Source organism: Cyrtonyx montezumae, unplaced genomic scaffold (genome assembly GCF_038088225.1).
Source record: "Cyrtonyx montezumae isolate F1298 unplaced genomic scaffold, pur_monq_1.0 scaffold_8, whole genome shotgun sequence".
In the NCBI taxonomy this organism is placed as follows: domain Eukaryota; kingdom Metazoa; phylum Chordata; class Aves; order Galliformes; family Odontophoridae; genus Cyrtonyx; species Cyrtonyx montezumae.
Window position 1 is genome coordinate 81,213,513 of NW_027072089.1, and position 129,123 is coordinate 81,342,635.

Here is a 129,123-nt window from a genome sequence, read left to right on the forward strand (position 1 = left end):
GGAAACAAAAAGAAGTTGGAAAAAATTGTTTCTAAGCTGGCTATGCAGAAATGGAAAATAAAGTCATATAACTAAGCAAAGAGAAGCATGCTCTAGATTTTTTTTAGTTGGTCAGAAACTTTCTCCTATTTTCAGAACTTCTACTCCAAGTTTGTGCCCCAAGCAAATTTTTACAGTAGAGATATAAAGCCCTGAAAACAAAAGTTTATCACAGAAACACTGGCACAGCCCTAATGGTGTGGTGTATCTGTAATAACTAATGTTTCTGAGTCTGCACATCAGCCAAAATAGCTATCAACAACCCCCACATTCCCCCCCCCCGAAAAAAAAAAAAAAGGCAACAGAAGTAGATGAATTATCAGTAGCCCCACCTTCTCATATAAAACAAGTACACTGTCCTACATTGTAAAGGATTACAAACAAATGGTTTGTCAAAGCAACGAATAAATGCAAGATACAAACCATTCTTTGGGAAAATGATGTGTTATTAAGGTATGGAATTTAATATCATTGTCAATCTATAAAAGTTTTACAACCTAGTCTTATTTGCACAGAGATTACATCCCCAAAGCTCAGTGCCAAAGACACATGTTAATAAGCTCACAACTTTTAATTAAGCAATATGTATAAGTAGATTCCCATTAAGCTGTGATTTGTGGGCTAGTTCATTACAGTGGGTTCCAGCCACCAGACACATATTCAATACAAATCAAGCAGCCTGCATATTATCCAGCTTAATGTGAGCCTACTTGGGATATTTTATCACCAGTTCAGACTGGCGGTTCATAGAACTATAGTTTTTTCTAGAACTGGGGGCAGCAACCAGAACCTTATAATGACCCCATGTTGTTTTCTTAATGAAACTATCTATCTGAATTGTTCAGTTGCAGCTAGTAATTTTTCATATAGTTAATCATAGTTCTCTTATATACTATATATATGTATACATATATATATATGACATTCAGGCAGAACACATTTGATCTAATTTGAATTAAGAACATAAAAGAAGACATAAAAGAAGGAAATACAGATTTCAAAGACATGGAACAATAAAAATAATTCACACATTTTATTCCAAAGAGATTGATGACAGTGTTTTCCAGATCTTTGAATAACTCTCATTTGAGTCCCTGAATTATGCTAAAATTTCTGTGACACAGGGTGTCAAGTGGAATTTTTTCAGTCAGCTTTACTTATGACACAGTGTGGCATGCCATTTCACATCTCTCTTAGACAGATTTTCCATTGATTGCATCAGCAGTCAGGATTATACAGCAATCTGATGCCCCAGTCTTAAAAATAAGATGGATCTTCTGTAATATTTAACACATTTTTTTGCAGGAGTTAGAAGTTCGTAGATCATTGGATCACAGTCTAGGAGAAATTACTACAGTCAAATTGCTGGAAAATAATACTTCATCATAACATTTTCTTCTGCTACTCCTTCCATAATAATAAGTTAATGAATTAACTTTGCTGCATATTTGCAGTTATCAAGAGTGACAACTGTTGTTTTTAACAACCCTTTCAGTAAGGATCCTCCTGTATTTAACTGTAATGAAATATACATTTTATTTACTGGCTGAACATTTCCACATAACCTCTCTTTAGCCCCCATAAAACTACAAAACCCTTAGGCTCTACTTTTTTTTTTTTTTTTAATTTATATTTTCTATTTCACTGGTGAAATATTCTCTAAACATCCAGTCTTACGCTAACACAGTGATATTTTCTGAAGCATCCCTCTATTTATTTGGAAAGTAGAATTTGCCATCTGACCTCAGAGCAGGGGTCCATTTTATTCAATGCCTTGGTAACAGCAGCATCTTAAACATGAGGTATTACAAAGCCAGAGTGGAAACATGCTCTAGTAGAGGAGATTCTGGGCTGAAAGAGAAAGGAGGGAGCTCCTGAGAAGGCTACTTGAACTACAAATCAAGAAGACAAGTAGAGGAGAAAGATCATAATTAGCTGTAGCTCTAAATGTAACAAGAAGAATTTTTCAATCAATATGGTAAGCTGCTTGTAGCCAATTAAAAGACTGTAAAGTAAGGACAATGCCATATGTAGATTAGCCTTCCCTCATAAAAAGAGCCTTAAAGCAGTATTGCATAGTTCATGAATTGATTTTGCTTGAAGGCTGAAGGAAAAGGAGCTGCAGTAAGCTAAGTCTTACAGGAAAAAAGTTATACCTCAAACAACTCCATCAATGGCAAGCAAAATGGTCAGATGAGTTTTATATACAACTTTTTTCATAAAGTTTTTCCCCTCCTTAGCAACTTTCATAGGATCACATTGAAGCAGAATCACAGCAAAGACATTTTTTATGATTATACCATTTCTGAACTAACTAAAGCTATGTAGACATAGAAATACTAAACCTCTACTTTCAGCTTAAATTCAGCACTGAATCCCAGCACTTCACCTGTGACAATTCCATGCAATACTGCAGCATTTGGAGCAACGTGGAAACTAATTCCAGTGCCAGAAGCTGAAGAGTTAAAGAGAGGTAGTCTCCAGCAGCCTGCAGAGAAAGCTGGGAATCAAGAAAAATACTCAGACATATAGCTGTTGAGACAGGAGCAACATTATAGCCATTAAAATCAAATGTCAAAGAAGAAACAATGCCTATTAGCTTTTAGAAACCAAAAATGAACAGTTCAGCTTTATCAAACAAATGGATTGCACTATCCAATTACTAACTTCTGATAAGGACCATGTCAATTTTGAAATTGTACTGAGCCTGAGCTTGGTACAGCTGAGCCTGTGGAGAAGAAAGAACAAATAAGAGTTATCCCCATAACAAGGATAAAAGAAAGCCAAACTATTACAATCCTGACCTAATTACCCAGACAAATCACTCCCCTTTCAGGAACATTGTAAGCCAGTAAAATCACTGTAGTCCTCTCTGACTCTGACCTTGTATGATGCCATTCAGGTCCCATCTATTGAAAACCTTGAGTAGTTATCAGGTCAGGTCCTTCACTTGAACCAGTATCATTCCCAGCATGTTTTTGTTTCATCTCACCCAGGAACAGCATAGCTAGGACTGCATAAGCTACAGCTAAGTAGGCAGCAAAGGACTGCAGCCTGCAGATTAAATGGGACTCCTCATCTACAGCAGTTGAGCAGTCACAGATACAAAGAATGGCCACTAAGTGTACCAGAGAAAGCCAAAGGCACAGCCAATGGCATGTTTGCCTTTTTAGAGTAACACCCATTAAGTTCCTCCATGACAAAGCTGAAAGAAGACAAATACCACCAGAAATATTAGAGTGAAAGCTAATAATTATGTAGGACTATTTTTGAGTTTCAAAATCAAGCTACTTAGTGACTTTGCTTGTAACCATGGTAGGGGTGAGACTAAAAGTCACTACAGAGCCAAGAACATTTCCATAGTGGACAGCCATCAGCTTCAATTAATTAGATGGATGTTTTGTGCCTTGCCTACCCATGTGGCCTGGGCAGCTTTGGAGGTCCCTACATTAGTGACTTAGATCAGCTTTGGGGCATCTTTTTGTTGCTCCCACTAAATGAGCTTTGTTCACACTGTGGCAATCCTGGCTTATATTCACACTCTTCCTTAGATAAAATTAGGCTGGAAGATTATTCCAATTTATTTCTGAAAGTTTATTCTAGGAATACATTTTGTTTACACCATCACATAAGGATACTAAGTTCATAGGACCTGATGAAAACGATCTGAAATAAACCACCAAGCATGGATGCCAGACCTGCAGCACCAGCTATTTTTCTCTGTGGATCTGTTCCTACTCTACTATACTACTCCTAATGCAGATGTAGACTCCTGCTGCCGCTTTCCCTTGCATTCTTATGGCATAGAACACTTGAACATTTCTTCATCTCAGTCTGAAATGAGCATTAAAATCCACGTATTATCCGCAATCACTTAACCATCTGTGAGAATTCCCATCTCAAAGGTCTTCCTTACCACTCACAACATTTGCAGTCAAATAGGAAACACAAGACTTCCAAATAAACATGTTTAACACAGAGATGCACACAAAGCAGAAATCCATTTCAGCTGCAGCTGCGCTAGATGAAGGAATAACATCAGCCCCACCAGTCCTCACCACTCTTCTCTCAAAAATTAATTAGTGCACTCAGGTCTGCAGGTGGAGCTGTTCATGTGAATATTCTCACCAGGTGTCTCAGTTAAAATGGCCCAGCAAAGCCTGGATGTCAGTAACATCAGGCATTTGCTCATCCTGAAATGGGTGAGGGAGAACCCTCATGGGAGCAGCTCCCATAGGAGAAAGCACAGCTGTGCTCAAAGAGCTTGTCCACAGCAAGGGTAGAAGAGGAAGGCTGAAAATTAGAAACCTGAATGCAACAGTTCTTAAGCTGACCTTGTTATTTTCTTTCTGGACCATGTTTTGCTCTTCTAACACTCTCTGTCTAGCCCTCTGTTTTTAAGTATAGCTCCAGACTAAAGTTATACACTGATATACTATACTTTCTGATAAACTATGCTCACGTACACCAAGGGGTGGATTCATAGGTACAAGCCAGCATTTAAAAGTCCAATGTAATGTGGTAGCTTTTTCAGCATCAGCTATCCACAAAATGTTTGGACCCTAAATATCAGCAATTCAAAATGGTAATCTGGAAAGAAAGGAATAACAGGAGGCTGTAAGCCAATTTCTGACCATCATTTTTTAAATGTTACACTTTTCCATTTCTAATTGGAAAGATTCTATGAAAAATTATAGAACATTCTCAGAACATGTCATAAATTCACAGGTAATATGAATATTTAATTTAATATTTTCTGGAAAAACATAAAAGCCTTCAAACACTGACTTTTCAAGGAAAAAAAAAAAGAAATAAATACTTAGCATGGACAACAGACCATCTGCTGATAAATGTGTGGAATACAAAGCCTTGCCACTGAACTCTGTCCTGCTTTCATTCTGTACGTAAGAACACACATTACACACTGGCTTCAGATGCAAAGATAACTGTTTATTGCTCCAAATTCAATGTTAATATTTTTTTTAATTGCATGTCAGAATTCCAAAATTAATGCAAAACAATGCTGTCTAGAGGGTTTTGTTTGTTTGTATTTTATTACATAAGGAATTGGCACTCTTGGAGTACAAATTTATTATAAATGTATGTCTTAGTACAATTGAGCAACTTTACTGATTTCATTAACAAGTATATCCAGGCATATACCTCCCATAAAGAATGCCATAGAAATATGCCCTATTATGTTTAGTTAAGTCAACCTTGTGTCGTTATTTCATATTAGGGAATATGACAGGACTGGCATATCCAGAAAGGATGCATCAGTATTTGTACATGTCAGCCAAGAAAATTCAAAGAGGAATTACGTATTTTGAAAACTAGGTTAAAAATTATATACTTAAATATTTTTAAAAGGAAAGGTTATATTGGTACCAAGAAGAATTTGTGTTGTTCTAAGGTTTGAGCAATACAAGGTACTTTGAATAAATATCAAGGAAAACAAACTTCTGAGTGCGTATCTAAGGAAAAGAAAATAGATGAAAGAGTATGAAAATCTGCTGCACCAACTGAAAGAAGTATTCTTTAAGTGCCTTATTTTAGAACACAGGTTATAATATACTCATCTTTTTCCATACGGAAATATTTTGAAATATGCTAAGACTTCACAAGATATTTCTTCTAGGCTCAACATCTTTCTCCTATACTGTTAGTGGAAAAAAATCTGCTGTATAGATTCAATGATTTTAATAAAGTTATGCACAAAAGGAAAAGATACTTTTAGCTAGTCTTTAGAACTCCAGAAATGTAGGGCCTGAAGAGAACACACATCCAACAAACATTTATATTAAAAATAGATAAACTGTATCTAGCTTATCCCTTGGCTATGGTTCTCTCTCTAAAAAATAAGAATTAAAAAATTTAATAATTTAAGCTGATAGACCCATATCCTTCTTTATCCTTCTTCCCATGACCAAATTGTCCTAACAGTGACTCTGGAAGAGCTTTATGTCTGACTTTGGCCCAACTTCTGCTTGTGTTGTCCCCAGAACCTTTGCTGTGTGTCTCTCTTGTCAGGTGAGTCCATCAGATTGGAAGCAATCTGGGGCTTAGGGATGGTCTGAAACTTGGAAATGTTTGTGATTGTTCCCAGCTTCTACACATCCTGGTAGCAGATGCTTTGCAAGAACCAATTCCCCTCAGCTACCAAGTATCTCCTCATGCCTGCAGCTGTAGTGTGTGATATAATGGTCGCACCTTGTGCCAATACCTCTGACGGAGTAATTCTCAGATCTCTACTGTCTTTAACTGAGCAACAATAAAGTACCTATGCCAAAGATCAGGCTCCTCATCTCTAGATTCCTGGTTAATAACATCCTATCAAGGAGATATAAAAGGGGTTCAGAAAAGCTCATCGAAGTGTTTGGGGATGTGATGACAGATTTATGAGAAAAAAAGATGTCATTATAGAGAAAACAAAAAAGAAAGGCCATATTCATTAGTGAGAAAGAAAGACCTGAACAAGGTACATATCTACAAGCACTTTGAGCTTTTGTTGTTAAGAGAGAGGCAGGTTTCCATAGGGCATTTAATTAAAATGAGGTACTGTTTCTCTTTATTTTTACATTTCCAATCTTTTTATTATCATAGGAATACATCTTTGACTGCTTCCTTAAGCATTAACAGCTGATTTATTTAATAAAACTGAGGACTGAGCATCACTGGAAATACTGCTTCCAATGGAATGCTTTCACGCTGTGATTGGTGAAGTGCTAAGTAATTTGCTTTTAATGCTAGCACATACCACTTAGCACTATATTTAACTGAATGATGAAAATCACTCATTTTTCATCCCCTTGCTTAACTGGTGCTTAATGTAATCTATCTATTGCACTGTGAGCCTAGTGCCAGATATATTCTAATAGACCCTGCTCTCCAATCTACAACAAGCATTTTAATTTTTAATTCATACTTATGTCTTTATCCTTTAATAGAACAGAACTACAGATGGGGAGTATGTTTTAGATAATAAGAGCACAGTAGGTACCTAGGGAAACTACACCACTAAAAGGATTCTTTATTTACACTTTTCAGTAATGACTACATATATATATAGCTACACGGGAGAAAATTGTTGTAAGGGAACACTGCATAGGCAGGTAATTACTATCCAACTATAAATGAGCATTATGGATGGTGTTGCATGTAAGAGCATTTTAGAAAACAATTTCAAAGGCAAATATCACCAAATATATACTGACCAACAACCATGGGAACATACTGTAATCAAAATTAATAGGTAGGATGCTACATTTTCAGAGAAAACAATAATAATAATATTTAAGACTACTTTAAATTTATTTTTCAAGAATAGGTACTGTTGCAAAATCATACGTTCTAGATCAGACGAAAGTCAGTGGAAACATGGCAACATAGCTGAGGGAATAAAAATGGTGGACAAAGTCCTTCAGGCTGAACAGAGACTTGCGTCCAGATCCACATTTGTTAAAAAAAATAAACAATGCTATTGAAACTGAAGGCGTGGTGTCCTGTCTCCACAGATAGAGCCAGTTTTTCTACCAGACTAAATCACAGAGTCACAGAACCACAAAAGTGTAGGGTGTGGAATAAAGATCATCCAGTTCAACCCCCAGCTAAAGCAGCTTCTCAACAGAAGATTGTGCAGGAAAGCAGAGAACAGCCATGTACACAAAGAATCCTAGTTACCTCTGCCAGACTGTTTGTGTCACTCATCAGATGCTGGGGAAATTGATGAATAAAGGAATTCCACTCAGGTAGAAAGATTTCACAGAAAAATTCTGTAATTGGACAGCTTCTCTTCAGTTAGCTTCTTTTTCTATATTTTATAAGACTGTCTAAGATATCAAAAGGCAAAGTCAAAAGTTAAGACAATTTTATTCCTGCAATTCGAGAGAGTAGCTATCCAAGTGATATGTGATGCAAGAGAAATCACCAAAATTACATTGCAGCTTACAGATATTCAGAAGACTTTATCACCATTCCTGTCCTGACATTACACATACAAACACACATTTATGCACACAAATCAATTAGAAGAAGAAAAAAATGGAAACTATATCATTATATTTCAAAACCAAAGATAAACCACTTTCAGGATTGACATTTAAATTTCCAGGTTGCATGTAGTACAATTTAATGATAATTTGGGGGGGACATAAATCATAGGTTTACGTATCAAAATTAATCAAAAATGTTCAAGACATCAGGAAAGATTATATAGAGGCAAGTGCATCTGTAAAGAGTTTTAACTTGTCAGTATGAACAAAGGAACATCAGAAAAGCATACTTTTTAGAAAAATATCACTGCTGTTAATTGAATAAGTGTTCTACATGAATGATTCAAAATTTCAGGAAGATGACAGTCTTCCCTTTTCTGTCTGCATTTCCAGGACAAAAAGGATTCCAGCACAGAAAAGACCAAGCGCCAGGGCCTGCCTGCCCTCTGTTTCTGCATTTGCTGCTGACTTTTATGACCTGAGAAGAAAAAATTCACTTTTCTCACTTCTGTTTGCCTTCCCACCTTCTCCAGCTGCTGTCCTGTGCATCCTTGCCTTTTGGGCATGGGCTTAATTTCTTATGCATTTGTATGAAACCAAATAGACTAGGCAATAACAGGTTCAAACTAATGAGCAATACTTTAGCACACTAAAAAAAGCAGAAGGATGATCTTCAGGTTGTTTTCAGATACCGTAGCTCCCAGAGAAGGAGGTCTGACCAACATTAAGATCCTAGCAAGCTGATTTCCTCTAGGATCATGTAAAATTTGCAGCCTGCTGGGATTTGCCTTCAGAACTGGTGGTTTTTCATGGCATGAAGCCATCATTGTTCCTCTTCTGGGCATCTTTGCATCCTTGCAATTACTTGCTGTGCTTTGAACAGTTACTGAAAATGCTGGCCATCTGATTCATGAAATGAAAGACAAATCAGTAATATTTTTCCCAGTGTTAGAGGAGAAGGCAGGTACAAGAAAACCTGAGAAATCTGGGAATGTTTGGAAGGGAAAAACTCACACACAGTAATTATATCAGATCCTTGATCTGCTCTAGTGAGCTCCTCACACTGAAATGTTTGTTGAAGCCATAGAAGAGCAACAGACCATGAATTTGCAGGATAATGCTGTATGCAGAGATGTATGGACATCAGAACTGTAAATCCTGTCAGACAGTAATTGTACCATGGATGTGAATGAGGTTGTAAACAACTCAGTGGACTATACAGTCTTTCCGGAATTATTTCTTGTCAGAAGTAACTGGATTTCCTGAAGATTACAAAGAAAAAAAAATGAGAAAGGCATGATATAAATACATGGGTTACAATTACCCCAACAAGAGTGGTGCATGAACAAAGTTCATCTACTTTACTTTGAAAAACTTTGCCTTACATGAACTTCTCAAGGTTTCTCTGTCAGCAGGTAAGATTAGCATGGATTTAAAAGTAGCTATGTGCTTTCAGCCAAACTTTGCCCCCGAGAGCGTTAGAAAACTTGCACTGATAGAACTCAGTACTATGTATGGCTTCACTGAGACCATGCTAAAGAAAGAGAGAGGAAAGTTGTACCTTGCTTTAACAGTGACGTCTAGAGATGCTGAGTGTGTTACATAATTCTTTGTAAACTAACACTTTTATCAGCACCAACTTCACTGGACAATTCGACATATGTGGGCAATCTCCAGTTTACACAAACCTGTGTAAACACCAGAAAGCATCAGTGCTTCTCAGCCCAGGATGCAAAGTGCAGTGCATGTCTAAGAGACGGGGAGCACTGCAGCACATGCTTTAGAATCACAAAATCATTAAGGTTGGAAAAGACCTCTAAGACCATCTAATCCAACCATCAACCCATCGCTACTATGTCCACTAACTTATGTCCCTCAGTGCCATGTCTACATGGTCCTTATTTATGTTTGTGTGCAGCATACTTGCAATGCTGGTCCTTGCTCCAGACAGATTGCTCTAGACTGCTTGTACTGAGGGTCAGAGAGGAAAGTGCAGCCGGGTTTGGGTAAGGAATGGCAGCTCCTCAGCCCTCCAGAACTTTTGTGACAGACTGATGATACCACATAAGGAGGAAGGCCCAAAGAAAAATGTAGCTATGAAATTTCCTTCTAACCAAGTGCACCCTCCTGCTTCCAAAAGAAACTCTTTTCTAATGGCCTGCTTCCTATACATCCTATAGTTTTGCATTTAAGTATCAGCATCATTTTTCACTAGGTACAGAAATTGAGAATAATACCTTTAGCTGTACTCTTTTTCCTCTCCCTCAGCTCGATGTGTGAAGATGTATGCAGCACACTGTCCGTTTCGCTTATGTGCTCCTGGGCTGTGCTCACTTCATTACCCAAAAGACTTATTCCAGGAATATCACCAAATGCCTGAGAAACAGAACAGACAAAACCAACACATTAATATGGCAGCGTTCAGTGAAGTATCAGAACGAACAGAGATGACTTTGATCACACTTCCCCACCCCTTTCTTCTTGCTCTCAAAATATTGCAACTTAGAAGCTCTTGTGTGTGTGAAATTTTATTCTGTCATACTAATAACCCAGCTTTACAGCAGCTTACAATTTAGCTTTCATGGTTCAGTTCCACTCCTAGGCCTCATAACAATTTTTATAACAGTTCTGCCAAAATATTATAAAGTAAATGTTACTGCAAATGTATTCACTAATACAGATACAGCCGTGAGATTAGCAATTTAAACACATGTGAAATGTGAATTCACCTAATTTTTCTCAGACACTAAGCACTTTAGTAAAACAGTAGAATGAGGATCTTTACGCCTGTTGCTTTTAATAATTTCTTATGACGTTCTTGACACACAGAGAAGATTTTAATGAATAAAGAATAGTCCTTCAAAGAAAAAAAAAAACGTGGCCATGAGGAAGAAATGATGTGTTATAGAACTGGAAATTGGTTATAAAACCAAGACATTGCCTCAGCTCCAGCTCAGCTTGTTTGCAGTTACCACATCACATGTCAGATCCCCAGCTTGTGTCATGTGGGTGGCATTTTTCACAAGAGTGCCCTGGCTCTGCTCCTATTCTCTTCATGGAGTGCCCATGGATGAGAGGTTTTGTTCAGATGAATGTGAGACAAAATCAAATTCCCAAAACTGAGAAGTAGTAGGTCCTCAGCTCTGTCTATCTGTTGTTACTCACATTCTACCACAGAAAAAAAGCAGATTGCTCCAGTAATACAGTAATTTTAAAATGAATGTTACAGTTTTCAACCTGCTTTAACACAGTTGTAATAACAGAAGCACTGGTTTATATACAGGAGTAATCTCAAAATTTTATTGCATTTTTATGTACTTCTGTTATCCCACTGATAGAGAATCTTAATTTTTTGTTTGTTTGTTTGTTTTCTTTCTGTGTTTGACAGCCTGGAAAGCTGAGAAGTGCTGCTACCTCTGGAAACGTGTGATACAGGGAAAGTAGGGGACACCCTCCACTCGCACAAAAAATTGTGATTGAACATGGGAGCAGTCTTGTGCATCCTACATTGTAAAGCAAATTTAATTAATCGTAGAATGATAGAATAATTTGAGACCCTTAAAGCCCATCTAGTCCAACTCTCTTACAATGAACAGGGACACCTACAACTACATCAGGGTGCTCAGAGCCCCATCAAGCCTGACCTTGAATGCCTCCGGGGATGGGGCATACTCCACATATCTGAGCAAACTGTTCCAGTGCTTCATCAGCCCTACTGTAAAACACTTGTTCTTTACAACCAACCTAAATCTCCTCTCTTTTAGTATGAAATCATTTCCCCTTGTTCTGTCAATAGGACTAATAATAGGCTGCTCTGTCTTCTTAACTAGGTATCATTAACCAGCACACATCCCACTATATTTTTACTATTATTCTGTTCCATTAAGAGGTTGTCCAGGGTTAGACTGTTCTAGTGTGTTTCTCTCGTGGTATAATGAACTTTAGGACAGATCAGACAGAAATACAGCAGCTGGCAGGGCTTCACAGAGTGTTTCTGCAAAATACAATGTTAAGAACACAGAGGAAAAAAGGGGACACGTTTCATCAGTGATACAGCAGAAACAGCACTATTTTTCTAGTTGCAATATTTTCAGAAAGTACTACAAAAATATCAAATTATCCTGGAGATTTTGTTCTAGTTACCCAGATGTTGGAACCTTCCTACAAATTCCTATACCTTACATGCCTGTCCAAAGTGACAAGGAACCCTTTGCTGTACTTGAGGTTCTGCTGTTCACTTGTGTACTTTAAATTGAAGCTTGTATAGATGTCAGATTTTTAGAGTTTTGTTATTAAATTACAGTGCAAGCTGTTGTTTCTGAAAGTGGCTTAATAGCAGTAACCTTATGGTTAATCAACTGTGTAGGAAAGTTCACTGTGCTTTCACTGCAGTGTAATTATAAACTGAGCAAAAATATAATTGATGCATTTTGTCGATCTGTGTAGCTGCAAGGTACTTTTTCAAAGGTTATATTTTATTCAGGTAAAAGAAGTTAATGCTGTTTTGGCAATTATCCTTTGACTTTAGATATTTTACTGCTGATTCGGATAAAACTACATTTCAAAATCACGTGGAACATTACAAGCATTTAAGAATATAAAACACATTGTGCAGTAATCAGAGACTGTACTTTCACAGAATAAAGCCACTCAGAAAATCACTGAAAGTACAGCAAATATAGGTGTTAAAGTGTACTGGAACCGAAAGGGAACAGTTTAAATAGAAAACACAAGCTTGAATGTACCCTTTAATTATCAGCACTAATGTTTGCTATGTAACACAACTGCAGTGATACGACAACATTTTTCCCATGAGTGTTTGTTCAGACATAATGGATGTGTTTTGGCAGAAGTTGCTCTCACGTCTTTTGTGAATTTTTGACTAAAAGAGCTGTAACTCCCCAGGCCCCACAAATGTAAATATCCACACCCATAAAATATCTCTGTGTATGTTAGCTAGGTATTGAAACCCTTCCTCACCCTGCGCTCTCGGCCAGTGGTAAAGAAGCCAGAATGATTTAAAACTGCAGATACACACACAGAACAAAGGTGTGATACTGCAGTGTAGGTATTTTTTGTCATTTGCTGGTTATCTGAAAGCCTGTGCATCCTGCTGAGAGCGAGTGGTGGACCTGTCTCATCGCTCTCCTGCTTGATCTGTTGGACCACAATTGCAACCACAGGTACACAGGACTTGGTGGAAATACATCTTGTTCCCTGCGGCTATGTGGGTTTCTGCAGTGTGAAGTACATGAAACCTGGGATTTGAAGGCTATCAGAAAGGGGAGAAATGACCACGTGCTGCCTCCTGCATTTTCTTCCTGCTGCATGAAGCAGTATACTCTTGACAGTAGCTGATAAAGTATTAAACCACAGTTTGCATTTAAGATTATAACTCAATTCGCTAAAACAAACAAAAAACACCGAGAAAATGACTCAATTTTATCTTTGAAAGGGTAAATAACTCAAAACAGCACATCTTCAGATGTAATTTCTCAGGTGAGATGAAGTCTGTGCATCCTTTTCAACCATTGCAATAGGTTGTCTCAGCCAGCACGGAGGCTTGGTACAACAGACTGGTTCCATTTGGGGACAGAACTGATATGTCATGTGCAAGATGAATTTGATCAATTTAAGAGAAAAGAATATAAACTTTTCTCACCGTTCTTATCTTTTCATTGGAATGGAAAGGGACACCTGAACAAATATTTTATGTCAGAATTGATTATCTTTTGTTGAATTACATCATTAAAGGAGAAATATATACAGGTAAAGATAACATAAAACATCTTATTTGCAGAGGAACTAGGATTTCAGTAGTGATCCTCAACTGAAAGGTTGTAAATTTATAAGCTGTACAAATTTGCTTGTCTATGCCAATGGGAGTATCCCTTTCCTGACTTTTACCATGTATGATTACCAACTGAATTTCAGTGAGCATTACTATAGAACAGTAGTGATCATCGTCCTGTTGAACACAGGTGCAAAATATTAATTGGTTTCAAGAGAACAAGAGTAAATCTCTGTTGGCCAGGCAGCACATGGCAAAGCTCATCCAACCCAGCAGCACGAGCACAGGTGATGCACTTATATGGGTGGAATCACTCTTGCTCCACAGCCTGGGGTAAACCTTTGCTGCTAATTTCTACTTGTACAGGGATCTCCAGGAAACTAACTCAATGTGGACAGGCTGACTTTACAAATGACTTGGCATGATGCTGCCGAAGCCAACAAATGTGAAGCAATTTGCACCAAAGGATCTCCTTTGTCCAGTCTTCCCTACAATCAGATGCTTCACAGCCCACCTTGGTTTATCCAGTTTATGGTATGGAAAAGCCAGATCCTTCCTCCACCCTCCGCAGGGTCTGCTGACATGATGAAGCCATTTGACAATGTTGCCATTAGGTAATATATCAGGTTCAGTCACTGAGCTAGAGCAATCCTCGTTCTTTCTCTTCTCCATAAATCTCCAGTGACTGCTGCGTTGAAACTCCTTATGAAAACAGTGTGTGGGGATTTTGTGGTCAACTTGGCCAATTTATACCCTTAATGAAGTTAGAGCCAGAAAAATCTGCACTCAGATGCATACATAAACTCCATCAGAGTCGACAGTATGCCTTATGCACACACAGGAAAAAAATAGGCCTCAATATTCATAGTAACATTGAGTATATAAAAAGAATTTGTGGAATTAAGAATAAAACATGAGGCAATTTGTTGATTTGCCCAGGGAGTATGTGGGAGCGACAAATCTGTAGATTATTCTAAGGTTGTTTTTTAGTGTCATTATCAGATCCAAGAACTGTATATAAAAACACGCAGTCCTTCACATGCTAAAAGTATAGTTTGTTCAAACAATTGTAAAATATTCCATATTCTTAAGATTAAATATCAGAATATTGCTTCTAAAGGAACAGCTGTCAACTTAAATCTAAAGTCTAGTTTGTTTACTGGCTGTATTTTATATCTGTTAGAAAATGACACCAAATGGCAATAAAATTGTTGTAAGTATTCTACTGGGGAATATAAATGCCCTTTGGTTACAGTGTACATATCTTTATACATAATTCCAGTATATTTTCCCTAGAATTACGTTAAATATGTAAAAAGCCTTTTCTCATAAAGGTAAAAATGCTAGATGTTTCCAAGCTGTAATTTAGCATTAGTGTCAAGATTGCTTCAGAAAATAAGCTACAGTTACTGTTTCATTCTTTTTAAGTGTCACTCAGCATACCATATCTGATCTTGTATTCAAAATAAACTTATATGATTTTATTCACTTTTCCAGAAAAGCAAGAGAGTTTAGACATAATTTATAGCATGTGGATTGATGTAAATAGCTTAAACTAAGTAATTGGTTAGTCACCTATGCTGTCTTATCCTATTACTGCTAGGTACTTTTCAAGTAATTAGGGAAAGCAGACCTCTTTTATCCAGGAAGTTTAAATTGGATGAATCCCTGACATTTGTGCAGATTTATTTGATAGATAAAATCGTACCATACAGAAAGTTTCTCTACAATGCTGAGCTTTACTAGGCCTATAATAAGAAACTGATTTTTTTTTTGCTGAGTTAAAGTCACTTATCTTTGACCTTTTAATAAGAAATCAACTCCAGTCAGCAAAAGTCGAGATAAAAATCACTGAGTTTGTGTTATCACCATGTAGACAGCAAACACTTATCACTATTATTAACTTCTCTGTTCATGGGTTTCAAATACATTTTAAATGCTAAAATTCAACAATTTCCTGTATATTACAATATTATAGCATTAATGAATGAGGGAAAGCATGAAAAGTGATTTATTTGGGGAAGGTCATTTCTTGGTTGGCCAACATCTAAATTGAATACTATAAAGGAGAATATATTATAGGTAAAACAGAAAATGGGTTTTATTGCATGGGAATTCTTGGAGTTTTACAATGCTTCTGATAAAAGGACTGCACTTACATGTTTAACCTCTATAATTTTTATGCTGCACACTTAAAAAAAATCTTTTTATTTAATGTTTCTACAGCAATTTATACTTGTCACCTTGTACTTAATGTTCCTTTTAAAACAGCTATTTTTGCCTTGTGTGTATGAAACCTATAAAACCACTTTTCCTATCCAACAATATATTTATATATTTTATATACTAGTAAAGTTACATTTTTAATGGGAGTACTATCCCCAGAAGGACATACATATTTTAAAGATGTTATTGCATAGATAGCTATTTATTCCTGCATAGTGTACTCCTGTACATAGCACTTCATAGCTTGCTTACTGTAAAAAAGTGAGAGCAATGTTAAAGTGAGCAAATTCTGACTTCTTGGCTTAAGTGAAGTTCACATTTAAGTTATTTGCTGAATTAAAGCTAGAAGAAAATCTTGTTTTCACTGAAGTAGAAACAAGTTGTAAATTCTTAACAAGCAGCCTTGTACCAATTCCTTGCACTGAAGCAAAATTATTCAAAATTCCTTCTACATCTGTCAAAGAATATCTGCAGATATTGAAAGATCAGTTTGAGACATTGATATAGAAGTCGATAGGATTTGGACGCATGAATTTGAGGGAGAATTTGCCCTAGCGATCTAAATATGTTCTCATTTCAGAGTGCTTGAAGAGAGGTACTGCCACCCTCATAAGCCCAAGTTCACTGGCCTGCATGCACACCTCAGTCAGCTGAATGCTAAAAAATTATGGCTCATACTTTTAACAATGTCCACATTTGCACTTAGCTTTTAAAATTATTTGTGTTGTTTTCTGCCCAATTGCTCCTTTTCTCGTAGTATTAAAATAAATGCACTACTTCTGAAGAAGACTTACCAATACCAAATAACCACCATACGGCAATGACACAAAGCATAATACATCTGGTGGAAGGATGCTAGTCCCAAAATGTCTAAATTAATGAGGCCCCAGTAGTAATTAAGAAGAGGTGTTACAGGTCTTTCATGTATAATTCCATAATGTCATTGAAATTCAAAAGCCATTGCCTTTTCATTTTGCTGTCTTCAGAATGTCTTAAAAGAAGTTGACAAACAAACAGGAATTTACACTAAAATAGCTATATTTTCACCTTCAGTGGCTTGCTGTAATAAAAATCACGATCTTTTTACAGGAAGAAAGTTCATGCAACCCCAAGTTTCTATGTGCTGTGGAACTACTCTTTGTATCCTGCATTTATACTATAGTACAATAACTTACAAGAGAGAAAAAAAAGAATTGGAAATTGGTTGGGGTTTTTGTACTCAGTGGACTCTGTAGATCTACAGATGAGGTAGATGTATATGCAAAGGCAGGTCAAGTCACTGTTGTCACAAACCATCACTTGATACAGGCCATGTCCCTACAGTCCCAAGAGGGTACTTTGCACAGATATCTGATCTCTGTTAGGAAGAAATAGGCTTGTTGATCATAAAGAAAGAGGAAAGGCAGCTGTCACTCATCAGGCAGGGAGAGAATAAGTGACAATCTATGTCCTTTTCACTGTGGAAGAAGAAACTTCCCTCCTAAACTGCTGCTGGCAGGGTGAGGAGGGGAATAAAGAACAAAAGGGGAATGTGCTTCTTCTTGTGAGGTACTGTACCCTTTCTGGCAGAAAATGGATAATATTATGTTCTGTAAATGGATTAGAGAAGAAAATTCCTGGAAGGGAGTACTCTAAGGGATGATGCAAATAAATACAAAGAAATTGGTAATGAATAACTGACTACCTGCAAAGTTTCAGAATGAAGAAGTTTGTGCATGAAGTAGTTGGATGCAGAAAAAAAAATAGCAGATCAGACTCATTATTTCAAAAGGTCATTTTTAATCTTCATTCCTTATACGCTTATAAGATATACTTGGGGTTTCAATGCAACTTTTTAGCTGCCAACAGATTTTCTAACACTCCTTAAGCACTGGTGCTCATCTAGTCACAGCAGAGACAAACTAACACACAAACAGAAACCTTGTTCCTGAGGTGAAACAGTAGAAACTGGCAAGACTTGGGTACATTTGCTGCATAACAGACCCACAATGGGGTTTTCCTGTTTTGTCCTTGCTATGGCCCTTTCTCTCATACAAGAGAGAAAATGGAACTTTACCCATAGAGATTTTGAGGGAATACGGAAGATGTGAGACCTTTCAAATTTCCTCTGTGTACAAATGGAAGCTAATTCTCACTAGTGAGTGTATTGTCTTAAAATTCGTTAACTTATAGAATGTACCTAACCTTGGACCAAATAAGAAAATTGTGACCCACAAAACACACAAATGTAGAATTATACTGGAATTTGACACAGACCTACAGATTTTGGGGCAAAGACAGTTGTGGTATGCTGCAGGATAACTATGCAGGAGTGGCTTGAGCCATTCACACTATGCAGCACTCACTTTGTAGGTACAGACCAGCATCCGTTCAGAGGCTGGAGGTTTCTGGAAAGCTCACCCAGGAAGCCAAAATTAAATTATATGAAAATGCATTTCCCCTCTTTCAGAAATACAGAAAGGATTAATGAACAGAATCAACAGACCTCAGGTGTTTGAAACCCTTCCTACCACAGCCTCATGGAAAGTGAATGAAACCTGATGTCTAAAAAGCTGAGAAGAACTAAATTAGGAAAAAAACCCAAAACATTCTGCATAGAGCTACTGCTTCTAACAGGTGGGAAGTAGGCATGGGGCTGTATTGTTGACCTGAAAACAAAAATCTGAGCAACGCCTTGTAAGAGGAGCTTTGGTAACAGACTCAGGCATGGACCTGGATTTGCAAGTTTCTTTGTGTTAATTAATTTCTGCTTTATGTAGGCCACATGCCTTCTCTTGTTTTCTTTGGCCAGCTCTAAAACTTTGGTGTCTTCACTCTGGTGAATCACAACTTCCCCGGGCAGAGAATTATTACTTCAGGACAGTGTCCTTTAAATTAAATTTTCTTTAAAAAGGCAAGTAGGGCAAAGGCTTTAATAATAAAACATTTAAATGAAGAAAACAGCCTTTAAACATTAACCAAAGAGCAGAATCAGTGTTTTCCTCATTCTGGAAAGACATATTTGAACCTTCAGTTTTGAAGCAAGCAACTGAAAACTCTATTTCAACATTATTTGTGTTTGTTTTCTGTGGTAAGCAGACCCTTACTATGATGCTTTCCAGTCCTTAGGTAAAGAATTGGGTAGGTAAAGTATTTTTATTTCATTTTTCTTTCTCTTAGATGTCCGTGTCTTGTTTTAAAGTGCTCTCAACTCAAGACCAAAGGCAACTATGCAATATGCCTCTTATAAGAAATTGAACTAAAAGTCATTGCAATGAACAAAATGCGGCCTACAAAATAGGCAATGGAAAACAACTTTTTAAATGCTGTCCTTGAACACATTTTAGTACACAGGCTGCTTGCAGCATTCCCCAGAACATGAGAACATCCAGGATTCAGTCTAAAAATTGTAAGATGACACTACGTCATATGATATCTGGGTTTCAACTCTATGCATCTGAGGAAAAAACTAAGGGAATACCTATAGCTCTAGTTGTATAGTAAATGTGCACAGTAATTACACTGCATATTTATATACAATAATTTCTGTAGAGAAAGCCTATGGGGATTTTAGCAATAATATTTATTTTAAAAATCTGTGTGTGTAGTTTCAATGTGTATCTAACATGATTTCCCTCAAATTCCTTTGAAAAGTATACTAAATTTTTACTTTGCTCAGTACATGCATTAACTCACTGTTTCACTACCGTTTTTAGAAGGGAAGTCTTCCTATGCACGAAGGGTCAGGCAGATCTATTTTCCTGATTTGACATTGACCTACTTCTCAAATCCACGCCTTTGCCTTCAAAATCTGCACATAAGAAATCTGCATGGACCTACCTCAATGACAGCCCCATCAGGCAGCCGGAGGAATTGTCTGTAGAGCTGCTGGAAGCCGCTGAGGTGCACAGTGTACACTGACACATGAACGGTGGTACCTCTTGAGTTGCAGATCGCATCCTGGGGCTGGAGGTCACAGCTGGAGACACCAGAGTGGCTGCCATGGTCCTTCCAGATGTAATCATACACTGCCACCTAGTGAGACAGAAGGCCCCCCCATAAACACACACACACAGTCCCCCACCCCCCACCAAAGGAACATATTTAATTAACTTCTGGCAAGAGCTTAACCGATTTAAAATGATTTTACAATAAATCTGCAAAGCCTGTACCATATGCAGTGCTTGCACACGGTTCTCTACTACATATTTTTTATGACATAGATCTAAATAGAGGAGATAGACAAATCCCTGGTGTATATTCTATAAAGTTAATTCTGCACAGATGAAGCTGTAATTGACTCCCGTATTAACCAAAAGTAGGGAGATCAAGCAGGGTAGGTTAAACAATAAAATGGCAATGCTGATTAAAAAAAGAAAAAAAACTTACTAAGAATTTTGTGAACGAGTATTTGTATTTCTCTCTGTTTGAGAAGCCTTTGTGCCTCTACCCACAAGCACTTTTTAGTCTCTGATCTCTGGATAGTATTAAAATAACCTTGTGCTGCTCACTGAACTGTAGATGAGGCAGAGTAAATAAGGTGCATTTCAGTGTGTTGCAGAAAGCAATTTATTGACACAGTTACCAAGTTTCCTGTTTCACTATAAAAGCATTTGCTTGCTAGCTTTTGTACCTTCTTGTGTCAGTCAGAGCTTCCATTTAAGCATTGTCATGTTAATTCTTTACATAGACTGGGCAGAACTTGAGACTTCATCTGCAACAGAGCACACATACTCTTATCCTTAACTAGAGCTGATGATGACAAGCATTACTTTTTATACTCCCACTCAGCTGCAAGTGTTTTAACCCTTCACTTTTGCAAGACCTTTGCATAACTCATTTTTCCCATGAGATGCCATTCCTATTTAGGGTAGGAAGGGATTAGTAAGATGTAGTTATATCCTCATAGTACACCAGCATGCTTTTCCTAATCACTTCTACTTTATGCAGAGGAAATAAGTCTTTTGCTGGCTGAGGTAACTAGAACTCACCTGTGAAGCCAGTGATAGGAAATTTCTAGTTTAAAATAGCAATTATTAAAACCTCCTGCTTAGTTCTGTTTTGTTGTTATTTTCTGTCGTTGTTGAAAGAATGAGCTCGGATTCTTCCAGGAGATCTCAAAATCACAAGATGCAATTTCATTTCCCCCACTAGGGAAAACCACAGTTTAGCTCTTTTTTTTGTGTGTGTTCCAGTTCACATTTCCTCACCTGTTCTTACAGACACTGTTCATCCTGGAGATGAGAAAATTGAAGGGGGATCTTATCAATGCTTCTAAAGATATAAAGAGCAGGAGTCAAGTGAATGGGGCCAGGCAATTTTCAACAGTGCCCAGTGGCAGAACAAGGTGTAATGAACACAAACTGGAACTTTTCTTTGAACGTGATGTTCAGGAGTTAAGAGCATTGGAATAGGTGGCCTAGAGAAGTTGTGGATTCTCCTTCTTGAGAGATATTTAAAACCCACCTGGATGCTTTAATGTAAAACTCACTGTAGGGAACCTGCTTTTGCTGAGGGGTTGGACTAGATGAATACCAGAGGTCCCTTCCAACCCCTACAATTATGTGATTATGAGGAATCCCATAACTAACACTGAATGCCAGTACCACAACCCTGATATACAAGCAGCTACTCTGAGCAACTGCCTTAGAAGAGGACTGTTTTTAGGTGAGTTATGAAAGCAAGAGCACACATATGCTCTGTAAGAGTCAAAGCAGCCAATGCTCTAATGAAAGCAGCAAGGCAACTTCTGCTGGGGAGAGCTCACAGAAAGCTTTGGCTGGAGCAGAGACAAGTGGCTTCAGGAACAGTCACTCCACAGCTTGTGGGAAAAAAGACTTCATATGGAAGACAACTCCAAGTTTCTCAAACCTTAATTCCTGAGTAAATCTTTGCTTTGTCAGGGCAAGGATCTCCTTCAAGAGCTCCTTCAAAGGATGTTCACGTGATTAGAACTTAATACTACTGACTTGCACACTCCCTCCTCCCTAAAAGCGCAACCTGATCATCAGACACCTTAGGATGAAAAGCATCACCAAAACTGACAAGGTCTACAATACGAATCAGCATATAATGACCCAAAACCAACTTCAGGAAAGGAAAGAACAGACACCATGACACTGAGTGGATTTAGACATCCTGGATCTGAAGGACTGCTCAAATTCTCTCTCACTAGCACCATCCTAAAATATTTGGCAGCAGATGTCTGCTGCCTTGAAACTTTCACAATGTGTTTCTGTGAAGTGATAGGTCTCTAGGGAGCTGCGGTGGCCCACATAACCTGCAGTAAGCTCCAAAAGTAAACTCTGCTGTCATCTGAAATCTCTGTCATTAAGTTAATCAAAAATGTCCATTCATTTCTACAGGAATACAATATGAGTTAATAAATCCACAGAGACAGGCTAGTCAAGAGACTGTGCATATAGGACATGTCAGAGGAACTGAAGTTCGCTATGATCTAGATTCACAAGGGCTGACAAGAAACCACAAAATGCCAGAGCAGTGTACAGTAATCCTTAAATGAAATTCGTCTTTCAGCAGAAAAACACATTAAAGATGTTAATTCAATGATAAAAGAGGCAGGCCAGAACAGGTTGAAATGCTGAATATTTCCCAACATAACAATTAAAGCAGGAGTGTGAGGCTGTTAATCGCTTTATAATAGTTCAGCTTGAAATAAGGTCTGATGTGAATGCTCTTATAGATTATTTGCTTAATTTATCTCAAAAAGTTACATAGCTTTAATGCAAACATACAGTTTTTACCAATCTATTGTATTGGTTTCTTTCCATCCTCCCGTCTTTGTGCAAATATGCAAAAGAAAGAATTGGGAAGAAGGGTCATAAATTTAGGTCAGATCAGATGATTTAGTAAGTCTCATGTGGGTTAAAGTCTTATTAATAATTTTAAGACATTTTTCCTTGACAACAGTGATTTCAGTCACTACTTCTTTAACGTACAGTGTGACGTAAAAATACGAAGACTCTTAAAGGAATGGAACATGTACCTTACACAAAGGTTAATTATATCACCTTTTGGAAGTTACAGTACATAACCTAGAGCAAAAGACAAAAACGTATTTGTAGATATAAACATGAATGTATTTTTCTGAATATTTTGCCACACCAAGCGCATAGAAATAATGTTATTGAAATAGGAGACTCTAACATATTAAATAACAAACAATCCATCAATAGAAGTATGTTTACATCACATACGATGTCACGATAGTCAACTGATTCATATTAATACAACCAAGGTCACGGGGCAGAAAATATTGTGCTAGAGTGATAAAGTTACAAAGAGGTTTTCTATTGTCTGATAGACTCTGCAAAAAAAAAAAAAAAAAGAAAAAGAAAAAAAGAAAAAAAGGAAAAAAAGAAAAAAAGAAAAAAGAATTCCTCTGATTTACTGACCTACAGCAAGAATGTGAAGAATGCTGACATTCAGTGTCTTAGAAAATATTTTATCATTCAAAAAATTCTTAAAAATTTAAGAAATACATGCAACCATGTGTGTTGAAACACTACGATCGGGGCTGATTCTAAACTGCTTGCAGTGTTATTACTAACAATATAACGTGAATCAATTCCAGCTTCATGCATTGCAAAATGTGTGAAAAATGTTTGAAAGCATTCAAACGAAAGGCATAAAATGAACAATACGGACCAAACCAACCAGCCAAGAATGGGCAGAACTGCAAGCTCATTGTGACAAACAATTAGCAAAAAAGTTGCTAGCTTCAAGAAAAAGAGCAAAAGTGATGAAATTATAGGGGAAAAAAAGAAAACATCAAAAGTGGAGGATGCTGTATTCACTTTAAATAACTTTCATAAGCATGGTAAGAGCATTTTCTGCGGTAAAGGTTGTAAATATGGGAATTGTTGTCCTGAAGACAATCTCTGTTAGACCATCTGAGCTCTACAACTTAGAAAACAAAAGCTGGCTACCATCTGCCTTCGAGGGAAGCTCAGCACCCGTAAGCACTGCAAACTCCCTTGCTGACTTTTGCAAAAAACCTCTCAACTCTGGGGAAAGAACAACTATTTTATATACACATTTATATGCAAAAGCACCCTCAGTGACTCTGAACTTTACATTGAATTGGTTATAGCAGTGGAAAAAAAGAATTCCAAGTCATCCCAGTAGGGATGAGGGACTTAATAAAGTGAACATAAACTTGGTTCAAATAAATGTCCAAAATAAAGAAAGCACAAGTAGAAGGGCCCAATCAACTGACAAAAAAAAAGTATATCATCATGCAGAAGTCACAATCAGTTCCACCAGTCCCCTCTGTATTTAATCCTTATATGCATGTACAAATAAATGCATGTGTGAGTTTGTACACAGTGTATAGGTACATATACTGTATAGGTACACAGTGTATTTTAGTGTGACAACGGCGTGTGCTGTCACGCCTGGGACTACAGTGAAGTGTGCAAATGTCTTGAGTTAATGAAGGTCTTTAGTCTCCTGCTGGCAAAGGGCTGATGCCCGGCATGTGCACATTGCTAGCAGCCTGTCCTTCACCCTTCCGCCTACAGAGCCTTTGAAGCAGAGTGGTGTGATATCCCCACCTACGACTGTCTGTAGTAACTCTGCAGACAGATAACTTGTTTCTAAACCTTTCTATTTATGAATATAATGGACCAACATAATGGACCAATAGTATCTGGGAATTGTTTATTTCAGTCAAATTATGAATGCCTGAAGCATTGCCGTTAACAGTCTTCCCTGATTTATTTAATAAACGGACATGGGCAGACTGAATGATGAAAATAACCATATACAGAGAATAACCTCTTTGTAAATGACTGAGGAGAAATTGCAGAAGAGATTTATGGCAAGCTGCTTAGCATTATAACGCTAGAAAACAGCAGAGGAATTGTGTTGTTGTTTTTGAACTGTGATAGCGTCATGTTTCTGGACATGTCCAAATGAACAGTGATGCAGATCTTTTCCAGGGGACAGTTTTGATCTCCTGTGCTGAGACATCACAGTGAACATTCACACATTTTTTAGCCACAGTGCGCCCATTGCTCATGCAGTCTGCTGCTCACCATCCCATTGTTTCCAATCTAAATCTCACATCGTTTAAATTCTCAACGTTTGAACTATCTACAAATAATATACAAATGCATAAACAGACTTGTTCAAACAGCAATAAATTTGGGGAAAAAATGTAATCTCAGGTATTAAGTAAAGGAAAACTGATACTCAATTCAGCAAAAGCTTTGTCTGAGAAAAAGATGAGTGAAAATTAAAGGCCACAGCTTTCTTGCATTTCCTCGCATATAGCAGTGCCTTTGTCCATTGATTTGCCCTAAGGAAAGGGGATAAAATACATTCCCTTTCTATTCTATAGAATCCTGCTGTACTCCAAGCCCAGAATGGGTTTGGTTCAGATGGATAAGAGAAATCTCTCTCCACGCCTCATTTCCCAAATTTATATGGGATGCTGGAATCAGTTACTTAAGAAAGCATCTTCAGTAACTTCAGACAGACAGGATTTTATATATATGAGTCTTTAGGAAAAGCTATTTTCCCGATGGAAGTCAAGATTTTAATGCATACAAGGGCATATCTGTGTAAATAAGAGTGTCTGTTATTCATTATCTGCTCATCAACATTTGTTTTTCATTACTCATCTGTTTACAGATGTAATGCAGTCAGAAAGCAGAAAAAAATACTATATGACTTTGGTGACCAAATATACACCAGAAACAACAAATAGTAGATAGACTGACAATACAGTTCATCTTATGGGATAAAATTTCCTCAGAGAAGAAATTCTGCAAAAATTTGTGAAACAAAGACCTCACCCTGATAGATCTGTAGGAAAACAATGTGGCTTAAAAAGAATCTGTAAACAGAAAACAAAGGAGATGGGTTTGTCAATTAACGTATTTGCAATGGACATTTTATTTTCAACCTTTACTGTCTGAGACAGATTAAACTCAGAGTAAGGTAGTTAAAAGAATTAAGCCTCTGTTCACAGCTTTCACTCACCATGTCCAAGATCACATGCAAGACAAACACGTGTGTGGGTATGAGAATTCTTAAACAAACCTGTGACTTATTTCAGATGGACTGATCTGTTCCTGGCAGCTACAAAACACGAGCAGCAAATCAGCTGAGAATTTACAATTTAAATACATAGTACAGCTTGCTTCTAGCTGCATCTTCCCCAGCTTCATGAAATATCCTCCTGTGAAGGCAGCAGGACTTGATGTCCTTGTGTCAGTAAGACAGAGCACAGTGTGAAGTCTGCTCCTATGAAGGGCGAGTTTTGTTGGATACCTGACCAATTCCAATTTTAAAACTTTTTTTTTTAATAATTTCCTAACAGTAGCAAAATTATTAGGATTTTTTCTAATACACTTTAATCTTTTTCTAACAATAAAAATAATGTTCTTAATTTGCCTTCTCAGACACAGCTCTCTTTTTAAGATGAAAACAGACTAAGAAGTAGATGAAAGTGGGAACCAAACTTCAACATATTTAGTAAAAAATAAACGCTAATCTGTGAAAGGTGATTGCCTTCTGCTTAGAAATACAGTCATTTTTTTCTGATCTTTAAGTAATTCTAATGGGAACACTGACTACTGGAACACAGATATTTATTATTAGCAAACAGAGACAAATTCAGAGACATACAGAAACTCTTGCTCCTACTGTGACCCCATTGCTCTAGCTGCTGTACAAACAGGTAGAAATGGGCTGCCCAGGGATCAAGGAGATAACAACTATGGCAAGATCAAAGCAGTATGTACTAGTGCATTTGTATAGCCATTTTCTTTAACTGTCCCAAACTCATCTTATCTGTTTTTCAGCATAATCACCAGTAATTAACTGTTTTCATGCTGACATCACTACAGAGTTAGCTCATGGAGAAAAACTGGAGAAAAACAGTTTTGCAACCATCTTCCAGACAGCAAGAACAGTACAATGTAAGAACCTGGCCTATTTATGTAAAAGTTTGATGGGTCATAGCAGTAAAACAAATGCTGGTTTCATTGGAGAAAAGAAGGGGAAAAGATCATGAAAAAGAGAGAAAGTTCAGTTCAAGGAAGAAGCTTGGTCTTGCAGTCAAAACTGGTACTCCCCTCTCGCTACAACTCATCCTCCTCCCAAGTCTCTTTTCTTCTCCATCACAAGGCCAGAATACCAGCTTCAAGCTCAGCCAAACCTCCAAAACTGCCTCAGCTGCAAAGGCATTTTCTTGTTGAGAGCTTACTTCTTCATCTTTCTGCACCAGGGTTTTATATTTTAGATATCACAAACATTGTAATTGCTTTTCTGGAAATGCAGAATCCCACTGTAGCAAGCAGATAAAGGGTCAAAGGTTCAGGGCAGTTTGCATAAGCCTTCAACGGGGTATGCAAACCAGTTGGGTCTGCAAAACTTGTCAGAAAACTTGCAAGATCAGGTTGTCTCCTGGGGCTGTCTGAGCATACCAAGAGCCTCTAAGCAATGTCTTCTTCCCTGCTCAAGTTAAGAAACCAGATAGCAAAAATTCTTCTGACAATAATATTTCACACGTGTAGCACAGTCACAAGTATTTAAAAAGCAGCCTCCTTTGTGGTATTTCAGCAGTTCTGCCTTCATTTAAGCAGGATTCATGAAGCACACACGAAAAAGGTATTACCAGAAAAAACAAAACTTGCTTGGAACTCTACCAAATGATTTATAGTTCAAGTCTTGGTCAAACGTGTGGTGTGATTTTATGTTTGGAAGAAAGATTTAGTTCACATTTGATTTCACCTCAACTGTTTTGCCCTTCCTGAATCAAATGTAACCGTGTAACATACCCAGAAACAATTGTGTTATAGTATTAAATTTGATGTGCTTGGTTTGGAGAGAAATGGTTTAGTGCACTGTGACCAATTGTCTGTTATAATGAATCATTATTAAAGGAGTGCATTTTTATATCCTTATTTTTCTGTCCTTGGAAGATAGCGGAGTTCAGCATCCGATAAACATGTACGTTGCATTTTCCTTTTCATACAGGACAGATTTCAACTTCTGAACCAGCAGTCAACAAAGATTCCCCCAGCTGCTGGGGGAAAAAGTAAGTATTTATGAAGAAAGGCATAATAAGATCAGAGGGAAGCCTGTCATAAAAATGCACATTGCATAATACATGATGGATCAGTTCTATTATTTAACTTTTGCATAGATATAACAATACAGAGATATGCTAACCATCATAGTCAGCATTAATTTACAGTGGGAAAAATAATTAGAATCTCACTTTTTCTGAAGAATGGAGTGAAAATGTAAACAATGCTTCCCTCCAGGCAAGTGCTTTATCAAGTTGACAGGTGCATTTGAATTTCCATGGGTGGGGGACATAATAGGTTATTTATGTGTCATTTTAATAGAAAGGCCCAACCATCAAGATGGACAGGAGACTTTATCAGTACTGCTGTTTGCAACTAATCCACCAATTTAATACCCCATGAAAATACCTGCAACAAAACCTGAACATTTTTCTTTTCCACTCCATTATAGGCAAATCAGTGTGGGTGCTATTCATCTCAACTCTTTGGCTCAGCAAGTGCCCACCACACAGAGCTCCTCACAACACAGGTGCATTGGCATAGCTGCATAAACATACAGGTACTGATGTCTGACGCAATCAATGATTCCAAGGTGGGGATCACGTAGACCTCTAATTCACCCTCAAACTCCAGTAAGAATATGGAAAATAAACTTGTTGTTTTGTTTTGGAGAGGAATGAGATAGCAACCTAAAGAGCCATGTCATGGGCCCTCGCTGGATGTTCCTTTCAGTCAAGATGTCTGTACGGTCGGTCTGTTTTACTTTCCTCTTATAGCCTGAAGCTTCCTATAATGACAGTTTCTGCATGGCCAAAGCCATGGGCATCTTGCACTTAATGCTATGTTTTATGGCTGCCTTAGGGTAGTGCTTCCATGCCACAGCTGTGGGCTGAGACCTGGTTTGAGCTTGGCACCCTGACAGCTCAGTGCCCTCAGTGCAGAACAAAAGAGTGTGGTGCTACAATTCCAGTACAAACAAGGCCTGATCCTGCCAGGCACCTTAAGAGCCAGGTACATCAGTGACAGATTTGTCTGGGAAACCTTCATTTTTGTTCAGAGTTAGCAATTCACGGTCACATTAGGGTCTTTTTTTTCCAGTGTAGATGTAACATACATATCTACACTAACATATGCATACATATTGATATTTGAAAGAAACTCTTAGTTAACTATTATTCTGGCAATACTAACAGACAGCAGTAGACTTTAACATTGAAAAAAATCTAGCACAACTTTTTAAGGTTTTCAGTTACTCCAAATGTATTTCAATTAAACACTCTCTAATTTGCACAAAGACTGGCACAGCATATCCTTGATGGCGGATTAGCCACAAGGCAGGAAAATGACATGCTGCTTCTAAATGTAATGGCTCTATTTACACAGATTTGCTATGAACAAGGTGATGAAATGCATACTCAAGACACACCCTCTCATGCATTAACTGTGTTTAATGCAGTTATTTCTAGTCTTGTGTTGGATAAGAGGTCCATCGACTCATCTGGCCTAAAGTAAATTTGGTAACCACAATATATTTTTTCCTCCCTCCTTCATATTTTCCATGTGTACCAGAGCATGTAGTTGAACCTCAGACCCAACATAAAAAAGGACTTCTGATTCAAGGTAGCAGAGGGTTTGCTTGTTGCATACACCTGTCCTCTGTGCATGCGAACAAGTGATATCTGCAACGTGTAAGCATTGCACTCCCACAGATACTCAGCATCAGCTTGTAGGAAAACAACCCAGAACTGCAGTTTGAAAACACAGAAGCTGGTTAAGATTGTTACTGTGGGAGCAGTTCATCTATGGTAGCCCCATCTTGAGGGAGTCATTCAGGAGCGAGGCTGCAGGAGAGGTGAAATTCCCTGGGGCAGGAGAAGGGGGCCCTGGGAAGGACACCATCAACTGGCATCTCTTGAGCAATTCACAGACAGCCCACAGCCCACGGAGAGAAAGTCTCACTTCGTTATGTGAAAGCACCTTACAGATCCCCCATACATTGCTATGAGAAGTCTGTCAGGAGCTTTGAACATTAAAGCGTGAGAAAGAAACCCAAAGAAATTACTTTGCCTGGTCTTCAGTTACTCTATTAAACAGCAGAAGGTGACAATAGCAAAGACACCGCGGCAGGATGTTGGGTTGGCAACATGAACAAAACTGGAAGTCTAAATTCTAACAGAGTTTTATACCAATGTCTATTCTTCATTCCTGTGATTGTGACTCCTTCCGCAAGCCATGTAAGGAATGTGAGCAGCATGTCAGCACACCATCATCATTACAGCAGACAGCAGATACTGAAAATCAAGATGACTACTTACTCCCTAATGATTTTGCTTCAATTTTAATAGCGTAAAAGGTGAAGTGTTTCTTCTCTACTCAGAACTAGTAAGATGTTGCTAAGAGTGAAAATTATTTTGACCTGGGTGAATGTATGTTGATCCAGATTATGCTAGATGGAAGAATAATTTTTAAAGATACCACCTGTAATGGAGATGTTGCTATTCAAAGGAGGAAATTATCAACAACATAACTTCAAAGCATAGGCAGAATTCCTTTTCAGCTTTAGGTAAACATTATGCCTCTCACAGTGGGAATTGTATCATTATATAAATTCTACTAAAATGTACTCTATATTAATTCAGTGCATCAAATCAATTCCGTATTTCATTAAAAACTACTCCATTTTTTTGCTTTGCAGGTCTGTGTGATGTTTTGATGCTGGTGTAGCTTCACTGATGGAGCTGCGCTGATGTAAAATTAGTGTAAGTGAAAGCAGCACAGAAGTGAATCATGCCCACATAATTCAGTGTTATTTAACTGTAACCAGAACATTTCCCCAAGTTAGCAGAACAACATATCAATCAAAAGAATGCTAAGCATATAATAAAGCACCAACCAAATCGTTTTAGTATTCAAGAAGAAAAGGTACCAGTGTACTCAAGAACAGTTTAATGCCTTCTTAAGTCAGCAGTTACCAAAAACTTAGCCAATACTTTTCATAGACTGTAAGCACCAAAGAAAAAAGCTGATTTCTGTATGTTGATTGCCTAAACTCAATCCAGCTGACAGCACCAGTTTTTTGATATATGTGAAAGTATGAGCTCCCAACCAGAAGGAACATTCTGTACCATTTTTCATCACTTTGCTGGTTCCTTTTCTCATTACATGTCTTATGGGGACTGTCAGACCCATGCAAATAAAATCCAAAACCACCCAGCACACATCTGCAATTTCAAGTGCTTTCTGATGGTTTGGTTTTAAAGATGCATTAGTCCACTTATGGAAATAGTGCCAAAAGAACATTAACTTTAAAAGCCATAACAGAGAGAATAGAAATTCTTCAGTGTTTTTGCAGTGTTAAAATATACTGTGAGGTAAATAACTGCGAAAAAATATTTTGAGATCCCTCTTGCGTGGTAAGGTGAAGAAGCAATATTTATGAATCCTTGTACATTCACAGTAAGGATATCTTTTCTTTGTGGCTACAGGAGGATCAGTAGTCTTTTAGGTTCTCCTCTTATTCAATCTGTTTCCAGCTGATTGCACCATGTATTTCTAGTTAACCTTAAGAATTAAAGTTCAGGCTATGATGGTAAGGAATCACTAATTAAGAATGCCAGACTATTTGCCATCTTGAAGCAGGAACAGCACAAGGCATAAGCAAAGCAGGCAAGTACCAGTTAGATCAAGAGATGTTTTTCTTCTCTATTTCATCTACAGCAAAACCCCAACAAGCCAGGCTGGCAGCTGCTGTTGCAGACAACAAGAGCAGAAGTGCTCAACCCAGAAGCAGAAACTACCCATGCGAGACCCTATTCCATCCCATTTTACCTCTGATACAAAGAAATCCCAGTGTCAACAAGCATGGACATGGACTGATGATAGAGACTTTTACACAGGACATAGTTGCAAGCAATCCAGTGCTATTGTGTCCTGTTTGGTCCCTGGGAACTGGATCTACCTTGAAAACTAAAGCGTGATGTAATCATTTCCAAAGTCCCATTTTCATTACAAGGGATAGCACAGTATTTGTGAAATAAATGGTCTCTCCAACTTCCAGCGCAACTGGCTTTATATGTACAATAATTCATTGAAATAGAATGTCTGGAAATACTACTATAATCTTCTGAGCTACAAGATATTACAGCTCTATTTTCTAAAAAGTCAACCTTCCTATGCTTGTCTTTTCTTTACATCTTGTTTGTACTTCACAAATGTAGTCTGTACGTAATATATGACTGTATACTGATCCACTTATCTACCTATGACTTTCAGAGATAGTGCTTTTTATATTTAAAGCTTTCACCTGCACACCAAAATCTTCTATTTCTAACGCTCAGACGTGATGTAAGAAAAATGTTCACAAAAGTCCCCAGGCAGACAGTGTCCCAGGGAGAAGTAACGTGGTAAATTCTTGTGCGCCAAGCTGCCTAATGTCTTCACATTTCCATTGGTGATTTGGGAATTTGGAGTGTGGCTGCTGGTAGAGCCTCTCACTACTTTGGAAGAAAAAATGAAAGAGGCACTGAGCATCATTACAGCACAGCAGAGATAGTTGGTCTCAAGAAGAAGGAAAGCCTTGCAATGAGCTGACACATCAAAGACAACAAATAAGGGACTACCTCCCCTGAGGAGAATGTTAGCTGAAGTATGAAACTACAACTGTACAATGGAAGGAAGATCACAGAATCATAAAGGATGGAAGATGCACAAATTCAAAGTTTTCGAGATTGCTATCTTAAACATTTAAGCTTATTACAGCTAATACCTGACAGACAAAAAAAATAAAGAAATCATACTTCTTTCATGGTTAAGTTAGATGCTGCATTAAGCTCAATTTCTGTACTGGATATAAACTAAAAAAAAAGAAAAAAAAAGGCATGCTGTAAATTTACTACAGATTTAATGGAGAGTTTAGACAGCATATGATACTCAATCACCTATCAAATTGCTTGATCTTTCTTTCTTGTTCAGGTAAGGGTCTGAAAATTAGCAAAGAATAAGGAAATACTCATTACACTGCTATGTTCTATGTCTAAACCAACCACACTGATTTAGAAACCAAGGCAAATAAACAACATTACAAAAGAGTTTCCAAAAAGCTATGTTAGCAATTTAAAATACCCATAGGGAAGATCTGACTTACATGACCAACACTTAATGTATAGTACGTGATAAGATGACGCATGCATTTTTGAAACTTGGCAGTAATTCGGAAAAAGGATACTTTACTGGCTATTAACAGTTTTGGAGTGATGTATTCATATTTATGTCTGCAGCTGAGTTCTTGGGTGATTAAAGTTATAAAAGTGTCTTCTCATGTAAACCTAGGACACCAAAAGCTGAACTGCAAAATGAAACTGTAAGGACTAACAAACTAGCTATCTTTTTTTCTTGTGCTAATATCACACCAAATGCACATGTTGAGTTTGCATTCTGTTAGTAAATGCAAATGAATAGAAACTGCCACAGATCTACAGGGGTGCAAATGACACAAGAATTGAGATTTCCGTTTTGTCAAGGCCCTTGAGGGGTCTGAGTGTGTGAGTGGGAGCAGCAGGGGGATAAGCAGCATGACCATTAGGCTGAAATATCTTAGCATGCTTTAATGTATCTAAATAATCTCATACAGGGAAATCAAACTAAAAAAGCAGGCAACAATGAGCAATTATACTTTCAGCTTTCTGCTGGTGAGGATTAAATAATACATGAAAATTTGGGGTTGTTGGGTTTTATGCTTTTGTCTGGGGAAGACTTTTTTAGACATATGTGCAGACTTTCCAAAGGAGACTGGTACTGTCTTGCAGCTGTTTGATATTAGATGCAAGACCTACCAGCCCTCAAACCTCACATTAGAAACAGACCTTTGGCCAAGTTGTGTCTTCATTTAGACCTTGGCAACCCTGCTTACATCAGTGGGGGTAATATGACCTCTCATTTGAATAATGCAGTGCAGTGATATGGTTCTGGTTTATATTTTCTAAGATCGTTCCAGCTGAAAAGCAACAACTCCCTGGACTGTGTGTGAGATGAAAATGCCTTCCAGAGGTAGCAGTGCAGACATGGGAATTGTATCTGATCTGACCAACTGTGTGGCAGGGATGAGTGATGGCATTGTGCCACTCCAGCCACAAAAGTATCTGCCACATGCTTCTCCTGATAACTTTGTACTGAGAGGGTCAAAAAAGGTAAGCGGGTGATGGTAAGGCAGCAGGAATTCTTGGAGCAACGAACTTCCAGGCATAGACAAGTTATGTCTGCATCTTCAGGAACAATTATTATCCCTTCCCTCCCTTCCTCTCTCACTTCCTCACTCTCTCTGTGAGCAAAATTCAGCACAGATCAGAGAAGAAAACTTCCAGTTGAAAGAACTACATTACAATAGGATTAGCTTGAACATAAACATGCCTTAGTAATCCACTTAAGGCATATATTAGTTGGCTGAATTGTTATTACTCTGAATTTAGGGAGTTTACAAAAATGGTTGGTTACGCACTGAGTATCTGAAACAAATTTTACTCACTTATAAAAAACAAAAAAGGAAAGTATTAGGGCCTCTCGGGAAATAAGTAAAAGCCTATGACCTATGGTAACTTTCATCCTCATTTGCTTAACACAGTTATAAAAAACAAAATTATCATGAGGTTGAAAATGTGAATAAATACTGTGAGCTGTGTTTATTTGTGTTGGTTTGTTTGTTTTATAAAATGTCTTCTTGCCCAATTGCAGTGATAATGATTCTCAAAAAAGCTTGGGCTGAAAATCTGAATCCTAAGCTTTTAAGTCAGAATCTTTGCCTGGCTACACATCAACCAAAAAAAGGAACAACAAACTCCAGTCGTGACGATGCCACATCACCACAAAAACAGGATGAATGTATTTGAACTGCAGCATCTTTGCCTCATTCAAGAATTTCCATTAGGTTTTGTTTAAACTGTACAACCTTCTTTGTGCAAGCAGAAAAGAAAGAGGCTTTCTTTTCTGAAAATAAAGAAAAACAAAACAAAACAAACTTTTAAAGCCAAAACATTTAGCTTAATCCATCTTTAAATCCTATTACACATTCAACAAATGACGGTAGTAACCCTTGCTGTTCAGAGATGAAGCAATGTACTGCAGAACAAGCTATTTCTCCTCATGGTTAGGGCACCATCAGGTTTGAAAATCACAAATTCCACTCTCTGTGCACTCAGGCATTTATACACAAATCTGGCACATCGTTATACCCATGGCAAAGTGTTGTCAAGATGCCAGAATAACATAAACGAGAGTCAGACTCCAGACATTTAAAACAGGCACAGTTACTTGCATCATCATCAGCACAAAAGCAAAGAGGTTTGGGGTGGGTTTCTTCATTAAATTTGTCTCATTTATTTTTGTGGTGCTTTGCATTCATCTTGGACAATGAAATAAAAACTTACAGGCACTTCTATTAAATAAAAAAAAAGTTATGACTTGCATCTAATTGCATACCCTCTTCAGTGCCTCAGTTTGGGCACAGCAGAAGAACGCTATATTTACTCAAGGATGTTGTTATTGTCATTTGGTTTCGAAGCTATTTGTTTGTTGCTTGTCATTGCCTTTGCTCTTTCCCCTCCCCCTTCTCTGACCCCTCAAAATCTCATTCTGTCTGTGCTAGTTTTCATCAGAAATATACATTGGAGCTATCCGATGGATTGATTCCAAGTATTTAACAGTGTATACAAAGAGATTAACACCAATGATACGCTGCAAACAATGAAAAAACTGCCCCCATATTACTTAAAGGCTTATTACAGCTCCTCAGGCTGGATGCATACATGAGTGACAAGAATCTTGCTACACATGCCCGTATTTCTGAGTGTAAATGTGGCAAGAGGAAATTGAGGGTAAAGGCTCCGAAACAGTCATAATGCACTGTGATTTCATTCTCACTCACACACATGTGTTTATACTTCTACTTGTAAAAAACAAACAAGAAAATATTTTGAATATTTTACTATTCCTGGGCCTCCTTTGCTGTTAGTCACAGTGTAACATCCAACTGTGTGCCCTGAGCAGTTTTAGCAAAAGCCTCCATGGCAAGGAGGCCACAAAGCATGGCCTGTGCAGATTCCTGCAACCTTGGCCTCTGCCTCAACACAACTAAGGGCCTCCATGGCAGGAAGCGGACATTTCAACTCTCCATCAAGCTTTTTAGTAGACTTTCATCAGGTCTGCTCTTCTCTCACTGGTTAATGTGCTGTCTCACTCTCAGTTAATAGACAGTTTAAAGCCTCTTCCTTACAGCAGTTCCCAGACATGTGGGGTGGGTTTTTCTTAGGAAATGCTCATTCTTGGCTGCCTGAGCCTCCACTTTGTCATTTTCTTCAGGATGTCTGTTCTTCCCTCTTAAATACCCATATGTAACCAGTGAAGTCCACTCATGAGTACTCACAGTGCTTCTTTTTTATGAGTACTACCCTGTACCTGTGCCACAGACAGTGCTTCAGCCATTTGTATGTCTATTTTCTTTGAAGAATGCTTCTCAAATGATGCCCTAACCTCACCCACCTCAGCATACCATATAGATCTGGCACCACCACGGTAATCTGAGCACGTCTGTCCAGACAGAGAAGAAAAAGGCTATTCTGGTCTCTTGCTGCTTACCACATAGCTGAGGACAAGAAACATCAGAAACAGCTAAGAAAGCCCAAGGCAATCACAGTACCAAGAAAGTGACCTAAGACAGGAGAATGCTCAGATTCCACAGGAACTAGCATCAAATTTGCTTTAGAAGAAGATAGTAATGGAAGAGGCTATGGTGCTATTAAGCAGACACTTTTAAAGTCATGAGCACTGGACCTTTTCCCATTTCAAAAGATCTCTGTAACTGGGACAAGCAGTGAGGTTTTGAGGACACCACAGACATTTTCAAACAGAGGACAACGTCAGCAGCAAAGATCACAAGACCACCCCATAGAGGAAGGCTTAGAGGCTGTATGTAATGCCACTGCTCCAAATGTAGTGCTATTGTTTAAACAGAAAATAGAACCAGCAAGGTCTGCTGCATGCTTCAGGCTTCAGCTGAAGCATCTGAAAGGTTCTGAAGTTCTCAACCTATAGAAACACCTGATGAATTGTGCAGGGCTCTCCATAGGTTTTATTATAGTCATATCTACCTACAAAGTCAAAGGCACTCACTGTATGTTGTTGTGAAGGTCTGCATACACACAGTGAGACTTGAGTGTGAAGTGGAATAACATTTTTTATTGGGGAAAGATTCCCATCAGTTTCAAAAACTAATATTATATGAACCACCTCAAAAGCCACTTTGAAAGACACTAGTTCTCAAACTGCAAATCATCTAACATTCTACAAGTTGTTCAAGCTGCAGTACACATTGCTTCCAACAGTGCCATTTATAAAGCAGTAATGAAAGAAACTACTCTATAAACCTTTCCTTAACAGCAGGAGGTCTAAGGCTCCCAGGTTCACGAGCCTTTAGTTTATTTTAAGCCCATCAGACTTCTGCAAAGAGGAATTAATCAAGAGAAAGAGTAGAGTAATCCTAAAAAAAGCTTAACAAGACATTATCAAGTATTTTTTTTCCTCCGTCTATTTTGACTTTGAAAGAGACAGAAAACATCTTTCTACCTTTACTGTGATATTTTCCTCTTGTTAAATGTGTTCAGTAAAGTTAAAATAAGTATTCTTTTTTGTGAGCTAGTGAAGTAAGGATCCAGTTGTCAGGTTTGCTCTCTTGGGCAAGACCCATTAATACAGAAGAGGGGATCTGGGAAAAAGTCTAAACTAAGACCTAAACGGGTAATCTCAGCTGCAAAAGAAAAAAAAAAAAAAGCTGAGGAGGTTTTTATGCCACAATGGAGTTCAAGCTCCAGGCCTGCAGGCTAGCACTTCTTGGATTGTTTCTGATGGGATAATTTTCTATGCAGGAAGACTGATTTGTCAAAGAATTACTCAAGTCATGGCCATTGTGCTAATTTTAATGGCTGTTTATCTGACAGGCATAGAACCTTCCAAGATGTTTTAACTGACCAGCTGCAATTTCCTATTTTTAAATAACTCTTCCTGATTACCCTGTCCGGATAAATTCCCCTGAAGGGCTACGGGGAAGACCAGATCCTCAAGGTGCCCTTTCCTTTTTACTCTCTCATTTTGGGGACATTTGGTCCTTGTACCTTGTATAACAAAACTTTTTGCAACATGCTGATGCTTGTGTCACTGCATGAATGATACACACCTGGGGCCATACTCAGGGAGCCTGATGTGTAAATCAGGCCCTGTATCCAGCCAGTAGAGGAAGATAAACACCTCAGAAGATCTCAGAGCTGTTAGGCACAGACAGAGGTGTCCAAAAGAGGCTCTAGAATTCTTGTGGACAGTACATTGTCTGAATTGTTCTCATTAGCACCAAGGTGTTAGGCTCAAAGACTGGCCACATCTTCATTCAGAGAGTGCCAAAGGTAGAAGTTGGTCTCCTTTTCTCTTGGTCATCTTGCTATACCTCCATGAAAAGTTCAGGATTTTATTTCAGAAATGTTGATTATCAAAATTAGTTCTATTTTGGACAAAACTGAGAAAGTTTTAAAACAGTATGCCCATGAAACCTTTTGTATTTATATATTACCTGAAAGGCATAATTAAATATACCCCTTCTGACCACCTGACCTACCAGATTTGCCATTAATATTAATGTTCATATCCTTGTACATATAACTCCCATTTAACTGTTTAGGGTAATATTTTGCAGGATGAAAAGCACAGCTTTCAAAATACATGAAAAATCCAGAGGATGTGACCACATTTCACAGGTCAGTGGTTGGGATAGTAGGAGCTGCTGAAGGGGAGCAGAAGAAACACACTAGCTCAGGGGCATTTTAGCACTCTTGTGATACGATACCCATATTCATCAGCATGCAACAACCTCCTCACCAGATGAAAAACACTACAGATCATGTTCCTAATAAAACAGTCAATTTGCCTCCTTCTCTTTTTTGTTGTCGGCAGGAATTCCTTACAACCTTGCCTCCCTGGGGCATAGCTTCCTCTCCCACTTTGTGGCTCGGGAGAAAACAAGGCTGCATGCAACAACAAAGTCTCGCTGGCTGGCCTCAGAGACACTTGTGCCAGATTTCAAACAGACCCAGGAAATAGTTATTATTTTAGAAGGCTTGATAATCACTAAGACAGAAAAACTGTAGTGGATGAGAAATTCATGGTCCCTTCAGAAAGCCCTAGCAAATAAGCTCTGGTTGGAGCTGTCAAGTGTCATCAGAGGAAACCTAACTCAGCATGCAGTTCTGTTCAGCTTGAAATGGTGACTATTTCAAATCTTGTACCAGAGCTCTGTTTTGTAGCCCACTCTGTGGTCACAGCCTTTGGCACATCTAAACCAGGATATATGAGTGTGTACAAGCATACTGAATTCTATAAGACTATGTACGCTCTGTCCACACTTATTTTCAGACAAAAATTTACCTGTAAACTCACGCACAAAATTTATTTTGGTTCAAGTTAAGGTATGAATAAGGCAGGCACATACAGACTTGAAAACAAGGGTACACCTTTGATAAACTCACTGTATGGACAGATACAGAGAGGCAAGATTTCAGCCTTCACATAGGCTTTCCTGCAGCTACTCTTATATGCAGCCAAGAGTTGTTCAGTTCTTGCTATATCCCTCCTGTCCCACTCATTGGGCAGGAAAAATCACTTTACTATGTGCCTTCAGAAGTCCCTGATGTGGCTGCGGGATTTTTGTATTTAAAGGAAAAAAAGTACTGTTTGGTCCCAGAACATTTAAAAGTTATTACTAGAAAACAAAATAATTGAAGCACAAGTTTTATAACATTACTCAAGTATTCTCTAATGCACTTGTATCTAAAGTAATTCACTCTTTGGTAACAAACTTCTGTGTGACAATCAACAATGCACTAGTAGACCCATTTCCTCTTAAGCAAAAAACTTAAAAGCCAATCTGTGAAAACATACTTGCAATTATATACATAATCGGCACATGCACCTGATGCAATCGCAAATGCAAGCTTATAACCACATTGTGATTTAGATAAAACTGGAATATAGGCAGAAGCATTTGAATTACTCCCCTTTTCTTGCCCAGATCAACAGGCATCTACACTACCCTGCCCAAGCTCATAAGATGAGTAATGCCAAAAATGTAAGGAGAAGCTGAGATAGACTCAATAATTATAGAAGACTGAGGATTTTGAAAATCATATAATGGCAAAAAAATAAAAAAAGAAAAGAAAATTCAATACAAAATTAAGGAGGATAAATCACAAATAATTAAGCAAATATTGTCTTTTAATCAGTTACATCCACCTATAATTCACAAAAATACAATAACTTCTCTATAGCATGAGTTTCTTCTTAAGCCCCATCTGTTAGCAATTACATTGTCTTTAAATCATCAGGGTCGATCTTTCATGTAACATTTCTAGTCACTATTTTAACTTTGAATGTTCTCATTATTCAGGTAAGTAGCAAGTTCTATTCAAAATCATGCTAAGCTATTAGACTTAAAGATACTGTATGCACCAATGCGTTACTTGAATTATACGCTCCAACAGAGTAAATGACAGCAAAGAGTCAAAGATGTTAATGCAACCATGCTTATAACACTACCCAACTACTGTACAAGAGACCTATTGGCTAATTCTATTTTGTGCAAAAATGAGGAGTCAGCTGATTTTTGTTACAAAGAATAGAAATCACCGTTGTTAAATAAGTGACTATCCTGGGGGTTTTCAGAACTGCTCACATCATACTTCATCCTCCAGGAGGAGGAGGGATTTGCTGTATGAATTACTCTTGCAATATTTCATAAGCTAGTAAATTTTGTATGGAAATTATCCAGCTTGATGAAAATGTCTGTATTTCAAACCTCACAAGAGTCTGATTTAGAAGAGAAATAGTGCTCGTTTACTGCAGCTTCATTGAAGACAAAGATGGAGAGAACCCAAAGTGTTGAAATGTTAGCATTCCAAGAAAACTAATTATCATATTTTCACTTGCAAACTTAAAATCTGCTGCTAATTAATCTCTGTGGAAAGGATGTGTATGACTCAAATCATAATGTAAGTCAGATTATATGGGATGAGATGTATAACATGCCCTGCCACTGAGGAGAAATGAAATGGATTGCTTGCACAGAAATGACAAAAAACACAAAGGGCTTGCTCTTCATTAGTGCACCAATCTGTACCAGCCAGCTGATGACAGATTCACCCCAATGGATTGTTGCAAACCACCTTGGATTTTCAAAAGTTTGCCTGTGGTCACAAATTATCTAGATGCAAGGAGAAAAAAACTACTTGACTGAGCAAACCTTGATGTGGCACTTGCAGAGTTCTGTTGTGAAAACCTCTTGAGGGCAATCAAGTGCCATTAGCACGTGTCAATAAAGCTTCCCATGAATTACTACAAAAATTACAGTTAAGTGTACTCCTCCTCCATCACTGTCCAACCTCTCTGACAAAACAGTTTGGATATCTGTTGAAGTATTACAGAAATTAACACCTTTCTGCCAGTATAGTAATCAGAAGGATGTCAGTAGACAATTAATTTTTTTCCATCTGCACTAATGCCTTTATATAATTCATGTATTGATTATAGGATTAAAATGATTTGTTACCATTCACTCTGGAAATACTATATTGCGCATATAATAGGGATGGCAAATGAGACTTGAACAAATTAGTTCTTGAAGATGGAAACAAAAGACATGCTTTCTAAGAACAAGACTGTGTTTATAGACCTCACTAAACAATTTCCAAATTGGACTAAATCATTTCATTTTCAATGTATAGCCTTATCATATATCAAGTGACAATCAAAAAAAGAAACACTGTACATAACTATGCCTCTGCAGAATTTATCTGTTTAAAATTCTATTAGTTTGTTGCCATATGAGCTTCAAATTCAAAGCAGATTACCTCCCTTAGTTTGTTTGTTATTTCATCCATTTTTAATTTTTGTTTTCTTAAGATAGAATACAACATGGCCAAAAGAAAGGCCTGCACAGTTCTACTCTGCAGGCTCAATTTCTAAAGTCACTTTCATTGGTTTAGTTGTTGATGATATCCACTCTATCATTGCTGTAATTTATTATTTGTGTGGACATCCATTTAAGTAGTTTCACTTCTCAGACATATCTACCCAGGCAAAAGAACCTCTCTACCTATTCTGTATCACCTTGTTTACTGCAGCAGATGAAGCACACACAATTTGTGACAAATTAATAATCAACTGTTGCGAGATTTTAATGACGTACCTGGATGTAGCCAGAAGAATGGGCTGTTCCAAGTGCATTCAGCCCTCTTTTTTCTTTTCACCTCTCTCTGAACTAAATACACTAAGAAAACAGCAAGTGAAATATTTCAGAGCCATCCAGTCCATTTGATCCTATACAGTTCAAAGAAGGCCTCAAAGTTTCATAGAGAACTGATATTATTTTAAACCTTAGAGACCATGGAACGCTACACTCATTTTCTGGCCTTATGTTTTGCTTTATTTCTTCTAACATTTGATCAGTGGACTGAGCTTTCCTTATGCTCATCTCATAACTTTCAATCTCCATTCAATATTCAAAAAAATATAGACTCTGCCTTCAATAATTTACACCAGATGAGTATCTGACATTAAAGATCACATAGAAGTTCAGTGAGACATGGCCCTATTTCCTCCCATTTCCTCTGCTTACACAGATAGATGGAAATGCTGGCCCTAATGAAGTCAATACAAGTTTTGCTGTTGACTGAAAGCCAGTAAAGTTTTCTCTCCAACAATTTCTGTAGCAGAAAGATTACTTTTCTTATTACCTAGATTGTTATCTCTATCTGCTGAGCTGAATTGTCCTAGAGTAGCAGAGTCTAGTGGTACTGGTAAACGGATTGTGTTTCATCCCAGATAAATCAAATAGTTTATTCATACGGGCTGAAAGATCAAATCCCATATTACTGCTAGTATTTCTGCATATGCTCAAAGCTGGCTTTGCTGCTTCTTTCTGATCTCCTATAGTACTCTCAGAGCACAAAAAAACCCTTCTTTTTGATTCTGGATAAAATCTAAATTGCTGGAAACATTGTACGGAGATCTGCAGTGAGTGGCTTCAGAAAGTTTTACAGTAAGGGTTACGCTTAGTAAAAAGCTCAATAGTGAACTCACAAATTGTTAGGATTCTCAATGATCACTGGAAATAACTTGGGGAAAAGAAACCACAAGCCACAGCTATAAGGTCTTATCTTTCACCACAGCCATTTAAAAAACATTATACAAGGTATATGAGATAGAACTTAAATATTTAAGGTATAACTCTTAATCAGAAAGATTTTGTAAAGAGAAGAGTGGGCAAATACAAAGAAAATTAACACTTTCTATTATTTTGCTCTCTCAAGGTATTTTCATTTGCCCATTTGCAGCACAGTGATCTCTAACTTGGTGATATCATCCTTAATTTGTTAAGAGGAGCATTCTCTTAGTACAACCAAAAGTAACACTACTCTGTTCCTATCACCTTCTCTTACCTGGTGTCTCTTTTCTAATTTTTTCCCATTTCCCTCGCATCGCTGTGTCATCTTCCAGAATTCTGAAACAACTTTCCTTTCTTTTCTCTTTCTATCACATTGTGCTTTGCTGAATTTTGCTTCAGAATCCCACACCTGAACTACATTATTATTTCCAATTCTACCTATCTTTCCTCAATCTAACTATTACTATTGCCCAGAGTAACCAATGCTTCTGCAAGTTTCCACCTGTCTCTTGGAAATCAAGTTTCATGAAAGGCTATGGCAACATTTCTACTTGTCCATGGGAAAAATTTACCCCGAAACTTCACAGATATCAAATTTAAGATAATTAGATCTATTTGATTCATCCTTACCCAGTGTTTGGCCTAGACTCATTATCCTTTCCTACATTATCAGTTTGCTCCAAAATGAGGCAAGCAATCCTCTCAGAGTAGCACTCTGACAGAAAACACACCAATCGTTCTCCCACCATATTCACTAGCTAGAGCAGAGACTGAGAAGGTTTCCTCTAACAGAATGAAAGGCTCACCTCCTTGCACTGAATGGTTAAAGCACTCAACGCTCTGTCAGATCAGCAGTTCTGGCGACACCAACATGTCCAACACTTGTTTTTTCTCTGCCACTGCTGATTCCACTAGCAAGGGCAGGATTTTGCCCTCAACTATTCACAAGTATTTAATGCATTATTGAACAGGAATAAATAGATAGCAATTAAATAACAAGTATTAATGACTTATTTATTAACATATTAATAGTTGGCCTGAGAGTAATAAATGCAAATTACTGTAAAGTGGTACCAAAAATTGTGTCGATAATAGGCCCTCAAGTAATCTTGTGCATTCAAGATAATTACAAATATATTTTCCTTTCAAAAAACTACTGCTGGGTAATTTTTTATGGTTTGCTATAATATAATTTTAGAATTAGAAAATGAGCCCTTGTCTCATTAAAATAATTTTGCTGTGCATCAGGGTTTACTTGAAGTGTAAGTTTCACATAATCTTTTGCCTATAGAGCTTGCATATTTTAGAAAGCTTTTCTACGTGCAAGGAGTCCATGCTTGGTATCCTGGTGGTGTTTCAGCTTAGTGCTTGTATAGCTTCTCTCGTCAGCAGTATTTTCATGCAAAAAGTCCCACTGCAAAAAGGGATGGTACCTTGAGGTCTAAATCCCATAAAAATTGATAACAGTCAAATTTTTCCCTTCATAGTTCAGAGTTCAGAGGCTTTAAATATGACCAAAATGGTGCACTGAGCACTGTATGTCTAACTAATTCAGTCACGACAGGAAATCATCCTTGGTCAGAATTTGTTTTGCTAGACATACTTTCTTTTTCTTATTTTTTCATTATCTTTCTCTTTTCTGGTTGGGTAAAAGAAACCCCCGACTTTATGTCCTCACTTAGTTTACTTTGGGAAAGTGCTTGATGAGAACAACAAGACGTTGTCACTTTAGGAACATCTACCAAGAGGGAAAAAGCTATTTTGAAATCCTAATATCACACTGATTAATGGTGGATCAATGGATTGATATTTATTCTTGGTCCTGATATGACCAGATATGGGACTTGATGCACAGTTAACATCCACCCAATCCATAAAGCTCTGTCCCATCTGTCTCTCTATCTGTTAACAGGCTGAAGGGTGGGAGCTCATGTATCCCCCTCCCTTCTAGAAGGTTTGCAGGACACTGTTTCTGCAAATGCTTCTGCCTGAATTTGTAGGTGGCATTTTTACTTCTTCGTACCCTGCTTCATTAAATACATTGTAAATGACTTCTTCCAAAATAATCAAGTGTGTTTCTGTGCTGTGCCAGACTTTGGTGGCTCTCTCCCTACAGTGCATTCCAGACTGCTGTGTAAATGTGATTGTGGCCATGTAATCTGTGTACCTGGAAATATAATTCGTTTTGTTGCTAATGAAGGTCCTACGGCAGAAATTTATTAAGGTATACTTTTCCATGGGATAATAATTGGGTCGATAATATTAAACTCATAGGCTCATTATTTAATTGCAAGGGCAGATTATGAATACAGCTTCTAAAATGTATTTTAATGAAAAACACTACATCCTGACCTAATCATATCAACCTTATGCTATCTAATTAAGGATGCAAAAAATCATTAGAGTTGCAAAATATTAGTTCCAGCTCCATCAGGCTGCTAGCTGCCCCTTCATGAATATATATATTTTTTTACTCTATGATAAATAGTTAATGAGGTAAAAATGACAAAATTTGCATGTAGGCAAATTAGTTTAATAGAGTGATGTCTTCCTGGTCTACAGAAAGTGACCTTTTTCCTATCAAAAGAATGACTAAAAATACTTTGAAATGATGGCATGGATGTCATTCCCCAAATGACAAATCACTTCTCTGAACAATATAAAAATTATAAAATGCAATAACCTTAAATTCTCATCATACTGTAAATGTGTCCTCTGCTGCTGCATTTATCAATTTAATAAAAGGAAATTAAGCATATTATAAAATACCCATTTATGGGGTAATTTTTAATCCAGGGAATAAAAATGAGAAGCACATGGTTAATAGCAAGAAAATACTGCAAAGACATAGACCTATTTTTTTCCAAAAGGTTTGACTGACTATTTACTTGAATGACCTCCATTTAAAGCATATTTTTTATATGGAGTGATATAAGATATGCTCATGCTTCTCTTTATAAAAATTGCTCACAGTTAATTTGGTATCTTATTTAAAAATTAACACATTAATAATGCACACAATAAGGCCTAGTGATGTGTCTTCCATACTGATTACTTTGTACAACTAGACATACATAAAGCAGGGGACAAGATAAATACCTTATGCAAATTCACAGAAGGAAAAAAGGGTCTATTAGTATCTGCAATGCCAAGGAGCATAAAAGACCTGAAAACACAGATCTTGGTCTTGCAGGAAGATGTGGAGAACTTATTTCTGGAGCAGAACATGTTTTTACTACAAACCTAGATTTGTTGAAAAAAAAAATGTGATTTGGTCCAATGGCCCTTTTTTCTACCAAGATAATATAAGCAAACTCTTGGAACAGAAGGGGAAGATTTCACATTTCTGAAGAATGTTGGTTCATTTTTCACAATATTCATACGGATATCACAGGATTTTGAGGCAGAATTCTCCATTCACAGATTGTACCTATTGTGAGGCAGATTCTGTGCCCAGAGAGGTAAACGGGAGAATCCCACTGCTGTCAAAGATGCAGATTTCTTCACTCATTCCTCATTACTCCTTTCTGCTCATATTGTCTGTAGTAGTACAACCCATTGAGAACAGGAATATTTGATACTATCACAGCTTTGCCTTTAGCTAGGGCTGATATAAAGGAAAGGCAAGAAACTGGTGCAGATATAGGCAGAATAAGACCCAAAAATTTGGAATCTTAAGTTTGAGGTAAAAGCAGGCATCATTCTATTTTGCTGAAGTAAAACAGGCATTGCTCTCTATGCCACATAGAAGCATCCTCTCTATTCCCTGACTGCACCCTTCTGGCAACTAGATCTGAGTCTGGGTCCACATCTTAAAGGAACTCAGGGAAAGATCAGGTCCCGTTCAACATGGCATTTCATACATGCCAAACTGTATATTAGAAGCAAAACTAGATACTTACTTTATGTCCATAGCCATGGGTCATGTTTCATAACATAATGTCCTGTCAAGTATGGTACCATGCTATATTTTAGCAGTAGACACTCCAGATTTCTGTCAGTTATGGGCTGACTATTGCATACAGAGATGCAATTTTCATTTCAGTTCTCTTCCATTTGTTTTTTACCCCCACCCTTTCCTACTTTTCATTTTGGTTTGGGTGGGTTTTTGTTGTTGGTTTTTTTTTTTTTTTTTTTTTTTTGTCACTTAGATTTTTAAGCTCTGCTACAAGAAACAATCTGCTGTTAATATCATCAGAAATGTACTTGGTACCTAAAACAGAAAAGCAGTTGTTTGCAGTTGCCTTATCCACCACCTTTTCCATATGGTATTGGTTGTCCTGGCATGTAAAATGAGATCCACCGTATATTTTTTGTTTGACCTTACTTAACATTTAACAAAGGTAGTACTAAAGTAGTAGTAACCAATCATTAAATGCTTTGTTTTAACTTTCTGCAAAAAGTTTCTAAGTGGGGAAAAAAAAAGACACAAAGATTTTCCTGTTTTTATAAAGCAAGCAAGTACTATCTGTATAAAAAGTGGGAATATCTGAGGTCAGTGGCTGTGGGAATGCATTCCTTCTCCCCTGTTGAAATGCAGGTTAGTGCTCTGCAATTCCGGAAAAACGAAGCTTACTCAGTATCTGCTTTTTCATTCAATTGGTACATTCACCTTTTTATTTCTCCTTGCAGGGTCCAAACTGTCATCAAGAAAAAAAGTGGAAAATAATTACAATTGTGCCAGATGTTTATAGTAGTGACAACTGAGGCTATATATTTATATAAACTGCTGATCTTTCAGAGGTAGCTATAGAGACTTGAAAAACCCGCAAACCCTAATGTGAAATCACTTGTTCCAGTGGTCTAGAAAAGAAAAGCAACTCAGACATGCCTAAGAGGGCTTATTTCCTTCCTAACTAGAATCTGTTCATCTTTACACTGAAGCAGAAGAATTGTGGAGCAAAGCAATGTTTTCAGACATAGTCATAGATGTATTAATCCAGTTGATGAGCACTTTAATTACTGTTCAAGAGCCTGTTTTGAGACAGATCTATGGTAATTAATAATGGTGATGCAAAGCTGGATGGAGAGCAAGGAAGAATATATCATTTACAGACTTCTGACCATACAACTACAGGTTTTTTCAATTCTCTGAAGGCTATTATGACAAGAAGCTTCGTTTGTAAAAGGGAATCCCAACACCAGACACTTCGCAAACACAGGTATAAATGTACTTCCTGCACATCACAGTCTGGATGTGGGACTAGATTAGTGTCCTAACAGAAAAGAAAGCAAAATTGTTTGATAACCAAAGTAGTTCAGACCAACTTCAGACCTTCCCTAGCTCCCAATGCACAGTTCCAACTCAGTGCACACCTCTGGATAGTTCTGGAAGGAAAGGGCTGGGAAAGACACTGACTGTCACAACTCCTGACCCACTATACTCATGTCCCCTCCTCTGGTCAGCCCCATCCACGCCCTTCCATAGGGCAGATTCAAATTGTCTATAGGACTCCCCATTTTGCTGAGAGCTTTTCTAGGATGCTACTGTCATTTGAACATGTAGCAATTCTCTGTAACCCAATCAGAAATCTTCAGATGATGTAGATAATTCCTACCATCATTGTTGCTTTCAAGACTTTAGATACAAAGCAGACTATAAACCCTCAGGATGTTCAGTGAACAGACATACAACCTTCTCATCAAATTATCTTCTCAATAAAAAAGAAAAAAAAGCCCCTAAGAATCATTTCCTTATATATTTCTTTATATGCAATATCCAGGAAATAAAACAATTTTAATAATGAATCATTGATTCTTACTGAACACTCTTTGCCACTCACCATCCTTCTTTCACCATTGCTTCCTCTCCACTGCTCAGCTCTTTTTATAATGTAGCTCAGCTCCTGAATGGAAATCTCTAAATCCAGTGGAACAAAAAACATATCTTCTTCACCATGAATGCGTCGAAATACATCCAACAGCCACCCCTCACTATGTAGCCTGTGGATAGAAATGACACATTTGGTTCTTTTTGGAAAGAACTCTTCATGCAGATAAGTGTATTCTTACCCCCTTAGTGGACGTCTAAAGCTTGGTCTTCATGTAATGAAGGAGCTTCATCCCACCAGTTCTCCAAAATATAATCCTTCTTCCCAGCCCTCTGGACACTTTACAACACTTGAGTCAAATCACATTACTGCAAGCAGCAATTTCTTTTAATTGTTACAACATATCACTTTCAAAGAAGGTTCTGTTCTTCAGAATGTACTGTGTTGGTTCTTAGCTTTGGGCTGGGAAACTATTCCCAGTGCTAACATGGAGAACCTTCAGTTAGGCATGAGTGGAAGTCCTGTTGTGCCAGAGTGAAATAATTGGGAAACCACATCATATAGAAAAGAAACTACTCATCATTTTCTAAAGCCCCAAACCTGAAGCCTGTACAATCTAAATGTCTCTTGATGTAAGAAAAGTTCATATAGTTTGTTGTTTCTGTTATTCTATGACATTTCTGTGCTGTGGTAGGGAATTGAATAAGCACCACACAGTAAAATTCTCTACCACAAGAAAGGCTTGCTGTGTGGTATTTCTTAATGTAGGTGAAACCAAGAAATATTGTGAGGCTTTTGGAAAAGCCTAGTGTCACATTTTTAGCCTTAGATGAACTCTAAAACTTCAAAACACTGTTGTTTAATTCAAATGGAGCTTCTTTTTCATTCTACTTCTATTCCAAAACCAAAAAAAAAAAGATCAGAAAATTTAGAATCTCAATCTTGGATATTGAACTGAGGTCTTTCTTTTTGTACTCTCTTCCACACTCATAGTTCGCTTCAATTCAGCAATTGCTTGATGCCAACCTTAACTTTTCCACCCTTCTCAGAGACCAGCTGGGTAGTCGCTAGAAGCACAGGGATTGCTCTGTGACTTTGCAGCCAACGGAAAGCCCAGATCTGCTGTACAGATCTTTCATTTTTTGGTGACTGGGAGTGAACACAAGCACAGCTTCTTGAGCCCTTGGAGTTCACTTCAACCAGATCAGAGTGAAGTTTGCATTTACAGTTGCTTTATGTCGCACCTTACGGTGCACAAAGGAATTACAGAGAAGCTCACTCAATAAGCTGTTTATTCAATTTCTCCCAAAACAGAGATTTGGCGTGGAACAGAAAAAACAAAAGGCACCAAAAGGCAATTTTTCAACTTGATCTCAAAAGGAGCTTTTAGATCTTGCTTCAAAGTGGGGTACATATCTCAGGGTTAAGCTCTAAAGCCAAGGGTTTCCTCTTATGGAGTAGCTATTCTGATACTGATATCTGGCAGTTTGGCTCAACATCACATTAGGGGTTTACATCACCTGTTTTGCTCCAAAGGGTCTCTCCATACATTTTTTTTTCCCCCACTCTTTCTATTTGAAACATATTTTGTAGTTGCAGTTAGAAATTTGTTTAAGTTCCCAATATGTCAGTATGAGATTTCCTTGTAAGAAGAGGAGACTGGATGGAAGATAACCTAATTGAGATGCTGGTAACCCTGACAATATAAAGAAACTGGTTATTAAGGAAAAATAAATAAAAAAATACAAAGCATAGAATGCAAGTCGGTGCAAGGTAGAGAAGGATACTAAGGCATCTTCAAACACATTATGGAAGATTTTTTAAAAATATATAATCAATGCCATTCATGGTATAGTTCCACATATTGTATGGCTTCTTTAAAGAAGCATTTGTCTATTAACATCTGGATTACATTAGATGTTCATTTTAGTACAAATTTTTTGTGAACATTGACCCGTAATTTTGTACTATCCTGTGCTTAGTTGAAAAACTAGTAATCAAGCTGGTGTGTTCTCTGGCCTTCTGCTCATCTTGAAAAATGATATTGTATGCTGCTGATCTTTGAAATTCCAGGTCAGCAATTTCAATGACTTGCCACTTATCTTGCTAAACAAGAACAAGACCTCACCATTTATTTAAATTCACTTAATGTAACATTCTTATTTTAAATGAAGCAAAATTTAATGCAGTTAAATTACTGTCTATTTGCTGCCATAAACATTTTCTATATGAAGATTTTAAGTGCATGGTAATAAACAATATAATTAACTTTGAATTAATTAGGAATCATGAAGCCTGTCTTCCAGCTTTGTTCCTTTTGCCCAAATGTACTCAGCCTGCTTCTGTTACTTGATTTTTTTTTAATTTTTAACATGAACATTAACACTTCTTGAATGTGCACATGGATTCTACAGCTACAAGAGTAATAATTCATATTGCTAATGTAATAGAGTAAATCAAAATTCAGATGCTATTTCCTAGAGATATGAGAGACATGGTATTAAAAATAAACACACACACACGCAAAAAAAATTGAAAAGGCTTTCTATCCAGTAAGATAAAAATAACGGACTTCTGAAAAATTTACGCAAAAAACTGTAGAGAAGAATGCTTATAACAATTTATCACACCCTTATTTTTGCCTTTCACACACTTTTTTGGAAAAAAAAAAAGCTGTAAAAAATTAAAATCATTCTGTTGTTAACATTGAAAAATGTAGAATTTTGAAACTTTTAAAAAAAATTCAATACTAGGAAATTTAGACATAAACAGTCTTCAGCAGACACTTCCAGTTGAAATAGGTCTGCATTTTCTCACAGCACAGAAAACATTTCACCAACAGATTTCTGACTGTAATGTCTAGTGGAATTCAAACGAAGGAATTGCAAAAAATGCTACTACATTTTTTCATAAAGTAACTAGAATATCTTTCCTTTGTAGATGTACTGCAGACTTTCAAGTTATCCAAGAAGAGCCAGTTTTACTGAGGTATGCTGTTTTACTAAGACACAAGAAGATGCCTATTATCTTGACTTTGGTAACTTCTTAGATGTTAATCAGTGCTTCCAGGATGCTCTCTAGCTGTGGCAGAAACAGACATTTCCCCTACTTGTTTTCACATTCTGGTGAGTTCACAGTTCTTATCCCCTTTTTTATAGTCTACTGAACAATTCTGCTAAATGGCTGAGTAATTCTAGTCAATGGTGTCAACTCTACCACCCAACTCTTCCCTGCAGATGGGTTTCTTGAGACACAGAACACATCCCTCGGGATTTGTATTGGTTCACTTTACAGAGAAGGATGTGATGGTTTTAAGGACAAAAAACATGCTTTCTGAGTCCAGCATCATTGTAATGTTTGAATATTTTGGGGATACAGCATCTGGGGATACTGAATACCCCTACACCAAGAGGTATTACTGATTTGCTTATCATACTATTTTCTCTTAAAAACATAAGCCAATCTGTCAATATCTAGTGAGCACTCTTAAGGTTATGAATTGATGTTTTCCTTGAAGATATTTGAAATTGTTTTAATGATATGATTAGTGGATAATGTGTTGCTCGAGAGCCCTATCCAGGTCCAAAGTTCCCACTATGTTAGGCTGTGGACAGACAAGGAAAAAAAGATATAAGTTGATCCAATTTTAGAAGCTCACAGTATAAATTTACTCTGCACATTCTCTAGTATTCAAAATGTTTTATTTTGTAATCAAGCAAAGAACTTCAAAGACCTTATGCACTGTAACAGATTTTGTTATCTTCCCTTAGCTTTTGTATTTTGCTATGAATCATTTTAAAAATGCAGCGTACTAAGACAACATTTTTCCCCCAGTAACACTCTCTTCCCACCCCTTTATTGGAAAACATTATGGGAAAATTGATCCAGAAGGAAAGGAACCTTTGATGATCTCGCACCTGTTCCCCAGACAATGAAGATGTTGGTAATATTCTCATAAAAACCTGCCTTACAAATGTTTTAATTTAAATTAATTTTCCTGAGTAATAAACGACAGCAGCTAAAACTTATGAAGCTATTCAAAACTATTAAGTCGATGATTAAGAAGGCATTAACATCTCAAAAACTAATTAACTAGACTACCAGTTCGTTGGAGTTGTGTACAGCTTCCAGGAAAGCACGAGCTTTGAAATACTTTGCAGAAATGTAGATTGCCATTTATCTTTTTCTGCCTGCTGCAATGGAGTTTGTGCAAAGGAGATCGAGGAATGGCTCTGTCAAATGGAAGGAGCATGATGAGCTTTGCTATTCTTACATCTGCCTGGATCCTACCTCTTCATACAGATTTTTATTAGTGCTTACTTGGTAATTGTTGAAGTGAATGCAAAGGAACATTCAGTACTTTGTTAGGTAACGAATTAGACAATCTTTCTCATTTACTTTCAGTGTCCCACACCTGTCCCTGCTGCCTGTACAGTTAATTATATGTGCCAGACAGGTGGCTGGAAAGGCCACTGGTCAAATTTCATCACGAACAGAAGTGTATTAATATTGCTAATAGACAAAAGTCAAGGAAAGATTATTGGGAGTAAGTCATGTCATGCATGGGGTTTATGACCCATTCACATCAAATCAAAAGTCCTGCGTCATCCAAAGGCAGTAGGACTTTGGGGGCTGTCACAGACTTGGAGAGAGATTTTGCACTTCTTTACCTAATTTTCTCAAGTTTTCCTATTTCTAATAAAAACTAACCTTGGAATTCTAATAGTACTTACATGTAAAGTACACACACTTCAGAGGTTAAACTGTAACTACAGGCACCACTGTTAGAAACCAGTGGAACAGAGACTCGTAGACACTATGATATCAATATGATATCAAAACTTCTGATATCAGTAACATTCCCTTTGAGAAACACCTCCATCTTTCATTCACTGTGCCTACAGGAACTAACCTTACCTTGATCGTCTTCAGTTTTAGGCTCAGGATATGTGACACTGAAACATTTTTTCTGATGTCACCTTATTTTATCTCACGGGATAAGGAGCCTGAGCCTAAGCTTCTAAGGGAATAATGAGATAAAAAGACCTACCTTAGAAAGTAAAGGTACAACACTGTCGATGAGATGATGAACAGGACTGTGTAAAGCATCACAGTGATTAGTGCACCAGGAACCCCTGATTCCTCTGATCTTAGAAACACCCAGTAGAGCTTTGCAGCATCAGCAATGGGTTTCTCTACACTGTAAGAAAGTCTCTGCCATGGGAGAAAAAAGATGAACATTAGAAAATGCCAAACTTGATCAGGCTATGTACATGCAGACACAGAAGAACATGAATTTATTTATAAGAAGAGTTTAACTGTAATTTGTGGGACACCCATCTTAAAACTGAGCATCCTAAGTGTATATAAGGAGTTAGTATTCATAGAATAAAAATAATAATTTAATTGGTTATAATGCAATTTGTGTATTTTTTTTACAATGATTCACATAAAATCCTTAAGATTTCACAGCACTCTATGCTTCAGTATACTCTATATTGCAGTAATATACAGGAAAAGATTTTCAAAAATCTATTATCTCCTCTCCTTTTCTTTCCCGCCCCGCCTCCCCCCGCCCCCCCACATCTAATTCTTGAGTACTAACTACTGTATTGACATATTATTGCCCTCTGCTGGATCAATTTAGAAGAATTCAACTACATATCATAGGTCTACTACTCAGAGCTAAAATAAATTCTTTCATTCATATTTTTTTCTTTTTGAAAATTGACACGGTGGCAGCAGTATTCATTCTAAATAATGTTAACACCTTTACCAAGGACATGTGAAACTGCACCACCAGATTAATCCAGTATTTATCTTTCAGAAAGGGAGTTGGTGACCTTTGGGATTCAGGAACCATCATATTCTGGAACAACTTGCCTGGACAAATCCTCAGAGAGTCAAAACTTTCTCCCTGTTGTTGGTCACCTTTGTGGTGACATGCATAGTAAAAGTGCAACATTTACAAGTCCTGTGATGAGCTATACATGGAATGAGATTCTTGACTGTACTTTTATTCTGTCTCCACCCTTTGCAACACTGCCAGGTTTCTGTAATGGAAATTACAAGTCCCAGGAGACCAGTAATAGCATATAAAAAGTAGTCACTAATTTAGATCTGTCAGTATTCTTAAAAAGTAATAATAATAATAATAAAAAGTCTCTCAGTTCTTTTTTATCTCCCTGTTCTGTCCTCCCTTCTTGCAAAAAAAAAAAAAAAAAAAGAAAGAAAAATGCTGGCTGCCTCCATCCTGTTATAAAATAGACTGTCTACCAAGGAAAACCCTCTGCTGAGCAGTCACGTTCTGATATGCCTCCAGAGAGGCAAAGTCTGAGTGGCAAATAAATTTCTTTCTTATCCAAGCTGTTCTTTCTGACAAGGCAAAAACAGTATGGAAAAGTGCTTCTCCCTATCCATATTTTTCTAATAATGAATTGTGACAATTTTTTTGTGGACTTCAAAGGTACGATCCAAGAAAGGTGCCATCAGGTGCCATCATTTTAAATTGTTTAAATCACATTCATTGAAAGTGTTCCTCAGTATCTGTCTTAGGTATTTGTCACATCACACAGCGACAGTCACATAAGCACTTCACAGTCTCTAACAATTTTTTAGGATGACACTCATCCGTGTGGGTAAAGAGGTGTTACTATGAATTTTACAAGCTATGCAAAGTGACTGATCCTAGGAAAAAATCTGTCAGAACTGGGCTTTGAACTGAATTCATCACAATCATGGACAAACTCCTTACCCTGAGAATGATCTATCTGAAAAGCAAACCTGGAATTTGACATAATATCTTGAATTATGAGCTGAAGTCCCCAAACATTCAATTCCTATCTAGTCTCTACTTAAAAATATAAAAGTTGTAAACGGAGAAACTTTTGTCCCCAGGGCTCTCCGTCATCTTTCATAAGTATTAAATCAATTTAGATTAGTAAAATACATTTTAGCACTAAAATTACTCATATTACCACAGCACAACATTAAAAAAAAAAAAACAACCAACCTTGCTCTAAAATAGATTGGCAAGTAATCTGAAATAGCTGCTGAAAGAATGCCAAGATTAGAAAAAAAAAATACAAATGCATGACCAAAAACACATGTAAGAGACATAGTTTCATTTTGGAAGGGATATACACAGTATATGTGTAATATTCAAACAAATGAGTTTCTACCAACAATAATCTCTGCGGGTAAATTTGCCAAATTTTCAGTATGAAGTACAGAGAGAGTTGTGCTTTTTTAAGCCCTGTAACAAAAAACTCAGTTACTTTATTCATATCTCACATTTCCCTCTGATCAAGCTCTGTTTCAGATTGGTAACGAAGCCAGCCTGACTAGAACGAAGTACAATTCAACAGAAGTCAAAGGCAATGATTTTCTCAGTTCAAGTATGGTAATGACAAGGTAGCCCTCACTAAATATTTCCTTCAGATTTCATGACTGCACCAATATTGTATGGAGGGGAAGTAAATCTTTTTAAACATTTAGATATTTCTACCTTATATATTGGTGAAAAAGAAACCTATCTCTCCTTAGGAAAAAAACATTCATGATGATAATCACCACTGAAACTCAAATCTGCGCAAGGTTTGCACCATGAAATTAGAAACAAACAAGCAAACAAAAAAAATCAGGCTGTCCACGTGAAAGCTACAGTGTGTTGCCACATGCTTAAAATCAGGGAGTTACCTCACAAGCAAACTCCGATTAAACTTCTTGAACAGCTGAATTTTAATTTTGAAAAGCCCATTGATAGGACCCTACCAATGTGAGACTAGGATCTGAATGTTCCAGGAGACTGGATATTGTCTACTATGTGACAGAGGTCTCCTTGCCACCAGTGTATAGATGGGCTATGCAGACCATATGCAGGCAGAGGTGGAGCTGGAATATTTGCTTTCAGGACTTTGTATGATGAGGGTATTTCTGTAAGATGACTCTTTGTATCTCCCCGTTTTCATGTATGCCCTCATGAAGGCCCACCTAGAGAACCATGTCCAGACCTGGGTCCCCCAGCACAAGAATGACATGGAGGTGTACGGAGGGTCCAGAGCAGTCACAAAGATGATCAGAGTGCTGCAGCATCTGTCTTTGTAGGAGTCAGTCTGAGGGAGCTGGGCTTATTCAGCATGGAAAAAGAAGGCTTTGGGGAGACCTCACTGCAGCCTTCCAGCACTTGAAGGGAGCTTATAAATAGGAGGGGTACTGATATTTTACACAGTTTGATAGTGATAGGTCAAGAGGGGATGACTTTAGACTAAAAAGAGGGGAAATTTGGGTGAGATGTTAAGAAGAAAGTATTCACTCAGAGGGCATTGAAGCACTTGCACAGGCTGCCTAGAGAAGCTGTGAGTGTCCCATGCCTGGAGGTGTTCAAAGCCAGGTTGTTTGGGGCCCTGGGCAGCCTGATCTAGAGAGTGACAGCTCTGCCTATAGCAGGGGGATTGGAACTAGATGATCTTTAAGGTCCCTTCCAACTTAAGCCATCCTATGACCTTACAGGTCTTCTAGGTACGCCAGAAAAGAGTATTAACTACTTCCCATGTTGGAGAACCCTCATATGCCTATCTCCATTAATATCCAAAATTGAAATAATCTTTTTCAAAGCAGATGTTATCATTCCATTGGTGTACTCACTTTCTCATCTCCATATATGGTTCGTGCAATTATCTTAGTTTTATGCAGAAACAAGTTACCCCAATAGACGGGAATTTTGTTAAAAAAAAAGGTAGTGTATAACATTATTATTTAATTTCTTTTTAACTTTCATGTTCCGTTGCCACGGGTGGAATTTCATATCTTCCGCTGATTCACTGAATAAAACAAATTTCTACATCAAGGACTCATGTCCAAGTTATTTTAAGTGACTTACCCCCAGGAATGAATCCACTATAAACACTGCCAAGGGGTCCAGCACTGTCCAGAGTCCCAGAGCTATGATAAACTTTGACAAGAAGGAAGGGAATGAATCAAATCGCTGCTGACAGACCCATCTGATCAGGACCATAAGAATCAATCCGGCATTCAAGGTTAGGGGTCCCACCACTACCATGACCAACTCTTCACTAGTCTGCAGCAAGGAGTTCTGGTAGCACAGTTCAACAGTGTGAGGGAAAAACTTGAATCTGTAAATAAGTACAAGGAGAAAGTTTGCTTGTGCTCCTGGTCAAACCACTAGCAAAGTAGAATAATGCATTCAGCACATTACATTGTAATATTGTGTCCTTATCTTGGCCATAGAACATCAACCAAAAGAATATGAAGATATGCAATAACACAGAGCCTCCTCATGTCTCCTCATCCTTCTGTCCCCTCTGACTCCCATTTCAGCAGATACATTGCTAGGCTGTGTTACAGGAAGATGCTTGCTCCCACCAACAGCAATAGAAGACAGGCCCTAAGAGCTGACCCCTCTCTGCCTACTGAAGCAGCTTTGGGCACTGTACAAAGTAGAAAATGTTTCCCTGAAGACACAACCTGTAGCATCCTTCAAGTGAAAGTGAAAAAGTCCCTGTTGACACCAAAGAGGGATTTAAAAAGCTTTCCTAGTAAGTGAATACCCTAGTGCCCTAGGACTACGTCTGACATTATAAGCTTCATATAGATACTATAAGAATGAATTGGCTTAGGCTTGTTCCTAGCTACAAGCAAACTGATTTGATTTGCACTTTGGTTCTTATCTGGGAGTGCTACCACTATATTAAAGTGGGTCTGGAAGGTGTTCAAACTCAGTCTCTTGCTCTGAAGGTATGTAGTTCCAGATTTGGTTGCTGATCCAGAGCATCTTGGCTTAAGGATTTATTAATGTAGCTGACTGCTTTGGACAGCTGTGATTAGTGGCTTTGAACAAGATCACCTCTCTGTCATACCTTGCTTTCTTCTGTTCCATTTCCTTTGCTTTCATAGATTCAATGCTTGGCCTCCCAGAAGTTTTAATGCCAGATGGCTAAGCTGCCTGGTCTCTGCAAGGCCAGAAGTGAGACATGCTGGCCTTGCATCAAGATCTAGCTTGTCTCTGTGATTTGTGAGTACGGTTGTTTGCAAATTAAAATGCAAAACTATACCTAGCACTGTCCATATTCTGTGCAGATATTCTGTTCAGGCCGTAACTGATAATGCCAGTATCACCCAATTTATCAAAAAGCAGAGTCAGGGCATAGTTTGCAAGTTACTGGCTCCTACCACATTTATTATTTTTTTTTACTTTAAATTACGATGATTATTGTTATTGATACTTGAAAGTGAAAACAATACATACCTATTTTCATTAGAAAAATCTTTCCTACACTAAGTATAGCAGGTTTTTTTTGCTTTACAAGCCTATTCTCTTCCCCACAGCAACATATGGGGAACTAGGTATCTATCACCTTGTGGAGTTATTCTTCATCTTTTATTTTTCATGTCAAGTAATGACATGTAATGGTTTTCCTGAAGCTCTCTAGAGAGCTCTCATTCCTGATCCAAAGTTAATGTATCATATAGTTAAAATATGCCAACCCATTGTAGTCCTCACAGGAAAACTGATATATCAAATTTAAATTCTTCTGAAGCATTTTTTACTCATAGATCACGCTGGTAACACCGAATGTGATTTAAAAGCTTCTTCAGTTTTCTGCACTTCTTCGGCATTTTGAAATACTTCATCCGAAATGATAAATGATTTTTGTGGAAGAAGATACATCATCTGCTGGATATATCAGAGGAGTAAGAGGTAGGGATGGTACAAGATGCATAAATGGATACACCCTGTTCTGAATTTAAAACATACATTACTAAAACCTTCACCTTTCAGTTATCTGGAGCCTGAATGTGGTCCTTGTTCTCCTAATCTCTGCAAGTGCTCTGATGCAAGCTTACATGAAGGGCCCTTAGCACAGGTCTCAGCTACCAACTCTCTTTGTAATGTTCTTTAAATTATGCAATTTGTAGAAATATTCCAAGAGAGAAAGAAGACAGTAGAACTCACTTTGTAACAGGAACTGAGATGGTCTGAAGGAAGAGCCACTGGCTACAGTAATGCAGGTAGAGTCTCAAGAACCAAAGCAACAAGACCAGCATCACAAGCATCCAGAAGTCCCAGGAACGCCAGTGTGCAGCTCCCAGTTCTGAGAAGGTCGCATATACCCCAAAATGGAAATGCTCAGCAACCCTTCTGAACAGCTTCACCTTGACATGAGAGCAGCGGCTGCAAACACACAGAAATAAAATGATGAAGAGTCCTTCAGAAAAACATACAAGAAATAGCAGTGCCTGAAAGACAGTAAAGCACTGTTTGTACAGAGAAAATGCGTTCTGATCATAACATCTGATTGACCAACACATCTGACATGAAAAAAAATTGATTCCATTGCAGTCTCGATGATCGGTGGCTTTCTCCCGCAAACCATACTACTTTGATAAAGAAAACAACAAATCAAAAGTTTTTAAATGTCTTTTGCTTTCATTTTGATTTTAATCACATGCAAATGGCTCTCCAAAGAACGCTTTCTCACTTATTTTCTTTCTGAGAAAATGATGAAAAGAACCGCCATATTTGTACTGACAACATATTAATTTTATTTAAAAAATGTGAATAGTTTTCTGGCATTTGCCTAAGAGAACTTCAAATATTTCAGTATACAACATAGACTAAAACTCCCCTTTAAACCAGTTTCATGCGGAAGAAGGAATAGAAAGGAACTTGCACTGTACAATATTCTACTGACTGTGGTGTGATCTGCCCTTTCAGCTAATTACAATACTGCTTCCACGGGAGGAAAAATAAAAGATGCACGGACTCAGTCTTGGCATTATATTTCCAAAAAACTCGAGTCCCTCAGCTGATTCAAAGCTGAAAAGACAGTAGCTTCTCTGACCTTTTGAAACTAACTGCTATGCTTATTTCTACTGATTTAAATGACTAAGCAGCTGAGATGCACAGCTCTAGGAATAAATATGATGTCACTGTGTTCAAGGCATTATTTATATTGATTAAGTTTTCCTAAAGTGCATAAATATAAAGATCTTTTTGTAGAGGCAAACATGCTGGCATTTTAAAGTGCAGCATATGACTGAGGAAGTAACAGCAATATTTGCACTGTATCTTATGCCCTTTAAGTATTTTTCCTGTCTACATATTCATGATTTTTAGACAACTCTGTATGTTTCTTTCTTTAGCAGTCAGAAATCCCACATCTCTCAGAACTCTCATTGCTATTACAAATAGCAATGGAGAAATTCAAAAAGATTCTACACTTGGTCTAAGTCTGAATGAGCAAGGCAAAAAAAAAAAAAAAAAGCGGAAAACAAATAAACAAAATCTTGACAGCTGTAGTCTTAGATTTTGGGACTGGCCTTGGCATCACATTACTCCTGACACTTGGTGTTGAGAAGGATGCCTACATAACAACAGGAGAAGGAGGAGGCATGGCTTCAGCTCAACACCTCTTCTTATGAGAAAGATCAAGATTTAGTTACGTATCTGTTTGAAGAACAGAAGAAGGAGCAGTTAGGAGGGACACGTCACAAAAATTAGTTTAGCTGTCTTTAAGAATGCCTCAAGAACAAAAGCATCTGTTGGGCTGAAATTGGTGATGCTTTCAGTGGCTAAAAATTGATCTGTCAGTAGTTCTGAAGAACTTTTTGAGACATTGCAGTCCACTTTACTTACATCCCAATTAGTCACAAAGTACTACTGCACAGGCTTAGAGCCACATTATGAATCACTTTCCTCACACTGTAATTATTTACCCATGGCAGCCTACAGAAGTGTCACAACATGATTTTCAGTCTAGATTTTTGTGAGAAAGAAACAAAGGAAAATGTAAAATAAGAAATATATCTAACTGTGGTATCATACTAAAATGGTTGTGGCATTCTGGATCTTCTGAACTCTGAAGATAAAATTTTACTAAATTTATTTTTACATAAGAAATCTATATTATCCTTTTTAATAATTTAAATCCATACACAAGGTGTTCACCACTTTAGGAGAGTTAATATTGTTCCCTTCCATTTATAGTGTTCCTGAAGATGCAGAAACACTGGGATGTATTAGTGATCAAAATGCCAAGTTGGGAAGGTGAGGGAGCATCTTCCTTGTGGAGAAACAACTTATCTATGCAATCAGCACTTTCACAGAAGTTTCATGAATACTGCTCCAACTCTGGAACTCATTGCATTGAAGTTGCTTGTGTAAGTACCGTGAGCACAACAGTGTAACACCTGACTGACAAACTTCCCTAAAACTTAGGCAGCAATGAAAACATTCAACCTGTGTCTCCATCCCTCCGTTTCTCCCCAGTTTACTTCCACTTTCAAGAGGTCACAATAACACATAGGTGGAAACAGCTCTATCACTGAAGCTGTGCTCTTCAGGGCACAAAAATGAAAAAGAGCAGAAGGGAGTTCTGTGCATTATTAGCCCTCCTGAGATGCTGGCTTTCTCAGCCACATTTGTTGAATTAGGAATCCTCCTAACTCCACAGACCTCCAAATGAGAGTACAAAAATTCAGAGCTTATCAGCTGTTACCAAACCCTAGAAGCCTTCCTCTTGCCCTGTTCAAACCAGCAGGGCAACGTCTATGATATCTTTACACTGATTCATCTTTCCTCTGAGAAACAAACATTAGCAGCCCAGAAACTCCACAGAAAGACAAGCTTTCTGTAAACCAAAGAAATAAAGAAAAACATTCGTGAAATGAAAGCACTTTGTTTTGATTTTTGAAACAGCTTTCCTCTTTGAAAGACTTCGTGATTTTCATCACACACCTTGACCACAGTTTCTAGCTTTTAGCTGAAAACTAAAGTCCTGCTAACTGTTTTACTTGTGGAGAATACGGAATGTCTGACAAGCGCTGCTTCTTGTACTTCGCTAGGACTGTGTAACAGCTAAACACAAACATCAGTAGAAGTAGAAGAAACTGTTGGAAAATATAGCAAATCCAGTGACGGCCCCAGCCCATAACTAGAATCTCTCAATTTACTACAAAACAAATTCAGTGAGCCCCAGTGTACATGCAAGTTACAGCAAACTATTCCTGAATGCTCATTAATCATGGTACAAGGCAGTTTACTGGTTGTCATTTCAAAACAGTGGGTTAAAATTATATCTTTCATTGACTTTTTTGAGGGATGAAGAAAGGAGGAGGCAGAAACATGAAATGAAATACACCAAACAAGCAGAAAGAGCCCCTTTAAATAAATTTTAGCTGGTGCTGCTATAGCGAATGCTTGTGGGTGGAGTGACAGCACTGGCAGATACACTCTTCAGAAGAGATTTATATAAAAGTTGCTCTAGGGCAGAGAGCATTAGCATTACCTTTCAAAAAGGAAACAACTCCCCCACCCACAAAAACAAACAAACAAACAAAAAAAAACCCTCAACCATTGGGTGAAAATGATATAAAGCTCTGAATGAGAAGCCACTTGAGGAATGGATTTATCCATGATTCCTTGGATTACTGGTAAGTAATTTGGCTGAATGTTTCTGTTCTAGGGCATTAGTTTTGCATTTTTCTTTGCAAAACGCTGGAGTAACAAATCGCAGAGACTAAATTACCATAAAAGCAGGTCAATTATTTTGATGGAAATTGTTCAGAAGGAAAGAAACGATGCATAGATTCTCTTAAGCTACACTTGATGATGATAACAGAGAAGTAATGGCTGATAGAAGGCAGTGTGTACTCTTGGGTGACAGCTTTGCTGCTGACAAACTACAGTGAACATTTGTATAAAGCACTGAAAGACTGGCACTTGCAGCTGATGTAACACTGCTTGTTCCAGAACTACACTAGTGTATAACAGCTGATGTATTCAGGATCCAGTCCTGAAAGTATCTATTGCTTACTTTTCATAAAATAAGGCAAAATAAACATTGTGTTACCTATACATCCAAAAATGATATTTGAAGAGTAAATGCAAATATTAAAGAATTTGAGCAAATTGCTTTTAGGAAATCCCAGTCCTCAAAGCCCAACAATCTGTATAACACGTTTACTTGACTTACAAATAAAAAGACCACTCTTCATCATCACCATAAATGGTAGGCATTTAAATTTACTGTGAAATCCATGAGTTTATCCTTTAGTTTTTGTCAGCAATAATGAAAATGTAACAAATGATGCCCAGAGTTACTACAATGAAAGACTATCACTTCCAGTAGAAAAACGCTCTGAGTCTGTATGTACATCCAAAGATAACACACTGACAACACATAGCCCTTGAAATGGAAAACAGTTTACAGTACTTTTGATGAAACACGAGACAGAAAGCAATCTAGTTCATTCAACTATACACAACATAAACTTCTAGTATATATACATACATGCATATATAAAAAATACCATTCGAAAGAATGTATTATTAGAAAGAGTGTATTAGATAGAAAGTATCCTCCTGCATAATAATTTTCCTTTATAAAGTTCATATTGCATTACAGTGAATTTATGTTTATTCCAGGCTATTCCATGATGATACAAATGACTTTGCCCAATCAGCTAGTGGCAGAGTTCTGAACTGAGCTCTGATGAATTACAGTTCATTATTCTATCCAATGGATTTGTAATAAAATATTACTTTTTTTATTTGCATGAAAAGTGAGTACAACCAGGGAAAAATTTTGCTAAGGATGAAGGCACTGCTTTCGCCCTTCCCTTTCCAGGGTACAATTACATTTCTAATTTGTAAGCTTACAAGCACCAAGGAAGTTGGAATCACCAGCACTACAGGGATTATCTAGGGACTATGTGCTATAGGAGAGGTTGAAAAAACATGAAGGAATGTTAGATTATTCCTAATGTTAGATTATTCCTAATGTTAGGTTATTCCAAATGTCAATAGAAGCATTCGTTCTACAGTTTGCTGAAATATCCAAAATCATGGTACAGAAGAAATGTTGGAAATCATAGGTTTACATTTCAGGTGCACATGTGGTGAAAAAGAAACTGTCAGAAGTATACAACATCCAAAAACACTGAAGGAAGGCTTTAGGAATCAAATATCCTTGCAAAGCAGGAAAAATAGCCATCTATTAATTGCTTTGGTTGGCTACAAAATGTATGATGCAGTCACATGAGTGCACTGGAGAGCACCTACCTTGCCCCACTATGCTGGACAGGAGGGTGAGAACAGCCAGGTCCTTTAATAGGGTCCCAGGCTGTGCCAGCTCATGAAGATAGGTCCAGCAGGCAGCAAGCTCTACACCAGCAACAGCCCAGGTGTATATGCATAACATACATAGGCAGGAGCCAGAACAAGCACACCAGCTGAATGTTTTGTGTAACCCACTCATGCCAAGAAGCTCAGAGGGATGTACTCTGGCACACTGTCTGCCTCAGATGGAGACAACTACAAGTTCTGTATTGAGGGATGGACACTGCATCACTGGGACAAGATTCATTAAAGAGGAAGGGGAGGAAGTGCTGAGAGCTCCATATTCATCTCTGTACATCCATGTTAGCCACTACATATTCAACACTCTCTATAATAGAGCTTATGATGACAGAAGATTAAAAAATACCAGCAGATTCTTGTCTTTAGCAGCATCCCCCTCAGGAGACGTTCAGGTTGGACATAAGGAAAAATTGATCTCTGAAAGAGTGGTGAGACACTGGCATAGGCTGCCCAAGGAGGTGGTGAAGTCACCGCTCCTGAAAGTGTTCAACAAACTTGTAGATGCAGCACTGAAAGACATCATTTTAGTGAGCACCGTGGAGTTGGGTTGGCAGTTGGACTAGATGATCTTAGTGGTCTTTTTCAACCTTAATGATTCTGTGATACCCATCTTCTGCCTCTGGACAGCTAAGAATTTCCTGATGGACTAATTGAGAAATTTTTGAGAAGAGATTTCTTAATAAGCTGGGGAAAGAATCATAGGAGGAAGGAAAGATCAGAAGTTCAAGCAAAAAAGCAATGGCGCTGGAGGACAACATGGTTCCTTGTAGAGAGCTGGCAGTGCTTTGCAAATTTCAAATTTGAGCTGCATCTGAGAATGTCAAAGCAGAAGTTCCAACAACAAATGATTATTGTCATGGTTGCAGTTTAGGTAAGCAACTAGAACTTTGCCTTTTTCGTGTTCAGTTGCATTTTCACAAGCCTGCTGGCTTGGCAAAACAGACTGGAAATCTTACAAGTTAAAACATTCCAGTCTGTCTGGTTCCAGCTCTAGATGGGAACAAACATGAAACAAGGAAATTTCTGCAGCTCGAAGAACTTTTAAGAAGCTCTGTTTTGTATTTCATTTTAGAAAGAAACAAAAGGCAGCAGTCTCTGCTATTCATCCTCATGACATGACAAGGCCAGTCAAGAAGTAAAAGCATGTAATTCCTCCCCTCCTTTTTGCCCTCTGACTGTTTTAAGAAAATAAGAAAACAGTGAATGAATGAGAAAAAGACATGACCCAGTTATGAGAGAGGTCAGTGGAGGTATAGATCTCACAAAGACGGTACTATTCACAAAACTGTCTAAGAGCAAGTAGCGTGAATGCTCAACCTTGTGCATGAGCAATAAATCAAAGAGTTTAGGCCATGGAGAAGAACTTTGTGTGGCACCAGGAGTAAAAGATACACCTTCAAGCTCATCTCAATTAAAAAGAGAAAAGAAAACAAAAAACACAGATGGTAGGCATCGGTAGAATTTAGGGAGAATTGAGACAGAACATTTAATTCATGTTAATAGCTGCAGCGTACCCTAACCAGAAGGATAAGAAATACACGTACATGTGCATAATACTCTTGGCTAAGGAGGACAGTATTCCATACCTGATGTGTGGAACTGTTTCCACCTTGACACAGAAAACATCCCCAAGGACATTTGCTCTATCTGGAGGAAAAATGTAATCTTCCTCCTGACCAAATATGTATCTACTTGTGAGAGCCACTAAACACTCAAGCACCATCTGTGAGTTGTGCATTCATCTGTAACACACCAATTTAGCTGGCAGGCCATTGGGAAACAAGACTCTGAGGTTGCCAAGTTATAATGGCAATCCAGTAATCCAGAACTGGTTGGAACTCCACTGAGCAAACAGGTGAAGGTTTATGGTGAAAACTGAAGCAGTGTGATGAAGCTTCAAAATAAGAGACAGCCCTGTGATATGCAAAAAAAGAAAAAGTAAAAAAAAAAAAAGGGAGAGAAGGAGAGAAAGAAAGAAACAAAAGGCACAGCTTCAATCTTTTCTGTCCTGGAGTTAATTAGCAGCATCATCATATTAGGAGCATTGGTCACAACAGCTGGAGTCAAATGACCACGTGCCTTCTGTGTGCACTGGAAGACTTGAACCCTGCTGTGGACAGAGTAGGGCAGGAGATGCATTGCACATGGTTGTCCTGCATTTCAGAAAGACCTTTATCTAGATGGCTGCACAGCAATGAAACAATTTCATGTGAACGCAGGCAAACCATGAGTCAAAGACCCTTTAATTCTTCAGTTGTATCTATTTTTTACTGCAACAGGCTGAAGCAGAAGTTGAATTCCTGCATGATCTCATTGTTTCTCTTGCAAAACTGCAAGAGGTAAAACTGCACATGTGTGAAGATGCTAAAATGTTAGGACACCAATTGTTAATACACAGTTCAATTGACGTGCAGGTTTACCTTGTGCACAGTAGGTGAGCATGAAGAAGAGAGAGAAAATGGTCAATCTAAGACTTTAGTTTGTGTATAAATGTGTTTCTGAAAGACTGTTAGTGTCCAAGAAGTCTGTTAGTGACTATTGCTTCAGTCAGACCTCTATCACCTGACAAAAATGACATTTCCTTCCTGTAGTAAATTTTCTAATGCAGAACTAAGTACCCAAAACAGATGGAGGCGGGAGAAGGATGGGATATATATTTAGAATAATTTTAACATGATTAATTCATTTCTTGATACCAATTGTCTCTTCTTAGTTAATACATTTTTTTCCAATACGTCCGCACACACAAGAGTTTGACACAAGAATACTAACCCATGAAGAAAATCAGGTACAATGTGAGTCACATAAAGTCAGTCAGAAAGCAGTTAAAAATAAATCTCTGCAGGTTTAAATGTGACCAGATAAGGCAGTTCATGAAAAGACAGTGAAAATGCAATACAGTGAAAAATAAATCTCACCAACAGAAAACTGTCTGAAATAGTTTGTCCAAACTCTTTCTTGAGGTTTTGATAAACGAGAACAATCTCAAGTTTGAGCAGATGACTGATGTGGTAATGTTTCATTTTAAGAAATATGTTTGCTCTAATACAAACTGATTTCTGAAAGAAACAAATCTATTTTGGGATAGCTTATTTAAGTCTTTAAAAGACTGAGAAAAAAAAAGTGGGGAAGTCAGAGAAAGGAAGAGAAATGAATGAAATAGAAGGAGAAGAAAAAGGTTATGCACATCTGCAGAATACTCTGAGACACTATTTTAAACATCATTAAGCGATTATCAAGATAAGAAAAGAGATACTGTAAAGATATCTTAAATTCAATTACATTTTGAAAAAGCAGAGCTACAAGAAAAGTTAAACTGAAATCTTTTTACAACATCTTTATAAACACCACTGAAATTACAGTGGAAAGTATCTATACAATTTAGTCAAACAAAATGCACCATATAATAACAGTATTAACTTTTTATTTTCAATTTAATGCTGCATTATTATATTTAGTTGCCTAGTTTAGAATGTAATTTGTGCTGATAGCTCTGGAGAAAGAAAACAAGCATTAAAGAACTAATTTAATTCCTTCTGAGCTATGTTCAATTCAAAAATATTTCTTTTTGAATGCCCCAGTGCTGCAGAATCTGACTAGAAATCCACCTTGAACTATGTGCACTTTGACTAACTCTCTCCCCAAGGCAAAACGATCCTGCATTCAGCAGGGTTTTATCCCAGTCTTCTAAAGGACTTAACACAGAACGTACCTGATATAACTGGACCAGAATGTCAACCGTGATAGAAATTATGATCAAGACATGGGGGATACATAATGAGAACCTCATCTATTCCACAGTGGACTGCTATTGGTAGGGGAGTACCTCTAGGGGGTTGTTTATAGAAATCAGGTCTCCCGCCTTAAAAAAAATATAGAGAAAGAAAGAAACTGTGTAATTTCTTGTGCTGTGCTCTCCTTCCTGCTTGTTATCCTAGATGACATAATGGATACTAGCTGTGTTCAAGGTGTTAAAGTAGTGCTATAGAAGACTGCCTTTGGAGAGAAATTTCACAAATTTTCTTTCAACATGAAGACATTTAGCCCTCTGCTTCCAGAGCATAAAACAGAAATTAAAAAATTGCCACAGCTTGTTTTTCTAAAATCAATGTGTGATTGCTAGCTGCACAAGGAATTTGAAGGATATCCCCTTATCAGAAACAATCTCTCGATAACATACTTTCCTCTATTGCCTATAGCTGCATGTAAGACACAGCAAGACAAATGTGAGCTTCCTTTCCTGTTGGTGTCATCTATTGATCCAGTGCAATGCTCTTCATCTGAAATTTCTTTCCCAAAGGGGACATCTGCTATGAGAAGCAAACCTTCCTATCTGGTGCTAAGAATCTTGAAAATTTACTACTCATTACTGCACAGCACCATTGTAATATATAGCTCTGTGTAAAAATATACGCTCAAATGATACAATGGCCATACTTTTCTTGGTAGAAATATTGCTTTGCAATATTGAAAGTTTTATATAAAGAACACACAATGCAGATTTTGAGTATACTATATAAAACTGTGCTCTGCATCTGCACTTTCTGGGGAGGGCCTTTCCTCTCAGACACATCCCAAACTGCTATGCCAGGTGTGTCTGACTGACCTCCATATGAGCCAAAACGCAAATTGCCATAATTTAAAGAAACACAAATGTATGGCAGTAAAAAGAAATAGAAGGGAAGGTAGGAGATGTTGGTGTACAGAAGGTGACCGTGCCTACAATTAAAACTCCACAAAAAACATTTCTGCATCTACATAGTTCACTCTGAAAGTAACACCTCCTTTTTATTTTCATGGGGACTACCACAGATACAAAAGAACAATAGCACCATTTGATAGAGAAAATTTTCCAGCTACAAAACACTATTTTTTCAACATTGTCACTGCCATCACCAGTGATGAACAAGAGCCTGCATGCCGTACTTAAATCTGCGTGGCCAACCAGAACGTGGCATGTCTTTCACTTTGCTGTCTCCACTGCTGAAAAGCAACACCCACAGCCTCACTGTGCTCATATCCACTGTATGGTCTCCATAAATGTTCAGAGGAGGCATTATTGTCAAAACAGCTCTAAATAAATTTCTTGTCATCTCTCCCATCTTTGTAGTGTGCTACTCTAAGACATCAGTATCCTTGCAGAGAGCTTTATCTTTACATTCAGTGAGGATTTAGAAAAAACAAAGTCCTTCAAAAATGAAAATTGGCTTGCTAAATTCATAGCTAGTCAACAACCATTTTAGTTTTTGCAGTTTTAAAGATCTTCTGTTATTTCTCCTACATACAAGAAACTTAACCAGAATGATGGAACTAGGACTTTTTGGAGTTAGCACCTCTAACAAAAGGAAGTCTCACTTGAGTAAAAAAGGTGTACATACCTTTCAAAGATGCCAAAAAATTGCTCCTTCAGTTCTGAAATAATGAAATGGATATTCAAAAGAGACTGGGCTGTGAGATTTCTTTCACATAATGAGTCCTCTCAGAAGAAGAAATGACTTTGAGTTAGATCACACCTTAGCATTTCTCACAGCTGGGGCAAGAAGGTATTTCCCTCTCCCTAGTCCTCTCGTTTCATGAAGTCTATAGAAACTAAGTCTCAGACCGCTCCTCTTTATCAAGTTTGGTTAATACCAGACAGAAGTTCAGAAGTTATTAGAAGGAGTGATAGTTTGACCGAGTACGCTTTGCCTTCCTAGGAAAACTGGCTAAAAAATAAATCCTCAAGTTCAGGATTCATTAGACTAAAGCTTCTAAGATAGAATCTGAGCCTTGTTTTGGTTTGTTTCCCCCCCCCTCCCATCTGTGATAAATAATAGTTACGAAGTATTGAACTTATTTCCATGATAACTTCTCTGCCTTTTTTATTTATTTCCCCCCATGTATATTTGTTTTAAGCACTTTCGTAAATAATATAGACTGACTTTTTTGCTGTTGTTTAAAAAAACATTCTCAAGTAGCTCAAGTATATATATTTCACTATCTTTCTATGAGGAGACAGTTCAGCTTTTTCTTGGAAGCTTTAGATTTTCACAAAATGCACTCCAAATAACTGAAAAACACAACTACAATTAACCTCTTTGAAAAATCTGTACAGGTAATAAACACTTAAATACTAAACTTCAAAAGGCACCACAGGTGTGATTCTACATTGTAGATTTAACCTTTCGTTAGTCAGACAAAAGGCTGGATTTTTAGCATGGTGGGAAATAAAGATAGCAAGTCTTCCTATCAGCCTTAGCACTTATTAAATATCTACTTTTCTATGTGCAACAAAGACACGCACACAGTTCTTGGGGACAAAACCCTATTATGTCAAACTCATAAGATCTTTCACTAATGGCTTGCATTCAGACAAGATTTCACTGACTTTTGGAGAGGTTCCTTTGACTCAAAGATACTCATTCATCTAAAAGTATGCTCAGAGAGGTCATATGATCTGTGCTTGAACAAGACAGCCCTTGCCAAGATTCATAGGGATGGGCTAAAAGAACTACCAAGCCCATTGTTCCTTTTCTCTCCAACAACTCCTTGCATAGCAGGATCACTATTGGCCCTATCTTCTCATCCAGAGCTTTCTGTTTAATTGTAAAACCTAGCATAACAGATATGTTTACACAGCGTTAATTTTGTTTAGCTAAGGAGACTGCTTACCTTCCCATAAATTTGGTAACAGCAACAGTAGAAAGCTCAAGGAACTAGACAGGGCTGTCAGAGAGAGGTTTATGAAGATAACAAGGAACTTTGGCTGGTGAAATTAAGTGAGAAGGAGCTTTGTGGTTACTGAACATATACTACTTCAAAAACTTCTGGGTCAGTTCAAATAACAGCACTCACATTTTGGTATTTTATAGATTCTCTCTTTCTTAATATGCAGCCTTAACATTACTTATTTCAATAGGGATCAATCTAAAATTTATTTGATCCACAAAACATCAGAACTTCCAGCCATGTTTAACTTCTGTTTCCACAATCTCCTAGCTCCTGTTTGGCAGTACTCTACCTGTACAACCTTGACACTGCATTAACATACTGTGCTATTTTTTCAATTTTGCTTCTTTGCTTCTCTTTTAACCTGAAAGTAAATTCATTCACAGGCTCTATTTACTGTTATTCTTTCAGTTTGAAGATATCAAATCATTAATAAACAAAAAAAAAAGGGGGGGAAGGGGTAGAAGCACAAAAGATGTTTTGGTGGTTTGTGTTTTCTCTATTTTGTTGGGGGGTTTTTAATTTTTTTTTTAAATCTTCTGTCTGCTTATTCAATTGTTTTATTTGCTGGGCTCAAAGTTTGAAGGTAAGATTTACAATGACATTGCCTTTTTTCAGTGAGCCTTCTGCTATAATTTTAGTGGCACTCAGCAAATTCCAGCAGCTGATTTCTAGACACAAAAGACAAATACAAACAGTCCATGGTCTACATTGTCTTTCTGTTTTTGGGTCATGAGACTCACTGCTGAGCACATCAGAAGTTGGTTGTGACATTTAATGAAGGTCATCAGGAACCTCTGAGTTCTCATGGTAAAAGGAGTGTGCTCTGGCTTTGTTTCTGTTGATGCTGTTATTGGTGGTTTTGTTCCTTCTCTTTGTTCTTTGGTCAGAATCTCAGACTGGAAGTGGTGGTTGAACTCATTTATTGCGAGAATCAAATCAAAATATGGAACAACACAACCACATAGAAACTGCATTTCCTTTTTCTTTTTTGGTTTCTCCAAAGACATCATTTAACATTCAAAATAAGTATTAAATTCTCCTTCAGTTAGAAAGTTCAGAGTCATTTATGAAATTAAGAACAGTAATCACACTACATTATACTCTGTCTCATCTGTGTCTCTGGAGGGCTGCAACTTGTCGTAGCATGAAGGAACCTGGAAAAATGACCTGCTTGCTGCTTCAAACAAAAGATGCATAGCTAAGATGCTCATCAATGAGGAAAATAAAAAATTGACGTGTCAAGAGGTAATATTAAAAGAACTTCTAAGCCTTGATGTGTCAATTGTCAAATTAACCCTGATGTTCTTTCTTTTTCTCAGCAAAGGTAGAATCACAATTGCGGAGGCTGGAAAGGACTTCTGGAGATCACCCAGCTAAAGGAGATTTCCTATAATAGGTCACATAAGTGTCCAGGGGGGTTTTAAATGTCTGCAGAAGGAGACTCCTGAGGTTGCTATCTGAGGATGACAGCACTGGAACAGGCTGCCCAAAGTAAAAAAAAAATTTCCCTCATCTTTATGTGGAACTTTCTGTGTTTCAGTTTGTGTCCATTGTTCTGCCACTGGGCACCACTGAAAAGAGCCTGGCTGTATCCATTTGGCTTCCACCCTTTAGATATTTATAAACATCCCACCTCAATCTTCTCCAGGCTGAACAGCCCCAGGTCTCTCAGCCTTTTCTCATACAAAGGAGTGCTCCAGTTCCCCAGTCTTTGTGGCCCTACCACTGGATTCTCTCTAGGAGATAGCTGTGTTTCTTGAACAGAGGAACTGAAACTAGACACTATTGCAGATGTGGCTTCACCAGGGCAGAATATAGAGGGAGAATCACCTTCCTCAACCTACAGGCCTCACTCTTTTTAATATACCCCTACAAACAATTGGTCTTGGCCACAAGGGTACACTGTTGGCTCATGGCCAACCTGTTGTTCACAAAGACCCCCAGGTACTTCACTGCAGAGCTCATCTCCAGCAGGTCATCCCCTAAACTGTACTGATGTGTGCAGTTATTGCTCCTCGATGGTAGGACTCTACACTCACCCCTTCTGAACCTCATTGAAGGTCTCCCTGCCCAACTCTCCACTCTGACAAGGTCTCACTGAATAGCACTGAATAACCTTCTGGTTAGACAGGTGTTAAGCCTCCAGAAAAATACAGTATACTAGTCCAGCTGTCTTCAGTTGAGGTCTAACTTCACAGGCTGCAGTAGTCCAGCTTTATGACTATTGTGTAAATGATGCATCTTTCCTGGGGCATATGTTGGTTAAAACAGAGACTTAGTTCATCATCATTTCCGTACATCCTCACTGTTCTTGAACACTCCTTTGACTGAGGTCAGAGCCCTCTTCATTAAGTCAAAATCTCCTCTACCTTTCCTTTTCCACAGATAGCCTCTATTCTGGAATAGACTGCCTTTTCTCCTCTGCAATAGCCTTTAATGCTTTCTCCCATATAGCTAGGGGAAGAGCATGCCCCTTTCAGCTTCCATTCTTTCCACATTATTATCACCCAATCTAAGCTGGAAAAAAAAGCTGTTTACAATCATTTGTCAGTTAGTCAGCTCCCTGCATGAAATCAAGTCCTTTGATCAAGATGGTTATAGTATATAGACTCAAAGTTTAATGGGTCTTTATAAGCCACTCTGATACTCCACCAGTTGGTATTCTGTCCAGCATGAAGGTAGGAAGAAAAGGAACTTGCATTTTTAAGCATGGCACGCATTGAAACTTATCAAAGAATCAACAGGGTTGGAAGAAACCACAAGATCATCCAGCCCAAATGTCCACCATCAATAGTTCTCACTGAAACTTACAGAATTCCCAGTATTAAACATTTGGGAATTTCACATCAGCAGAGTCATTAAGTCACAATTCCAGAAGCTGAAGAAACTCTACTTACAATGTGATTTATCCGGGGCTATTCCCAACACCTCCCCCCGCCCCTTCTTTATCTGTAGCTTGAGCAGTGCAATTTGGAAGTTAGCCCCATAACAGATCAGAGTAGTAATAAACCGCCTAGTACAGAGTCACACTGGAAAATACAACTCTGTGCTGATCAAAAATCAGCATGCAAGTTTTCCATATTCTTGTTTAAGAAAAATAATCAAACAAGAAAAAATAAAATAATTACAGTATTTTTCACTTTCATATTCAAGAGATGCAGCTATACTAGTTATGGTACTCATAACCCAAGGGCTTTGTCATAAGGAATATATACTCATGCACTGTACAGCATGTACACACTCCATCAAGTGTATACATACTATCAAGTCACAGTTCTGTTAGATTTTCTACAGAAGTACTCTCCACAGAATGGAATGTATACGGCAACTCCAAGGCATCTAGATTTCTTGCACGTTTGCAGACTATTAATCCACACACTATAGATCTAATATGTCTCAGGCACAGAGCAGTCCCTTCCCACGTGCTGTAGAGCAAGCCTGTAGAGTCCAGTGTCTGCATCTGGAACTGCCATATGGGCTGTCAAAGGTCCAGACATCTTGAATAAGTGCAGAAAGTCTTCAATTCCACTCAGACACAAAAGGGAAAACGTGGGAAAAAACAGGTTCTGTGAAGCTGGGTGAGAAATGAACATAAAATACAGCAACATTACTCTGTGAATGCTCTTCTATTATGTGATAATTTTTGAACATGCCATCCAATCAGTTCAAAAAAATTCATGGAATGCTCTAGCTGTCATTGACCTGAACTCCATTGATTCCCACAGAAACTGAAACAAGGGAGCCGGGAAAATAAAAGACTAGCAGAGAAATGGCAGAGGGAGCTTGAGAACAAGCATGGAGACACATAACCATCTGAATGAAGAATGAATATGAAGGTCCCTACCTACAACATTTCTCATAGCATACATCATAATAAGACTACAAAAGGATTCTGAGGTACAGACAGTAAGGATATTCTCCAAGATAAAACAAGCCAGTAGCAGGTGGAGAAACTGCCCTTAGTGCCTACTTGTACTTTTTTTTTGTACTAAAACTAATTATTTGTTGCTAAGATGCAGGAGTTTCACAAAGCAAGTATTTACCAATGCAGGTAAAGAGAGCGTGTATTATTTATTTCATGCTTCGCAGGATCTCACTACAAGTAAGGTATGATGGTCTCTTAAAAGTTTCTGATTGCAGAATAAAGAGATGAAAAGTAGCCTTCCCTTCATGTGAAGGCTTTCAAATACAAATCTGATACCAAGTCAGGATTAAAAATGTAGAAAATATATACACAAGCTGATACTCTAGTTAGTGAAAAGACCCATTTTGATCATTTAAACTCCATGAAATTATTTTGATCTTTTCAAGATAAAATGAGGAATTCTATATGTATTAAGACATGTGAAACAAACCACTTCAAAATGTCAAGAATACTTCAACGGCATCTAAGCTTGGTTATAATTATTTCTCGAACTTGAATAAGAGTTAACAACAGTCCTCCACAGTTGCATATTTTTAAAAAATTAATTTTCCAGTGAAAAGTGCTTTCAAAAATAAACCCTCAACCAAGACAGTGATGTCACATATCCTTTATTCTGGTGTGGTATTTCTTCCCTTTGTTTCAAGTGGGTAGCCTGAGACAGACTGTAAAATACTCTGTCATCCATCCACTCTAGCACTGTTCTGGTAAGCATTGTGGTAGACAACAAACAACACTGAGACTGTGCTCATGTTAAGGAGCATAACATGGTAACACATTTTTGGTCGTGCTATCCAAGTGACCTTAGGGTTTGTGCTTATTCTGGGAGGCTGTGCTCCAGCTTGGGCAGAGGGTTGCCAGAGGCTGCATGGGAGGACCAGGGAAGGCCTGACAAATCCCTGGGGAAGAAAGAGAATAGAATGACATACTGAGCAAAACACTAAGGGATGTCATCAAAATGTAAACACATTTTAACCCACCAAAGAGCCAGCTAAAAGGTGACTCTGGATCAGCTTAACCAGATAACATTAAGGTTCAGAGTTTTCTGTACTGTAGTCAACACTAGACATTAAAAATATTTTTCCCACAAATCTTTTCCTCCTTAGTAACAACTAAGCTGGGACTCAATTATAGACAAGGGCTTGGTGCAGACTCTTGAACAATAAACTGGTTAGATTTATTATGAGTTGAATGACACAATGTTGGAAGCACATGCAACCAGCCTACAAGACTAGGCTGGGTTACAAAAGCAACCACCAGACTATTTTAAATTCAGAAACTTTTGCTATAAGCTACAGTTACTAGGATTCTCTTACGGTAAACAAGAATTAACGAGCACAATCACATACTGATTTTTGTACCTCCCTTCCATAAAAAACAAAAACAAGCTTCCTCTTGTAGAAACTGCACACTAAGATTCAGCTTTCAGCTGACAGATCTGCCATGCTGAAGTCACTGGACATACAAGATAATCCACAGTGGTGAAATTTCTGATCTCTTTTCATTTTACGTATTTTCCAAATACACACATGAAAACTTCAGCTAGAGTAATAAAATAAGAGTATATATAAAAAGACAATAAGCTATCTTACTTGTGTTTTCTGAGTACCAAAACAATATATTGCTTTTATTTATGAGAATTATCAGAGTTCAATTATGACAGCTGAGTTGTAGCGCTATCAAAGAAAGGGGCTTTTCCTCATACAAGCTTATTCATCATTCACTTTGTGTGTAAGCTTATCCTCAAATAAAAACCTTTGCTACTGGGTGTAAACACATTCTCAGTAGTCTTTGCTTGAAGTTGTAACAAACACAGGAGGTGAAGGCGTGCACTGAGTCCAAGTCTCTTACACTATCCAGACCAGCGGATTCAGACCCAGCAGGAAAGCAGGCAACACTCAGTAAACCTGGTTCATGTGGAGGCTGCAACTTTATTAAATGTAAACCACATTATGGGCTTATTTAAATTAATGGGCACAGTGGGTGCTCAACACCTCTGAAAGAGTCTGCGCTAGGGCTAGCCATAAAATTTTCCATTGAGACTGTTATGTGAGGGAAAATACGGACTACTGACTAGCAGCAGTTGCCAAAAACTGCCTTTCTCTGGGGATTCTTTTCTTGATAAGATGTTCAAATTCTGGTGATCTTTTCCGAACTAACCAACTCACTTCTACAGCCCGCAGGCTGTGTGAGGCAATCCTCCCAGCTCATCTCACTTGGATATACTAAAGTCAAGTGTCTCAGTGTGCATCTTAAAGGCTGAGGCTTCACACAGAGTAAGAACAAGCAGGGAAACTTTCTAGGAAGTCTTGGTTGGCTTCAGTGGAAAACAGGGAGATGAGAAACAATGCCACTGCCAAACTGCTGTCAAAATGCTTTCAGGGGTAAACACCAACTATCATAGGCCCTAGACAAGCCTTCACCCCCCTCCCATCCTCACCCCACTAAGTCAGGTTTCCATTAAAGAAAGCCAGGAGGATGGGCAGGGTGGGAGAGCACCTCATCGCCTGCCTTCCTCAAGAGGACCATAAAACAGATCCTACCAAGGGTACTATGGAGCCTGTGATGTGACAGCAGGCATGTAACTGAGCAACAACCTTTCCAAACTGAGCCACTAAATTCCTCAGGCCTGAACACTATCACTTTGTTGGAAAAAAAAAAGCTGCTGTTTTCCGGAGAAAAAAAAACATTTTCCCTACATTTAGTGTACAAATTAGGACCATTAACTAAAAAAAAGCTAAGGGAAAGTAATGGGTGGTATTTGATCTGCAACTTGCCATGGTTATGAACAATGAAAAACTCTACAGAATGCTCAGCTGAAAATTGAAGTAGACACTTTTCCAGTTAAAGTCACAGTGTTGTAATTGGCTGTTACGAGAAATGGAATATCTTAACTGAATGAATGACAATTACTTACATTATTTTCATACTTAAAATGTCAGTGTTCAATGATTACTTTCAGCTCATAATAATAAATTCTAGACTTTTCAACATCAAAAACAAGAAAGCTACATGGAGAGAATGCTTCTAATTGAAATAAAAATTAACCCAGATATAGACATGAAGCATCATTTCTATAAAACAGAAATACAGCTGAAGCAATTTAAACATCATAAATACAGGAAGATCACACAGCTGTGGCAATTATGAAATTAAAATTAAGCATCACACTAGTATACAGCACTGTACAGCATGCAAAAATATTTATACATAAATGCTTGTATAAGGACAGATCTAAATATCTTAGATATTGAAGAACCCTTAGTCTTGTGGCTGTAACAGAATAAAATATTGAGGATGCACTGCAATAACTTAAAGTACAGTTCTCTGAGCTGAAGTATTCCTAAATATTCTTATTTCCAGACATTTACATTGACAAGATAATGATACACAGAATCACTGATAAATAGCAACTGTGTCCTTTTTATTTGCTTCCTAACACTCCTGGAAAGCTTTATAGTAAACAATTTAGAAGTTTTACCTTTCATTATCTTCTACCTTAAAAGGTTTGATTCAACAAAATTATTGGGACAATCACTTAGGTTAAATGTTTAGCCCAGAGGGCAGTATAAAATTTCATCAAAATTCAAACCATGCATAAATGATCTCAACTTGCAGTGTCTATTTATACCACACAACATTTTAGTAACGTTTTTCACTGCAGATTGAAGGTAATGATGAAGTAACACATAAGGATGAAAGACTGAATATGCCCTATGCCACCCATATATAATTCAGTTAGTGGCAAACATGGGTTAGAAAGTATCCTGAAATAGCAGGTGTTTTCAACTGCCTGAGAAACCTGTGCAACATTAATGAGGAAAGCAGGACTGCAAAAAAAAACTAGAAATACTATGAAAAAGACAAGTAAATAGAATTGTTAATAAATCAGTGGATCTGAAGCAGGCATTCAATGAAAAAATCAAAAGCAAATATGGATAAAAAGAATATCACTCTAATATAGCTTAGGACCAGTGATTCCTTTAAAAAAAAGCATATTTTTATTTTAATCCAGAAAATAAAGCAGTGACAATGCAGTGCAAAAGGCACTTTTTCAGTAAAGCTCAAGACTTCAAATTTTACTTAGAAGCTTTTAAAGAGAACTTCAGCACAGAGTTTCCAGTTCAAGTGTAGAATATTATCTCAATCTCTTAAAAGAAATACTCACAGTGGTGAAGAGCTTCTGCTTCTTCCAGTTTAAGCTTTTATGTTATTTACGCTGGGGGAAAGCTGTGTACTACAAATTAAGTAGGTGTATTAGTGATTTTAATCCTAAAAAATGACACTTCCAGTTGATGACAGCCACTGATATCAGATAGTATCTACAGCATATGGTTTGTTACTTATCAGCTAATTATGAATGGCTCCAATGAATGTACTTATTCTCTTCCGCCTGGTACAGTTTTTGGCCGAACTATTTACAATCAGTTTCATAGCTATGTACTACCATTTAGATGAATGCAGCAGCACTGAACAGTTGAAATCCTGTTGTAGTTAAATGCAAATTAATTGGCATTTTTTTCTTTAATTATGGTTCTAGAAGTATCAAAATGCTGTATGAACTAGTATAATTGCCAACTAATGCTTTGAAAAGGCAATAATGAAACATTAATGAAACAAGTTTAAGCAGAAAGCCTGTGTTGCTGTGTTTTCTTTCAACATCAAACCAGTTTCAGCACTCTCATGTTCTCATAACTTCAAGCAGAGCTAGATGATATGATTTCTAGCTGACTATCTGAGGAGAGTGGGATTAAAGAAATGTCTTCATGAATATCATGATTCATGGACATTGTTTATTGGGCACAATGGTAATGAGTCAACAGTTGAATTAGATAATCTCAGAGGTCACTTTCCAACCTTAACGATTCTATGGTAAGTCCTCCCAAACTGAAAGGGGTAGGTTAAAGATTCACATAAAAGTAGTGACAAGCAGAGGTGAGAGCTGATAACTTCAGATGTATAGTAACATCACCACAAGGCATGCTATAGAAAAGTAGAGGAAACCCAAGTGGTGGAGGACCTTACACGTGTCTAGGAAAGATTACAGTGTGACAGGTGCCACCAATGATAGCTAATTTAAATGCCATTAGGTGCATTATTTCATGTGTAGACAGTCTACACTGTGATAGAAAGCGTCGCAGCAAGTTAACATGAAAGTCTCTGCTTCAGTCAGAGTAAATTGTCATCACTCCCATGGGAATTGTGCTTGAACAACTCACTTCAGCTGAGGACCTGCCCCTCTGTGTTACCAAAGCATTTGCTGTCTTTAGAAAAATTCTGAAAGCAGATGCTAAAGCTGGTGGAATTTGAGCAAGTTTCTGCTGACTAACAGCCCAGAAGAGAACTTGTAACAGAGTTAATGAATGTTAAGTGCTACACAACAGTTTTTAGTTTATTATGCTGTTCTAAGCTTCCCATTTTTTTCAAAATGGGTGATGTTACATAAATCATCTTTCCAGATTAGCATTGTCTTTATACTTTCTGTAACACCATCATTCTTTCAATGAAACATAGAAAAATGGCTCAGTGAAGCCTTGAGTACTTTATTTTGAACTGATTTCCCTCTGCTATTAGTAAACAGTTTGATGCACAGTGTCACTAATAACACTATTTTCTCATCTTCCTCCATTTAATGAAAATCTGTTAAGTAAATACGACGAGGCAGTTCTGCTGGCATGACAAATTCCAAGCCAATAAATCTTGCAGTTGCCAAGATGTAAGCTCTGAAACTTGGCATTTGGCATTCAGAATTAGATAACCTCACAATAGTAGCTACATTCACTGTATCTACAAGAGGGATGAATAAATCAACAATAATTGAACTACTAAAAGTGTCTAATTTCCAGCACAGTGCTTCAAGCAACAACTGAAATTAAAAAACTGTTAAAACACAGCTACATACCCATACAATCTTGTCATGAAAGCACTGAAGCAAAGGTTAACAAAAAAGAATGAATATGCATTCTTTGCTAGAAGTAGCATTCCTTGATCTACAGTAGTGATGAACTGTATAAATGTCAGGTCCCATCTAAGTCCCACAGAGCTTTGCATTCCTAATAGCAAGATTTTTTTTATTGTTCCTGTAACATTACTTGAAGTAGGAAAACTACTCCTACTGTATGTGGAATATAGCCCCAGTTTTGAAGCCTGTCAACATATCCAGAATTAGTAATGATCATAAACCCCTTAAGTAGCTTTCACAGAATTAGATTATTAACACAGAACAACGAATTTACCTGGGAAATCAACAAAGTAAAAGCTGATTTAAAAATCCTACCAGTTCATTGGTAATCTCCCACAAGTCTGCAGATCAGTGGCATTGCACAACAGTCACACCTCTACAACCACAGCAGAACTGGCATTAAGCTTTTAGACATGTGCAATCTCAAGGAGTTGCTGAAATCTGCTCAGATGCTGGATGGAGCCATTCCTTGGGCCAGCATTTGACAGTCCCAATACAAACTCACAGTTGCAAAAGCTTTAGTTTATCCTATTTTTCCTGAAAGCTGAGGAAAGACTGAGACTACCACACTGGAAATATGCTCATTCTTAGTTACCTCCAGCTAAACTGGGCATTGTTTTCAAATGGCTTGTGTACTTAAGTACATGACCCACGGACAGACAAGGAAGCATTTCTCCACATGCACTGTGTTTTATCTCATGGCAAACTGGACTGAACATGCTTCTTTCACCCTCTGCCATTTTGTAGGTCAAACCCAATATCTAATGTGCATATGTTAGAGTCAGGAAGACAGATAATTAGAGAAAAGAGATTCTCCTCTTTCCTCAAAATTCTTGCCACATCTAAGGCTAAATTGAATACATGTGGCATGAACATATATCCAAGCGTCTTCTAGAAGCTGAAGATCATGATGCAATCTTCTGCGATGGAAATCACTCCAAATCTGAAATACTATAACTTACCAAAAAACCCTAAAGACTTTTAAGACCCCTACACTAGTTTTATCTAAAATTCAATGCAAATGCAAACAGGCAATTACTCCGTATAAAAAAAATGATCCACATACTGGTTAAAGGTGACATCGTTTCCGCTATATAAAGCAAACTTCAAAGGGAACAGTAATTTTTGGATTAATGAGCAAACAATACAGAACACATATGAGTAGTTAGTTAAAACCTCTAAAATAGCTTCCCCCTAACTCTGAGTAATAGAGCTGATCAATTAATATGGAATTTTCTGTTCTGTTACCAGCGCTCAATCCCTGCAATTGTTTAGTCTGGAGGACTAACAGTGAGGTCATCTCTGCATGCTTGTGAGAAAGATGCAGGATTCAGGACATCTACAAGAAAGAATGGCTGAACATGGAGTTTTATCATTTTGAATCCCATAAAACAAACCCTCTGTAATATTTCTAGTCATCATATCTCAGCAAAGACCTAACACACATGCACGGTTAGATCTCAGCATCAATAATCTAACAAGTTAAACCAGAGAGTTGTTACAGGACAAAGCAAACTCTTAGCTACTAAGAAAACTGAATGTGAGGACTGCCCCTGTTCCAGCATCCTCACTTCAGCCACTCTCACCTTATTAGTCCAATGAGCACTCACACTTTTAACATCACCTCCAAAAGTCACCAGTTAAAACATCCATATCTGCTCAAACTTTCCTTCTTCTCATAATTACAGCTTACCATCAAAGTTTATCATCACCCCTTGCCAAGTTTCTCATTTTATACTGTAAGTTCACAAGGGCAGAGACCCTCCTAGTCACCTGGTTGTTTTGTTACACATCACTGTGTATTTAGTAATAATTATGCCTCAGAAGATGCGATAGATTCAGAACTATTTCACCAGGATCTTCAGCTACTTATACATTTTGCTACAGGCTACAACAGAACGAGTTAGAGAATTTACCAAAATAAAGTTCTACATACACATGGTCTATGTTTCTGTGCCACAGCAGTGACAGATAAAAAGCAGCGATCTGTCATTTTTCCCTTTACTCTGTACTCAATAGGATCCAAAGTGTGGTACCCACTTTGCTACTAATGCACATGTATAAGTCCCACTTATTTACTGTAGTGCCTTGGAGATGTAACAGTTTGCTATGTAATGCACCTATTATTTTTATTCAATCTATTCATTAGAAATGACCATGTAGGGCACATTCACAGCTTTTTCATCAGTAATGTCATTTTTTCTAGTTCATGAGAACAAAACGTGTATTAAATGACAACCACCACATCTCTTTTTACCCAATGCAGCACATACAGCTTACAAAGTCTTTAAACTTCTTTTGAGACTGAAGAAAGTGAAAAGCAATTCAGTTATGTCAAAAAGTGCTTTTGTGCTGAGCAGGAGATAAGGCAAAATGGTTTGAAATATTTATGAAGCAGGTAATACCCTGAGAGGCCCTTCAACTGCCCTGGTGGCAAAGGCACCAATCATTTTGGGAGTCCAGGCTGCTCAGCAACTGGAAGCTCAACATTCCCAGTATTTAAGAGAAATGAACAATTTCAGGTATTAAAGCCCTATTCCATCACCATAACCAGCTTTCCCTCAACTATTGTTATCTTTCACCAAAAAGGAATCCTCTAAAAGGGAGGAAGAGAGGGAAATATAAGCCGCTTGGCAGAGAATTGTAAAGCTGCCCTCCCATAAAGGGACAGGGCAAACTTGTCTGCTCCAGCACTGGGGAACATTTGCCTTCTCATCCTGCTCCATTATATACAATCACACCGCAACTACACAAGTTCCTTGCCAAGAGCTCTATGAAACTTGATTTTATTAATGAAGTTACACAAGGACTGAGCTTACTGCTCCTTTCTGACAGAGAACATTAGTGCCAGTAGAAAAAAAAACCTCACTGACACCATCAGTAAGTGGTTACTCACTGATCACTCAACTCTCACTGCCTGCTGCTGCTGAGGGACGTATATCAACAGTTTCTCCTCCCCACTGCTAGGATGCCACCTCTAAGCTAGTAAAATTCCACAAATCCATAAACTGCAGGGGGAGGGGCAGCAGCTGCCAACTCACCTCACCATCCTGAACATATAAATAAAATCAATTTCAAGCATAATAGTGATGAATAAATACTTGCTATATTAAATGTTCCTGTCACTACTGTAATATCAAACGTGGGCAAAATCCACTATGAGCATAGATGCTAGATGTCTTTACAAAAGTGTTCTGTAAAAGATAGTTCTGAATAGACTTGTATTTCCTTAGCATGTATTTCTGGTAATACCAAATGCTGGGTAAATCAGGAAAATGGGAGAGTTGGAGCTAGAAGAGAACCCTGATGATGTTAAATTAATGAAGGTTATAGCTACAAATATTTAAGCAAATTATGACCGGAGGAAACAGACAATTTATTGCATATTAAGATAGATGCCCGCTCTCTCTCTGACACCACTGGACATGAGGGCAACCATGTTTCTAATAGTCTAATCTGTGAATCCACCTTTGTAGATTTACAAACTCCGTATTACATTCAAATATCTTATGTTCTTACACCTGTTAAATTACCTGAACTCTGGCAGAGAGAAAGCAGACTCACCATGCTCATACATTCCAATTTGTCTTCATGCAGCTTGGCCCTCTCCATTTACACCAGTGTCTCAGCAAGTTTTACACCTTATTTATCATTCACCCTTTACTTGCACCAGCTTACACACCACAATGCCCCCATACAGATATACTGTTCTTCACTGACACCAGACTGCAAGGGAATACAGCCTCTTTCTACATGTCTGCAGTTCATTCAATTTTGCCAATGTATGAAAGGAAGCAAATGAAAAGAAGCATCAGATGCCTTGAGAGACATCATAGAAAAGAAACTGTAACTGTATTTCAATTTAGTCATATAGACAAGGCACTATGTACAAAGTAAACCTTTACTACAACAAGCTAAGCTAGCCCATGCAGGGCTACTACAAGGCTAAAAATAAAGGAAAAACTTCACAGAAAAATATACCAGTCTAACACAAAAACTCAATCTGCAAAATTGCAAGAATATGCACCAACATAAACACTGATCTGATGTCTGAATGTGTGTGTGGAGGGAAAAAAATAGTGACCTGCATTCTGCTGTGACTCGCCTGCAGAACTCCTCTGGACAATTCAGAATCAGGACTGATTCTGGTGGCAACCTGTGCTCACGTGGCCAAAGCACACCATTTTTAGGAAGGTCATATCAAATATTTGAAATATAAAAAAAAAAAACAACAGTAGGGCTTCCAATTCCTTTAAACATTTGAAGTTTGACTTACCTTTAAATCAGAATCTTGAAAAATAACAGTTTCCAATTCAGAATGGAAGTAGAAATAATGAATTAGGTTTCCCAGAAATTAGTGAGAAGCACTTTCTTAAAGTGATTTTTAAACAACTAGACCTTTATAAAGCAAGGGATAAAAAGCCAATTTCCTTTTCAAAAAGAAAGTTGAATGTCCACTCTTAATGACAATATTTTATATATAGTGCATGAAGCAGGTTGTACTAGGACAGCTATAAAAAACAGTAAAATTTGACCTTTGGTCTTAGGTAAATGTTACATATTTGAGTAAAAGGTTGCATTTATAGGCAGCCACACCATTCTTTTTTATTTTAATGAAATCTTTCAAAGAGCTCAAGGGAGATTCTACAAAAAACTTTTTAAACATGCAACACTAATTTTGACCAAATTTTAAACACTTAGACAAGGATTCTCCTCCAACATTTAATTCATCATCATTTTACTCAGTGTAGACTCAATCTATTCTGTTCACGTGACATAAACAACAAGCAGTTTCACTGGAACAAGGCAAACCATATGTGAAGGTGCTTTAGAAAGCACAACAGGGAATACACCAAGCAAAGAAGCATCTGCATTTATTTCAATGTCAAATCACATGAGTGTTATAAATGCAAAGTTTATTGTTTGTATTAAAAAACAACTTTACTATATTGTGCTGCTTAGAGTTAACCCTTCCTGTCCCTCAGTGTACTCATGAATTTGTCTAAAAAACACCAAAGGGCTACAAGTGCAGTGTCGCAAATTGCTCATCAGCTCCATCTGCCTTGCCTGAGCTGATACATGCCACCAAGTACATGCTGTTCTCCCCCATCCCACCCATCTCACACCAAGACTGCTCCTGATTGCTAGAAGTCAGAAACAATGCTTGATCCAAGCCCAGGTATTAAAGGTGTGAGCATGTAAATCTAGGTAGATTTATTTTCTACTGATGTTCAGGATGCTATCTGATCCTGCTTTAGAAATACACCATCTAGCCTGCTCTTGAGTTACCTGGGGGCAATACATGGCTGTGACCCTGAGTGGGAGTGCCCTGCCATAAACTGCTTTTACAGAAGCTGGACAGAGTCAGCTTAACACATTTGGAGCAGGGGAGAAAGAATTTCAAAGCAACATTTAGCCTCAGTCTGAGCTACAGGCACATTGTTTCAAAGCTAATTGCATGGAGACAGAGGATGATAGTTGCTTTATATTAGTGTACAAAATTAACCCTTAAGAGCTGTATTTGATGATACGTCCGTTGTAATTGAAGCTGCTAGTTCATTATTTGCGTGTGAGGTCAAGTTGAAGATTCCTGGAGTCCCAGACAGCACGATATTGTTTGAGGGTATTGAAAAAGATAACAGCTCTTGCAGTTTGGGTAGTCTTTTTCTAACTCAAATACAACTGCACATCAAAAGCAGTGTTAAAATGCTGAAGTGCTGAAATTATTTCTCCCATCTGTAGTTATTATCCACTTTCAGAAAATCTGCCTTTACAGTGACAAATAGCCATGAAGAACTTCTTTCCTCAGGGAATTGAAGAATGAGCAGCCAGAAAGCTCCTGACAGAAGGTTTGGGGCTGCGAGGGCTAAAACTCATCCAAACATTTTCTCTCTCAAGCTTATAGATTTCACCTAATTTAGACAATAGCCACCAAAACAAAACATTCTGCTGTAGGCTGTGCAGGCTTTTTGTTATAGAAAGGCCAACTGCAGAGAGAAAGATGCTCAACAAAGCTGTGGTGGGATGCCAGGTCCTGTAGGTAGCTCTATAGCAACACCTGCAAAGCCTCCCTGGGGCTGATCACACCAGCTGTGCCCACTTCCCTTTAATAGGTGATCACACACACGTGTTGTCTTAACCTGCTCTTTCTCTTTGTACAGGTTGGGCTCATCCCCCTCCATTCAGTGGATGTAAGCAAAGCCTGCTGCTTTCAGCAAGGATGAATCTGGGCACAGTGGAAGAGCTGCTCAGGCAGGCTGCAAGATTGAAGTTGAAGGCTACGGGCTTCTGGAGCCAGAATAATCTTTTAGTTACATGTGCATATAATGCCCACTATAAGGAGGGTTGACTATGGCCTACGGTTGTGAGACACCACTGTCAGATTAATCTGAATGGAAAAGGACAAGCATACTGCAACAATAGGGGAAAAAAATCCACAATTATCACAAAAATATTTGTGATCACAAAAGAATATTTTGCTCATGCTCTCTAATCTCCCCCTTGGAAGGCCCTACAAAAAAAGACAAGAGAGGGTAAAGAAGAGAGAAAGAAAGGAAAAATGTCAGAAGAGGCTTAGGAGGAAAAAAAAAAAAAAGACTGAGACAGACTGCATACTTTTAACTTGTCACAGTACAACACTAGCTTTTAATTAATACAGTGTATATACAGCTTTGAAGACTGTTGGTTGTACAGTATTTTATGATAAAAACATTTTATAGGATTTTGTAAAATAACCTGCCCCAATAAATGATTTACCAGCTGCAATAAAAGATCAAGGAAATTGCTCAGATTGTATCTTGGAACATCTAAAACTCTGAAGTTTATGGAGATCTAAGCTGCCCCCAGATCTACAGTCCTCTTAAAATTTTTGTAGTAGCTAATTATCTTGCATTGCATTTTTTAAGAGGTAGCAATCCTAGAGGAGAGGAAGGTCTGGAAACAGACAAAGAGGAGTTGATGCTCTTTGATGGAGAAAGTAGGAGAAAAGGAAGGAGAAAATACAGACAGAAGTAAACAACAACTGGAACCTCAGACTAGCAGGTTAGCAAATGCAGCTAACAACTTATACAGTATTTGATACGCCTTCAAATACACAAAGAAACTGAATTAACTCTCAGTTAAATGATTAAGGACACATACATTACATGACATGTTAACTATACTATCTACATTACTTTATCAAAAATTGAGTGATTTGTTTTCCCATTCTTTTCCTTTCTGGTAAAGGTGACATTTTACCACTACTGAGACAGAAAGCAAAGAAACACTCTAAATTATGTTTAGTTCTAACCACATGGGACCTTCGCATCAGAAATGAATAAGTAAATAAAGCAAGCACCAGCATTTGTTTCAAAGAGGATAGCAGAGACAGTAAATAGAATAGTATATTGAAATAATAAAATACTAGCCTCGGTTGTCTTCACTGTCCATGTGAAGAGTGCCTAACAGCCTTTGTTTTAAACTAGTAATACACAACTTTCACCCTGAAACAGATAAAGCCCCAGAATTCCCGATTTCCCTCTGGAAACCACAGCAAATCATAGAATTATAGAATGATTACAGTTGGTAAAGATGTCTAAAATCATCTAATCCAACCATCTACCTACCACCAGTATTATCCACTAACACATAGCCTTAAGTACCACTTCTATGTATTTCCTGAACACCTTCAGGGGTAGTGACCCCACCACCTCCCTGGGCACCCCATTTCAGTGCCTCAGTGCTCCTTCAGACAGTAAGTTTCTTGTAGTAACCAAACTGAACCTTCCTTGACAAAACTTGAGGCCACTACCTCTCACTCTATTGTAACACAAGAAAAAGCACAGCAATGACAGCAGAGTAGCAAGGTCCCAGACTACAGCAACAGGAAAAAAAAAAAAAAAAAGTTGCTTACCTTCAGAAAGCCTTGGATATTCATGAATCTCCAACAAGAGACCCTTATCTCCACTGACAAACCTTAAATGAAATCTGGGAATGGGTGGATCCCGGCTCCACCCCTTCTGGTCACTCAGGTGCACTGCTTGCATCTGAGCTCCCCTGGGCTGGCCCTGCCTTCTTACCAGGTGCTCAATCACTGGTTCAAGCTGTGACTTAGCATTTCCAATACACCTATCAAGAAGACAGTGTCCTCATCAGCATTAAGCTCCATATCTATATTCTCCTCAACAGGGGCAGAGGAAAATGTAAAATGAAAAGGGGGAAGAGACACATTTTTCTCTTTATTCCCACATCAGATTGCAAGGTGCGTACCAGCTTAGGCAAATGGCTGTTCTTTCAGGGGCACCTCATGGTATTGCAGAGGCCCCTAGCTCCAATGCCCTGGATAGTGGTCAGAAAACAATATGTGCTCTAGGAATATGTCCTTGCTTAGGAAGTGTGGATTTGGACTCACTTTCCCACACTTTTAAGCTGAACAACTTTGGAGAAATATCATTGCTGCCCAGTTGCTGATTTAGAACATTAATTGGATCACCATAACTTCTGCAAGAAACAGAAGAGTGACTCTAAAGTTCACTAACACAAAAATCAAGCACCATGAGTTTGAAATTACTGATTTGGTTAATTTAATTTGGAAATTGAGACAAGTAAAATAAAATAGTGAGAGCTGGCAAGGATATTTGGATGAACACTGATATTCTGAAATCTGTTCTTAAATTATGGTCAGGATAAGAGTCCAAAGGAACAATGGCGGTCTAATTTTATGACTGTGTGCTATTTTTCCACTTTCTTCTTGCCTCGTACAGTCCTGAGGGCTGACCTCCTCTAGGGACTGGTTCAGATTTCTATAGTGAAAATACACCTTTTTTCTTCAGGGTCTTTACCTAACTTCCTGCCGACCTTTCAAGGAACAAAGTGGCAAATGAGAACAGAGAATAAGAGGGTGTTCTCAGGACTAGCAATGCTGGAGGATGCTTGACTTGCCTAATTAAATAATCCTATATTTTTTTATAGAGAAATCGTTTGAAACCAAACTTTTAAGATATTCACCTTGCACTGATGTTCATTTTCTGGATTCTCTCCTTAAGAGAGAAAAGAATAGGTGCCAGAGATGTACAATATGACTGGGTTTTCAAAACTGTTTTTTCAAAACTCAATACTGAGCTATGTGAAAGACTAATTTCATTTCATGAAGGACTGAGTCTTCACCATTTTCTGCTAATTATGAATAACTGTCCTAATATTGCAAATACCTAGAAAAAAATAGGAAAAATAAAGTACAAGAAATATTTAATTTTGATGTAGCCATTTTAATTTCCTTTTAATTTGTCTTTTTATGTATTTCTGCATATATGTATTTTATAATAAAAAAATACTGTTTAAAACAACATTTGAGAAAGGTATTGTATTGATCTTAAAACATTAAAACAAGATTTTTCTAGAAGTCTTTAATTTCTTATAAAAATGCTTTGCCAAAATTGAGTTTTAAAAAAGCAATGCAACAATTTCATAGTTTCATTCTGTTGATCAGCTTCACTCATACTTAGTGGTAAGGAATAGAAGAAAACTCAGTTCATTTGTTGCTTATAAATGCTAGAAATTTCTTACCTCGTAACCTCATCTCAGAAGCGGAAATAACATATCTTCCTTACTTTAAAATCATTTGGAAAACAAAAATTAATTATTCTTTATAAGGTTCCATTGAGAAGGAATGTACAAGAAAATCAGTATTTCTATAATCCAGGCAGGGCATGCATATTGTAAATAATGCCAGAGGTAGCAGTAAACAAAGAGAAGAAAATGAAATACTTAATATTTACCCGAATAAATAGCATACATAACACAAGTTACGTGGAAAAATAGCATATGATGACAAAGTTACAACTTGCATGTACAAAGGCAGACTTTGCAGGTTGGTCTTGCAGCTTTATAATATTCATCTGAATTTAGATACCTCTATATATTGCAATAACAACAAAGCATACTTTTGGGTTCTGAAGCTATTTGGTGACTGAGATTACTTACCACACAGAAAAAGTATATTTCTCTAACTCCTCCAAGTAAAAATTGTTCTCTGAAGATGCTTTACATTCTTCTAGGCTTGTGTTGTTCATAGCAATTGATTTTTCTTGATAGTGTTCTTCATGTGGGTTATTCCAGTTGAACTTTAAATGAAAAGAAAAATAAATTAGAATAGTAAGGTCTACAGTTGGGCACAGTAATGAAGTATGCCAGTTTCACCCTGCCTCAAACTTCTGAGTTGAATACCTGATTACAATTCTATACATTCCTTTTGAACATCTGCAAGTAATGTATTTATATCATCTGAAATGGAGTAACAAACATAAACTGATGGGTTCTTTTGAAATATTGAAGCCTATCCTCAAATTCCTGTACCAAAACAGAAAGCGCAGCTGCATATTTTTCACTGTTCACAGGAGCGTTTTTAGCCAGTGTATCACAGCGTAGACAATTATTTGCCATCACTTGATTCAGCACTGCACTGCATCTTTCACATGCCCTGGTTTCAGCCCAGATAGTGCCAATTTCACATCAGTGTATGGTCGTTGTAGTGATGGGTGTACATCCAGGGTCAGGCTTTGTGGGGCAGAGCTACTGTCATGATGGCGTGGGGCAGAAGGTGGCCACAGAGAGAGCTGTGCTCATGGGCTGTGAGTTGGACGCATCTGCTCTACCTGCTCATTTTTCCCTGTGTTGTACATCATATATTTTCAGCATAAAAATTTGGACAACCACACAGTAAAGCATACGGAAGGAACTGATCTGAGAAGGAAATTACCACTATTTGGCCTCTTTCCTTTTCCTTTTTTATAAGTGGGTTAGCTCTCAGCTGGACCCATTGTGATCCAGGCCGCCTTCACTGATGCCAGCATGAGAGAGGATAAAGATGGGAAAGTACTGCTGTAAGATACCATTGCCTCAAAGTTTGCTGATGAACATGTCCGAACATGTCCAAGCAAGTCCTGGGCAAGGGTTGCATAATCCTTTGTCTAAGGGACAAGCAGATGGGCATGTCTTTCATATCTTTCCTGTTGCTCGCCTTCCCTTCCCCATGACCTTTATTGGTATCAGTTTCCACCTTCCTCTTCCCCATCTCCCTGGTCAATATTGGAAATTAAACTGGTCGGACCAAAATTTGAACCATTGCTTCTTAATCTCGCGCCGGGTATGCACATAATCTAAGAACCTCGTCTCCCTCCTTTATATTGGAATATGACAACTGCATCTTTCAGTTTAATACAAAGTACAGTTTTAATCCATGCTTATCTTTGGAATTATAAGGCTTTTATTGAAACTCAATGGTTTAGCAGTAGTGTCACCTTTCTCTGAAGTGAACAGCAGGTTCCTTGTGCGCTTAGCATTAACTGACCCTAGTCAGATGACACATCATTTCCACCACGAGATATTATAAGGTCATAATTTATCAAACAGACATCCAGCAGGAGACAACAAAGCTACCTAATAACACATTCCTAGGAACAACAGAAAATTCTGTGAAGGGTTTGCCAGGTGTTTGATGCCTCCATGATCCAAACTAGATGAGCCTGTATAAACTACATATCACAGAAGACAAGCTAAATGACTTAAGGACCCTTTTGATCTTAGCATATATGACCATTGTAATGAACAAAATATCCAGTTTTGTTCTGTAGATCTCAAGAATATATTTCCATGGAACACAGCTTTAGCATTAGAAGTAGCCATTTCACTATATATTTTGTTGATTATGAGAACTACAAGAAATTACTTTTTTAAAGAGTTAAACGTATTTATCTAAAAGGCACATTTGTAATCTGAAGCTTGGATTGCATAGACTCCAGCTACATTTTAAATTTGAATTTAAGGCTTATAGACATAACAGACAGAGGTCCATATCCATGCCTACATAATGCTAATCATGGTTATCAGTAAATACGATACAATCATATTTTCAGCGGTCACTGGAAAAGCTGCCACAAGCAATGGAATATATTGCCGAAAAGTGATTCTGTGGAAATAGGAATAGTTAAGGCAGACCAGAAGTAAGTAGCATGCTCAAAGCTGTTTTTAAATACTAACACCAGGCAGCTACAGATAGCACTGCACTTTCACCTAGCCACACGACTTAACTAATGCCCTAGAAAAAGTCAAGGATTCGTTTTTGGTAGTGTGTGCAAAGTACCTTGCTTACATTGACACGGTCTCCATGCAACTAGCCCTTGTGGAAAATACATATAAAAACATTATTTAAGACATAAATCTCAAAGGTGTTGGAAGGTATGACTGCAGTTCTACGAGACTGTTCGATCTTGGTTGAAGAATGAAAGCAGGAGCTCACTTACATGTATGGGAATGAGACTAAAGCCGCATTTACTTCTCATGGAATTCAATGACCAGCAGCACTGTGTCCTTTGTGGCCACCATTTAATATCTTGAATACACGCAAATGTGTGCATGATTATTGCCCAGGAAATTAAGTTGTCACTAATGTACATCACTTGGAAGATACTCGGTGGAAGACTATGTACCTCTGTAGCATAGAAGATTTGGGGGAGCAGGAGGAACACCTTTGTTTTTGCTGATATATTCTACTTTTCCAAAAACAGTGAGACCCCAAGGTCCAACGTTTGTGGCTGGTGTGTTGTGTGCTGTTTTATTCTAATAAAAATCTACTTATGGAAGGAAAAGGGAAAGCTGAGGGGAATAATCCACTTCATGATTTGTCATCTTTCCCCTTATATCTGCCTTTTGTTACATTAGTTTGCAATTGTGTCCAATTTATGAGTGTTGAGTGAAATTATTTTAGAAGACAGTTTCAGTTCCAGAGTTACAAGTAGACCCAAATGACATAATTCAGATCAAGTGTTTAAATCCTGAACATGATAAAACACAGATCTCTTTGAACATTAGGATTCAGTCATCCCATTAAAAGAGAGGGGCTCTTAAAACCTTTGAAATTGGATTTCACATGCTCACGTTTCTTTTGTGCAGAACAATTCTCATACGACACACAGTTCAGAAATCTATTTAAACACGTCAGTAACTGAAAGCTTGTGAGTCATTTCACTGAGTCCAAAGGGGTTAGACAATACTGAATCACCCTTGAGCTAACACACCTTGCTGAAACCAGGTCACTTTAATGTGGCTTTGAGAGTTAGCCATGGCTGAGGTTCCTATAAGAGCATGGCATTTTGTTCAAAGGCAGTGTGCTATTATGGGATTGTAGGAAATGAATTTCACTCTGCCACTCCCATGGGTTGGGTTGCGTTGCCCATTACACCCACTCCATCAGTACTTAAATTGGTCTCCTATAGATATAAGACTACACACACACACACACACACACACGTGCACATCAGTTTGCAGCTGTTTATATATAATTCTGATTTCTCCAAATTGTCCTTTCCTCACCAATGAAACAACATGAAAATTTAGTCATTTGAAATGCAGGGAATTTCCTGTTGCCCGATCAGGTTTTGCTCATGAATATTTATATGCAGATCATCATCAATTATGAAAAGACAGTATTAAAGTCAAAGCTGCACCAATACTTTCCAGCTATGAGGCATTTGTGCCCACATACGTATACATATTAATATAGATTGTGAGTACTCTGAGTAGTGATTAACCATGATGACTTCATTCCAAGGACAACTAAAATTGTTTAAAATGTTTCAGAGTAGACCTAGAATGAGGGTGAGATGAATTTCCAGAATTGTTATTTTGAATATTAACATTTGAAGCCATATTTCATACATAGCTACTGTGGAGCAACAGTTACAGAGAAAACTGGCATCCTCCCTTGGAAAATATCTAAATTAGATCCAAAATGCATTAATTATGTACTTGAATAGGAATAAGAATACAAAATATGATATACTGGTAAGGTTCTTCTGCACAAGGAAGTGTGGGCTGGAAGGTTATAGATATTTTGTCCTTAAATATTGCTGAATTATTGCTGCAGTGCAGCCTTTATCAACCTGCTGTTGTCTGATTATTGGGTGGTCTTTCCTCATCGACTTTTGAATTTTTTTTTTCAGTTTGTTAGTTTGCTTGCTTGCTTGCTTGCTTTGTTGGATCATGTTTGGTTTTGCTGAGAGAGTTTAGCTCTTTTTAGATCAACACAGAAGGCTGAAAAACTGCTGGCCATACAAAAACTTATGGTAGCCATAGTGAAATCCACAGCGGTAAAGAAAACCAGCAACTACAGTGCACACATTATTCCCAAATGGCACCAGTGGAAGCTCCAATGACTTCACTATACACTGAGGGGAGGATGTGATGCTCAGAACAAACCTAATACCTTGTGGTGCACTCCTTGGTTGTCCTTCAGCTGAAGCAAGCCACAGTGCTCATCTGTGTAGCCACAGCAATTCTGGTAAAAATCATTCTCTGTAAAAAAAAGAAATTAAAAAAAATAAAGGATGAATATTTATATTGGTATGGGAGACAAAGTTCTGAAAATGAAGGAACTGGTTTTTATTCCCTCTTCCATCACAATCCTGAGTGACTCCAAGTAGGTGACTTCTTTCCCTCTGTGTGCTAGTTATATACAGGTTGTTTGTTCTCTCCTGCCTTCCAGAACTGTTAGAAAGATAGATGCATAAAAGATTTCAAATTCAGTTGTGCGGGAAATACTGATTGTATGAAGACCATAGGGGAAAAAAATAAGTAGAAAAAGAAATAGAAGACACAAGAACAATAGTGAAGAATATTTTAAACACTCCCAAATGTGGTCATCTGTAAAGAGAAAAAAGTTTGTTCCCTCTCATGGGCATGATTGTGGATTGAGAATGTCGCTGAATAAGGCATAGAGATCAGAAATATTCATGCTTTTAAGTGATATTTGCTAAGGCAGTGTGTTCGTTGAACTTCAGAAAAGCAATGACCTGTAGTGCAAACAAAAATATGCTCCTGCATCAGAGCAAGAAGTGGTGAGAAGGAAATAAATCTCTGCATCTAATTTCTTAATATATGACACAAAGAAGATAAGTCAAAACATACTTAACGACTACTTCACCTTTTTTTCCCCAGTTAGCTCCACTTCCCCCTAAATAAAATGCAGTCAAGAATATTTAAAACTGCAACAGAGAAGATCTGCTCTTAATTATTTTAGCTGTACACATACAATATAAGCATACACAATGTTACAGTTTGTGTATACACTCATGGATATATATACTGATGAATATAAATGCTTAGCATTCATAGTGGATGAGATAATCACAGGTATTTACATCATCTGAGTCTACTGAAATCAGTGAAACTGAATAAACTGCAGCTACCGGATAAGTCACACTGGTACACAGATGTGGTATACATAATTGGAATCTTTTCCACATACTCTATATATGTGCTAGATGTATGAAGCCACACACACATACTGAAATATAAGCATACCTTTGAAAAGATGGTTACTGTGGTTTTCTTTGTTGTGTATTTGGTTTTTTCATTTTGGCTTACTGAGATCGTTTCCAAACAGCTTTGCTGAAATAATGAAGACTGTGACAATGTTTTTGCAGACAAATGAACAAAGAAATAATTACCTTGGTCAAAAGAATAGCACAAGACCTTGCTCAAAAAGAAAACAATATTCCAAATTTAAGAAATGGGACGGAGAAGGAATTCCAGTTTGTTGTTTAATCATTACATGCTCTTGTGGTTTATTTGTAAGGCTTTGAATGTTGTCCTCTTGCTATACTAGTGAGCTCATTACTTTAATTCCACATAGATTTCTCTGAACAATTTTTGCTAAGTAAAAACATAATGTAATTCTTCAACGGCTGTAACAGTAAGAAGCTGTTCAAATTAAAGATCAATAAAAAGTACAGAAAAAAAAATCTGTATGAAAATAAATAAATAAAGGAGGCGATGGCAAATGCTTGCAATTAGACAGGATGAAAAATCTAAAAAGAAATTAAATTTAGTTGTAATACATTTCCCATTCTTTTCTTCATGAAAATTACTACTGAAGTGGGTTTTTTTTCTGTAATTTAAATGTTAAGCTGCCAGATGTGTGTCTCATGCTTGAAGAGTTGAAGCTTTGCATTATTTAGCATATTAAGATTCACAGAATTTAAAAAAGGGCTCCCTTATTGCCTGGAGGTTCTAATTAAGTAAACCTTAGCCTGGTACATTTAAAACTTGCAATACAAGAGATTTTGCTTCCCTTTTTTTCTCTGCAGCCAAGTCTCATCAATATAATAAATATGGAAAATACTTAAGATGATATAATTTTTCTTTGGCTTGAGGAATTAAACCTATCTATTATTTTAAGAAGTTTTTAATAGAAGCCAGCAATCAGAAAGACATCTAAAGACCCCAGTCTACTTTTAATCATAGGAGTTGCTCTTAGTGTGTAGGAAATGTGTCTTATAAAACTGAGCCATGGATAAATTGTTTATTTCACATTCACAAAATGAAGCAGTCCTGAGAAAGAACAGAGATTCACACAGTTCTTCATTATTAAATTGCATTTTACTTTTTTTTATAACTTGCTATAATTGACCACAGAAAACTAATAAATCATTAACTAGCTATGCTATCAGCAATTCATTCACTGAAGTAGTCACAGTGGCTGCATCAGAAACTGTAGTAACATAGAAATTCCTTTGACATGCAATAGCCATAAATCATACCTTAAATATAGGTTTGTTTGGTTTTGGTTTTTTTTGCCATTTTAGAAAATGTCAGAAGTGTCAACTTTGTCCAGATATAGCACTTCACAGTGACTATTTTAGTAAATTGACTTAAAATACATTTTGTTCCCTGACAAGAGAACATAATGCTATTCAGGATAAAAATGAACAACCTGAAGAAGAAAAAATAGCATTATGTAAGAATGATCAAGGATAGATATCATACCTATGAAGAAGATCGAACAGCAAGATAATAGATTGATTTGAAAGTCAATAAACATATGCATAAGAATCAAAAAGTCTGATCATACCAGGGCCTGCAAAGACAATAAAAACCTTAATACAACCTTAACGCTTCACACTACACATTTGTATAAATCAAACAAGAAAAATTAGATGCCATTTTTACCCATCATGGTGGAATGGGCACAATGTAACACATGGATTTGAGAAGGACCAGTGAGATAAATTTTATTTCCAGACCTTGACAATGCTAAAGGCAGTCTTATTTCTTGGTAGTATTAAGTTTCCAAGAGATTTTAGTTGCTGCATAGCTTGTGCTATGGTGGAAGTTATTCTTTTTGATTATGTCTTCTGTAACAGGTACTGTGGTGTAATAGGAATGAGTCAGTGGAGTCAAACTCCAGAAATTTGGAGGGCTACAGTAAGTTTTGGGATTTGTTGAAGAGTTTCTCTCAGGCTTACTCTAGCCTGGTCCTCTGGTCCTAGGAACTGATGGAACAATGTTTCCCCATGTGCATGCCCAAAGGGTACCTTGTTGCTTAGCTTCACCCTGTGGAGTCCAGTTCTTGTGATCCTGAGATCACTCTGTGATATGAACCAAAGAACAGCAAGTGGGAAAGATCATCAGTTTCAAAAATGCTCTTAAGAACTTAAGTGCAAGTGTAGACATAGTCAATGTTCTTTTTATTGCAGTTACTATCACCATGAAATGGAGCATCTCAAATTTTGAAAAAAGTGAATGAAAAGAAACAGGACATTCAAAACTAGTTAATTATCTTACATTGGTTTAGTTCAAAATATTTTTGCCTTATTCTGAGGCAGTGTAGAGAAGGATGAAGGGCACTCCAGTCTGAGGGCTACAGCTGTCTTGGTAAGGAAAAAAGAATTTTACAATGGTGCCATCGAGAAGTGGGATAGTAGACACAGACAACTCCAGCTTGGTTGAATTACAGCAGATAAATAGAAAACAAAAAAATCCAATCTGGACTCTCTCCCCAGTTACGCCCTGTCCTGTGGGAAATTAAATAACGTGGTAAGTGTTGGAAAAAGGGAAGAATTACATGGATTGCATAACTGTAAGTGGGAGCTGAATTTGATCCTATCTGCAAGAATCACCCCAATCCTTTACACTGTCCATCTCAAAGAAAAAGGCCAGTGAAGAAGGGAAAAGTTCAGATATCTGAGACTCAACCTGCACAAAAAGAAAAAAAAAGGAAATGCAAGTAACTCTAATTTTAAAACATAACTTTTTTCCCTTTTAAGTGTCACCCGTGAGGAACTTACCAATGAGAGTAGGTCTTGGGGTTTTTGTTTTAGGCAATTACTTTGTATCTGCATATAACACTTATGTATAATAAAACAGTGTATTAAAAGGGATGAGAATCATGTTGCAGTATAATGAGAAATATTACAAGTAAGACTCAGTGGATTTCACAAAATTGTTTCAGAAGTGGCTGTAAGCATAAATACAATCCTCTCAACAGAATCATTTCTCAACTACACAAGTATGTTTTAACAAATAAACTCTTTCCAAACAACACAATAAAAGTAGAATGAAGCTGTCTCTTCTTGGTTGTTTGCTTTGCTGTTGTTGTTGTTTGTTTTTATATGGAGGGGACAACATAACATGTTCTGAATACAACCCTGAACTTTACCTGCAAGTGTACTTACTCCTAGGTTAGTTTGAATGCACTCTTTATTAAGTGTTATTCTAGAGCACTGTTCAGACAGATTTTTTGATGTCATGAAAGGATGCAGTTCACTTGCAATATTTTTCCACAAATGTGGAGAGAGTTACAAATTAGTTTATAAATATGCTCAGACAAAATTTGGTTAATTTGCACATTAACCAGAAGAATTCTTCTGAACTGGTAGATTTGGAAATCAGAGGTTAAAACTCATCCCGGATATATTACAGAAAGATGGTAGAGCATGGGGTTGAAGAAGATTGTTTTTAAACAGACCAATAATGATAGGACAAGGGGAAACATTTAGAATTATAACAGTTGAGATTTACTTTGGATGTGGGAAGAAATTCTTTACCCACTGAGTGACAAGACACCAGCACAGGCTTCCCAGAGAAGCTGTGGATGCCCCATCTCTGGAGGCACTCAAAGCCAAGTTGGATGGGGCCCTGGGCAGGGGGTTGGAACTGAGTGGGCTTTGAGGTCCCTTCCAACCCAAGCCATTCTGTGACTCTGTGAAGGAACAACAGATCTGATGTCAATCTCCAGAAATGTACAGAATGCAACCTTTTTGTGACAAGTTGACTAACAGTATATATGAAATATATTTTACATGTTTCAAGGGTATTTACCGTGGTACATGAATAACTGAGGGCTCTGAAAAAAGAGATCAAGCTTCATATGAGAGGAAGGCTGGGGAGCTAGTGCATGCCAGAATGAGTGCTGGTGGGAAGGAAAATGCAGGCACTGTTGACGCTCCAAATTAAACATAAGTTAGAGCATAAATTCTAGTTTATGTGTGGTTCTGCAGAAATTATCTGGGGATTTCAAAATGAAGTATTTCCTCCTCTCTATTTCTGAGTACAGATACAGAGTCTAATAGTTATATTACTGACAATTTTTCATCATAAAAAAATGTACATTCTGAAACCAAAGTTTTGCTTTAAATTAATATGTAATAGACACAGCAAATATCAGAAATTGAACTCATCAAGAAAAATTTCTGTTGACTTGTGAATAAAAATAAGCAAAAAAATTTTTTACCTACTTCAAATTCAGGGATGCTTTTAGAGGACTGCTAGTAGTTCAGGCAGACTTCCTATTATACCACATCTGCTCTTAAAATTCTCAGTAAGTGACAGCACTATTTCTTCTCATAGAGTACACCAGGCCAGATCCTTTGATAATGCAAAATAACTTTGTTTGAATCTAACCTTCCTTCAATCAAAGTTGTACTAATTTATTTCCTATCATAATCAGACCAGATCTTTAACTACATTGCTTCAGGGTATTTGTGAGACACCCTCTTGAATTGAAAACATGATCCCAAAAATGCTTTATTTAGCTAAATTCCAAGTAACACTAATTTGAATAAAAAATCAACACAGTGATTTTTTACCTAGATAAATACTGGTCATGGGGATAGGAGGAAGAGGGCAGAAGGAATAGCTGTCTACTTGCATGGCTAATAACTACTTTTTGAGACATATACTCTAAATGTGGAATCATCCAAATGTTGGCAAGGACAAAAAACAAAATTGAAGCTGCCAAAAAACAAATGTCAAAATGCAATTCAATATTATTTATTACAATTCTGTATATACAGGTTATTCCTATTTAAAATGCTGTATTCCAAGCAGCTTTGTACAACTAATGTGTAAATGAACAAAATTAACTTCAAAGTCAAATCCCCTAAAGTAAATAATGGAAAAGAATATATAAGCTAGAGATGTGATTACATTCTTGGAAGGACCAACATCTAGAAAAGACGTTAGTTTAAGACATGTTAACAAACTGTTCTTATTAGGAGGTGTGTTGAAATGTTTGCTACTTTTCTTTCTGTAAATTGGTTAACCTGCTATCACCATTTAATATAAATTGTCACCAGCTCTGTATTCTCATTCTTATGTATCTATGATGGTCAATATCCATATTCAATGTTTATAAATCCCTACTAAGTGATACTGTACTAACTCCTACCTCTGCTTGTACTCACTTAACATGAGCTATTCAATGCATGTACCAATAACTGCAAACACAATAGTCCTAAAATTCTTGGGCAGTAAACAAACACCTCCAAAGAAATTGTTTTTGAACTACGTTTCATGGGTTTCTCTAACAGGAAAACTGCCACATCATCTGCCTTGATGATTTGAGAAAGACTAAAAGCTACTGCACTTTCAGCTCTCTCTACACTCCAAGAGTGTGAGGATCATCCTTTCTGTAAAATGAAAAGTGTCCCTTGCTTCGTAGTGCATAGGAAAGCCATGAGAGGTGGGTATATCTGCAGGCCTCAGTTGTGGGGCACCACTGATAATCTGGGTACCACCAGATCCCCATTCCCTAGTGAATCTGCCTCTAGCCATTGTAACATCTCAGTTCAACAAAGGACGTAGGGGCTGTAGTACCCCATTCTAAGATACATGTTTTACCTGAGATAAAAAAATAACATTGTGACTTGTCAGGTCTTTGCCTTCAAAAGAAATCCCACGTCCTAGAAACAAATGTTATCTGATTCATACAGACAGGCACTCTTATTTAATTCACTTCTGCACAATTAATAAAGCATAGTGCTATTAATATGGTGGAGGGAAAAAAAATCTTCCCATGTGTCTAACAACTTGTTGTGATCTGTGGATATAAATGACCAAATAAAATGAAAGGATGTAAAAATGTCACGGAAACACCAGTCCTAATCTAACGTTGTCAATGCACTCCACACACACCTTGTAATTGCTAACACATTTGGCCTACTAATACATTTTAGACAGAGGAGCCCACCACTTCTGTACCTTCTCACCTAAGCTGCTTTTGATCCCTCACAATTGATTTAAACTCTTCCATCACTTCCTTTGCCTAGTGAAATAATTACAAGATGGTATCGCAGGGCAAGGGGGAAGGGAAACAAGGGTATTTACACACATGCCAAGCAGATCTATTCACAAATTTTGAGTAAATTAAACAATGCAATAAAAGTCCTAACCTGCTGGAAGCATTTTAAGCTCTTCTCTTTTCCTCCCAGCTTCTTCTGGCACATAAACTTCTCCTCCTTTTGCAGCATTCAACTGCTTTTCTACTTCCTTTACAACAGTGGGAATACTTCCCTTATGGGTGTCAGGATCTTTCGTGGAGGTCAGAGGTTGCCCTGCAGAGGAAATGACAAGCTGCGAAATGTAAAAGAACAATTCCTTCCACATGTTTTCTTGCTCCAGGAGCAGTAAGTGGTTGTCGGCTAGCATCATGATGGGATGGGCCAGGCTTCTGCCTAGCAGCTCTGTCAAGACTAATTTACAATTAAAGACCTGTGCAACTGTTTAAAGCTTTGCAACTCCAGCGAGTTTCAATGACTGCTGAAGCCAAGTGGTACAAAGCAATGCTACTTTAGCAGCCAGGCAAGCAAAAGGAAGAGAGAAAAAAATGCTCTAACTTCTATTTTAAATTGATAAACTGTATACATGAAAACGATTCTTCAATATAACATTTATTTCCATTATAAGGTCATTCTTTGGGAAGCGGGAAAAAAATATAAAATCAGCTGCTTTTATTTTTCTTCTGGTTGATAAATGTGGCACATGAACCAACAGCAAGACAGCAACCTTCATAAAGGGAGGGAAAAATAAAGTTCATGAAAAAACAGAGCTGATTGTTCATTATATGTATTATATATTATGTGTGTGTATATATATGTATACATGCATTATATATACAGAAAATATGTGTATTTATAACCGCTCTTGAAGAGTTGAGTTGCTTTTTTCTTTGGTCTCCCATAGTATAGTAGAGCAGGTGGGAATGAGAGATATGCAGAATTCTCACTACCTGCTGTCATTATCACCACTTCCGATGGACACAAATAGGTGCTTTTATGCCAAGTCAGAGGAAGAGCACGAACAAAAATAAAGCATTTGGAAGCATGTTCCCAACAGGTGTAGAGCAAAACTTTCTAAATGGATCTGAACTAGAAAACAAGTATGAGGGTTCTGTCCAGCTTCTATGCTGAGGTTGAAAGAGCTAGCACTCTTCCAAACATGTCTGAGTTACACCTCCCTTTTGCTCACTGAATCCCTTTATCTATGGGTGCTAAAGTCCAGAGGGATCTTGCTGTGAATTTCACACTGATAAAGAGCAGTCTCTTGAAGTATTTGTATGTTTAGTGTTTCATATGGAGATAAACATTTCTGAATAAGATTGCATGAATTTAGAAGACTGGATTAAATCAATGTGCATATGAAGGCAGTGTTTCTGGTACCTGCATCAAATTTTCCTACCTATCTACTAACACTGTTACCACCTTCCACACAATATTTAAAGAATTCCAGTGAGAAGAAGTCATTTATTTATTTATTGACAAAGCCTGCTGATTCTGTAATGATGCAATACAACACAAGCTTTTCTTAAAAAAACAAAAAGGAGAGTGGTCATGGAAACAGAAGTCAACATCATCCATGAATCTCACGTGGAATAACTCTTCATAAGTATGGATAAAAGGTATGGTTTAGACTAAGAGACACACCAGGTCTTGAGGTACAGTGGAGGTACAGTGGGAGATGTAGATAACATTAGGTGGCATTCCCCTGCATGGTACAATGGAAGAGAAATCTTAAGCATCAGGGAAGGGCCATACCTCATTCAATATTGGTCTATGGCTGAAAAGAATAATACAGTCTGCAGTTAATGGAAGTAATATGAAGGTGCTGTCTTAAACTTCAAAATCAAGACAAATTTGATGTAAAGGTTAAAACCATCTCCTAACCCGCTCTATTTTGCTTATATGTTGCAACACCACATATGGTATTGATATGTAAGATTACTCACTATTTAGACTACTGCAGTAGGGTGAGTTACAGAGCACCAGTCTTCATTTAGACTGTTCTTACTTCTTCTGGTTTTTGTCTCAATCTTAATGTCACTTTAACAAAGCTCTCTTTTTTTTCCTGCTTTTGGTGGTTTAACAGATATAATACAGTATTTATAGAGCATATCAATGTGCGACAGCTTGCCACAGATCATAAACACATTTTTCTGTTGGAAATGTTGAAGTCGTGATTTTTCACCACGTGATCCCCAGTTCCCTAAGGTTCATTCCTTTAATTGTAAATAGCCAGAAAGTCATCAAGCTAGCGTTTAATAAACTTTTAATTTGAAATGGATTACCACATGTTGTGTTTGTTTACCCATTATTAAATCTCTTAGCAACATATCACCAGCAGAAACAGCATACTGTAGCACCGCATAGATACATTAAAAAACAAACCCATGGGGGATATTAGCAGCTAATAATATCTTTAAAGAAGGCTCCAAGAAAAATAAATAAATATAAACAATACCAGAATTTACTCCTAGAAACTTTGTTATTGTAAATCTGTGTGGCATGGAAACTGCAGATCTTCCATAATTAGCTTATCATTTCAGAAGACATACTAATGCTCTTTCTCAGTTCTTAGACCTGCATCTTCTTGGTCTTCTCAACCTAAATTTCCCAAGTTTTTATTTATTTCCAAAATTGTGACCTATTTAGTTGCAACATCCTCGTGCATGTCTATGTGCATATAAAGACTGATGGTAGGACAAAATTATAAGGGAGAGTCTGCTATAATAAAAGCTCATCCATAACTCTTCACCATTGAGAAAAATCGGCTGCAACTCCATCTTTTGGATCTGACATTCATGAGTTAGTCTGGAATCTAGAGAAAGAAGCTCCTTAGCAAACACGTAGAAGGTACATGGTGACAGAAAGGACCATACTTCTCAGGACAACATGTATTTACGTCTCTGTTGTTCTAAAACCATTCTGATTACAGTGTAGTTACTGCTTAGCTTAACTGTGTTGTAGGGCAAACATCATTATCTTTCTCTCCTAAAATCATCTCTCTCTCTCTAAAAATACATCTGCTGGCCTTTTTCATGTTATACCTCCAACCTGAGTTGCTCATTTACCACACTGAATGATTACTGCTTATCTGCTCTCCTCTTTTTCTTCCAGCATCCTCCCCTTTCTCCTCCCACAACTTCTGTCATGCATTACTGCTGTTGACCTCAGATATCTGAGGAACCTCTATCCTTAAGAACTAATTCTCTCTTTAATATCTGCACATAATATTCACATAGTCGCTACAACCTGTGGGTTGGCTGCAACTTTCAGTTCATTAAACAAATGGGAATATAGGCAAGTCCATAAGCCAGCCATTATTGTCCCTTGCAGTCAGACTCCACATATTGAAAGTAAAAACCCAATAACAATGCCCTGCCTGTCATTCTTCCCAGTTCTGTATTTCTAAGGGAAGAGGATAACTAATTTGGGAGGTACCATCACAATATGATCAATTATATCTTCAATTTAGCTACCTCAGAAGACTCATAGAGGCCAGAGAGGATGCTCAGTCTGAACGGAACATTCAGCAGTTTTCTAAGAAAGCTTCCAGGGAGGTCTGCTGCACACAAGCAAATGATAATTTGTCTTTCCTATGGGTTACCACTTGATTGAATCTTAATGGAATTTCATAGGAGTAGCATAAGGCATGACTCTGATGCCAGAACTATCTCCTTGCCAAATTTGAAGTCCCTGTTCTAGCCTAGGGAGGTGCTAGAGTTCTTCCAAAAATAATTAGACAAAAAATATTGACTTTTACTACTGTGACTTTCCAAGCATTATTCAGCCTCAAGCAGACGTCAGCATGGAAAGTTTCATCTTCAGCAATGAGGTTGGTTTAAATTGTTCACAACTGAAAATAAAGTTAAGCAATCTTAATAAAAAGAATCATTATATTCCTGCTATAACACATGCTGTACCAATATCCAAATGAGGAAAATCTGGCTTGACAAGAACAGTAATGACTAGCTAGCACTGAAATGAAGCCATGTGTTGCTCCAATAAAAGCCTGAATATAGATGTGAAAGTGTTAAATCATCACCTTGTGGTCCAGGATGTTTAACCTTCTCTGAAGCACCATTCTTTTCAGCAGTGCTTGAATACATGAGAAATATAGGTGGGAGATGAAGATGCATATCACGCTCATTTTGCTTATCCGATTCTGGTGGCAGTTTAATTATCTGTTAAGAAAAAGAATACATTAACATAAGCAGTTCAGTATTCCACAAACCAAAACGTATAAACATACACTATTTGTGAACTCTAAAAATCCAAGAAGCTGATTATTAGGATGTTAAAACTTTCTTGCTTCTCCACGCTCAGTTTACTACATGTTTTTCTCCTATCATTTTTTTACATGCATCTTCCCCATGCTTACAGGTTAAAGTGGACACCCCAGTTAATGATGACTCATAATCCAAATTCTGAATCATCTGCAAAAGTGTAGATTCTCTGGATCATTCAATCATCCAAGCTATGATATTTATGCACTGGGTTGAAAGAATAATTTTCACAGCTTTGGGGTCCTTTTCCCTACTTCCATTACATTGACTCCTCTGTTGCCTTTTCCTAGCTTATCTGAGGTATACTCTTTGCATGAATTCTTATTTCTTTGCATGATCCTGAAGATATTTTCACTTCCTTTTACTCTCAATTGACCTAAAAATGAAGATTGTTTAAAAACCACCATTACAAGAAATTAAAAAATGAATAATTGCATTTTATTTTAAGCGATCCAGATGTTAGAATAAGATGGATTCAAAATTCATATCTCCTGGCAATTTTTCCTCAACTATAAAAGAGGTATAAGTTTGAGGTATCGTTACAATTCTGAATATGGGAATGTATTTCTATTACAAATAACACTCTTAATCTGCACTATGAGAAATTAAGTTTCCGCTGAAAAGGAACTCTTAATTCAAGCCCATTTTAAATAAAGTCATATGAAAACTGCCACATCTGAGTTACGTCTAATACCTATTTAAAAGTAAGGTTTCTATTACATCAGAACCTTGTTTGTTATTAGGGGATCCCTGACATAAGTGCAATGAGATCATAAAGAACAATATTGTTTTGTATCATGCATAACTGCAAAAAAACCTCTGAGCTTCACTAAAAATGTGGCAGCAATTCACATCTCCTGGTGATGGGCTCAGATCTTTTGATCCTACTTCGATCCAATTACTTAACTTATTTCAAATAATCTTAAAGTTTGGCTTTACAGAGATTTACAGAAATCACTATTTTCAGTTGAGAGTTGGAGATGTATGTCATGTTCCTTTTCTTTATATGCCAGGTAAGTGTTTTGGTAAACTGCTTTTTAGAAAGACGGTCTCACGCATAGCAGAAAAATAAATAAATAAATAAATAGATGAATGAACAAACAAACCCCACAAGATTGATTCAATGGAAGTTATTACACCAAAAGGACAAATTCTTATATACAAACCTGAAAGTAGAGATTGCACAACCAATGGTCCAAATCTTGAGAAATTAAATTTTCTATTTTTTTGAATCTGTCAACTTTAGAATTGTAATGGCCTCTGAGGAAAGGACATTTAAACTTTCCCTCCAAAATATTAAAATTGTTGTCACATAAAGGAAAAACTCCCCATCCCACTTCTTGGTCAATCCAGGTACAGTTTCCACGAAGAAGGAAGAGTTCAAAGAGTACCACCATGCCTGGCTTCACAGCCTTTCTAGGTGGTAGAACCTACCAAACAAGGAAAATGAAAGACTTGTTTTAAAAACATCACAAGAGAGATAGTATTCTTTTATCACATAACACTCTACAAACATCGTATCTTTGAACTACAAGGGCTGATCTGAAAGTAATGCCTACTATTTTATTTTGTTGCCCTGTGACATCAGAGGCAAATGTTGGTGAGATGGCTGTAGAGGTTAAATATTCCAGCTAATATTCCATTACATTTTGTTCTCATGTGACAGATGGCAGCAGAGGGGCAGTCTGACAACAACGGAATCTAACATAGAAGAGTGGATGAAACACTAAATCCCTCTGTGTGGAAAAACTGGCACCCACTGACATTTATTGATGCCTAATGAACATTTGCGGAGACCAAATAGTGGAAGTGAGCAGTGAGGCAGTGGCTGTTGTGTTTCAGCAGTGGTGACAGTGAAAATGCATCACCTCCACTGGAGCAGATGTTTACAATTGCAGCATGCAGGCTCTTACCCATCACTGGTAAAAATGCATAGCTAATGGTGGCAACTATGTTGACAAAATATTTTGCAGCTGACAATTTGCTCTATCAAATATTGCTATTGTGATCTTAGTATCTGCTGTAGTTTCCATGGAAATAAATAGGAAGTATTAATTTTGGGGAAACCCATATAATTAACAAACTAAAACAATAAATAACTTCTGTTTCCACCAAATAATGCATTTGAACAGTTTTCCATTCCAATAGAAAATACTATGCATTTTATTTGTGTCAATTTCTGATTTTTCATTTTCTGTTTTTATTTACCAATAATATGAGGCATTGCCACTAAAAAATTTTAAGACAAAATAATAAACCAGCACTAGCAAATGAAATGCTCCTGAGTGATCTTATTCAGATTAAACACTGGGCTCTTTCAGCAAACTTGGAGAGTTCACCTACTCAGTCTTTTCTGTGATAACCAATGGGAACTCCCCAGTGAATTACAAATATTTCTCCACTCAGTTCTGGGAATGATATTGGTACACGATAGCCATCTCCTTCAAATTAAAGCAGGGAAGCCCTTCTCACAAAGTATGTAAACCTTAGTGTAGGGTCAAAACGGGGTTTGAGCTGGAAAACTCTCAACATAACAAAGACTGGCAAATACTGTTTACACTTTTCCTAAGATAGCCAGAGCTAGTCTCTGCAGCTTGCAGCTGTGGAAGAGTGTTACCAGTGCCTTGGGGCCCTGAAGCAATTTCATTCCCATGACAAAGACCTGAAAATCGGGAGTGAAGAAACAACCTGAAGTAATGAAGTTCTTCTGTAAGGTTTGCTGTGTGAATAAATTCATGGTCATGAAGAAAAAAGTAGAGGAGAAAACCAGGCAAATCAAAGGAATCTGATGTCATGTCACAATTTTAACTGCGTTCTTTAATTAATGCAAGTGCTAATACAAGTCTTGTTGAAGATTATAACTCATTCTAAAAGGCAAATAAAACAAAAAACAGGCAAAACTGGAACATGGAAGGTGGATACCATCACAATCTGGCTAACAGCTCTGTAAGGCTGGGGACAGGGAGAGCAATGGATCAGCTGCACCACTTACTGCTTGCTTGCTTGCTTACTTGCAAAACCACTGCTTCTCCACTGCTCCTGCACAGTCTTCTGCATTTTTGATAACTAGAATTGTGCCTAATCTCTTAAGCTATCTTGGATGTTTATCAAAGAGAGGCTCTGTTGTTCTATTTGAACTTTTTCCACCTTTTATTGTTCCTATTTTCATCCTCAAAATTCTTAGCAGTTTCTGCCTTGATTTCCTTATCGTGACTCCCACTCAACCTTACCTTTCCTTACAGCGAAGGCAGGTAAAGGGGAAACTTCACTCCTTCCCTCTCCTCCCTATTAAACATTATGTACATGAAGTAGACTGCAATATTCAAGGCTATTCTCTGATTTGGGTACCTAAACTTCCAAGTGTCTTGAAGGATGCATGCTCAGCACTTTTTGAAACTGAGTTTGTAAGACCTTCAAGTAGAAGTCCAGCTATCCAAACTCATCACTCATTTCCAAAACCTAAAATGTCAAAGTCTTCTTAAAACTAGCAGGGATTTCCTCAATTGGATTATATTCTAGAGCAATAAGTAAGTAAATAAAGGCCCCAGATCTTCACTCGGTTGAACATTATTGTACATTTCTCATAAAGCATTTTGACTGATATCCTTAAATGCAAACCTTTTTATTTTTTTTTTTATTTATTTTTCTAGCTCCCAATTAATCTCTAGGCAAGAAGAAAATCAAAACACAGGCAAATCAGGTACAACCATGCTGGTTTTTGGGTTTTTTTTTTGTCCTTTTCTGAAGCAATTAAGGGATTTACTCATGGCAGTAACTACCATGTTAGGAGATGCTATGTGTTCATAGATGTCCTGTGTTCTATGTATATTTTTGAAGAGTTCAATATAAATTATTATTTACAAAATGGCTTCCTGTTTCAAGTTAAATATTGATAATATATAAAGGCAAGAGAGAGGAAGTCATTTAAGGAAATCTTTTAAAACTATAAATATTGTCATTACTATATTAGGTGTATTTTATATTAATTATGTAAATATATTCTAAGACTTAGTGTAGTCTTAAAATGAAACAGAAGCATCTGTTGAAAAATGCCATAACCCTGTGGCAGCTGCTATTAAACCATTAACAGTATCAGGTTTCATTTAAACCAGATTTACCATTTTCTATAACAGCCCGTGGGAAAGCTAAAAACATTAGGCACAAATTACTGACAAAAGAGATCCTTAATCAAGCCATACATTTCATTTGGCTAGCTGGGTGCTAGATAGTAACCTCTGTGCTACAAATTAAAGGTGGTGGTTACAAGACTATGATCAAAGACAATTACTTGTGTTATTGAACAATCCCAAAGCATAAGCAGCTGCAATTGCTACCATATCATAGTATCTCTTTCAGTTGCTCCCTTGGTTTTTAGACTTAATCATTTTTTATTTTTCTTCTCCTTTTCTTCTCCTTTTCTTCTTCTTTCCTTTCCTTTCCTTTCCTTTCCTTTCCTTTCCTTTCCTTTCCTTTCCTTTCCTTTCCTTTCCTTTCCTTTCCTTTCCTTTCCTTTCCTTTCCTTTCCTTTCCTTTCCTTTCCTTTCCTTTCCTTTCCTTTCCTTTCCTTTCCTTTCCTTTTCTTTCCTTTCCTTTTTCTTTCCTTTCCTTTCCTTTCCTTTCCTTTCCTTTCCTTTCCTTTCCTTTCCTTTCCTTTCCTTTCCTTTCCTTTCCTTTCCTTTCCTTTCCTTTCCTTTCCTTTCCTTTCCTTTCCTTTCCTTTCCTTTCCTTTCCTTTCCTTTCCTTTCCTTTCCTTTCCTTTCCTTTCCTTTCCTTTCCCTTTTTCTTTCCTTTCCTTTCCCTTTTTCTTTCCTTTCCTTTCCCTTTTTCTTTCCTTTCCTTTCCCTTTTCCTTTCCTTTCCTTTCCCTTTTCCTTTCCCTTTTCCTTTCCATTCTTTTTCCTTTCCCTTTTCGTGAGATAAACTCAACAGTACTCTCTCTTCTGCCAGCCTGCTTGCACATACAGTGGTCAAGTTGCTGGTGTGAGGGTAATCAAACTGACCACTAAAAGTATATTTGTTTCCTGCTCACTGTTATTTTTAATTTTCTTCAACTTATTTCATCCTTGTCTTAGACTGCAAACTCACTCCTTGCAATGGAAAGCATTCTTCTGCTTAGAGTTACAGGAAATACATGTTTATGCCATTCCACGATCCAACCACAGAATGACAAAAGTAGGAGTTCGATCACACACCCATATGCTACAAAACTAGAGATTGTAAGATTCATTTTGGGAGTCTCTGTGCCTGACCACCATGTATTTGACGGAGACAGGACAGTGTCACACTTCTCAGCATGCACAGACTATTAAAACATATCTAGCAAATAAGCATTTATTTGTTGTTGTTGTTGAATCTGTAAAAAGTTCCTGTTCAAATCCCTGGCAGTTACTCTATGCCAGTATTCCAAATGCTCTCACTGGCACCTGTGGGCTTTCATTTCCATCCTGATGGCCACCTGGATCATGATTTATACAGGAGAATTGCTGGTTAGGAAGGCCAAAATAGGACAGTTTGACAAGGAAATGTAAATGTTCCTGTGTAAAGCTCATTCCTGTTGCCACTCTGAACATGTACCTCCATCACAGCCCACAGTCCTGCAGAGCTCAGGGCTCTGTTACCTGCTCATCATCAGCCTCCTCCCAGGCAGTGAATCCAGGATTAGATTCAAAGGCATGTGTAGCTCCTATTGACATACATCGTCTGTATATACACACATGCTACTGAGGATGGGGATCCTCATTTGCAGGACATACACTGCAGCAGGGTACAGTGCAGATGGTAAGAGAATGGTAATCAGCAAATTATTCTCTTTCCCGTGAGACCCAAAGTCCTGGGAAGAAACAAGTAGGAATGCATTCTGGACCTGTGGGCAAAGATACATCTGCAGACACCACTACCTGGCTCAGGGCAATGCTTGGCATGGGCAATCCTGAACCAGTTGAGGCAGTAAAAATCCCTTCCACTGTAAAAATCCCTCCCACGTGGTGAAATTGAATGTGTACAAGTCTGTGGGACTGGATGGTACCCATCCCCATGTCCTGAAAGAACAGGCTGATATGGTTGTCAAGTCACCCTCCATGATATTTGAAAATTCATGGCTGTCAGGTAAAGTCACTAGTGAGTGGAAAAAGGGAAATATCAGTCACATTTTTAAGAAAGGGAGAAATAAAGGCCTGGGAAACCACAGGCCAGTTATGCTCACGCCCATGACTGGAATGGTGGGAGAGATCCTCCTAGAAGAGGTGTAAGGTATGAGAAGTTGCTTCAAGACAGCCAAGGGTAGATAGTGCCTAACCAATCTAGTGGCCTTCCATAATGGAGTGACAGCGTCAGTAGACAAAGGAAGAGCAACTGATGTCATCTATTTGAACTTGTGCAAGGCCTCTGACATGGACCCACACTACATCCTTATCCCTAAACTGAAGAGAGATGGATTTGAAGAGTGGTCTACTCAGTGGATAAAGAACTGATTGTGGTCAAGATCTATATGTCCAGGTGGATGCCAGTGATGAGTGGTGTTTCCCAGCAGACCATCCTGGGACAAGTGCCCCTCAATAACTTTATCAGTGACCTAGATAGTGGAATTGAGTGCACCTCAGCAAGACTGCAGACAACACCAAACTGAGTGGCACTGCTGATACAATAGAAGGGAGGGACACCATCCAAAGGGACCTGGACAGACTTGATAAGTGGGCCCACATGAACCTAATGAGATTAAACAAGGCCAAGTGAGAAGTGTTGCACTTGGGTTGCAGCTATCCCACATATGTTTACAAACTAGAAGAACTCATTGAGATCAGCTCTGCAGAAAAGGACCTGGAGACCCTGGTGGATGAAAAGCTGGACATGAAATAGCAGTGTGTGTTTGCAACCCAGACAGCCAACAGTATCCTGGGCTGCAAAACAGGTGGCTAGAAGGGAGATGGAGGTGATTGTCTCCCTCTGCTCTGCCCTTGTGAGGCCCCATATGGAGTATTGTGTCAAAGTCTAGGGCCCCCCTAGCACAAGACATTTATTGATCTGTTGGAGCAGATCCAGAGACTAACCATGATGAAGATCATCAAAGGGCTAGAGCATCTCCATGAAGAAAGGTTGAGTGAGCTGTGATTGTTCAGTTTGAAGAAGGAAAAACTCCAGGGAAACCACACTGTGGCCTTCCAGAACTTAAGAGGAATCTTATTAACAGGAGCAAGACAAAATTTTTAAACAGCCTGATAGTGATAAGACAAGGAGGGATGGTTTTGAACTAAAAGAGAAAATTTAATTAGATATTAGGAGGAAATATTCTACTCAGAGGGTGATGAAGTACTGGCACAGGCTGCCCAGAGAAGTTGTAGATGCCCCATCCCCAAAGGCATTCAAGGCCGGATTGGATGGGGCCCTGGGCAGCCTGAACTGGTGGGCAGCAACTCTGCCCAGAGAAGGGGGCAGGAACTGGATGATCCTTAGTGTTCCTTCCAACCCAAGCTGTTCTACGATTGTATAATCCATACCTTAATGGACTATTTTGCTTCCGAATAAGAAGATGGGCAGCTATATTTTCACTGCTGGTAGCACTCTCTTTTGAGGCTCCATTTGGTCAGTTTCTTCACATGTTTGCACCAGCATTTTTGATGTTCAAAAAAAGCATAATATTTAAAATGATTTTCCTGGGTTTTCATGGGTCTGATCTCTGGTATGTTTGCTCACAGTATCATGTGGCTCATGTAAAATTTCCACTTTGATCTGTGATATATGTAGACTTTTACAGTGGTACAAAAGCAACCTATGCCCACATTCCATAGCATAATTTCTTCTGCAGGGAGTAATGCAGCAGAGAATAAATAATGCTTGTGTGTGCCTTCACACACACAAGTAATTCTTCATAGATTGCAGTTAACACTGTTGCATTTAATTGAATTAAATCATAGTGAACTAAAATTATCTCTTGCCACTATTTCTGAATTCAACTGTTTTATATCAGTTTTATTGCAATATATCTTACTTCCCCATATGCCACCATAATTTCAGCAAAGAAATCGTTTACTCTAGAGAGAGAATGGATTCTATTTGAATATTTCAATAAACAGATCCAGAGTAAGGATTTGGGGCTTTTGTCTGACTTTCTCTTGGGCTTTAACCTTGTCAGAGAAGAAATAAACCTTTGCCTCCCTCCTTGCACCTTCAAATGCTTTCAATTTAGAAGAAAAAGAACAAAAATGCCATTATCTAACTCACTTAACACAAAAATTTGGGCACTAAACATCCAGTACTCAAATGGATTAAGCTAAATTAGGAGATGTGGAGACAATCCAATGTTTACTTACTAAATAGAAAAATCTTGCAAATTAACATGTTAATAAATGGCTCATCATTTCTGATCATGAACACAGCGACAAATTAACTGTATTGGCTTAAAGCATGGGTAGAAAACCTTTTAAATAGGAGACAGTTCCCATCAAACCATTCCATTAATAAACAAAGAAAAATATTTGTAAAATGAAAAGTGCTGTAGAGGAAGCTGTCAAAATAAGGTGGAAATTTTACAACCAGAATATCAGGCACTATTTACACACAAGGCTAGCACAGAGAAAAAGGGGAGGACATTCTTGGGAAGTGTTTATGTAACTTTGTAATTTATAAAAGGCCAGAGGGGAGGGAATAGAAACATGGACTGAAGTAAAAATAAAATATCAGGTTATTAGGGTTTTCCAAAAGTCCCATCTATCATTGCAGTGTCCTAGAGTAGCTGGAAATTCAGCCAGCATGCCATTGTTGCCTGCCTGTTTACAGGTATCTGAATACAGAATAGCACACAAATCAAAGAAGCACTATACATATATACACAAATATGTATTTTTTTATATATTTTCACAAAAAGACCTTCCAAGACTGCCATAGGTCAACCAAATGACTCCTCTCCCTGTCACTTGTAGGTCTCCTTCAATGCTGGTGCACAACATTCTCAATAACCCAGCACCCAAATCCCCCAGCTACAGGGCTGTGTGGGTCAGAAGTGGCAGTGTCACAGTGCCTGCAGGCTCAGCATTGCCTGACACTCTGGAAAAGTGCATTCTTTGGCCAAGGCACCCTTATTCTTCCCCAGAGCCATGTGGACTGCCTGTATGGGAACAGCTCCTGTCCTATCCGTTCTTCTAGGAGGTAACTCAGGGCACAGTTAGCACTGGTACCATTACATGTAGCTCAATTCCCTTACACTAGAGGACCAGAATATGGCCTTTTATCTTTACAAATACCAGGAAATAATATTTGCACTCTGTGAGCTTTAGCCTCTGCATCTGTTGCTAATTGTCCTGGCACATCTGCTGCTCATTCTTCTCTGTTCTTTGACCAGCAGGGAGTAGTAATGTATGGTACAGACAACACCAGCCTCCCTGGGAGCTTTGGGTGATATACCGCTGTCTTGGGTGGATCCTGACCTCAACATGTAAAGGGAGAAGTTGCCTTCTTAAGTCAAACACAGGAACTTATCTTTATTCTCTTGCCACTCTAGCATCACTTATTCCTGACATTCATTCCAGCATGGTCAGAGCTACAATTTCCCATCATACCGTAGGCTTTCTCATGAAACAGCAGTTTAATTCTTCTGTAATTCAAGAGGACCTGTATTTTGTTCAGAACCTACAGAGAACCACGGAGTCCAACAAGGACATGGTCCATTCAGCACACAGCATCATGCTACTCACCACACTCACTCTGCCTAGGACTCCACGTGTCCCCAGCACAGTAATGGCCAGCTTTCCCCTGCTTTTCACTCTACTGCTCTTCCCTTTCCTATCTCTTTCCTGATCATGTAATCATAGAATCATGAAGGTTGGAAAAGAAAAGGTTTGGAGAAATGATCAACTCCTACAACATGGTTTTAGGATTCTTCTTCTATTATTGATATTCCACATCATAACGTCATGTAGCGTATTGGGAGTGAAGGAGCTATGGCTCCAGCTGCATTCTGGGTATGCCTGAACCAGGAATCAAACGCGGGCCGCGGCAATCAGAGCGCCGGCTTCTCACCACTAGACCACGGGCCTTAAAACGCTTTTGGTGGATTGTACAGAGTACAGTTCACCCCTGAGTTGCCTCTTCTCCAAACTAAACAATCCCAGTTCCCAGCTGCTCCCCATAAGGCGTGAGCTCCAGAAACCTCACAGCTTCACTGCCTTTCTCTGAACAAGCTTCAGAGACGCAATGTTTTTTTTGTATGGAGGTGCCCAAAACTGACCACAGTACTAAAGTTGCAGCCTCACCAGAGCTGAGTACAGGGGAAAGATCACCTCCCCACTCCTGTTGGCTACACTATTTCTGATACACGCTAGGATGCCATTAGCCTTCTTGGCTACCTGGGCACACTGCTGGCTCATTACCAACATCCCCAGGTCCTTTTTTTCTAAACAGCTGTTCAATCACTACCCCAAGCCTGTAGCATAGTTGCTGTGTTGCTGTTGTGGATTCTCCATCATGCCTTGTGAAACACCTGCTGGGTCTGGGACGCAGCAGCATTCCCCAATTAGGAAAACTGTGTCAGAGCAGAGCTGTCATCTCTGCCAGCATAAGCACAGGAATACTGGCCCCTCAAAATTCCCTTTGTAAACAAGATCTCCCTATCTCTACCTTGTTTGTTTGTTTGTTTGTTTAAATGACAAGATACTCTCTATATTTAAGTAGAACAACTTTGCAATTAACCTGTTTATCTTCATTTTGCAGATCAGAGAGCAGCCCAGGGCAGAACAGACTCAAAGATCATCAGGACTAACTTTTTGTGGGAAGAAGGAGCTACATGATATTGTCCAGCACTCTGTCCAATTGCATCCTGAACACCTCCCATGACAAGGAAAGCCCCATGCTGTTGCAGGGATGCATTTGAGAAATTTCCTACATAAAAATAAAATCTCTCCCAGGTGCAACTTGTACCCATTGCCTCTTTTCTTCTACATGTGGTTCCTTGTGGTGGGAGAGCCTCAGTTCTCTTTACACCCAGTAAATATTGCAAACCTTGAGCCTTCTCTTTTCTAAGATAAAAAGGACAAAATCCTTCCATCTTTCCTTAAAGGGTAGGTAGATAACTATTTGAAACATGAAACGCTTCAGAAGCAGATATTTTAAGAAGCAAAGTGACATCTGAGAGTGTATTTCTGGCTCCCCAAACCTGCAAGTATGAGCCAACACAGACCTCAAGCTTTTTTTCCCTTCCAGACTGACAGATTTGGTCAATCATGGAATTGCACCATTTTTTCCATTCACAGCACTTTTTTGCTGTGGCAGATACTCTTTTTCTCCTGGTTCTCTGCTGTCTGTAGTATACTCAGAGCTAAGGATGCAGGCATAGGATACTGCATTCTGCGTTTCAGCTGATCTGTCCCAGGTAATATATTGCACTCAAATATTGCACCCAGTGGCTCTCTTACAGATATAATTTCCCATTAGTTAAGAAAGAGGCTGCAGAGTGGTGCTAAGTAAAAGCCTGTCCCAAGACACTCTTGATTTTTAACATGTGCCTGCTAGCTATTTCCAGCACTGACCTTGTATCTAATCCTAAAGTAAATATGATGCATTTTAATGTAGGCCACATTTCCAAGGTGCTTGGGTAGTGTGTTTTGGCCTAAGCTGTGAGAGCACATACAGTACAATCCAGGAACCCCACAGGAGCACAATGACTAGACAACAGAGACAAGAGCATGCAGCATAAGTCCAATTCATTACTGAAAACAAAAACTGGTATACACAGTAACCTTTTCCATATGTAAATCAATTGCATAACGCTAAATACAGTAGATGCAATAGATTCTATTATGCAATGGCTTTATAATGCCAGCACACCAGACTTAATGAATCCCTTTGAGTCTCAACATAGTGCTGGAAATGAAGCTTACCATGTTGGGAAAGTCCATCTATAGGCAGCAAAAGGCCCCAGTGCTTTGCTGGGAAATCACCCAACTGCAGCTCATGTCTGGAAGAAAATTACTGCTCTGCACAGTGCTGGGCAAAGAAGGGCCCCATGGCACTTTCTGCTGAGAGAAAGGCTCACAAGCACTTTTTTTTAGGAGAGAACTGCTGAAGACCAAGCACTAGCCTAAACAGCACAGAGTGGCAGCTTCATGTGGAAGCAGCACACCATGGAGGTCTGTCCTCAGAGGGCTGACACATCCAGAGCATAATTGCTCTGAAAGCACACATCTTCAGGAGCTTTTACAAAAAGACATTTAGCAAATAGCACCAAAATCCCAAACAAACATGAATAAACAAAATAGAAGCAGTAATAACTATGTTTTCCTGTTGTGTGAAAAAAACATCCGAATTGCAGACTTCAAATACATGAGTGTCAGTCTAAGCTTAGTTCTTGCATTTACCAAAAGGTTTGTGTGGCATCTTATCATCCCAACTGCAAATAATTGCATCCAGGGAAAATTTAAGTGGCTCTCATTTCAAAAGTCCTCTGGCACAACTGTGTATTATTACTTCTATCTTTTCTCGTAGTGTATCAGACTCTTATGTTACGTTCTATAAAGTATCCTAGAGCTAAACGTTCTTCATCTGTGCCAGTGTTTAGCTCAGGAACAAAATAAGGAAGAAAAAAAGTTTGTGCTCTACTTTTCCTAATGATATCTTGTTTTGTAATTACTAAAAGCATCTCAGTCCTTAGACAGCTGCTGACACACAGAAAATAAGGTTCTTGAAACTGTTTGTTTCATCATATTTTAAGAATTAATACCTTAGGTCATGTTAATCAGTTTCTGATATATGTAGTTTTCAAAATGCACTTCAGGGTAGAAAATGCTGGAAATGACTTATAACAACAAAGATATGAACTTTACTTGTTATATATCTTAATCTGAACATTACCAAAGCACTTTGCCATCTTAAGTATCTAAGAAGCCTTAAATAAAAAATAAATTCACCTCATTTAGTGAAATAGAACATCCACTTTTTCCAAGCCAAAGAGTTTAAATTTATTAATTTTGTAGCTATATTTTAAAATGAGTGTCAGCCCCTACTCAATGACTGCATGATAAGTGTCTTGAAACTTCAGGAAAAGGCACTAAATTTTTCACAGCATTTGTGTTTCATTTTCAGCGTAATAAAAATATGGTGCCCTTTTAATAATGAATAATAGATCTCCTGGTGTGATTTACATGTGTGGATTAAATGTCATGTCTGAAAAGTTGCTGTTTTATTCATACTGAATTTCCCTCAAGTAAAACAGAATGGTACCCAGCTACTGTTATAATATTGCTAGTACCTAGCCACACTGGTACATAAATATTAACCAGCTGATACACTCCTTACAGATCTCTGAATTGTTCTGTCATCAACTCTGACTTGATATGCATATGAACTGATTTAGTGCCATTTTCAGTTCAAGGTATATGGGGTAAAACGTGTTGCTCCAGTACAGACATACTGCTGGAGCTCACATTTTTTTGTTGCTGAACTAAATCAGGAAGGCTGGCACAAAAGAAGGGCCTCTGCCACACACATGCAGTGGATCTGGGGCCAAAAGGCAGCTTGGAGAGCCCAGCACCAATTCAACTGGCCTTGTTGGTACACACATGTGCTACTATGTGCTTCTTGATCTGGGGATGAACTAGATACCCTCCAGAGGTTCCTTCCCATTTCAATCAGTTTGCAATTTTCTCGTTCCCTTCATCAGTGCTAAACTGATAAACCCAGGTGACTTAGTTGCTTAATGAATTTTTTTTAAATGTCACTTGCATGCAGTCTCATTGATTTAAAATGCTGTTCATAACAGCTGGAAATTTCCTACCTGAACTTCGCCTTCTGCACAAAACCTCATTTTTTAACAGGAAATACGTTCCTGGAAAAAAGTATCCTGAAATGTTTATAATTTAGTTTAAAATTATGTAAACATTTGAAATAGAGACATGTGCCCTAAAAAATATCTTCTCTTAGTAGGAGAAACTTACCTTTAAATGTCATCTAGTCCAACTCCCCTGCAATGAACAGTGTCACCTACAGCTACATCAGGTTGCTCAGAGTCCCATCCAGCCTGACCTTGAATGTCTCCAGGGACAGGTTACCCACCACCTCCCTGAGCAACCTGTTCCAGTGCCTCACTACCTTTACTGTAAAAAATGTTTTCCTTATATTCTATCTAAATCTCCTCTCTTTTAGTTTAAAACCATTTTCCCTTGTCCTGTCACAACACAGCCTGCTAAAGAGTCTGTTCACTTCTTTATTATAGCCTTCCTTTAGATACTGAAAGGCTGCTATAAGGTCTCCCCAGAGCCTTCTCTTCTCCTTCTACATCTAAACCAGACAGTATTAACTTGCTCAAAGTCTACAGTCCCTTTGCATAAATTAAATATATGAAAATGTCTTTGAATTGCTGGGTCTAAAAGAAGTCCCCTTCAGATCACTTGAAATGGTGGAGCCATTTGAAACAGCAGTTATGCTTTATCCAAAAGTATATCATTTATCCAAAGTGTTCGTATATGTTTCATACAGCATAATTTAAGTTAAAAAAAAAAAAGAGAAAAACAACTCATATGACCATCTGGCCTTACTGAAAACCAAATAAAATTCAACTGGAGCTATTAGGAGCCACTGTCTAGTGTGCAGTCAGAGGTTACTGGGGGAGGTAGGTTGACACACTAGAAAGGAGGACAGTGAAGGAAAGGGAGCTGGCAAGCTGGAGCAAAGAACATTGATTAATGAACAAAAAACATTCTTGAAAGGTCGGGTGCGCAAGTCAGACTAGCCCTGAGGCAGATCTAACTTACATGACCAGCACTTTCTGTACGCAGCAGGTAACCCATGCTGACACCAACTTTGCCAACATGACAGGGTTATTATTTTTGGAAGGATGTAGTGTTCTGGAACAATTTCTCTAATATATTAGTTAAAACTGTTCTTTTCCTTCAATATCAAGCATGCATGTCTTCCTTTTCACCATGATTACACTGAACTCCTATCATTATTCCAGCCAATGAAAACAAAAGCTTATTCTTCATATGTGAGCTCTTGCATTTTCCTCCATAATACATCCAAGGGAAGCAGTGCTGTATACATGGTTGTGATCGAGCCCTGATACTCAGCTGGATATCACCAAGAAGACCTCACTACTTGCACTAATTTTTGTAGTAGATATTAATTGTCTGCAGCGTGAAATTTGCCTAATCTCAGCACAGATCTCAAGAACTTCTTTTGAAACATACCTTAAGATTGTGTGCAATAGAAGAAGAGCAGAAAGGTAAACATGTTCAGTACAGTGCCTGTACATTCAGAACAAGCTGACAGAAGAGCTTCTCAAAAATTATATTAATCTTTTCCTGTCCATTATACAGTAATGAAGACAGGAAATCAACAGGGGATCAACCAGTCCTACGTTTTAATTGGACTTCTTTGAGACCTGTACCCTGATTAACTAGACTAAAAATGAAGTTTGCTGAAGATGATAATTAAATGTCCTGTGTGAGACTCAAAGAGAAAACTGTGGAAAAAATGCTAGAACTACCAAGCATTTCTCTCAGACCTTTGGATGAAGTATGCACAACTCATCAGAGACACACAGAAAAACAAGTATGTCAGGTATTCCTTTGCACCAAGGAGTTGCCGGACAAAAGATGGATCAGTCTGAACTAGCTCCCAATTAGTTGTGAGAACAGATCCACGTAGTTTTGAATGAAGGACATTTCCTATGAGGTCACAAAACAACAGGCAGCACCCAGGAGAAGCACAATGCTGATAGTAAAAAGGTGGGGCATACCGCAGTCATTTTGTAGTACTGCTTTTAGCCTTCTCTTTCCAGTGAAATCTGAGAAGACAACACTTTTTGTTCAAGGTTGTGGACATCTCAGTTAGAGAAGAATCTCACCTCGGCATCAGAGACTTCTCTGTCAGACATATGTATTTATTTTAAAGTCACATAAAAGTCACATCCACAATTTCTCTCTTTATACAAGTAATTATTTTCATGTCAACAGCTGTACTTATAGACACACTGTTCATTTCCTATTACAAATGATAAACAATTAAGAAGCAGAAAGAGTGACTTAGTAGCAGTTTGCATATCACAAACCCAATACATGAAATGACATATCAACAAATAACTCAAAACATAAGTGCTGCACATGAAAATTACTTATCTGAAAGGGATAGGGATTGCCTTTTTGTTCTGTGTCTACACAGTGCTTAACAGAATGGAAGGGGGCTAGTAAAGATATTTGCCAGTCAGGTTGTACAGTAAAATAAATAGTAATTGGTAATGGAAAAGCTGTCCTGTCCATTCTACCTATGTCTCATAACAAAAAAAGATATTGAACATTGAAAGAAACCAGGGTTGTTTTCCAAATTGTAAAGAAGCTTTGTTGTGCCAGAGAGTTTAACTGAGACCAATACTTCAACCAGCACTAGGCATTAGCTACAAGAATGAGCAACTGACACACAACAACCCTGCCATGCACAGCATGCTTAGGCAAGAAAATATGTATGCCTCAGTCGCAAAAGACAGAATAGAGCCTCAAGTATTTGGGCTCCTTCCAAAATAATCCAAATGCTGTTTTTTTGGCAAATAGGGGTCAATGGAGCTAAAAACTCACAGAAGGATTTGGGCATTCATGTGTTTATATACACCCACTCGTTCATTTATTATTCTAAAGCTACTTTACTGAAATCAAATTACATAGCTGACAAGCTGCATAGATAAGAGAGAATAAAAATAAAATTTAAAATTAGCTGACAATACTACATGATGTAGTGTATATTTGGCACTTTTAGAGTGAGTGATGAGGGTTAACCTAGGGGAAAAAAATTGCACCTTCCTAAATTGCACCTTAAATTATTAAATAAATTATGAACATGATGGAATGCATTAAATATATAAGCCTGAAGGAGAATGAGAGGATGTGTTTTAACTTTCAAAGCAAAGACAGCATATTTAAGAAACGTTGCTTACCGTCTGGATACTTTGTCCGAAGTACATTTCAGTGTTGTAGAAGTTTCCATCGTGGCTAACAGGCAAAGTGGTTCTGGCCAAAGGCTCCTTCTGATTGGGCCACTGCAGTGAGCCACCACCAAGACAGCTGAGAACAGAAAGTTTCAGGGTATAATGGCCTTTGGGGACCTTATCTTTGACTCCTCTCAGGCACCTGACGTGAATCTCTATTGGCCGCAATGTTTTGGAGCAGTCAACCTAAGGAGAAAGCTCTGAGTTACTGATCTGGGTTGGGTTAACCATACAATTAGCCAAAACAAATTTCTTCAAGAAAGCAACTACCATAAATACGCTTCTTGTTCAGCCTGAAATTACCTACTGCTAGCATAGGATTTTCAATTAGTGAGGGCAAAAGTCACACAGATTTAAAAAAAATAATAGAAATTCTGCTACTACGTTCAGCATCCTTGAGGGGAAGGTAGAGCTGTTAAGTATAACACCAGAAACAATTAGTCTGCAATTGTAAGGCTGAATTCACTGAAAAGCAACATCTCCAAAGATACATTACACTTTGTAAGACAAGCACAAAACCTGATCTGATGAGCAGGCTGCAAGCATGGAGTCAAGGTAGGCCATGTCTTTACACTAATTATTAGCACTGCCAAGGCTATTATTACTGTGTAGTAAGCAGACCATACTTTTGCCTTCTGATTATTGTATTATGAGATTCTCTTACAAATAGTAATCTAAGTGCAACACACGTAGAGTTTAATAACCACTCCCTACAAGTACATTTGTTCCAAGACCATACAAACTGTCCAGTAGCTGCTTGCTGTTGACAAGATGTTGTATTGTTACAGAATATCTAGAATGGAATAAAAGTGTTGTGTATCTGAAGTGACTTTTTTGTGCTTTTCTTGTACACTCAGCTTGCAGTGTGGAGGCTGGCAGAGGAAAGCAGATGCAGAAGTACGATGCCTGCAGGCTCACTTGTGTGAAGGTGTAGGGTCCATCCAACTATGACAGGGGACACATCGGTGCTGCTCAAATATAATCTACAGGACCAAACATGTAATAGGGAGTTCCACTTTGGCTCTATTGTTGACTTCAGCAGATTCAATGGCTTCTACAGTAACTAATTATTTAGTGCTTCAAATCAGCAGTGATTTTTTTTCCCCAATGAGATATCCATTTCTCTAATTATTTTGAGAAAATGTTAGTACAAGAGTTGTGTCCTTCTAATGTAATGTGATACAATAACCCATGACACGTTTTAGAATCAAATGGCTACCTTGACTAGTGGGTTTAGTAGTCTTGCAGTTTAAACCTGCAGTAGCTAATAATCTCTTCCTTAATCCTGCCTTGGATTTATTTTGGAAGAGATACCATATTTCCATATAGATAGAAAGCTTCTGGAATTAAATGAAGCAGTTAAATAAACAGCTGAATTTGTTAAACTTCTTTTGTTTTTCAACACAAACCATACTTAACAACTAATCTGAATGACAATTATTTTCAGATTAATTAGAAAATCTTAATTAACAATGAAGATTTAACCTTAATATTTTTGGTTTCTGAATCATATATAAAAAAAAATTAACATTATGTGAATAAATAAGACAATCTTTTTAAACCTCAAGGCAGGATTACTGATGCAGGCAGACTTCGTTATTAAACACATTCTAAATTAAACGCCTCTATGAATTTTATACTGAAATATATTGTGATAGTCTTGCATGCCAAATGTGACATTTTGTATTTTAGATTCATCTTCTGTAGTAATTTTGGAAATGTCATACAAACAAAGATTTTGTCATTTACCAATGGAATTACTATGCATGGCCGGTTAGCCATCTCTTTTCTGGCTCTTCTGGTTGTTTCAAGTCAGCAAGCCATAAAAAATCTTTATCTCTCTGAAACACAGCAATTTGGAAGATAATCGAATAGTGACTGGGGGGCAGAAACGCCAGTCTGAGGAATTATACCACAATCTCTCTTGCATTTACAACCTTCCTCAAAGCGAGTGTCAGTCGAGTAGGAAAAGGAGATAGAAGATTCATCATATTTCAAGCCTGTCTCATTTGCATGGTGGCATAGCTGTCTCATCTCCCGCTGAAAGACCTTGCTTGGCCAGCACTGACAAACTGTTTTGAAGAACTCTTGCCATACTCAAATGATTCATCATTAATAGCTTTAGACATTCTCTTTAAGCATACAGTTACTACTGCTGAAAAGAATATTTTCAAACCTGCTAAATTCTATTCTCTTAAATTTTGAAAGGGAAAAAATGCATAGACTAGTGCAATACAATCAACCTAGTCATTTAGCAGATTGCATCAGTGAAGAGTACTCACGGAGAACCTTACCTTCTCACAAAGTTCTGCTGCTCCTTTTAGTCCAACATTCATGCCTGCAAGGTTACCAGAACTGCCTGGAACTTCTCCACACACATTCACCTCTGCTGCCAAATGCTGGCTTCCCTCTCTGCAGCAGTTACAAAGGGAAGAGGGAAGAAGAACTGAAAAGGGATCAACTACAATGCCGACGTGAGAAACACTTGCCATTGGAACTATATTGCTGTTTGATGTTTTCCTTGAATATATCATAAGCCCTGCAGGGCATCCAGGGGAAACAACAGTGTGCTGCACATAGAAATGGCTAGACTTCAAAAAGTAGCATAGGAAAAAAGCAGTCACAGCTCTGGTAATATGCACATTACTTGTCAGTCTGTGCCACAGGCTGACAGAAGGGAACTTTTGGTCTCAGATTCTAAATTAACTATGTTAAAGTGGGAAGCCGTTGTCTTTGTTGACACTTTTCAGGACTGATCGACATCTCTGGGGCACGTTTTTGGAAATCACTGGCTCCTTGAGAAATGGGCTGCCTTTTATCATTTTTAGATATTATTTCTTTTTTTATGAAGCAGTCTTGTATTTTTAGATTCGTCTTATATTTTTTATAAATTTAATTTAAATTAGTATTATGATTGTAACTAACGTGTATGTACATGCACAGATTTTCAGCTGTATGTAAACCATTAAACCTTCTGTGGCATTCATGTGTTAAAAGTATTGTTAAATAACTTTTGGGATAATTACATCTCCACGAAGAATTCTTGTTTAGGAATGGTCCCTATATCAGTACAGAGCTCCAGGAAACAGCATAAGTAAAGGTGACACCCAGACACCCCAACACTACATTACTTAATCCATAGGATGCACAAAAGGTATTATAACCTATGAGAAAAGCCCTGTTTTCTAGTGCACAGCAGGAGCAAACACACAACTGAGTCATTTACAATAAGCCCTACAAAACTTTGTGCCTTGGCAAGCCCATTCAATCTCTCAGCAGACACAGAACCAGGAGCAATTCCTCTGTCCCTGTTCTGCTCTTGTATCTAAACAGGAATGGCCCTAAGCTCTCAGAAGCTGGAGGATGAGCAGGCAACTTGTGGCCCAGGGCCAGTGACAGGAGCTGCCTGCAACATGCCAAGAGGAGTCTTGCAAAGCTACGGAGAAATCAGTGTACTAGGTACAACTGGAATTCAGGATTAGCTTGAACATACAGACAGTACAGAAAACCAGAAAACAAACCCTTTTAGGCTGCCAAATTCTGTATCAGCTAAGATTTTAATCACCATTAAAAAAAAAAAAAGTCAAAAGCTGGTGTCCATAAAGAAAAAAATCACATACAACAAAATCTTGTCTAGCTGTACTTCTGAACTATTCCCATTCAGTATTTTCTGTCTGGCTTTTGGAAAATTCAATTCTAGCACCTTTCGCATGCTAGATGATAATGTGAGAAGTAAGATTAACACTATTCTTCATTAAGAAATCTATTTGCAGAGACTTGACAATAGTGCACAAGACTGGGTTGTTTAGCATATGCTACTTAGGTAGAACAATTTGAATTCCACTCTTCTGGAGCAGATACTTCTTTCTCCAAGTTCTTGATACATTGCTTCAACCCATTTTCTACTCAGACTTTCCCTACTCCTTTTAAAAATTATTATTTTAAAAACATAGATATCCATTTTCATCAGTAAAATTACCACTAGCACAGTGCTAAATTGCTTTCCACATTTCTCCACCAGAAGATCTGAATCACGCAAATGCACAGGCAACAGCTGAATTAGCTGGAAGGCCTGCATAGACGTTAGTGCCAATAACATAGCTGGGAATTTTGACCAAGCCAGTACTGATGAAAAGTAAGGACAAGAAACCATGATGCTCAGGACTGAACACAAGAAATGCATGGTCAATCAGCTTTAAAAGTTTTTTCCTTGAGCGGCATTCAAGTAGACTTTGATTATGTTTCCCTAAATGGAAGGAGCAGAAGATGCTCCTTGAATGTGACTAGCTAATTTCTGGAGCTGAAACATCTGAGAAGTTAACTTTTCTCCTCAAGAAGAATTATCCGTTTGTAACTTTGTACTTATTTAGCTTCTTACGGTGGAAATTATTTCATTTAATTTGGTTAGAGCTGCATTGACACAGAGGTTCATTAGGGTACCCATTTGCTTGCAATTCAATTTAAAATTAAATACACTTTGTTGTTGATTTTATTACTTTTAAACTACTGTATCTATTGCCTTTATTAGCTGCTAATACACAATTATGAAGGTAAACAGTTTCCATTACTAAACATCAAACATTTAAATAACCGCGTTTGATCTCTTTTTGGTTTGTACCATTTTCCTCCTCTCTTCCCTTT

At 37.8% G+C, this 129,123-nt stretch overlaps 1 protein-coding gene and 1 long non-coding RNA gene across 2 annotated transcripts; both read right to left on the reverse strand.

Moving 5' to 3' along the window:
• Positions 1 to 9,263: 9,263 nt before the first annotated feature.
• On the reverse strand, positions 9,264 to 92,288 carry LOC136058885 (uncharacterized). The gene is made up of 10 exons (XM_065752669.1): positions 92,202 to 92,288; positions 91,830 to 91,969; positions 89,761 to 89,975; positions 60,085 to 60,337; positions 57,991 to 58,243; positions 54,160 to 54,323; positions 49,122 to 49,281; positions 19,867 to 20,061; positions 10,268 to 10,406; positions 9,264 to 9,292 (listed from the first exon to the last, which is right to left on the reverse strand). The coding sequence occupies exons 1-10, from the start codon at positions 92,286 to 92,288 to the stop codon at positions 9,264 to 9,266; spliced, it is 1,635 nt and encodes a 544-aa protein (XP_065608741.1).
• A 6,903-nt stretch (positions 92,289 to 99,191) lies between these two features.
• On the reverse strand, positions 99,192 to 107,368 carry LOC136059128 (uncharacterized). The gene is made up of 3 exons (XR_010623193.1): positions 107,283 to 107,368; positions 103,355 to 103,516; positions 99,192 to 99,271 (listed from the first exon to the last, which is right to left on the reverse strand). It is a non-coding gene; the product is annotated as an uncharacterized LOC136059128 (long non-coding RNA).
• Between the last annotated feature and the right edge of the window lie 21,755 nt (positions 107,369 to 129,123).

What these genes read in the sequence shown, in the direction of transcription:
- LOC136058885 (XM_065752669.1), bottom strand. Translation starts at nt 92,288, where the DNA reads ATGGCAAATAATTGTCTACGCTGTGATACACTGGCTAAAAACGCTCCT. An exon ending in ATATCCAAGGCTTTCTGAAG is followed by an intron (nt 60,338 to 89,760) that starts GTAAGCAACTTT and finishes GTTTTTCTGAAG; the next exon opens with GACTCTTCATCATTTTATTT. An exon ending in ATCTCAGTTCCTGTTACAAA is followed by an intron (nt 58,244 to 60,084) that starts GTGAGTTCTACT and finishes ACTTATTTACAG; the next exon opens with ATTCAAGTTTTTCCCTCACA.